The sequence below is a fragment of the Sorghum bicolor genome, chromosome 7 (assembly GCF_000003195.3).
Source record: "Sorghum bicolor cultivar BTx623 chromosome 7, Sorghum_bicolor_NCBIv3, whole genome shotgun sequence".
In the NCBI taxonomy this organism is placed as follows: Eukaryota; Viridiplantae; Streptophyta; class Magnoliopsida; order Poales; family Poaceae; genus Sorghum; species Sorghum bicolor.
In genome coordinates this window covers 64,003,059-64,141,032 of record NC_012876.2, presented here as the reverse complement: position 1 = coordinate 64,141,032, position 137,974 = coordinate 64,003,059, and the positions used below count along the sequence as shown (strand labels likewise).

Below are 137,974 nucleotides of genomic sequence, written 5' to 3'. Positions count from 1 at the left end.
ATTTATCTGTAATTTGCGAGACGAATCTTTTAAACCTAATTAGTTTATAATTAAATAATATTTGTCAAATAGAAATGAAAATGTTACGGTGCCTATTTTACATTTTCTTTTACAAATAAACAAGGCCCTAGCTGTCTCTGGTGATCGAGAAGCGGCCGAGTGGACTGGGTCGGCTTACCAGACAGCCCAGCAGCGTGACTTGGACTCCACGCTTCCCGATCCCTGCACTGTCCTTTTCTCCAAGAACGGTGTGCCAAGTCCGGCCGGTGTCGGCCTCCCTCCCTCTCGCTCCCTCTGACTATAACCTAGCTAGCTACATATACCCACCTGCATATTTCATGCATTCACCATCCGAGGCCTTGTTTAGTTCCGAAAAGTGAAATGTAGCACTTTCGTTTATTTGTGATAAATATTATTCAATCATGGACTAACTAGGATCAAAAGATTCGTCTCGTGATTTACAGCTAAACTGTGTAATTAGTTTTTATTTTCGTCTATATTTAATGTTTCATGCATGTACCACAAGATTCGATGTGATGGGGAATCTTGAAAACTTTTTGGTTTTCAGGGTGAACTAAACAAGGCCCGACTTGGAGAAAGCCAGAAAAAGGTTCTTGCTCCAAAAACATCAATCGATCTAAATACTCCTGATAAACCAGATTGATCAGGAGTACAGTACTGGAAACTGAGCTTCATTCACCAACAAGGCCACGTAGTACATGCAGGCAGGCAGGCAGGCGAGGAGGGCGGACAAACCATTTGGATTCCAAAGCACAAACCACTAGCGAGATGAGCGAGGTAGATTATGCGTGGATTAAGGCCTTGTTTAATTACACCTAAAATTCAAAAACTTTTCAAAATTTTTCATCACATCGAATCTTGCAGCACATACATAAAGCATTAAATAGAGATAAAAAATAACTAATTGCACAGTTGCTTATAATTTACAAGATAAATCTTTTGAGCCTAGTTAGTCCATGTTTGGATAATCATTATCAAATAAAATAAACTGCTACAGTACCCAAAAAAATTTCGTCCAGAAAATTAAACATGGCCTAATCAGTCCTGTATGTAGTACTAGAAAGATAACATGTGCGGTGCTGATGGGGCCATATATGGTTTAGAACTAAATTAGACAACTTATTTTTACTTGCATGAAGGAATAAACTACTAGTATAAATTAATTTTAGATTTGAAATAAAATGAGACGTCTTACATTTACTCGCATAAAGGAATAAACTATTACTCCCCCTTCATCTAGAAAACTATAATCCTAGCACGATACTAATTTAAAATATCTTAAATTTGACTAGCTATACATAGATATATACAAATAATATTTATACCTATTTGGTGTCAAACATTAATTAATATTGATATTGTATTTGTTTAAACTTTAGATGTTTTAACAAAGAATGCACTCTTGTTTTTTTTGGGAGGTAGTATAAATGATTTTTTTAGGATGGTGTGGTATGATGACGTAGATAAACAAATGCATATTAATAGATAGTATGGCTTGTTGACATAGATAGCTTGCATGATTAGATAGGTACCATAATAATTGTATGTGCTAGTTGATTCCTGATGCGGATGGCTTTTATTATTGAGACATGATTCTAGTAAAAATTAAGATTATAGATATAGATATAGACATAGATATAGATATAGATATATGTCTAAATCGGCTTGAGCTTACTTAGGCCCTGTTTGGTTCCTCCAATTAAACTTTACTCCCTATCACATTGAATGTTTGGACATATGTATGAAGTATTAAATATAGACTATTTACGAAACTAAAAACATAGCTAGAGACTAATTTGCAAGATAATTTTAAGCCTAATTAATCTATGATTGGACAATAATTGCTATATTTACAAATGTACTATAGCACCTGTTAAACTTTACTACCTCCAACCAAACACCCCCTTCTAGCAAATAGAATAATGGACTTATAGCCAAGGAAATTTTGAGGTGGAGTAAAGAGGAGATGAGAGAGATGAGAGTTGGTCTCTGATGCAAGCAACAAGAAATTTTTCAGATTCTCCGTCACATCGAATCTTTAGACGTATGTATGAAGTATTAAATATAGATGAAAATAAAAACTAATTATACAGTTTGGTCGGAATTGACGAGACGAATCTTTTAAGTCTAGTTAGTCCATGATTGGACAATATTTGTCAAATACAAACAAAATTGATACTATTCACATTTTGCAAAATATTTTAGAACTAAACAAGGCCTAGGCACGCGAGCCTATACAATGGTAGGCTACCCATACATCAAGTGATTGTGAGAAGGATTAGAGAAGAGAAGGTTGACATGGGTAAAATTAAAGTAACAATAAAAAAAGTTTCTTATAGATAAATAAGTGACCACTATTGTATAGCTTCATTCTTACAACTTGTGTAATAGCCAAACACTTGGTTCTATTATTGGGGTTGCTCTTATAGTAATTCTAAAAAGACTCTTTATATTCTTCCATATTTATAGGTATATAGAGACAGAGATTTTGGTAAAAAGAAAATACACTAACAGTCTCTTTAATTAGATCTCCTAATATAGACATATCCTCTACTCTGAATTTCTTGCTAGCCAAAGATATGAAGAGCGAGTCTCTCTAAAGTGTACGCAAAAGACATAGCTGTTACTGAGGGTACAAAGATATAAAAATGATTTATTTTAATTAAGTGATTCTCAGAAACGATGAACTTTTGAAGATGCTTTTAGTACGCAGTCATGCATGTAACAAAGGGCATGCATGTCGCCTAATCTCCTTCCACTCCACATGCCTGCAGAGAGCGTCGTGCCGTCGTCAAACCTTTCTGCGCGCGCACACACACAAACAAGCTAGCCATGATGATAATTGATAACCTTGTGCCGGCAAATGCCTCGGAGCTAGTAGCTGAGACATGCACGCACGTACACGCAGCAATGCCGAAATTCCCGCGCGCGGATGCACCAACACCCGCTGTATGCCGGCCAGCACCAGGTTGCCTGCGTGCGTGTGGTAGATTATACAGTATATTCAGATTGTAGGCGGGGCGAGTTGTTAACGTAACCCGTCTGCAATGACAATGACAATATATATATATATATATATATATATATATATATATATATATATAATCAGTGGCGATCGAGGCGATCGATCGATGGGGGTTAACTAGTCGCTAACCACATCTGGGAGCTAGCGTAGCTAGAGAGACCAGGAGAAGCAGAGGAGGATAAACAAGCGACGCGCTGTTCCCTCGCACGCCCCTGCAGGTATAGCTAGCTAGAGAACAGCTCTATTCCCTTGTGTTCTGCGTCTGCTGTGTCGTCTCCCCGGCCTTTTCAGACACACCTACCATTTTAGCCAAGGTCGTCGTCAACGTCACTCCCAGCTGGTCCACAACACCATGCATGCAGTTTGCATCGCATGCGAACGTGTTAAACCCTAGCTAGCTAATTAAACGGATTGATCGAGTAGCGGTACTGAGAATGGATGAATGCACTGCTCCGACGACAGATGGATGCATGGCGATGGACAGGAGATCCATGGGATCAGTAAACGACGACGACGACGACGACGGAACAACGCGCACGCCGCCCGTACAGTACGTATGTACACGGCGCTTCACCGGCCGTATGCAAGTAGCTAGGCTGACAGCTCGCTCGGTCGGTATCATGCTCGCACGCACGGTATGGGGGTAATTGGGAGGCAGATGAGGTAAGAGTAAATGCGCGGGCTCTCGACAAAGAGGGTGGTAGCAGTAGTGCACAGCGCACTGGTTGTACTGGAACAGTGACAGCCCAGTAGCTGCCGCAGGAAGGAAGGAAAATCGTCCTCTCCTCGAGGGGCCGGGGCACAGCACAGGGATGGCACTGCATCTGCATCTCCGCATGCAGAGAGGAACGACGAGCGAGCGAGACCGGCGCGCGCGCAGGCAGCGCAGGGCCGGAGTAGTCAGGGACGGATAGATGCTCATGCATGGGCATGGCGGAGAAAGACGGATCGGAGTCGGAGGAGTAAATTAAATGCCGCCCACTTACCCCGCCTGTCTCTCCCTCCCTCGGCCGTTCGCGTCGCGTGGTCATCCATCCGTGGTGGCACTGGCACTGGCGCTGCCATGGCAGATTACGCCAACAGGCTGGCTGGCCGGCCGGCCGCCCGGTCGTCAGGTCAGCTAGGTACGTCGCCGCTGTAGCGACAAGAAGGAAGCAAGAAAACTACCAGCTGCGGCATGCGAATTAATGGCTACTGGCCGGCAGACGGCGAGTAGACGATCCGCCAGCAGCAGCAGATCGGCGACGACGAGAAGAGATCGAGGGCGGCGAAGAGAAAAGCTGACAGCAACCAGCTCACAGCTCCATCGGAGTGGCGTGTGCGTGTGCGTGTGTGCATGCTGCAGGCCCAGCCAGCCCGGGCAATGCCGACTGTTCCCGCTGGTGGCCGACTGCTTCAATTCCCTCCGATCCTGGCCAGGCCAGATCGCATCGCAGATTTGGGGCTCAGCAGCATGACAGCATACTGTATGCATGGGATACTCTGCTAACTAACTGCAGTTCTACTTCACTGATACGACTGATCGAGTAGTAGTAGATCTTAGGACCACGCTCGCTCGTTTATTATTCTACACTAACAATAAATGCACTTGCTGCTTCATCATCGCTCGCTCATCATCACCGGACACGCACTACTGTAAAGCAAAATAGTACTAGTTTGGAGTGTCCAGCTCGCAGGAATTATTGTTCATCCGTCTATTATGCTGTTTGCGCTTTGCAGCAATCGGAAGATCACAATATCTTGTGAAATTATCCAGCTCGTGCGGTCGTGCTCTGAAAGTCGCTTTCAGATTACCGTGAGATGAGTTTGAGAATTGTGACTGCATCTGCAGTTATTACATTCTTGTGTCGTCGGAAGCCGGCCTGTATGGCAGCGCGGCGGTGCATATGCTTCACTGGGCTCGATCAGCCCAGGTTAGAGGCCCATCCAAATAAGGGCTTCATTCTTGTGTTGCGTGGCCCAAGAAATCCTAAGTCTGAGGTCCTCGGCCCAAGAAGGTGCTGGAGGCCTCCACAGGTTCGCCTCTCCGCCTCCGGTTGCCGGCGATAGCAAAGTCGAGGGGCGGCGCGGCGAATCGGTCCGGGAGGCGGGCAAAATCGAGCGCCACCGCGCCGGCAAGCCAAAGCGCCGTGTTCTCGGGTGCTTTCGTGCAGCTACGTCCCGCGTCGGGGCGGCTGCCTCCTGTCGGCCGGCGTTGCCCAGGCGGACAGGCGACAACGGCCAGCGGAGAGTCCGGCGGTCTGGGCGTCTGGCAGCAGCAGCAGCAGCACAGCAGGTATTTGGCTTCTGAGGAATCCTGTACCATTTCGCATTTGCTTTTAAACTTCAAATTGCTGCCCAGTCCTAAATTTTTAGTGTGTTTGTTGTCTATATATCTGTATGTATGTAACCTGCGGATGATTTACACGCGTAAATAGTGGACATACGCGGAGAAATTCACCAGCTCCGCAAACAGCGCATCAGATTTCCACCTTGCTGCAATAGATTTGCAGTTACAGCATTGCATATCAACCTTTTTTTTAAGGGCTTCCATGCTGATAGGAGGGGATATCATACCATCCTGATCCACCAATAGTTCCTAGCCACAAATTGCAGTCCTGACTATTGAGTATTGACGATGTTGAGAGGAGGACTTTCATACTGTTAAGGCATTGAAAAGTTGGCGTTCTCTTGCTGAATCTCGGGATGCCACAGACTATTGATGATGTGCATCCTTTGTTGTTCAATCTTGTTGCAGATCTAGTTACTTAAATGCTCACTGAGGCCACCAAACCCACTATTTGTAAAGACTAATTAATACATCAGGTTGTGATGCATCTTCATGTTCAAAATTAATCTGGTGTGCTGTCCTAGGAGTTGTGTTGTGACTATAGCTCGAGATAAGTTAGCAATTTTTTAAGTGAGTATGCATCTCTTCTCAGGTTTTTCTCCTAAAAAATTGCAGAACTAATTTGAGGTAAATATGCGTTTGACCTGAAGCTTCTGAGCTCTTGACTGGTGCTCCTACTTTTAGCAGAGGCTAGTTATGTTAGCTTCTCTTTCTCTAATGAAGGTGCTAGCTAGTTTGCATTTGCCTTACATATGGTTAGGTGAATTGCTTCACATTTGACCTGACATGAACACGCCTGCCTAAGTGGCAAGTCTTCCTTGTCAATGTTGCCCAATTAGTAGGTTTCCCTTATGACATGGTTAACTTTTTTTATTAAAAAAACAATTTGACATGTTATTGCTCAGTTACAGGCTTGGTAGGCCTTATATTATAAGAATGAATCAGCTATAATGAACATGTTCAGTTTAGTTCCTTCTGCCTTGTAATGTAAACACCAGTATTTTCTTGCGTTCAATTGTAATTTTGTAATGGTTCCTCTGGTGTTGTGTTTAACTTTCTTGTGTTGTTAGGCGGCGACTTCCACTGGGCCTCAAGCTGCCATCTCACCACATTACCTGACTGTAGCCTTGTGGACAAAGCACGGGAGCAGGGTTGCGCCACCTCTTTGAGTGTCATAGGCTGCTGCATAAGTATACACACACAGGTGGCCATGGCATCACGTAAGCTTCTCATGGGCCTCACAACCAGGAGGCGACTACAATCCCGCACTCAGCAACTATTCTGGACCACCAGTCTCCCTGAAGCTACCACCTCTCGGTCCCTCGTGGTGGCTGCTGGTACAGCGCAGCTATCCGGCAGGTCTCCAGCAGCTCTTCTCTTCTCTTCAAGGACCGTCTCGTCGACGCAGCCCGTGACACAGTCGGCAGGAGATGTGTCTGGCTCTGGCCCATCTGCAGTGGATCACAAGTTTGTTTCTCGGCCTTGCAGTCTTAGCACATTGATCCATTAGTGCATTCTTGTGTAATTTGGATTGCCTACAAGTATGAATGAGAACAATGGAGAAATTGAACAGAGCATACGTGTAGGATGTCTGATAGAGCAATTTTTGTTGAGATTTGAGTCATTTGACATTCTCTACAAACCCCAACTTGCTTGGGACTAAGCATCTTTGCTGTTATATTTGTCCTCTCCGCCTGTGTCAATCAGGTAACCCTAAATTAGGTACTCTGAACATTCTGTAGTTTGCCAAATAGTAACAATGGATAATAGGTCGTTAGAAGAGACTACAGTTGCTTGAATCAACAAACTGAAATATAGGAAGTTGGGCTAGCTGCTGGTATTAGCTGATGGGAACATTGTATAGAATAAAATTTGAACTTCAGTATGTTTAACTGTTTTTACTTTATAGTTTGGTTATTTGAACTTTTGTTATTATATAATTCTTTGATGCATGGGGTAGTTGGAGATTATGATTGTGTACATTGAACAGGTTGGCAATGCAAGAGGATGAGTTTCACAAATTAGCAGATGAGACGATTCATGATTTGCTTGAAAAACTTGAGGTGGTGAATCCTCTTTGCTATGGCCTTCAGATATCTCGAACAACATGTTTAGTCAGCATACCTCTGACTAAAACTATTCTTCATGTCCTTTTTAGGAGTATGGTGACTCCATTCAGATGGATGGTTTCGACATAGAGTATGGGGTTAGTTGCAACACATGATGCAGAGTCATGCAATCCTTGCTAGTACGTGTTTTCTTTTTCATGTATTTGATTATTGATGCATCCTTCTTTTCTTGGACATTTTAGAATCAGGTTTTGACATTAAGGCTTGGGGATTTGGGGACATATGTTATAAACAAGCAAACGCCAAACAAACAAATCTGGCTATCTTCACCTGTGAGGTACAGTAATGCTATCTTAGTATCTCAGTTGCTGTTTGTTTCATTATATGTAATAGACACCTGAATTTGATTGCCATCGTCTTGTCTGCCATGTTCTATTATCCTCCTTTCTCAAGGTAGATGCATATTGTATTACACTAATAGTTAATTTTACTAGTATCATGAAACTGTCACTGTGTAAGGACTTAGGAGTACTGAGTACATGTCATTTTTCGAATATTGTTTATGGCCACCCTTTGTGATATGTGGTTCAGTTTATTCGATATGGTTATTTGTCTTATGATGTTGCTGCGAAACTTATTCAACCCATGCTTGGGTATTTTGTACAATACCCAAAAGCGCTTTGCTGAACTTATATAAAGATGATATCTGGATATGAATGCAGTGGCCCTTCTAGGTTTGATTGGGATGCAACAACTAATGGTTGGATATACAAGAGGACTGGAGTGAACCTTGTGCAGCTTCTGGAGAAGGAGATTGGTGAGCTCTGTGGTAAACCAGTAGAACTTTCATAAAGTACAGGAAATGCCACACAGCTAGGTTGGATTGAGAGTGCACTTGAGGGAATGAGACATTCGTGTAATATGGTTTTTTTTTTTTTGTTCTACGTATTTGCACACGGTTTCGAATAAATAATTTCCCCTCGCTGGTAACAGGACACAGTATTATTCATCAGGTAACTGCAAAGTGAATGCTCGTGGAACTTTGTAGTCCAATTTTCAGCTTTTGTTAGTATCATAATCTGAGCAATGTCAGCCTGTCCACATTAATATTTCTGAATGCAGTATCACATTTGACTTGAACTAGCAAAATGATAAAATATCACTATATTCTGCTGTACCAAGTAACAAGGATCAAACTACATCAATGCTGAAACATCATGTGTGCCTCTTCTTCCATCAGCTCAGGGCTCAGTCTGACCATGAGGATGCAGAACTCCAACTGATCCAGCGCCCCGTCCCCATCCATGTCACCTTCCTTCATCATCTCCAGGAGTTCATCATCCCGGAGCTGGCCAAGCCCGAGCCTGGCCGCGTTCTGCTTCAGGCTCCGGAAGGTGATCTTTCCTGCCCTGGGCTCCATGAGCAGCTGGAACCCCTTGCATAGCTCCTGCATCAGGCCCTCCACGCCGAGCCTCCTCGCCATCACTGGCAGGAAGTCCTGGAACTGCACGGAGGCACCCTTGTCTGAGTCCATGCTGGAGTTATCTCGTGAGATCATGGCAAAGATTGAAGATCTGGCAATGGTTGGCAAGACTTTTGCGTGGAGTTGTGGACTGCAGTTTTGGGTAATGGAGGAGGTAGCCAGGTAGGTGTTTATATAAGGGAAATGAAGGGTATGGCGGCAGGAGAGGGAGGAGTCCATGAGGTTCTTGGAATTGGGAGCAATCAGCCCATGCATGCCAACCGAAGTGCAGGGAATTGCAGGCATGCTCTCATCTTCAGGGTGTTTGCTGCGTCCGGCAGTTTGTTTCTGCGAAATAGCACAAAGGGCTGGCTTCTGCTGGATCCCAATGACTGGTTGCTTGGACAGGTCTGGCTTCTTCCCTTTCATTTTCGCAGTAGACTTTGGAACGAGGGGCTTGACTACATAAGAAAATGGATAAGTGTAGTGATAGGAAGTTCTTGTATGAACACAAGCAGGTCAAGATGGCTGATGATATATATATTACTTATATGATAAGGAAAAACAAGAATTAGAGTTGAGAGTCTGGTAGCGTTGGTTTCTCACCCTCTTGTGATTGTACCAAGAAGATCTTGGCCGGCTCCTGGGTCCAACACGTCAGTCTTCCCGGTGTGCTGTGCACAGGAAGCATCCGATTCCGTGGTGGATATGGTTGCTGTTGCTGCCTATGACTCCAGGACAGGAGACAAGTTTGGATGAACGATTCAACGTGACAAGTATGAACCGTGGAGAGGTCTTCGGGACGTGTGATCCGTAGGAAATTTCCTCCCAGGTCCAGCCTAAGCTACGTTCGACTCAGGATTTCGCTTGCCGTTCCTTGTGAATTGCAGCATATTTGCCTTGCACGTATGAATGTAGAGAGCTGATGCTAAGAAGTTAAGAACAATCTCGAAGAGTTAAATCAATTCCCAAAATGGATGCTAAGAAGTTAAGAACAATCTCCAAGAGTTAAATCAATTTCCAAGTTCTCTTAAATGGGGTGCCTGGGGATCGCATTCATCATCGGTGGGGTTTACGTCAAGGTTACCCCCTCTCCCCCATGCTCTTTATCCTGGTAATGGATGTTTTGGGGCATTTGATCTCTAAAGCCTCCAGGGAAGGGTTGTTGCTGCCCCTTACAGCTCGAGGCTTACAACACCGTATTTCTATCTATGCCAATGATGTGGCTTTCTTTATCCGCTCGGTGGCTGGGGATATCAATATAACCATGAATATTCTGAACCTTTTCGGAGAGGCGTCGGGGCTGAAAACAAATCTGCAAAAAAGTAATGTCCTCCCAATCAGGTGTGATGAGTTGGAGATTTCTACCATTCAAAGCTTGCTGCCTTGCCCACTCTCGACTTTCCCATGCAAATACTTAGGTGTACCCCTCTCTTTAAGAAAGCTAACTAAAGATCAAGTGCAGCCTTTTGTGGACCGCCTTGCTGATCGACTCCCAGGGTGGAAGGCGGAGTTAATGACTAGGGCCGGAAGAAGGGTTTTGGTACAGTTTGTTCTCACTTGGATGCTCATCTACTTAGCTATGGCCATTGACCTTCCTCCATAGGCTATTAAAGCGGTGGATAAAATTCGTCGTGGCTTTCTTTGGAGGGGTCGTAGAGATGCTAAAGGCGGGCATTGTCTTGTGGCCTGGGTCAAAGCTTGTCGTCCTTTGGAGCTTGGAGGTTTAGGAATCTGATCTTAAATCTCTTGGCTGGTCCCTGCGTATGAGATGACTGTGGCTGTAGAAAACAGAGCCTCTTCGTCCTTGGACTGCTCTACCCTTCCATGTGCCTGAGCATGTGTGAGTCCTCTTCTCAATGGCAGTGACTTCTATAATTGGAGATGGTGCGAATACTCTTTTCTGGACTGATTGGTGGCTCAATGGACAATGCATTGCTGATCTTGCCCCTCGTCTTTTCGCGGCTATCCCCAAGAGGAGGGTCAAGAAGCGCACTGTCCAGGACGCCCTTTCTAACCGATCTTGGATTTTGGATATTCAGGGAGCTCGTACAGTTGGTGTGATTGTTGACTTCATCTTTGGGATCTTTTATTGGACTTTCAGAGCCGGAAATTGAGGATAGACATATTTGGAGGTTCTCCTCTAATGGGCAATATTCAGCTAAGTTGGCTTATGATGGTTTTTTTGGGGTTCTACTGTCTTTGGAAATCTTGGGCACCTCCTAAGTGTCGCTTCTTCATGTGGCTGGTCGCGCACAATAAATGTTGGACGGCTGATCGCCTAGCACGTCGTGGGCTACCCCATCCGGAATATTGTCCTTTGTGTGACCAAGAAGAAGAGACTATCGATCATCTTCTTGTCCATTGTGTTTTCGCAAGGGAACTATGGTTTAATCTCTTTAGACAGGTTGGTCTTCAGTATTTGTCCCCTCAGCCCACTGAGTTATCCTTCCTTGATTGGTGGGAGAAGGCCAGCAGCAGCACCACTGTTGAGTTGACAAGGCAAAGAATTAATTCTCTCATTATTCTCGGAGCTTGGACTATTTGGAACCACCGCAATGGGTGTGTTTTTTACGGAGCAGCTCCAAATTTGGTTTGTACCTTGATTGCGGCTGGGGAGGAACGCCATTTGTGGTCCATGGCAGGGGCTCGAGGGCTTTCATTTCTGACTGCCCTCCTCCCTGATAGCTAGATTGGCTTTGTTTGTGTTTGTGGTAGTGGTCGCCTTGAGTAGCTTTGTCGCGGGCGTGAATGTAATCCTAGAAACATGTGGGGTGTGAGTGCGTGTGTGTGGGAGTTTGTGTGTGTGTTGTAGCGTTGTTTGGGCTCTTGCCCTTTACTCTCTTCTTAATATAATGAAGCGCAGCTCTACTGCGTTTTCGATAACAAAATCTCCAAGAGTTAAATCAATTCTCAAAATGGAAAAAGAACCCTCGTGATGACTCCTCATGTTTCCAAGTCGTTCGCCCCTCCTAGTCGTGATGTGGTGCCTTTTTTGTTTGGTCTTCCATGTGCTCTACAAAGGTGTCCTCAACGGCTAGTTATTATGATGTAAACAGAAAAAAAATAAGAGAAAAAAGTAGTCACTAGTGACAAATAAATACATAATCTATTTTATGTAGTTTAAAAATTTGAGAGAGTGACATGTGAGTCCAATAATATATAGAAAAATAAAAATATATAAAATAGTTTTTATTTTGATCTCTTACCTCCACGTAAGCTAGCTATGTGTAGCTAACACCATAGTGGACGCCCTGAGCCTAGCTCTTCACTACTCTGACCACCCCGTTCGTTAGGTGCGCCGTGGCATGGCCGACTGTGTGGGCTGTTGCTAGTTTATGAATAGTAGCCAAGTTTTGTATTTCTTTTATACCAATTCTTGAGGATTGTTGGTGGAGTTCATGTGTTTTTCTCTCTCTGAGTTAGCTTTAGCTCCTTGGGAAAATAAGATATCTGTGACTTATTTTTTGAAGGAGTATTTGGTTTTTTTTTTTTAGAGCGAAGGAGTATTTGGTTGGAGATGCTAAAGTTTAATAAATGCTAAAGCACATTTATAACTATAGCAATTAGTGTCCAATCATGGACTAATTAGACTTACAAAAATTGTCCCGTAAATTATTATCTAGCTGTGCTTTTCGTAAATAATTTGTTCGCTGAGGCCTTGTTTGGATGTTGTCGGATTTATCTCAATCCACGTGTTGGAGTGGATTGGGATGAAATTTAGTTCAAGTTCCACTCCAACCCACCCCAACATATATGGATTGATGCGAATCGGACTACATCCAAACAAGGCCTGAATGCAGAGCCAACTAGGGAAGAACTGGTTCAGATACTTCGGTCACAAGAGTTAATGAGTCATGTAGAACACTTCCGGCAACAATCTTGTCGCTATTGCTAAACTCCTTTTGTCTCCGTTTGCGTGGCAATGACAAGTTAGTCCCGTCCTCTACCCCTGAATGTTCACTTTTATTCTGCTCCGCTCCTTCACCCCTGATTGTTAACTTGTAGACCTCACCTGGTTTAGCTCAGTTCAGATATCAAAGACCGAATGCTCCTCTCCAACAAGCTCCTGAGCTCAGTTCAGCAAAGACCGAACCCTCCTCTCCAACAAGCTCCTAATGTAGCTCAGTTCAGATATCATAACACATCGCAGTTCACAACCAGGAAAGCAGGTCCAACTGATTAGCTCAGTTTTAGATATCAAACTTAATGAAATCAATGCTCCACACCAGTATAGTCAACAACATTCAAGTAAAATAAGGAACTCTAATCTTCATCTGAGATGGCAAGACGAGAAACACAAGACAGGCATATAGGTCATAATAATTAACTGCAGGGATAGCTCATAACAGGGTTCTCAATTTCTGAAGCACACAACACGTTCCACAATCTTAACAAAGCACTCTATTCAGACCAAAAAACAAAAGCTCAGATGAGTTCTTGTTGGAAACATCAGTGCTTTCGCCATACTCCCTTCAATAGAAGAAACCTAGAACCTTGCCTCCAACATTCTTCCTACGGGCCTCCTCATGGTCCATGATGCCAGCAGAAGTCGTCAACACAATGTAGCCAAACTACATATCCAAGTAAAAGAGAGCACAATTAGCACCTAGAGTCAATCGTACAAACAACTCCAAACAGTTTGAGTGCAGAAAAATAATGCAATCAGTGTTATAGTCGACGGACTAACCTGACGGGATGGGAGCAGCCTGGCAGTCCATCCTTCAATCTCCTTCACACCAACATCAAAGCGAGGGCTAATAACACCACATTTGTTTAGCCTTCCATTCAGTTCCACCACAATCTTCCCAGAACGGTGGTCATCCACATATTCAAACTCACCAATGTAGCCTACATAATAGAACGATAATCACAGACATATCTCAGAATGAAGCAATTGAAATGGGGCATAGGATTGAGAACTTACCATGACGCTGCATGACCGTCAAGAACTTGATGATAACCTTGGAGGACGGCCTGATCATGACTTGCCTCTTCCCCCGCTTCTCAGCATTGTACATGGACTTGAGTGCATCATTGAGCACACTGACCCTCACCATGCTGACCTTACCTGAAAGGAAATATACAATTGTAAGGGTCCCATGCCAGAGAGAATAGCATTGGAAACAACCATTTCACATCTATGTAACACAACCAAAGGTACAAGTAACAGCAGCACAAATAACTATGTCACTACATGAATGCAAAATGATGTAAAGGTTTGTTAATTCAGTACAATCATTCATCTAACAAAAGAGAAAATATCATCCAGTGCTATATTGAACTCATGTAAATAAATGCATTGCTATTGCTATTTGCTATAGAAGATAACAAGCTTAACCACATGATCCATACTGTTGAAAGTTGAAATCATAATAAGGATACATAACGATGGCTATAAAGCCAACCCATCATATAACAAGTTAAAAACATGTAACAATAACAGCAGATTATCCATGATATCAACTTTAGTGCTTGTAAAATAACTAATCACATGTACATTAATTTTTTCGATCAATCAGATTGTACAAGGATAAACCTATGGTTCATAAACAACAGACCATCAAATTAACACAAGTAGTATTCCATGCCGACATCATCTAATCTAATTACCAAAACTCAACTGATAACACAGCTGATGAGAAAGCACAAATTGCTACCCGCTGCAGTTAAATTTTTTGACCTTAAGATCACTCACAAAGCAAGGGATCTCTCAGCACCAATACCTGCTGCCTGATGTGCTTATTCGCTAACTACTTAAACAGCCTACCTGGGGTCAGAACCAACACTAGATTCCATCACTCCAGCATACCAGAATAGAATTACAAACTAAACTTCACTAATCATGCACAAGCAAAAGACAACAATAAGAGACGGACGCTTCACGGATCATGAAAAAACGGAACACCCGATACTCAGTACAGTCACAGTCTAAATGGGAACGATCTTGGGGTTAAAAAAAGTGAAGCTTAGTTCCTGGTTTGAGCGCACACGGCGCATCGATAAATCACGAGGCCGACGAGGCGCGCGCACACACATCCACACGCAACGCCACCGATCCTCCTCCGCCAGCCCGATCCGCAGCACCTGACCAGCTCTACCACCTCATCGCGAAACCAGATCAAAGCTCGAGAGGACGAGGACGGAGGGAATGGGACGTGTAGACAAACCTCGCCTCGATGGACGGCGTGGCCGTGAGAAGAGCGAAGCGGCGGCTGTGGCGGCGGTGGCTGGAGGGCAGTGGCGGCTAAGCTAGGGTTTGGCCCAGCGCAAGGGAGTGCGGGCTATAAAGGCAGCTGTGGGAGTTTTCTCGCCGTCGGATCTTATTTGTGTGCAGTGCAGCCGCAGAGGCGGACGATGCAAGCAGGCCGTCGAAGGATGGGCCTCGTGGACACATTGACACATGATGGATCGTGGAGAAGCTGAGAGCGCGGTGGGCCGGTGGCAATGGATAGTAATCTAATCCGCTTTTTTTTTATTATTTTCTATCTGGTTCCATATTCTTATTCTTTTTTAAGACGATTTCGTATTCTTATTCGAGAAAACCATGGAATACCCAATTGTTATCCATATCCAAGAAAAATATGTGCAGGCTAAAACTATTTGGATGATATTTTTATGATAATAACTAATTATGTATCCATTGAAACTATTTAAAAGTTCTCTATAACAATCTATTAATGACAAATTATACTAATTTTGACATTGGAAAATATAAATATTAAGAATGAATATTTCTTCTTTCCATTTAGTTTGAGATTTTGTATTTTTTGTTGTGGATTATATCTAAATATTTTATTTTTTTTATTTTATTTTATTCTAGTTGTTTGTGGTTGTATATTATTTCTGTATAATTTAGTTTATTTATTCTTTTATAAATATGATATTTATATTTTTAATTATTAAAATATTTACTTGATCAATATATTTTCATGGGCTATCTTTTTACATGTGTTATGTACACTAGTTATCATACCACATCAATTTGCCATCTACCTAGGCTGGTTGGCACCATGATCGTAACAAAAATCTTCCTAATAAGGCCTTGTTTAGTTCGCAAAAATTTTCAAGATTCTCCGTCACATCGAATCTTTAGTCGCATGTATGGAGCATTAAATATAGACGAAAATAAAAACTAACTGCACAGTTTATCTGTAATTTGTGAGATGGATCTTTTGAACCTAGTTACTCCGTGATTGGACAATATTTGTCAAATAAAAACGAAATGCTACAGTATCCAAAAACAAAAAAAATTGCCAACTAAACAAGGCCTAACTTATAGTGAAAAAATCGTTGGAACCAAACATACGTCACACAAACAGCAATCGTTGGTGTGAGAAATGAACATGAACGACGCACAGGGGCTCCTCGAATATTTCTCAGTGCACAGGGTGTTCTCATACAAACTCAACGGACACGACGCTAGCGAAACAAGTTATTCAGACCCGTATTGGACCTCTAATTATATATTTATCAAGTTTATGGGCCTGAAATTCAGGTTTTCAAAGTTTATACAAAACTTGGAAATATGGGACGAGTTTAGAGACGCCAGTGGATTTTACCCCCTTTTTTTTTTTCCAATCCCTCCTGGCTCCTGCTTCCATGCGGCGCCGCGAAAGGACAAAGACCAACGGAACGGAACAAGTCCCAGACCGTCCACCAGCTTCCGCTAGCTTCCCCGATCCCCAACAGACGAGCGGAGTAGGTGGCCCTCCCTACCCCGTTTTCCTCCACTCCCGCTCCAGCGTTCTCTCCCTCCTCCCCCTGCCCCGACCGATGCTACATTCCCGCGGCGAGCCGCTCGCTTGCCTCCCCGGGCCCTGGGCTACCCACCCCATCGCCGAGCCGCAGCCGCCTCGCCCGGTCTCCCTCCATTTTCGCCCGACTCTCGCGCCTTGGAGGGAGCGAGAGGAGAGGGGAGTCGTCGACTCGTCGTCCTGCGCCCGGCGCTCGGGTTACTGGCTCGAGGGATCGCGGTGGATTTGGAGCCCGGGGTGGACCGGTTGCTGATGGTATTCTCCGATGGAGGAGGCAGGGAGAGAGCGGGACATGGCGGCGGAGGATCTCGGTGTCGCCACTAAGGTCAGGCCAACGGTGTCTCTGTACCCCCAGCCAATCTACTGTTTCTCCGTTAATGTCTGTGATGTACTGATGTGAAGATATTTCTGATTGGGGGTTTCGGGGATTAATTATTGTGCCGCTGGCCTCTGATTCCGTTTCGACGTCTTTGCAGCTCCTCTGATAACTAGCTAGTAGTACCACTACCAGCCGCACTAACATCCTGCTAATTGCTCTAACGAGATGTGTTAACTGTTAAATGATTGAATAGATTCGTTGAATTGTAGTTGGTTTCCCTCAGGATTCAGGAATTACTCTGCTCTTGTCCATGCTCCACATAGACTTCCATGTTCCGGCTGGTTTTTCTGGCTCAATTTAGAAAGGGGCCAAATGATTTCAAAGTTGGCCCTGGCATTATAGAATGAAAAATACGCACGGCTGGTAGGTGACTACTTTTCCTACAAGGAATAATTCAAAATCCACATTATTCCCTATTCAACGTTGCCTGTACCTGATCAGTCAAGAATCTTCGTTTAACATGTGAGGTATTTTCATTGCACACATTAGCATGCACGTTTCTATGGGGCTGTGTGGACAAACATGGTTTACGATGCCTTGTATTATAACTTGGAAACATAGCGGCAGTCTCTTCAAAGATGTTACATAAAAAACTTATACTCGTCAGAAATAATAATTAAGACCAGAGAAAAATTAGGATTCGATCAGGATCGTGCATCATTCTTGCCACATACGTGAATGTGATAGTGCATTTCCTTAGAGATCTCCGGTAGGTGGATCTTATAACATATGCAGTAGGGTGGCTTGGAGTATCAATATTTTACATGCTAATACACCTCCAAACAACCCAAGTGTACAATGTAACACCTCATATTAATATTTCATACTGCACCAATCCGCCATGCTATTGCCAATTGTAGCTTGGCATGGTAACAGTGGCTTTTCTACACAAAATGGATGCGCAGTTAAGTGGCATGTAGGAAATATAATTGTACCTTACAAAAACTATCAAAAACATTGAGCATTGTTAATATGAGTTGTAGCGCTAGGGTGTGGAAAATTAATGTGACATTTTAACTGACTGGTTTACAGTTTGTCGCATGCATATATTGTTCAGGGCGATTGAAGACTAAATGTGTTAGCACGTTCAAACTAAACTAGAAGCCTTTCTTAATCCACATGACTTTAATACTATATAAATCCAATTAAAAAGGTGCATAAAAATAGTTTCAGTAAAAAACTACTCCATGTGCAGTGCGTGGTTCTGTGCTTTTAGAACTACAGACAGACACACCTATATGCTTGCCTGTAAAGCTATGCATTGTCCTGGTTTAAAGTTTTTTAATCACAAGTGGTGCTATCAATATAAAATGAAGCGAAAAACAAATAATTAGGCATAGAAAAGAGCTTTATCGGTTGATCTTGTCTGACTTCAATACATTGATTACTTGCTAGCGCATATGATGCAGATGTGCAGTCTGTCTGTCTACATGAACTGAAAAGGTAAAAATTCATTCAAAAGTCAGTGGTACATGGTGGTGGTCATGGCCCAACAAATAGACACGTTTTCTGGGAAGCACTAGCACTTTAGGTTCTTTTACTAATTGGCGTTCCCTTGTCTGGCTAACACATGCATACTAACTCATGCAACTGACTGTTATTGATTCTCAGACAGATGCATGTACTGTATTTCTTGAACACCTGAGCAAAGCCTGGTAGGATTTGAACATGAAGTATTGGGCCGGTAACACCATTTTTTATTGATATAAAGGAAGCTTTTTACTGATAACAAAACAATTACATCAAGATGATACAACCACCTTGAGATCGCTCCCGGCCTCTGCATAACTACGATTCACACAGCCTGAGGAACTTAAATCAAAGTTTTTTTTTGGCTCTGGACCAAATAAAAAAGCATCTAGGCCTCTGCATAACTACGATTCACACGGTATGAGAACTTTTAAAGGTTGCAGGTGTTAGACTGATGCAGGGGTTGGGTGCCATTTTCCCTTTTTAGAATAGACTGAGAGTCTGGTGGTCTCAACAATGTTGTCTTTTCCATTTTCCACAGGCGTGGATTGCGGTGCATGTATTAGTTATCCAGGGATCATGTCTTTTGGTTTAATCTAAAAGCTATTAATTGATTATTGTGTGGTTTAATACTTTAATGATAAGGCTGGGACGCTGGGTTTGTAGTCAAGAATTAAGGATAGGGAGATTGATGTGAGGGAATCCCCAGATGATAATCCATTGTCCCTTCATGTGACTTCTCATTAAATGTCAGTGCCCTCAACTTTTTTTCAATTGCAGGATACAGCAGTTGTAAACACAAAGCCAGCAAAGCGATATCCACTTGCGTTATGGATAGCCATACTGGGCCTGATAATGCTAGTCGGCGTGTACATATTCTCGTTGTCTCTAAAGCAAAACGGGATGCTTTTCGGGCTCATGCAGACAAATCTGATAGAAAAGGAAAGGGAGAAACCTTGTCATGATCCCAGTATTCCAGACACAGAAATCCCTTACTTGCACTACCCGATGCCAAATACTTATGATAGGTAATGGAGATATACTGGGTCATCTGATTTTTGTTTTTTTCTTCAGGTTAGTGACTGACTTGTGTGTTCTTTGTCTGTTAGGAAAGAATGTGCGTGCACGGGGGTTAGATTCTTTGCTATCTTGTCAATGCAGAGGTCAGGGAGTGGATGGGTTGAGACATTGTTGAATAGCCATCCTAATATTAGCTCCAATGGAGAGATCTTCTCTGTCAAAGATAGACGCAGTAATATCACCGCGATCACGAAAACACTGGACAAATTGTACAATTTGGATTGGTATAGCAGTGCTGCTAAGAATGAATGTACGGCTGCCGTGGGGCTGAAATGGATGCTCAATCAGGTAATCCTTATATTCATCATACTTGTAGGTGGAGGAAGAACTTGCTCATGTGGAAAATTTCACAGAACATTTTTCACCTTGATAATTTATACTCTAAATGGGTATCCAATAGAAATTTATACCATTCTTGGAGTAGTTTTATATTGTGGAACAAATTGCTACTTTTCCCCTTTTTAAACTTAATCTGGACATACCATGATTATCTTGCAATTCCAACCTAGTTCCTTTTCTTCTATCATACTTGTGTGCTTCCTTAAGTGGAAATTAGTTTGATTACTTATGAACTATATCTAAAAACCAAGGCAATAAGACCATATCAAGTTTTGATGCACTGCCTCCATCAAGATTGCCAATTTTATTTACATGGAAAATTGCTCGCCTGCAAGTGTTAAACCAACTGTTAAAATACTATAAGGAGCAAAAAGAAACTAAATAACTAATGATTTTATCATATCTCTCCATCATGATCTTTTTCCCCTGTTTGGAAAAACTTACTTGCTGAACTTTACATAGATGAATGATGTGCTGAAGGTGTTTATTCTAGACAATGGCTACTGATAGATGTGACCTTTTGCATTCTATAGAAACTTTTGCCACGGAATTATAGATCAGGTTGAAGGACTCATTATCTAAGATGATTCTTGGTATATTTGCTCACTTCAGAAGATCTATTGAGTTTGTCCTTTGATTTCATGATTTGCACGTACTATTCTTTGTGTCACAATTGTTTGTGCGGCAAATTTCCAAAGATATATTCAGCTTCCTCGATTTGTTTTATCTAGTGATATGCTTATTCTAGTGAACATTATAGGGTCTAATGAAGCACCATCAAGAGATAGTTGAATACTTCAACCGAAGGGGTGTTTCTGCAATTTTCCTACTAAGAAGAAATCTTCTCCGGCGTTATGTTTCTATATTAGCAAATGCTCATGATAGTGCCATGAAACAGCTGAATGGAACTCATAAAGCTCACGTGCACTCCAAACATGAGGTGCGCATCTTTCCCTTATGTTGCCTGAACTAAGAGTCAGATTTTATTCAAGCATGCATGTTTTGGTATCATAAATATATCGAACATATATGATTACAAGTTCTTTATCTGCTAAAAAATGGTGCAGATGTGTGTCGAGTAAAAGAGAATCCTGTTGATCCTTTTTCCCCCCTTTTGTGCAGGCTGAAATTCTTGCTCAATATAAGCCAACCATTGACAAAAAAACATTGATTACTGAACTAAAACGGTCTGATAAGTTGGCATCTGATGCCTTGGTGAATTTTAAGAACACCAGGCATGTTGTTCTGTACTATGAGGATGTTGTCCGCAATCGCACGGTGAGTCGCTGTTGCTCTGTTGCTTTGTATCGTTCTGTTGAGGCTAAAACAATCTCCATTCTCCTCACCAGCGTGTTATTTCTGTCTTCAGATGCTCATGGATGTCCTGGATTTTCTAAGAGTGCCAAAGAGGAAACTGTCCAGTCGACATGTGAAAATCCACACTAAACGATTGTGTGATCATATCGATAACTGGGCAGATGTTAATAATTTTTTGAAGGGGACACGGTTCGAGAGCTTTTTGAATGGCTCAAGGAGATGACATCGCTAGCTGATGTATAATAGTGCTATATATATAGTGAGTTGTCCTTTTGAGTTTTGACCCCTGGTTACCCCCTTCTACAGCTAACAGAGTTAGCACAGTAGGCAAATTTTTTGATGAGTGAATAAGTTTGGGTCACTGAGAGAAATAGTTAGGAAGCAGAAGTAGAGATGCTTGATCCAGGTTAGTCTCGTAGATATGGATTGCAGAATAAAGATGAGAAACAATACCTTTGGGGTTATCAGATATGCAATGCAAGAACTTGCAAAGCTGTTTTGACTTCAAAGTTTGCACTTGAAAATGATAGCCCATCCGGATTGGCGCAAGCGCAACAAGTGCTCAACTGCTCATACAGCTTGTATGCACATGTTGGCTCTTTGAAATAGCAAATGCTCTTGGAAGTATCTTGTTGCTAAATGAAGCGAATTGAGTCCTTCGGTGTACTGAACTGCTAAATGAAATGCACCATCACTTTCTTAATTTCTGCCATTGCCTGACATTTTAAGGGCCTTCGTGCTAGTTTATACTATATTTAATCTCATGGAATGAATCCCTGGTGGAATGAGGGCTAAGAACTAGCCCTAAAGGGTGTTTAAATTGGCTAAATGGCCATTTAGGCTACCAGTGCAGTTCAGCAGTTAGTATGCCGGTCATGCATGCATGGATGGATCCATTGGCAGGGAGGCTCCGTGACAGAGGAAGAAAGCAGAGTAATAATACACAGAACCAAATGAAGGAAGCATCTGGTTACTTTCCCAGCCTATACAAAACTGATGATTTTTACTACTAGCAATTACAATGCACAACGAATCGCACTGCTCTGCTCAGTAGCCTTCCTGCTCAGATAAGAGCTAGGTCTCGGTGACCGGCGGCGGGGCGCCGGGCTGGATGGTCTTGAAGGACTCGTGCAGGCGTCGGAGCATGGCCTCGTCGCGGCTCCACTCGGCGTTGGGCGCGGTGACGAAGTGCGCATACAGCTTGTTCCGCGCGCACGTCACGGAGATGAGGCTGTGCGCGCCGGCGCCCGCCACCTCGTACTCGTAGTACACCTGGCCGGCTCCGTCGGCGCGCTCGACGGAGCGCACGTCGTCGGCGGTCGCGATCTGGTCCAGGAGCCCGACGTCGGAGAGCGCCAGGTTGTCGAGCACGGCGCTGAGCGGCGCCAGCGCGCGGATCCCGGACAGGAACGTCAGGTACTCCTTCTCCGTCCGCTTCCGCGGGTTGAAGAACTCCGAGTCCGTGCCGTTGGTGCCCTTCTCCACCTTGGACACCAGCCGCTCCTTCCACCCCTCCGGCACGTCGTACACGTACTCCGCCGTGTCCTTCTTGCTCGCGTTCCCGCCGTACCCGCCGTAGTTCGCCGCGCTCGCTGCCGTGCCGTAGTACACCGTGAACTCGGGGTCGGCGCGTGACGGAGCGGGCGCCGGGGACAGCAGCAGGAGCCCCGCCGCGGCCGCCGCCACCAGCGTCGTCGCGATGGGCTTGTAGTTGTTCCCCGGCTGCGGCGGGAGCCTCAGCGCCTGCGGAGGAAGGGCTGCCGCCTGCTGCTGCGACGAGGCGGTGGAGGTGCACGCGGTGGTGAGGAGAGGGGACGCCACGCGCGAGAGCAGCGAGGGAAACATGGTCGCCGTCGACCGTTCCGTTCGTGGCACGCTGCCGGGGCGGGGCCGCGAGGTGGGTCGTCTGCTTTGTGTTGGAGGCGACACGCGAGAGGATAGGAGAGATCGCGTGGGCCCGTCGCTTATCCAAAGCGACGTCGACATGGCACGTAGCGCTCGCGATCCACGAGCGCAAACAGCAGAACTGCAGAAGTGTTTATTTGCGTGGAATCCCTCGTGTTTGTATACTGGACCCAATTAACCAATTTGCATCTGGGCTTGTCGGCGGCATTACTACTTTATTTGGGCCTAGAAAAAGAAGAGCCTTTCTATTAGCGTTCTTCTTTTAGCAAAAAGTCCAATTTACCTCCAACTATCACGGTAGTCTAATTTTTCTCTTTGAACTATAAAATCAGTTTCTTTTTACCCTCCAACTTTTGACACCATTTGTTTTTATTTTGGGCGATTTTAAATGTAATTTTGATGTAGATGATACGTCAGAGGGGCTAAATCAGATTAAGTTGAAAGTTCATGAGGTCAATCAGATAGAAATATTTTACAAAATACAAAAAAATCATAAAACGACTTTTAATATATATATATATATACACATAAAAAGAATACAATTAAAATCCTAAAATCTGGTTTAACCTTAGAAGATTTGTGTTACCATGAAAAATAAAATTCCTAAGATTAGATTTTAGGATTTTGAGTTGCATTAATTTTCCATGTAAAAACATTTGGAATTTTTTTTTTTTGGAAAAAATATTTTTATGATTTTTGGATTTTAAAATATTTCTAGTTTGATATATACCTCCCTAAACTTTCAACTTAGTCTGATTTACCCTCTTTTGACGTGGCACCACATCAACAAAACCAATATCAAAACCACACAGGGTGTAAAAACAAATGATTTTAAAAGTCGAGAGTTTTGTGGTTTAATGAGGAAAATCAGACAGACGTGATAGTTGACGGAGATAAATTTGACTTTTTTCTTCTTCTTAAAGAAACGTTGAAGTGCTAACATAATGATATAGCTCCCCTCAATGTTCAAAAAGGTGACACTAGGCAGTCACTTGGGCGCACTGACGCGCTAGGGTACCGCCTCGCCTGGTGGACTAGACAAGTACCTAGGCGGTTGCCCGATTGTTGCTGGCGCGCCAAGGCAGGGATGTGTGGGGGCGACGCGGAGGTCAAGAGATGATAGGGGAGGAGCTAAGGTGAGGTAGCGGCGGTTGGTGGAGGGAAGAGGTGTGGTGGTGGCGGTGGCACAAATGAGCATAGAAGGGAGCACGAGCAGATGTTGGTAAGGAGAGAGACGAAACAGAGGCAGGGGGATAAGACTTGGGCCCAAACATGAGAAAACTTGGGTCGTTATTAGGCCTTCTCTTCTTTATCCACCAACGATCTGCTATTTTTCTCTTTCTTTTAAGTATTTATGCATCGCATAGGAAAACACCTTAAAACGTCTAGACCCGCTGAGGCTCTAGACTATGGGTGACCGCCTAGAGAGCGGCAAGCGTCATGTTGAACTTTGGCTCCCTCTAATTGCATCTCATGTCATATTGCGTCTATTTTTCTACCAAGCTCCATCACAAATCAGTAGGTAACTTAAGGTCGGTGAGTCAAAAGTCAGCAATACTCTTTGGTTCCATGTCAAGTAACCCCTCGGTCCCTAAAAAATATAAGATGGTTTGACTTTTTCTAGATACATTGCTTTTACTAACTATCTAAACATAGTATGTATCTAACTATATAGCAAAATTTTATGTATTTAGAAAAGCTAAAACATATTTATATTTATAATTTAAAATGAGGACTATAAAAGAATTCCAAAACTCGATCACTATGTTATACATTGCATGCATGTGCGCCACATTGTCACAACTTCTACTTGTTTCGTCTTAGAAGATGCCGGTGCAACAATCGAGAGCCCGAGATGCATGTGAGTTTGATGCAAGGCAAATTTTGATCATAATGTGAAGCGGATAGATGGAATCAATCGCAACGCCTTCGAGCCCTCAAAGTCTCTCAGATGCGAGGGGTAGAGATAAATGAAAGATGAGCATTTGAAGAGTTCAATTATTGTACTATTTTTAGTGCTAATTTGATACAACCGATTCCCATATAACTTATAGAGGTTTTCTCTATGGACGAGACCGAATACACAAAAAACTAAGCATCCATGCTAAGTCTAGAATTTTCATTTAAAAATCAACCAATTTCCACCATAATAAAGCTAACAAACCGACCCCTAAGTGACTTCAAATAAGTTTTTTCTTAAGAGATCTACTGATATAGTCTTTTGAAGATACTTAGATAAGATTTAGTGTTGTTACAAGTGAGTGTCCATAGTGGTACGAGCAGTGGTGTAGCTAGAGGCTCTGTGATTCAAAACTTTTGTATATATTTCTGTTTCAACTACTAGTATAAATAGTTTTTTTCTAAAAAAATAAGTTCTTTAAAGTATTATTTTTATTGTTTTCCTTTATCTCGATTATCTCTAATTTGTTTCTCTGGCTCCACCTCTTGCTACGAGTGCTGCAGGTTAAGAACCTGGGTCAAATGTTAGAAAAATGTCAGATAAGCAGATGAGCGACGCCCATCAAATCGTGCTCAATTTCGTGGCCAAACCACCCGTCCTAGCTGGCACCCGTAAAGGAGCCCACGCAAAGCAAAGGCAACAGAAACCCACGACAAGCCCAAACAAAAACCCAATAAAATCTCGCCTGGCCTCTCGCAGTCCAGCCAGCCCCGTCGCCCACCCCAATCTCCACGCGTCGCCGCCGCTCGCCGGCGCGTCTATTCCCCTCCGCCACGCTGCCGAAGCTTCCCGGTCCCTGCAGCGGTTCGGATAAGGCGGCCGCCCGCCCGCCACCCGCCCTCCTTTCGCCCCCCACTCCTCTCGGTCCCGGGACCGCTTCGGGCTGGATCTAGGGTTGCGTGGGGAGCTCTGGAAGCCTCCGCCGCGATGGACGAGGCGGACGATGAACTTCGCACCTTGAAGGTCGGCTTCACCGCCGCCGGAGAGGAGCAGTTCCGGAAGCTCGTGGCGGAGAAGCTGCGGGGGTTCAAGAGGGACGTGGACCACACCCTCGTGGTACGATTTCCTTCTGTCATCCCCTACTCGCTAGCTTCTGGTCTTAGTGGTTGATTTCGGCTGTTTGGGGACTTGGGTTCTCTGCAGCTTTAGGATTTTGGGGCTACAATTCAAGATGGCCTGTGCAAGTTACGCGAATGTGCCCTGTGTTTTTGTTCAGCGTCGCCCCGCATAGAATGCGTTTTTGTTTAGTCGCCCCGCATACAACACCTATTGCTGGAATCAGTCAGTAGTCTAATGTCGTTGGATCTCATGGGCCTGCAGCTGTGCTATGTGATGGCTGCAGTTTTCGTTTGTTTAGGCTGACTGCTGTATGTTTTTTTTCCAACTTAGCGTGCTCACTATGTACACTTAGCTGCTCTTAGGTGAGATTAACTAGTTTAATGGATTGGTGCACTATATGCACCAAACTGTTGTGTGCGATGTATACTTCATACTTATGAAGCCTCTTCTCAAACTGAGAATTTTCAATTTTTCAAATCAGGATGAATATGAAGTGTTTGTCTAATTGAAGCATGCCTCAGTTTGTACTGGTTCAGTAACTGTCATGTTACTTGATGACCATTTTTATAAACTGTTGCTGCTTCACTAGTCAATATTTTTAGTTGGGCATGCAAACTTGTTTGTGAGTTACTTCTGTCTCAGGTGAAAATGTACATTACAAATCACAATCATCGAATAGGCTATGCAGTTCACAGGTGTTGCATGTTATCAGTGGTGTTTTTGGTGCAACTGAAATGTAATACTTATTTCAAGCATGGTATACCATTGGTTGAATGAGTTTACTATCCTTGTATGTTAACATTTGCTATTGCTATGAGTCTTTACAACCTTTTCCACTCATCACAATTGCACTATTCATCTACTTAGTCAAGAGCGCCCAAACTTCCCTAGAAAACAGTGCTGTATGCAGTTTCACTGGTGGAACAAAGGGAACCTACGAAAGACACTGACATTATGCTTTCCCCTATCTTTAGTGAATGGTGAAACAATCCAGGTCTGGTCTTTGTCTTTTCTGAGGAAGCATCACAATACATGAATTACATTGGTTATGTGTATACTTCCTCTGATTGAAAATAGATGTCATATTATTCTTCCTGGAGCTTGTAGTTCTAGATATCTTTGCTCTTTATAGACTCATTATTCTCATAAATAAATGACCCCATTTTCCAGTGTAGTATAAATAAAGTGCAACAAGGTCGTTCTACTAACTTTCTTATTCCTTGTGCACAACTCCGAAATGGCATTATATTTTGATTTACTGGGAGTAATACTTTTGATTTCCGTGTACCAACTTTGCAATCATCATCATTATCTTAGCCTAGTTTTCATTTTATTATGTTGGGATATTTCAAGGAAAACAATAAGTGGACCTCTGTTGCTGTCTTAAGTGCAGGAATATGTTACTATCATGCTCAAGAATGGAAAGCGTAAGGATCTCGCCAGTAAAGAACTCCGTGTATTTCTAGGGGATGATACTGCAGTATTCATTTCCTGGTTAGTACTGATTGCACTCACTTCCATTGTTCTTCTATTCTTTATTTGTCAACTGCCTGAACCAGTCCTTGATATATTTTACATGCAAATTTTTTTTGTATTGTAATTGGCAACTCACTAATAAGAATGCTATAAATAATGGTAAAAAGTTAGCAAATGGTCTCCCCAATTTTGGCGTAGATATGACAAACAATATTGTATGTGCCCTAGTATTTGGTTCACTATTTGATGTTCAGACAAATATGTTTATATTGAACAATAATAAAATAAGGCTCTAATGCACCTTTCCAGTATGTGGAATGGAACTAGCAACTAACTGGGGTGGCAGCAAAAGCTTTGGCAAAGTTGTGTTTGCTACAGACTTCACAGTAGATGCTCTATGGTAACATGAATGGTTCCTTATATGTACGTAGCTTGAAAGTTTAGTTGAATCTATGTACCTTTGTCATGTAAACACCTGTTATTTAGAATTTTAGATCAGTCCTTATAAGTTATAAACGTGATTGTTATTGAGATCATTGATAAATCCACTCACGAGAAGCACATCAATCATGAGAACGAATCCCCCACCCAACCCACCCAACCAAAAGATATCTTTTTTCACACACTTCTGAATTCATGCAGTGTATTTATTGAAATCACATTGTGGAGACTGCCATAAGTTTTTAACAGCAAATGGAAATGAGAACATCAGAGCTACTTTTACTTTTGAAAGTTGAAACTAACATAAACACTGAGAAATGTGCACTCTCATCTTTCCGTGGCAAGCAGTACATGGTAACTAGGAGGATTCCCCGCGTGTTGCCGTGGGTATGAAGAAGAAATATAAATAGGTTAGAATGTGTATTGCCTAGTTGGACAGCTTGCATGTTCAGACAAATATGTGACTTGCTGACGTGGACATTACAATTGCATGAGCTAGTGGATTTTGATTATGTGTGATGGTGGATTACCTAGTTGGATAGCTTGCATGTTGAAAGAAATATGTAGTGGGGTTTTGCTTTATAATATTATATAAGATGCATATTGCATGAGCTAGTGGATTTTAATTATGTGTGATAGTGGATTACCTAGTTGGATAGCTTGCATGTTGAAAGAAATATGTAGTGGGGTTTTGCTTTATAATATTATATAAGATAAGATGCATATCTCCCTAGTTGATTCAGCATCATATTTCATATGCATCAGCAAGGATGGATAGAAGAGAAAGATATTCTTGGTTGGCTTTCATATCATCTCATCATGTGTTAAATGAATCTGCTACTCATATTGTTTTGCTTTTGTAGGTTGTGGGACCATCTTTCTCTAAATATGTACTTATATGTGCAAGCACAAGAACAAACTCAGGAGGTTAAGGATGATGAAGCCCCCAAAGAAGTATCTGGAAGAGAAAAATCATCAGATGTGCTCCCGAGAAGCAAATGTCAAACTCATAGTGAGCACACAGTTGAATCAAGTGCAGCTAGTACTAGGAAACGGAATAAGCGGGAATGGAAAGGAATTGGTCGGGAGGGTAATGAAAAATTTCCACTTCGAAATGTACTAACTGATATTCTTCACGGGGAGGAGAAAAGATCGCAAAAGTCCAATGAAATACGACACCCTCCATCAAAACAACAGAACGGCAGAAAGCGTGACAGGGATGATGAGCCACAGCAAACAAAGGTGTGATGTGTTACCAATTACCTAGGTCACAACTGCAAACTACATAACATCTTATGTTGTTGACAGAGTTGATGGCAAGTTGGCAACATTGTGCTTTCATATATATATATATTTTACTTTACCAATATCTCTCTTCTGTTCTTTCGTGTCCTGCCTTTGCTCACATATTGTTTGCAGACTATGCCTAAGTGTTCATCTATATTTCTCCAGAACGGACTTACCAAGACTCTGGTAGCTCTAAATCAGTAGCAATGTGCAAACATGTGGTGGGAACTATAGCATTACCATACAATTAAGTCCCTACCAGTATTTAGTTATTTATTGGCAACTGACAGACCAAATATTTGTTCATCATGAAAGTTCAACGTGAGTTTTGCCAGTTTAAATTCAGTAAGTACACTGGAGTTTCTTTGGTTAGAAACAACCGACAAAGCTTGTCGTTCCCGTTAGTTTGGAATTTCGGAGAACTCTCTGAGTAGGCAGTCCATTTAGTTTATCTTCTAGAATTCCTATGAATATTTTGTACCCTCTCCATTCCAAATTATAAGTTGTTTTGATTTTTCTATGTATATTTTTACTACTGTGTCTAGATTTACATGCTATGTCTAGATACATAATAAAAGTTATGTACTCAAAAATGCCAGAACGACTTACAATTTGGAATGGAGGGAGTACCAAGTTCGGATAAGGAAATTGCTTGTTTGAACTGCTGACCGCTAAGGGATGAGCATCACACTGATTCTCTCTAAGCCCTTTATTGGTCCCCTAACATATTTTCTCCTCTATTATATTCTATTGCTCCTTCAAAATTTAATTATATTCTTTTAGGTACTATATGACTTCTACAATCAGCTTGTTTTCTTTGTTAACAGAGAGACGTCTCATCACGCCCCATGCTTGGTGGTGGTGCTTCCCGTCGTCTTCTACAGTTTGCTGTTCGAGATGCAGTAAAAGCTGTACAGCCAACCAGCACCAATGCTGAACCAGCATCCAAGCGTCTGCGCTCTGTGGTTGCCACTACTTCTGCAGAGAACATGCATGATAGGAGATCAGAAAGATCTCAGGACTACCTGAACGATAGAAGATCAGAAAGATCTCAAGACAACTTGAGTGACAGAAGATCAGAAAGAACTAGGCCAATGCTACAGGTACAAGGAGCTGCTTTAGCTCTTAGAGCTGCAGCGGAAGCTGCTGCAGATTCTACAAAGGTTAGATCTACTGGAAGTGTTTTCAAGCGATTGGGTCAAGGGAATGTTGTGAAACAGCCATCTCGTTCTCGTGATGAGAAGAGAGATTTCGAAGATTTTGAGCCAGCTACGACCGCAGATGAACATGATTCTGATCGATATGTTAATAATGAGGAATCTGAAGAGGAATCTGGAGAGCTGACCATGGCAGATAGGGTAGCTGGAATGAATGTTGATTCGAGCTCTGAGGATGATATGGACCGAGATGAGGGGATTACAAGATACCAAACTTCTCTTTCACATGAAGATACTTTCTCACCATTTGCAGAGAAGAAAACTGTATCAGCACAATGCAGCGTCGAACCAGAGACCGATGCAATAAGGCCTTCAAGTGTGAATGACAAGGAGCAACCTGTTCCTTCATCAACAAAAACAGCAAGTAAAGCTGTGGCTATTTCTGTTGATGTAAATATGGTGGAACCTTCCAGTTATGAAACACCAAAAGATGTTCATGTTGTGGAGAAGCCTTATGTTACACCCATGAATTCAAATGCCACCACACTGGCTACCAATGCCAAAGTAAGTGACCTTGCATGCTGAAAAAACAGGTTTTATATTTAAATTTCTTCCCACATCTCAAGTCACCCATTTTCTTGCATTTCAGTTAGGTTTGTATTGTGTATATGCTTAAGATTTCTACCAGATGTCTTTTTGACTTTTGGTGACTATAGATTTTTACAGTTCATAATCAGTCCTAATAAGGCAAGATCGGAGCTTTTCCTTGGAACCTTTCCTTGCTAATTAGTAGTTACACTTATATGAATGAAATGGGCAGAGCATTTGGGGCATGAATAATCATGTAAATTCAGAATTGTTTATCTTATTTGCCAGTACTTTCACTAAACTAAATTGGGCTATGTGAATGCTTGTTTGCATTTGCTTCCAGCAAAAGAAACATTAGATGTATAAAAACAGGCTTTGGCATCTCCTATTAGTGTTATATATGCTCTCAGCCATTAAACGAAATGGCACGCCATGTCATCTTCCATGCATCTTCTTGATTATGATGCTCATTAGTTTTCTTTTCTATTTCCTATGATCATTTTATCTTGTCTTGTGGGTATATGCCCTGACTATTTATAGATGTATGGGCTAATCCTTGGGTAAATTTGCTTCTGACTGATGCCAACTTTCATTCAGGAAGTAGGCCATGCAGAAGCTCAAAAGGATTCTCAGCGGTCTGCACCATCTGGTATGCCACATATATCTACTAATATAAGATCCACTTATGGTTTTTTTCCTTTCAATTGGCTGATCTGCTCATAATGGCACATGCCAATCTTCCATCTGGTTGACTGTATGTGGTAATACACTAGTTATCCCAACTTGCATGGGATTAAAAACCCTTGTTACTTTTCCTGTTGTAATATCACATATGTTGCCCTTTCTTCATCATCTTACCTAAGAAAAAAAATGTGCAGTTACTAGTACAGCAAAATCTGTAAGGATTTGTTGCCTTTGTGATATATTGAGATTATTATGATGCGCTGTGCAAGTCATTATTACAATCAATCATAAATAGGAATGGGTTAATCTTGAAGACTGTCATTTATCGCTTGGTATAATATATCTTGTCTTCTTTGCAGTTCCGGTTTCATATAGCACAGCGCATCCGACGGAGGATGCAGATTCGAGAACACTTTATGTTAGCAATGTGGGTATTTATATATTCTCATCACCCTTGTATTATTTTGTACCATTGGATTATTTTATTTACCTCTGTCAAATTATTTGAAGGTTCACTTTGCTGCCACCAAGGACTCATTATCTCGCCATTTCAACAAGTTTGGTGCAGTTCTAAAAGTAGTCATTGTCACTAATGCTGCAACGGGCCAGCCAACAGGGTCAGTTTAATTTTAAATTTTAATGCTTATTATAGCTGAGGCAAGCCTTTACCAGAGAAAGATTTATAATTTTAGGAAAGTGAAATTACAAAAGATCTTAACATAACTGATACATGCATTATACAATCACCACACCCACCAATTCCTATGATGCTAACACACCCTTGTTTCGTGCTCAGATTAACTCGAAAGTTCTAAGAAAATAATGTGCATTTTGTCTCTAGATAACAAAAAAAAACTGATAAGCAATAATAAAAGGAGAAGGGTCAAAACAAAATACTCCCTTTTTGGAAGTAAGTCGACACTAAGGTCTTCAATATGACACATTTGTATATTTGCAGGTTATATAGGTACTTAGCAGTAGATAATTTCCCAATGGCAAAAAATGCAAATAGGATCTGTCAGGACATTTTATACCATACTACACTAAGTGTTTCATGAACATTAAATATATAATAATTGGTCATATTACATAAGCCCCTCTACTTGATTGCTCTTAGCAGATGTAATTTGTGCAGTTCGAGTTTGAAGTCCTGAATCGATGTTTTTGAGCTGAATTATGTTTGAATGTCACTGCAATTGATGCAGCTAACATAGGGACTTAATTATGAACTCAGAAATATTTGTATATTTCTTGAAGAGAAGTAGAGAAATCAATGAGTCTTTTTCTGTTATCATACAGGTCTGCCTATGTAGAGTTCTTACACAAAGAATCAGCTGAACGAGCGTTGTCGTTGAATGGCACATCATTTATGACTCGCATTCTCAAGGTATGATTATTCTGTCTTTTGAATTTTCTTTAGACTGCCATTTGCACTTTTCTACCATAGGCATGGCATTGTTTAACATGGTATTCGAGTAGAGTTTTAAATGTTAATATGGACGCTAGTTCTCTTAATTGGTGAAGTTTTATGTTCTTATACTGGCATCTTGTTGCTCCGCTCAGCGTAGTTTTAGATTCCCAGAAACTAATTACTAAGGTGATGTTTGTGTTGCTTTTCCTCTAATGTAGGTCGTCCGGCGAAGTTCTCATGAAGCAGCTCACTTTTATGGTTGGCCTGGTAGTGGACGGTCATCATTATATGGTAGGCATGGTAGGATGGCATACCCAAGAGCTGTTCTCCCCGGTGGTTCCTTTAGAGGGCGTGCTCCGATGAAAGCTGGCGCTAGAAGTTTACAGTGGAAACGGGAGCCTTCAGGCACTGATTCAAGTGCAGGTGCGAAAACTGACATGAGTGTGCCATTTTCCTCTGAACAGGTGCTCCCACCTGCAACATAGGGATATTATAGTTGAGCTGATATAATGAGAACCGAATGGTATCTTACTCATCGCTCCTAATGGCTGAAAATGGACAGCAAGCTGAGAAGATTGTTCCTTCCTGCTGCACTGTAAAAAAAAGTCCAAAAAAAGCATGAAAATACAAAAAGCTAAAAATAAAAAAATGTGGGGGAGTTTGGCATCAGAATATGGCTATCATTGGATTTGGTCCTCTTCACCATATGCGAGTAGGCTGACAGCCTGAGCAATTTTCTATGGACTCCAGCAATCTGAAGAGGATTCACATTTGAAATAATCACAACTTTTTGGTTGTGTTGGATGGAAGATGCTTATCAAGTAGAACAAGATGGGCAGATTTTGGATGAGGTATTTGGTGATAATCTGGGCATCATCGATGTAAGCCTCAACTGTATAGAAGTAACCTATCTATTTGTACCCTAATCTGAATCAATCTCTTTCCCAACAAAAAAAAAGGAAACACAAAAATGTGTTGTTCTCTTTCATTTTTCTCTCATGAACTGTTTATTTATTGTACTGAGTTGATTTTTTAGTTGGACATTCATTTTTTGTCAAATGGTTTAACAATACTTGTTCTGTGTGGTCTGTTCTACCTGACTATTCCAACATTTCATGTTTTAAGTTACAAAGTCCAGTTTACTATCTGATGAGTGACAAATGCAGTTTAATCTTGGGATGTCTTGCCATGTTCTTGTAGATTTATGGCTGGGCCTACCTGTTTGAATCTTTCTTGCACATTATATGCTTTGATTCAATGATGCAGCTACTCATGTCATCATGTGTTGGCACTGCTCGTCGTTGTAGACTTTATGTAGCTAGCCATTAGTTGTTTATGGTCCATGCTTTGGGAAAAGTATTTTGCTGGGGGGCTTATATAATAACTTAATAAAAAGGCAAAAAAAATATCGACGACCTTTTCTTCTTTATCGATTCTTTGGAATCACTATGCTTCTGTGGTGAACGGCTTTGGTTCTCGGATGTTGCGGGTATGGTTGCGTAAGAGCAACCATTATGCATTTCTGTACTCTCAAGTATTCGGGTCACTTTAGGTTCAAGTATTTGGTGAAGGATATACTTGATATGTGCACGATCCATGGGCGTTTCCTCTGCTATGTAGTTGTAGCCTAGCTATGCCTAAGCCCGCCCATGCAGCTGCAATTAGCCAGTTATCATATCGTGCCTAATTGAAACCATATAGGAGAGACGCCCGTCCACAAGGTGTGACGCCCCCTCAGCTCGCGGCTTAGTGCTGAACCGTGGAAAGTTCCTGCACTAAGTACGTGAAACGTGTGTTGCGTCGTGCAGATAGTGGTTCTCCAACGCAGCGGAACGTCACCGTTGTGTCATCACGGGAGCATAGATTATGGTGGGCTGCCTTGTGGTTGTGGACGTCTTAAAGATAATCCAGTTGCAACACGGTGACAAGTCATGGACACGGCAGCAAACCAGGCACTGGAGTATTTGGCTCCGGGACGGTTCTACTTTCCCAGCCTTGAGGTTTGACGGGTACGCGTGCCAGAAAAAATATCAAGGGTCAACACCACGTACGTACCGCGAGCATGAATGTTTCCACGCTGATTTTTTTTTCTTCTCAATTGCGTTGGCAACATATTTAGCAGCTGTGTGAAGTGTGAACGTGTGGGATACATGCCGGGGCAATTCCCATCCAAAAAAAAAAACGCACGGTAAGTACCAAGCAGTCGCTGTCGTGCACAGCACTAGCTCAACAAAATCAGAACTTAAATTAGGGCTTATTCGCAGCTAATAAAAAGGGACCATGATTAGCAGCTGATCTTTATTTTTTTCGTGCGAAAGGATTAGCAGTTGATCTGATCTCTCCGCACCCTCTCACTGCAATTATTTTGCACAGAGGGAAGAAAATGAAGCAAAAAAAGAAAGAAAAAAAAAGACGATTCTTCCTCCCTTGTGGCCTTGTGGCGGCCAACATGGTGATAGTAGTAGTAGACGCATGTGTCGCGGCTCCGGCGTGGCTAGATATTGAAAACAATATCACCTTGGATTTGGTATCGCTGGCCTCCCCCCTCACCTTTCATGATACAGTTTATAGCCTTTAGGTGAGATTTAAGGATGCGCTCTGCTGATAGAGAGACGCCTAGCGTCCGCAAGACCGCAACGGTGCTAACTATACATCTACTCTTCTCTGTCCTTAAAAACTGTAAATTCTAAAATTATTATAAGTTAAAATTTTAAAACTTTGACCAAATTTATAGAAAAATACTAAGATTTATAGTACAAAATTAATACCATCAGATTTATTATAGAATATATTTTTATAAGATACGCATTTTATATTATAGATATTGATTCTCTTTCTATAAAGTTGGTCAAAGTTAAAAATGTTTGACTGACACAAATTCTAGAAATTAAGGTCTTGTTTAGTTCCGAAAAGATTTCGGATTTCGATACTGTATCATTTTCGTTTTTATTTGACAAATATTATCTAATCATGGACTAACTAGGCTCAAAAGATTCATCTCGTGATTTACAGATAAACTGTGTAATTAGTTTTTGTTTTCATTTATATCTAATGCTTTATGCATGTGCCCCAGGATACGATGTGACAGAAAATCTTGAAAAGTTTTTGGTTTTTGGGGTGAACTAAACAAGGCCTAAAGCTTTCAGGACAGAGGGAGTACTTTACGTGGAGGTGAAAGATAAAAACAAAAACTATTTTATATAATTTTATTTTTATATATAATTAAATATAATTGATTTAAATGTTATTTTCTCAAATTTGTGGATTACGTGAAATAGATAGGCTATTTACTCATTAGTAATGACTATTTTCTCTCTTACTTTTTCAATGTCTATGTCAGAATAGCTGGTTAAATAGCTAAGACGTCCTAAGAATCTCGCAGCTACTAGAATTCTAGAAAAAAAAAATCCATTTGAGGAGGTCACGTCGTCCTTGCAGCTGCAGAAGACGAGAGATAAATAAACCCAAATTGTTTTTGCAGGTGATGGATTGGATTAGGATCCTGCCTGCTGAATTGCTGATAAATAAACCTAAATTGTTTTTGCAGGTGATGGATTGGATTAGGATCCTGCCTGCTGTGCTGTGTGGGGGCAGCGGGCAGCCCACTACGCCACGCCGCCCCCTATATATATAAACAATATATATAAACAACAAGGCAGTCCTGCGGTGGTGACTCGAATAAAGTCTTGTTTAGATCTAAATTTTTTTTTAGATTTTGACACTGTAGCACTTTCGTTTTTATTTGATAAAAATTATCCAATCATGGAGCAACTAGGCTTAAACGATTCGTCTCGTGATTTACAGATAAACTGTGTAATTAGTTATATTTTTTTTATCAATATTTAATATTCTATGCATGTGTCGTAAGATTCGATGTGATGGAGAATCTTGTAAAGTTTTGGGTTTTTGGTGTATCTAGCCTAAGCATATCGAAATCGAAGGGAATAATAATTTTAGTTTAGTCGGCAGGTTAATAAAGCTGAAGGAAGCGGCATCGTGGTACTGTTTCTAGAAAAAGGTCTTATTAGTGCTGGGCCCCGCTCCTCAGAGCCATGATGATGATGGTACTACTAAACATGACCTTTACAGGGTTGCAAATGAAGCTTGTTTAGAACGTGGCAGTAGTGTTTGTCGTTGTACTACAACCAGACAATGGATGGCATCTTGTGCAGTAGTGATACTGTATTGCCTCACTGGAAAAAGATGAGCGGATTTTCCAGGAATTCAACGAAGGTCGTACTTACTACTGTACATTCGACGTACTCCGTAGGAGGGTCCCAATCCCAGCACCCAAGCTGCGTCACTGTGTGCAAACAGCACCGATTGTCCGTGCCTGTGAGTCACGGTACGGACGACGGAGGGAAAGCAGTCGTAGCACGGCGGCGGTTGTTTACTTTCCAACAAAAATCCAAAATTTTCCGAGAATCTTTAGATGTCGGTATAAAGTATTAAATATAGATAAAAATAAAATTAATTGTACAGTTTGGTCGAAATAGACGAGACGAATTTTTTGAGCCTAATTAGTCTATGATTAGACAATAATTACCATAAACAAACGAAAATGCTACAGTATCGCGAAATTTTTTGCTTTAAAAACTAAACAAGGCCCTGGCACACTTCAGCCGCCGCCGCGCCGGAGCGGGATGAGCAAACCACCGAGGAAATAATCATCATCGGTGGTTGTGCGGTGCGTGCACGCGCTGCTGGCGGTGGCGGACCGCTAATCACGCAACCGATCAAAATCATATGGTTGCGATGATGTTGCATAGACACGGTACACCTCCATCCATCCATCCCCACCTTCCTGCACCAGCGTCGTCCGTCCGTTCGGTAGGCGGCACGCGTATTTTATTCTGGGACGGGACGTCACGGGGCCATCACCACGCGAGCCCAACCTAGGAGTTGTACGTAGGTTCGTAGAACGTAGCGTACTCCAACTAACCACCCCACGGTAAACGGTAGTAAACCAGGCCGTGCCGACTGCCCAACCCAAGGGGGTCAAGCACTCAAGCTTAATTAAAACCATGGTGGTGGTGTCAACTGTCAACAGCGGTGATGGGGGTCACGTGCTAGCGCTAGCACTCCCGCACAAGGGACATGTGGGGTTAGGAAGCAGCTGGGGTGCTGCTGGCTGCTGTTGCTGCGCCTAATGCTAATCCGCCGAGGCACGGGGCCGGGCGGGCGGACAGCGACCGCGCGTCGCGAGGCGCGGTGCCCGGACGTACGCGGGTGGGCGCCGGGTCGACGAGACGCAGACGGGAGAGAGGGGTGGCTTCTCCCCTCCCGTGCCGTGCCGCGGTGCGCCCACCGCCGAAGCGGAGGCCGCGCGGCGCCCTATGATAAGCGGGCGGGTGGGGCTGCCTTTTTTTCGTGCGGTTTCTCTCTTTTCTTTTGTTTCGGGTGCGCCGGCCGGCCGGCCGGTCGGTCGGTCAGCTTTGGGCGGCCGCTTGCTTCGTTGCTCGGCTCGGCTGCCCAAAGCGATTAGCGAAAGGCTGACCCCGGGCACGGACACCAATCAGGCAAGGCGGTCGTTGCCGGACGTGGCGCCTCTACCGCCTCGCCGTATGACCGTTCTGCCCCCGCACATCGTAAGGCGGCTCGAGAGAAGAGGCGTGTACGGCCTCCACCAGCAGCCAAATTTACTAGTTTGCCGCTTGTTTTTTACAGTACTGCCGCCGTTTACTACAACGATGTCGACCGTGCCACGCCATTTCCAGAAACCCACACTCGAAGGCTTCAGGTTTCTCGCGGTCGTGGCCAATTTTTTTGGCCGAATCGGTCTAATCTATAAAAAGGTAAAAACAGGTTGCTTCATTTGGCAGCAGCGGAAACTAGGCTCGGCTCCCTCCAATGTACCGACCGGTATGGCGGTATGGATGGTATGGTGTCTCACGAATATTCGCTGCACTACCGAACCATGTTAGTACGTGCGCACGTACGTCAGCAAGCCAAGGAAGGAACACTGAACAAGCCGCAAACCCACGAGTATTGAGGCCGTGTTCAGTTGCAGAAAATGAGTACTGTAGAATGTTTGATATTTAATAATTATTGTTTAATCATAGACTAACTATGTTCAAAAAATTTGTCTCGCAAATTACACATAAACTATATTTTTTTTATTTTTGTTTATAATTAATACTTTATGTATGTGTCTAAAAATTTTATATGTGACGAGAAATCTTAAAATTTTTTAAAAAACTAAACCAAGCCTGACTCGGCATTGCGTAGTAGACGTAGCATGGATCTAATCTGAACAGGTTAGGATTTATCATAAGAGAAAAATTGTTCGATGACTGAAAAATAATGTTAATAACTTCAGACGAACCAGACCCTAAACTACACCAAATCCGGCCTCACCAGCCAAACACCGTACGTACTACACAGGTCCACCAACACATTACGGCGTACGTATCCCACACCTACAAGGTCAGAAATACATGCATATATCGCGCCCTCTTGCATCACAAAGAACCAACTTCTGCCGCCGTAGCCTCTGCACTCGCGTTTTCCTTACTTTCCAAGCAAAAGACCGCCTCCAACCAGCGCGATTTTCACCCGGCAAGTACGCCGGGCACGCCCAAAAGTTCGTTTGCTTAGCCGAGTCCACCCGTGCACCGTGCGACCGACCGTCCCGTCCGTCCGCGGCAGGCAGGCAGAGCGCCACCCAGGGGCAGCACCGCCATTCCGCGCCGCGCCAAGCCGGGGGGCACACCACACGTCGCTGTCGCGCGTCGGCCCCGGGGAACGCGTACGACGCCCGTCTCCTCCTCCTCCCTCTCCGTCGTAGCGTCTCCCCCTCCCTCTCCCGGCGATAAAAAGGCCTCCCCTTCCCCCTCCTCCCCACCCCATTTCCCACCTTCACCTCACCAGAGGCCAGGCCAGCCGGGCGGCGTAGCTACCTGCCTCTGCTTCTCCCTCTCCCCGCACAGAGGCTCCTAGCTGCCGTGCCGCCGCGTGACAGCTCCTTCTCTCTAGTCTCTACCTAGCTACCTCTCGTGTCATGGCGCAGCGCGACAAGAAGGTGGAGGAGCCGACGGAGCTGCGGGCGCCGGAGCTCACGCTGTGCGCCAACAGCTGCGGCTTCCCGGGGAACCCGGCCACCAACAACCTCTGCCAGGCCTGCTTCCAGGCCGCCACGGCTTCCTCCGCCTCAGCCTCCGTCTCGCCGCCGTCGCCTTCCTCCTCGTTGTCTCCGTCCCCGGCGGTGTTCAAGTTCGACGAGCAGCAGCACGCGAGGCCGTCTGCGACGGCGGTGTTCGCCGACCGGCCTGCGGAGCAACCGCCGGCGCCGGCGTCCGCCAGGCCGATCCGGACGACGTCGACTTCGTCGTCGTCGTCCGTCAACCGGTGCCAGAGCTGCCGGAAGCGCGTCGGGCTGACGGGGTTCCGGTGCCGCTGCGGGGAGCTCTTCTGCGGCGCGCACCGCTACTCGGACCGCCACGACTGCTGCTTCGACTACAAGGCCGTCGGCAGGGACGCCATCGCCAGGGAGAACCCCGTCGTGCGCGCCGCCAAGATCGTCAGGTTCTGATCTGTGGTCCCGTCTCGGAGCGACAACCAGCGGCGGCGGCGTCTCGATCGGAGCCGGACGGACGGGCGGAGGACACACGGTGGTGATCTCGGCGGAGATTCGGTGGATCGGTCCATCTCCCTCTAGAATTCCTTCCCTCCTCTCTTCTATTTTTTTTCCCTCTCTTTTCTTGCTTTGTTTTTCTTTTTTTTTCTATTATTGTTACAAGATAAAAAATTAGAAAGTGATCGATCCATGGAGGGTGTTGGTTATTATTCATTGTCACGCTGTTCTTGACAATTATACCATCCATGACCTTGAGGAGGAGGAGGAAGAAAAGCGTTGGCCAAAAAGAAAGAAAAGAAAAGAAAAGTCATGGGAGGCAGAGAAGAAGGTGGGGATGAAAAGAAGAGAGCGATGATAATGTTATTGTAGCGGTGGTGGTTGGGTGGAGGCGGGAAAGAAGCGATAGGGTAACCCTTCGGTTTGGTGTGTTGTCCTGCTTCAATCACAAATCTCTATATACATTTTTATATATACCTTGTATAAAATTATAAAGTTATTTATTTGAATTATATATGGTTGCCAAGTTGCCATATCGCCCAGCTCGAGCTACTAGTACTATATATTCCATTCCATTGGTGGTGTGGTGTGGTGGTGGTTTGTCATGACAGCTAAACCAACCATTCATGCTTGTGTTGTGGTGTGCTGTACCGTAGCATTATGGTTGGATGGATTAGCTCACCAGCAGCTGCTTGCTGATTGGTACGTGCACCTGGACAGATAGTACATCTAACCCAATTCTTCTCCTCTGTTTCCAATGCTTATCTTCGTCTCAGCTCGTGTAATCTACTGTGAAGGAGAAAAAGGCTGTACTCACGTCTCGAGCTGGCAAAAGGTGCACCACACCAATGATCCTGATGGGAAGTCTGATGAGCATCCAGACAGGGGCAACAGCAGGAATCCTAAGTATACTTGCTAGCAGTAATTGGTGCAGCGTGCGTCGACGGACGACGGCGACCCCACGTTTGCCTGCCGGCGGTTGCGAGTGAGTGCGTGCCGGATTAGGTCGCCCAGCGGCGGCCATGACGTCTCCGCGGCCGCAGAAAATCTGCACGCGCCCGCCCGCCCGCCTTTGTCTCCTGCCGGGCCGGTGGACGGTGGTGGTGGAGGAGAGAGGATCTCTTCCGGTCCGGCGGATCGATCCGGCGCCGCCGCCGCGTCCACTTGCCGCGATGGATGCGCAGGCATCAACATCATCGCGCACGGCATGGTGTGGCACAGGTCGGCGGCCGCGCCGGGGTTAGTATTTTTTTATGTTAGCGTCTCGTAGTGGTGGAGCAGCTTGCAGCTCGGAAGCCGCAATCAAAGAGTATGCAATGCATGCCAGCGCCTGCCGTCGTGGACGCCACGCGGCCCAGGCTGGAACGGAGCGCGACGCGAGGGATCTCTCTTTCGCTCGCCTTTCTCTTCTTCCGGGAGACGGTCGCGTCTGGCTGCTGCCCTCCGATTCCGGCGGCGAGGGAGCCGAGCCGTGTCCGGGTTCGCTGTCCGTCCTCTGCCTCCGTTTTCCGACGGTGACGAGAGGGGCCTGCCGCCTGCGGAAAAATCGTGTTCGGCCTCGCCACGGGTTTCTTCAGGCCTCTGGAGTCTGGACTGGTCTGGGCGCCTCGTTTCCGTAGGCAGGGCAAGCCACGGCTCGTGTGCTAGATACATGCTGTGGTCTACAAAGTTACGGCTGCTGTTCGCTAATTTGTTATAATAGAAAACACTGCTAGCTGTTAGAAAAATATTATATCTTAAATTAGTAACTAGAGTTTAAGAGTATGTCTGGTTTGAAGAATGAGATGATTTATCATCTTCTCACTCTTTGGCCTTGTTTAGTTCACTCCAAAATTCAAAAACCTTTCACGATTCTCCGTCACATCAAATCTTATGGCACATGCATGAAACACTAAATATAAAAGAAAATAAAAACTAATTACACAGTTTGTCTATAATTTACAAGACGATTTTTTGAACCTATACCACAAACAAACAAAAATGCTACAGTACCAAAATTCGAAATATTTTTAAACTAAACAAGGCCTTTACTTTTTGTATTTAGTCTGTGGAATGCAATAAGTTGATCCATCTCATTCCTCATAATCTAATAAATAGTATATGTATGAGGAATATATTGATTCCACCAAAATCATAGAATTGACTCATGATGTATCACCTTATGAAGTATGGGGCACGAACCAAATACACCATAACACTCCCGCTATTCCAAATTATAAGATATTTTAATTTTTCTAGATACATGTTTTTCTATACACTTAGGTATACACTATATCTAGATATAAATATTTATAAGTGCTAATCTTCATGGCATTAAATAAGTATTATTAAAATTTTAGGAAACATATTATTTTATTTTACACCTATTTATTGATATTATAAATACAATAATTTTTTCTCTCTGCCCTGCACAAATTTCGACCATTAATTTCTCTTGAAAATTGAAAATTTGTTCATGGTCAAAATTTATCAGTAATCTTGTTCAAAATCTATTGTAATATTTTTTTTGTGTACCCTCTTTGTTCATGGTTATATGATGAAAATTATGTTAGAGTCACTTTGAAAATAAGTCTATTGATGCAAATTGAAGCTTTTTGTCAAACTTTTATACTATGTAATTTGGCTAGTTGTTGGTCTAATTTTGTAAAACTTGACTATTTCTTTTCTCATGTAAACCTTGCCATGACAGAAATTAATGTTGGTTGATTTGTTATGAGAAAAAAAACATTGCTGAATGGTTGACAGATTTCACTACTACGCGTTTTCACCGAATATTGTATTCAACGGTTAGCCAAATTTATACGTCTCTTAATCCTTATGTCATACTTTTCCTTACAATAAAAATTGAGTCCTCCTTATGTAAAACAGTTTTGGTTACAATTAATTTGGTTTTACTTACTTAGGCCCTGTTTAGATTGTAGATGAAAATTTTTTGGGTGTCACATCGGATGTGTCGAAAGATTGTCCGGAGAGGTTTTTAGAAACTAACAAAAAAATAAATTACATAGTTCGTCAGGAAACCACGAGACAAATCTATTAAGCATAATTAATCTGGCATTATCACATGTGGGTTACTGTAGCACTTAAGGCTGATTATGGAGTAACTAGGCTTAAAAAATTCGTCTCGCGATTTTTAACTAAACTGTGTAATTAATTTATTTTTTATCTACATTTAATGTTTCATGTATGTGTCCAAAGATTTGATGGGATGGATGAAAATTTTTTGGGTGATGATATAAACAGGGCCTTAGGCCAAACCTAATAAATAGCACGCGGTGTGGGCACTGCCAGCGTGTCACCAGTGTTTTACAGCGATCAGCGAGGGAGGATCACGTGACACTGGTTTTACATTATTTATTGTCCAGTTTCAGGAACCAGGAACGTGCATGGTCTGGACCTGGCACACTGGTTTAGCGGAGGTTAGTCTGCGAGGCGATAATGACCCGGCCGGCCAGGATGGGAGAGAGGGGCCTAACCTAATGGTACGGTGGTTAACTATTGAATTCGTGGGCACATCCATCCACACAATCACAAAGCACAAGCTTTCTACTACTAATCGTCGTGCTTATCTTTTGCTCGCATGTCAAGGACGGGACGAGTCGAGAGGATGGGTGGCAGAAAACAAATACCTGAGTCCACCTTGATCAGTGCAATGATTGGGACCCATCGAGGTCGAGGTCGAGGGAGGGCTCAGCCGAGGGGACGCACGCGGCACCGGCACCGCTACGACTAGGATGCTCTCGCTAGCTCGGCCCTTGGGACAGCCCGAAAGGGCAGGCTGGGCAGGTTCCGTGAACCTTTGCTGTTGCTTCACATCTCTCCAATTGCAATTGCCTTCCTTCCTTGGCCATCCGATATATATGTCCCCAGACTCTCATCTGATTTGATGAGGGCTACTACTACTACTAATACGTTCCACTGCTATGCGTTTTCCCTGGTATGCTACTGCGATTTGCGACTTATGGTGGCTTGGTGAAAGGAGGCGGCAACTTTTGACTAGACTAGATAGGGCCGGGCCGGGCTGGAAAGGCTTTAGATCGATGCTGCTAGAAGCCGTATAGGTACTTGCACTTGTGAAAGAAGAGCCCCGGCCGGAGAGCGGAAAGCCATCGCGTATGGTTATGGATTGCGACTTTGTGAGAGATCCCCTCTCGCACTAGCTAGTCTTTCAGTTTCAGACTTTCAGTGTGGCCATTCGTCCACGAGTTAGTTCTAATCATGATTAATTAATTGAAGCCTATATCATGATTAATTTCAACCCCAAAGAGTCGCTTCGAGCAATCGCCAAACTAACCGAGTCACGTGTACATACATCTTCACGTGGCCTATAATATCTCATTCTCAGCCCAAGCTTTTGCACAATGCACTGCCCGTGCCAGAGGAGAGGAGAGGAGAGGAGAGGAGAGGAGAGGAGAGCCCACAGCCCAGCAGCACATCTGACGGTCTCAGAGGCTTTGAGCCCAGCCGATCCGAAAACTCACAACGGGCTCTCGAGGCCCAAAATAAAACTCCTACTCCAACTGACCGGACCCGGACCCAACTCGTCAAGGTCAAGGCAGCAGCTTCCCGGTGCCCAAACCCCGGGCGGCCGGCCCTTGTCAACAACAACTCCCCCCAGAGCCAGAGGTCCAGCAGTCCGCGTCGTTGGCAGGCCTCTCAGCCTCACTTGCCGTTGCCAGCAGCAACCCACCAACCCACTCCGGTGCCTGCACGCGCGGGAACGGGACCACGTACGGCAAAGCATTTTCTCGGTTCGCCCGCTCGCACGCACGCGTGGGGCGCGGCGCGGCGGTGCTGCCACGGCGCAGTGCAGGCGCCCTCGACCTCGAGCCGAGCCAAGGGAGACACGGTGCCTGATGCCGGGACGTGCGTGAAGGCCCTGCACACAACACACATCACGCGCGACCGGCTCGAGGCATCGCAGGCCGTCGTCGCTGCGGTGGGTGAATGAATGCGCATGCGAATGCATGCGACGAATCATTCGTGGCGCCGCAGGCTGAGGTGCGTCGATCGGTCGATGATCATGCTGGCGCAAGGTGGTGGCATGGCATGCAGGTTGCGCGATGGTGGCGCGCAGGCTGAGCGAGGAAGGCCCGAGCGCATGACGACGACTCCCTCGACTATAGCGGATGGATCAAATCTTCTGACACATGCATGGAATATTAAATATAGACATGTAATTTGCAAGACGAATCTTTTTAACCTATTTAGTCTATAATTGAATAATATTTGTCAAATACAAACGAAAATGCTACATCATCTATTTTGCAAAAAAAAATTCAAAGCCTTGAATAATTGCGGGTTTCTGTTCCATCCGGATACATATTTCAGATACAACGTTCAGTACCGACTCCAGATAGATAGCTATATCAGTTCTGTAAACAAGTGCTGATTAGTGGCACAGATGGGTAATCACCACCACCTTTTTCCCAGATGCAAAAGGCCCTAGCTATCTAGACCACAGCCACACACAGCCTAGCCCTCAAAACTTAATCCTCATTACCAAAAGATGACAAAAGAGAATGAATGCACACTGAACTAAAACACACAACTGTGCAGTGTGCTCTGATCAGCTCATCAGCACCTTTACCACTCACTCATGTCCCCCATTACATAGGCCAAGCAGGATTATTCAAATAACTCCCGATTACTAAACACCGGCTTTGGCAATGAACGATCGCATGGGCTGTTTGTGCAGTGGCCGACCGAGTCACCCATACAAAAATCTGGAATTTGGTCACCGTAGGCCTTTTTGCACTGCTGGGCTAACATGCTTGCAACCATGCTAGTATACTATACTACAGTGCTACTAGCTTTAGGCCTTTTTGCATGTCACTTGGGACTTGGGAGTTGGCAATTGCACGCAGCAGTGAGTGAGGAGGCTGTATCTGTATGTATGGGCAATTGGGCAAATGATGTCCAACACTGCTACCTAAGCAGGGGGTCCTACTCGTCTCCCTCTTGTATGCCATGCCATTTGGCTTCTTGCATCTGCATCTGTTGGTTTTGTTGCATGAAGGAGCGAGATTGTGAGAAAATGCTCTACCGAAAGACTCAAAAGAAAGTGGACGAATGCAGTTGTAAGTAGCCGAGCTGGTAAGATATATTGTATGATTAGTGAGTAATCCAAACAATTTTCTTGTTTAGTTGTTTTAGCCTTTTCGGATTGTTGGCGATCAGTAGCAGTGTAGCACTACTACTGATTACTGAAGTGACTGTGATGAGTTTATTGCTTTAATTGCAGAGGATAATAAAATATGTCAGGCCGTTGTCCCCTGCTGCATTGCCTAGCTTGTTAGAACTTAGAACCAGAGGCCAGGCACATGCATGTCTGATGTCCCCGTCGCTAGCTACCTCGCTTAGCAACAAATCAAAAGAGGTTGTGTTTTGTTTTTGACACGAGTAATGCCACGAGAAGAAGAACCTTTTCTGACGCGAGAACTTGTCTCCTTTCGGCACTCTGTCGCGAGTAAAAAAGTCTCACACTATCTACACTAACCTGTGGCTATATGTTGCACAAACGCTCAGAGTGATATGGAGAAGCACATGTCCAGCCTTTGTCAAGGAAAACATACGCATGGTTGGTTCATTCAATATTTTTGGCTCTTTTTCTCCTTTCAGTTATCTTTTTTATACTAAACCAACCATATTTTTGGCCGTTCTTTAAGCAGCCGTTATAAAACAAATCCACCAACGGCATAACGTACGTGCTCAAACGTGGCAGAAACGTACGTGCGTGCACTTGCACAGAATCCAGAACAATCATATGGAGGGGAATGTTGGTTGCAAAATCTTGTAAACGGCGGTCAGCACTGAAACATGTCTCCAATAACGACCACGTGATCGGACATTCACGTCGTAGAAGATGTTTGCATCAACCAAAGTCTTCTTCTCAAGGTTTTGCCAAATTGCTAACAGTACCATTCTTTTTCCATTTCCGAGACAGTTCAATAATACTTTGCAGATTCATTTTTTAAGAAAGTCATGTAGCAGGGAGCGGTGCAGACGGCGCCCGACGGGATTAGAACAAGTATATATAATAGAAGGCAAAGGCGAAACCAGCTCCTACGCACTGCTAACAGGACATACACAATTTGATAGAAATATATGGTGAAAGATTGTTTAGTTAGTGGAATACTTTTTCTTACTGTGGTGCATTGGCAGTTCACCAGGCAAGCTCAATACGGAGCTTCGCCCCTAATAACTGGTTGTAAGCAGACTAAATGTTAAGTTAGAGGAAAGAGAAGAGAAATGGGTCATAAGCTTATAGCCAGCTTAGACACGAGAACTACAAAAATCTTTGTGAAAGAAATCGTATTCAGTATTATACATATATTTTTTTTTAGATAAAGGATAGTTATATCCGGCTTCATCTATCGACAGATAGAATCAGGCCAATTATTACAAAGTTTTGCCCACAGGCCAACACACCACTAAAGAAAGGTGTAACTTAAAGCAAAAAAAGCCAGAATAAAGCTGGTTAAGAAGAGGTAATAAATCTAGTCGAGAGCCATCCACTGGAACTGAAGAACTTTAAGGCTGACGTCTCAAGATACTGCCCCGTTGAAACCAGCTCATTCCGTAAAGCTTCACATCGCTGCAACTGTGCCCACTGTCGAAGCCAGTGAGTTCCCCTGAAAAGTACCTTCGCCTGGAGAGGAATCCAAATTTTTACGAGCTTTCAGTTTGGACGCCTTCTCAAGAGAGTCTTGATCTAACATCTTCGCATTTCTTTTGCTGGATCTGATCAGAGGCACTGTCCCACCATTGAGCACATTAGCCTTCCACTGGCCTATTCCATCTTCTGTTAACTCGCACTGGGAAAGCAATACTGTTTCTTATTTGCTTGGACAACAGCTGGTGCTGATTGTGCACCTGTTTCCTTGCTCTCAAGGACCCCAGAACCGGCACCCTTTTCTTTTTGAGCTGCACCATTGTGCTTACCAGGTTGAGGTTGCTGCTCCTTAGGTGCATCCCCATCTGCTAGTCCCTCTCTTTTACCATCTTCATCCATTGGGTCCTCTTTCTTTTCCTCCTTTGGATCGTCTTCATCTATGGTAGAGTCCATGTCAATGACTTGAGGCTCACCATCAGATATCCCTTCCTCAACTCGAAATTGTAGCTCATAAACATAATCACCGATCACTATATCCACAAGATTAGGGATGATAGTGGGGTCAAGCACAGCTACCTTTAACCTTGCTCGGCCATACTTCTTAGTAAATTTCATGTCTACAGCTCGGGAAACACCTAAAGTGGATCCAATCGCCCAAATGATAGGGAATTCCCGAAACTCCTTTGGTAGGCCACGGAACTGAACCCAGACCTTGTCTATTTCATACTTATAAACATCATTTTCAACCCCTTTCTCAAAACGAATTTTTCCTTTCACTGTCTTTGTATCCATCGGACCCCAGTTTACCACACAATCCAATAAATCAGAGGATGAGAAATTAGTGATATAGGCATCAGCGCCTCTCTCTTCAATCACCCACTTGTTCTTGCCAGGTAGTAATTTTTCAAGTTCCACTGCCAGCTGATCAGCAGTAAGGGAACCTTCCAAAACACGTACCACGGCCGATTTTTCCTCTAAATTTATTCTGGGATTTTCAGCAACCGGGATAAAATAGAAACCCAAGCCTTCGACCGCATAACCACAGGGAATAGCGGTATTATGCATTTTCTTCAAATTTGAGCAAGCTTTAGTGACATGTTCTCCGAAACAAATTTCACAGCACAAAGGCACATTGCATACTGACATTGTATGGCCTTTAGTATGGCAACGATAACAGAACGGTTTACCCTTTTTTTGAGCCCTCTGTTGGGAACATTCAGGTACATCAGATGCATTAGTACTTGGTGGAACAGTGCTCTTTGAAGCTTCAGGTGCTGCTGAAATCAACGACGCCGACGCCGTGGTTGCCTGTGAATTTGTTGCAGACGCCTGCAGGGCAGATCCCATCGCGATTGACGCATTGGCTGACTGCACTGCCAGCGCCCCTTCGTCCTTGTGCCTTGCCCCGTTGAGGACTGCATGCTGGCCTCCAGCCGAGAGGCTAGTAGCCCCTCCCGCCAGGCTCCCATCGTTGGTGATCAGATTGTGCGTCTCCCCCGCGATGGTGTTCATCAACGCCGTTTGTCCGGCCCCCTGGAACGGGAACGGTTGGGCGTGAGCTCCTTGCCCTGTTGCCGCAGTTTGGTGGAGGTGATGGCCATGGTTGGACCAGTTGCCGCGACCGCGGCCACCACCAAAACCATGAGTGCCCGCGCCGCGGCCGAAGCCCTGGTTGCCACCGTCGTGGCCAAAGCCGCCATGATCGCGACCACGGCCGCGCGGTGGATAGAAATCGCAGCCTCTCCCCCGCCCTCCAAAACCCGGATTGAAACCAGGACGAAGCCCAGGGTTGAAGCCGGAATGCCGACCCCCGCCCCCACGGCTGAATTGGCCATTGTCGTTTCCTCGAGCCGCCATCTCCTCCCCTCTTCGTACGACGTCCGCGTAGGACCTTCTCTGCGGCGAGCACGAGGAAGGTGAAGGCGTCGATAGAGGTAGGGTTTTTTCCTGATGCCCGTCCTCCTGAATAATGCACAAAGCCCTTGAGTGGGACTAAAAATTTTTCCGGGCCCAAGTACTATTTTTTTTGGAAATTTTAGAATTCCCTGATCCGCTTTCTCTGTCCCTAAGCACGTTAAACACGCGGCGTCATCGGCCGGAAGTTTTGCGGCTTTGAACGGAGGAAAAATCGGATCCACTTGGGGATTCAAAATTTCAAAATTTTTTAAACTGGTAGCCGACGCCGGAGTTGGAGACGACCTCGCCGGTGACATCCTCGCCGGCGATCCCTTCCCCGTATGCTCGACCAGCTCGGTCGAAAGCTCGTGTGAGGATGCCAGCAAGTCGCACACCTGAGGTGGTCGTGGTCCTCGCCATGAGTTCGTCGTGCTACTAATCCGTGATGGGTTTGTTCGTCCCTGCCGTGAGCCTCTGTGAACGGAAGCCGTGGCCAAGCAATCGCCCAGAGTTCTTGGCGGAGAAACGCGAGGCGATGTCAGAGGCCCTTGCCACGGTGCCCCTGTACTGATCTTCCTCTGTACCAACGTTGAAACAATGTGTTTAGAAAGTCTGATATCGGTGGAGCGAGGTTCGTTACCTGAATGCAGTGCCCTTTCGGCCCTAAGCAATTGATCGAACGAGAAGCCCGCTTCCTCTGCCTCGTTGATGAATTCCGGAGTCGATGGTTCGTCGTCGTCGAGATCGTCCTGAACTCCCGGCTGCGCCCAGAACTTCGACTGAATCGCTTCGGCTTGATCAGGAACCACATGAATCGGTTTGGGTCTTCGGCTTGCTTCGACCGCCAGTGACACCACTCTCGACAAGCTGGCGGCACGACCTTCCGCACACTGCCGATCCTCATCGACATCTTCGTCGTCAGAAACAACTGACAAAGAAGAAGGCCTTAACGCTTGTTGGGTCGCCGGGGCAAGGGTTAGCCGCCGTCCCGCCAGTGGTCTTCGACCTGTGCCAGCCGTTCCACCAGCGCCGCGACTACGGCGGCCGGATCCGTGCACTCCCCCGTTACCGGATTCGTGACGAACTCGGCCAGCCCTGCTGCCACTCATCCGGCTAACATTGACTGGCCGATCACTGCTAACGAGCTCCTACATGCGCGGATCAGGCACGGATACTGAATACCATATAGTAATAAATTATGTATATAATAATTTATTTTTTTAAAAAAATTCCCTACGAATTCACCTAGTGAAATATCCGATGACGACCACGGATACATTGTATTGGTTCCTGTATTTGTATTGCGTATGGGATAGAGCTTGTTTTTTCTTTCTTTTTATTTGGATCATGATCTTACGATCAAGTTTAAACTTCTTTTTTCTTCATCTGTTTCGCAATACGGAGATGTGGAGATGTTTTCTCATTCAAGTTATCTTGGTGCCAACCATATTATATTTTTCGCCGTTATATAAGCAGCCATTATAAAAACAAAATCCACCAACGGTAGTACGTGCTCAAACGTGGCAGAGAAACGTACGTGCCGTGCACTTGCAAGACAAAATCCTGAACAATCATATGGAGGAGAATGTTGGTTGGTGCAAAATCTTCTAGACGGCTGTCAGCGCTGAAACATGTCTTCAGTAACGGCCCTGCGTATCGGACATTCACGTCGTACAAGAAGATATATTGCATCAGCCTTGTTTTTGTTTGAAACATGGTTATTTTCTTTGTATATACACAGCATATGTCTATTTGGGAGGATATCCGTTAGTTGGTTCCGTTTGGTTTTCTAGATACGGTTTCCACTGGTATCTAGACATATATAGTGTATATTTAAATGCATAGCAAAAACTATATTTTTAATAGAAAAACTAAAACATCTTAAAAATTGGAATTGAGGGAGTACATTTTTACGAGTTTATGATTTCTACAATTTCTAATGAAATATAAGACATTCTATACATTGTGTCTATACTCGACTTTAGCAAAATTTGTTTAAACCATAATCTGAGTAAAAGCTTTTTAACTGGCTTCAATCGATGATAAGTGTGTCATTTGAATATTTTCTTAAATTGTCTTCAAATTTTTAGAATACATTTTATTACATGACTAATCTTGTTATTTTTCTCGAGGATGCCATTGCCAATACTATTTTTTTTCATTCCTATAATAGTGCAGTGATACTTTGCTGATTATAGTTTTTTTAAAGGAAGTCAATCATCTCTGTTGCATTACAATGATTAGGTGCATCAGCAACACATATACAGCTAATCTAGAAAAAGCAATAATACATACGGTTCTCTTCATTTCTCCTAATATCACTTTTAAATTTATGAACAACTACTTGTATAAAAAAAACTAGACTTGAAGTAAGAGAACCACTCATTGATATTACTTTTCTATACGCATTCTTTATTGTCTATCAGTCTGTATACAGTTATATGGCCTGTGTCACACGTGTGCTTCTGGAGGACTGGAGCCTCAAAATGCATCCACAGATCGGATCAACTGATCGTCCTCAGAAATTTCGGTCAGAAATTTAATGGGATTTGGATTAAATAATGGCATTTAAGGTGGTTGCGCTGAGCTGAAGAGTTGTCTCGATGAATTGCATCCTTCAAACTGTTAGGCAAAGAATTCATTTTTATGATGGTTGGAGAGGCGATGAGAAGCGATTTACGTGTCTATGGTCAGTGGGTGGGCCCAGTACATGGAAAGCGATGAAAGGCAATGACAGTAAGGCGATGTGAGGCGATAGGTGTGTCTATGGTCGATGGGCCATATGCGTCACGTCGCTTTCCATTGCCTTCGAAATTGAGGGGGATTAGGACCCCAAATAAAGGAATGGTAATTCCTTTTTCGTATTTTTTTTGAAGGGTAAAAGGGTAAATGCATAATTGTAAAAAAATGAGTAATAAATGAAGTACTAGATGAAAATGTTTTTTAATTAAATGAGAGAACTCATGGTAGGGTTCCAAACTCCCAATCGCCTGACTTGTTCGCGGCCATCCAAGCACGGCTGCGATGGCGTGAGAGAGGGAGGGCGAGGGCGAGGGCAGCGGTGGCGTGCGAGCGCGAGTCGAGGGAGCACGTAGATCCGGCGGCGAGAGGCAGTGGCAGGAGGTCAATCCGGACTGCCCCAACGCCGCCCACCCCTTCGACCACTGCGCCCAGTACTGCCGTCAATATTGTGTTTGTAACAGTTGACTGCCGTCAATATTGTGTTTGTAACAGTTGACTGCCATCAATAATGTTGCATTTAACTCAAATCGCAGAAATTTTTTGTTCTTTCTTTTGGATTCTTTAAGGAACTGTGCCATCTTTGAAACTCCAATTTTACCCAGTTCAGTTTGGTTTGGAAGCATTGATACTAGGTGCATCCTGTACGTATAGCTTGACAATATATCAACGGAGAACCATTTTCTCTTTAATATTTGGTTCGTAGAGTATGTCATCGAATCAATCATATTTTGACAAACGAGCACTTACATGAATAGTATAAAACAAAACACAAGTGCAAAACCAGACTCACGTTCACAGAATAAGATATTACGGATAAAAAATACACCAAGAACAGTGCAAGATAACAATCTAAACCACAAGGAAATTTATTTTAATTAAACTAAGGGTCCTCAAAAATTGAACTAAGGCTCCTCAGTATTGGCATTGTTGGCCGCAACCTTCTGTTTTAGTTCCTTGATCTGCCTAGACATTGCTTTCTGATTCTTTTGTAGGAACTCGGTCTGGCTATCCAACATTTTGTACCTCCCATTGAGCAGCTTGATTTGTACTCCGTGGATGTAGGGGTCCGGCGGTAGCTCTATCGACTGTGGAATGAAAATAAGGATCACTAATTAGAGGTTTTTAACTATTAGCGGATCTAATGATGTCAACTCGCAATCCATATGGATTTGGAGTTAAACGTAAGGCCAAAGAACAACCGTGCAAGAACATACCTCATAGCCTGACTCATTGTCGGTGGTCATATCTACGGACAGACATCCATTGATGCAGGTGCGCAACTCTCGGTTTTCACGATCCAAGCAGTTGCAACACAAGCCAAAGTTCATGCTGCCACTGTTTGAGCATCACCAGCGGCAACTGTCTCCAGCTTATTGCGATGGCAGAAATTGTACAGGTCCCTCATTGTATATCCAACCTTATCATACCCACCGTACTGCTTTTGCACAATATCCATTATCTGGTGTTTGCGGATCCCAGAAATCTGCATCTCCAAAATCTCAGCTTTCTGATCATCGCTGATTCTTCTATGTGAACGCAACAGACAAGCAACGTCTGGTTCCGCCATCGGATGGTTGTGTCCACCGATGAAATCCTTCAGATACCACTGCTCTGTGCTCTGATCTCGTGCAATCACAAGTTTAGCATGACATCCAACACGAGTAATATTCCGTGGTTTCCGCTTCTTATCTCCCTCTTCAGCTCCTTCTCTTCTCGAAAACCTTCACGACTGCAGACAAACTTCCGAAGGGTAATCTCATTATTGCCACTGTCCCACTCACAGTAGCTTCTCCTCACACTAAATCCTTTCTCCTTAGCATAGTTGTTATAAATTGAAATCCTTTTTCTTCATTACCAAACATCTGCCTAACAATTTCATTGTACTCCAGCAAAGAACCAAAACCCGACATTTCCTCCTGCATCAATCAACATGGCTAAAACTATGACATTGGTAACCCAGAAAGCAGGAAAAGCCCATTGTGTCACGCAAATCAAGTATTCTCATGGATAAGCAATCTAGTATTCTCATTGACTAAATTATGTTGTTGTAGTTACTGTGCCTATCTCATGCGCAATGATGTTCATCATAAACAGGGATCTCGGTCTGCAATAACATGGCCAGATATTTCCTACTCAGGTTGTGTGCAACTTCCCAGCTTCTGTACTACTTTTAAAAATTAGAACAACATTACTCTAGTGAAAAAAAAGAAAAGTTACATGATAGCTGGTTGTTGACTCTTTTTTCAAAGATAAAGTCACAGAGCAAGAGTTCTCAGAATACTGCTTGTGAAGTTAATACACAAGATAGCTACACGATAGTTTATAGTATGGTTTAGCATTTTTAGTTAATATCGTCTAAGGCAGATAATAAGTCTAGGATTTGTGTATGTGCATGTGCATGTGAACCAGTGACTAGCATCATGGATCATGCAACATATATCGATCATGTAATCAACAAATAATGTGGTCTGCCAATACTTCAGAACTGCCAATACTTCACAACAAGAGCATCATTGTGGTCTGCATATTTTGTTTTCAAGTTCGCTCGGTCTCTTACTATTTATTTACCTGTTAATTTACTTAGTAAACAGAGGATCTAGTACAAACAGTGCAGAAGGAATTGGCAGGATTGAAGAGGTAAAACAGACTCATTCGTTGTGGACTAGTCGAGCCCTAATTGCAACAGATTAGTTTACTGTATCCTCATTTTACTACTCTAGCTTTGATTCAACAGACACAAGCATGGTCTTCATCTCATTCATGGTCTACTCGAGTTCAAAACATGCATATTGCTGAGAATTCAGCAGCTGACCATGTTGAGATACCAACAGATGGTGCTAGTGATTGCGAAATTGATGTAAAACTTCTTAAGCTCGACATAAATCAAATGCAAACCAAGTGCATATGAGAAAAACCGTACCTTGCTACTGCGATTGGAGCTCGATCAGATCCACTTCGAAGAGTTCTCCAAGGGGGTGGGGGTGAACGGGTGAGCAATGGGGGCGAGCGCTGTCGACGGCGGAGGAGACCAGTGGGGGCCAAGGCCGCCTCGGTGTCTGCGATGACGGCACGGGTAGGGGCACGGTGCCAACAACGCTTGAAGGCGAGGGCAGGGTGTCGCTGTGGGGCGAGGGCAGGGCGGCGCTGTGCGAGGGCGAGAGCGAGAGCAGGGCGGCGCTGTGCGAGGGCGAGGGCAGGGCTGCGGAGGTGGCAGCCAAACACGCGAGCTGCATGCGATTTGGGAGACTGGCGAGTTCGGGCGTGGGGTGGTGGAGTGAGAGCCCTATGCGAAATGAATAAATTGCCCTCGGACGAATTAAATCAAGAAAAAATGATATTTAGCGGAGGCGATGGCGATGGGAAGCGATTCCAACCATTGTAAAAGGTCTCTTATTTTTTTTTTCCTCTCATATCTTTCACTATAAAAACATGCATTCTTCTTATTACTCTTTGAATAAAAAATAATTTCAGAACTACTTGTAATAAGTTCATCCAAATTCAGCCGAAATCCAGCAGAATTACTGCAAAGGCACGCTCACTACAAACTGCCTATTTGGAACGCGAGAATTTTCTCTGTTTTTCCTATAAAATTAACTAATCACTAGTACATGATTCCTATAAAATTTCTGGGTTCCAAACGGGCATGAACTCTTGTCATTGATTTTCATAGAAATGAATCCCTGCTACTAATAATGTTCATGTGTTGCAACTTGATGTACATCTCACAAGTGGGAGTATAATATAGGTCCTACCCTACCTATCTAATCCCCTACCGCGATTAGGTGTCAGTCACCAATGCAAAGAATAATAATTCCAGCTCCAGCTTCATGATTCTCGTCACATGCAGCTCATCACTCCGAGCAGCCAATGCAATGTTGCTTGGTTTAAACAATGGGCGCGGCATGGTGGTGATTCCTGATTCATCAGAGGAATGAAAGGTTGCACGGGCAGCTGCTAGCCTGCTACTGCTACTAGCTGTATTATTCAGGATAGTGAGCTCATGAACCACTGACAACTGATCATTTGTTAATTTCCAGCGCAGTAGTGCTTTGTGCTTAACAAATCCTTGCAGGCTCTGCACCTCTGTGTGCCTGTGCATCTCCAGGGCAGCTAAGCTAGCTAGCTGCTTCCAGGCAGCTACAGCTGCTGCTGAGGTCTGAGGATCACGCACTCGATCGATTCGCAACGGGCTGTGTACTGTTTGACAAATTAATTGCAATCGTCCAAGATAACAATAAGCATTAATTTATATTAGTCGTCGTGATGCACGGATTAGCGATAATGTTATTTTTCAGAACCGAAGCTAGCAGAGAAAGGGATCAGCTTGGTGTTATCGCTGATGCCAACAATTTGAGGCCTCGCTAGTCAGTAGTCACCATCGTCGACGCATTTCTAAGAACTTGTTTGCGATAGATACCCAGGAGTACGTCTTGGACTCGCTCTTGGCATTAGCATCAGCTACTTGCATTGGCGTTGAGACAAGTAACGGCCAAACGAAACAATATAATCCACGTCTGCATGCTTCAGTTAACAAAATAGAATGCCATCTCAGTTCGTCTGAACTCGCATTGTGCAGGTCTGCAACTTATTCGACAGTGACAATCCATTTCAGATGCTTGAGGATGGGACAGGACGCATTGAAAATTTGAGATCGAGACAAACGGCGACCCGCACGCCCCGGGAGATTACTGCACGACGAATCCCGTCAGATTTCCGTATATTTTGTCATTTTGGCGTTCTTTCAGTAAAAAGGAAAAAAAAACTTGTCAGTTGCGATTGCAACATGAACACATACTAGTAGCTCCTAGAGTAGCTACCCACTGTGTCAATGGCGTCCAAATTTTGACACTGTTTCTTTTCCCTTCCTTGTGATCCAGACCTTGCAAGCGTGCATGCATATGATTGATGATTGATGGGTTTTATTCGATTCTTGCTGCCTTCCACACGTGGAAACCCCGCTTTTGCCTCATCGAGCTCCACGCCCGGCGAGTTGTTTTTCTCTGCAACCCTAATTTATCGGGTAGCTACTGCACATAGCAGCTAATTTCTTGCTTTGTTTTTGCGAGATCGAAACTCGTCGCAGTGCAAGCTCCATAAGAAGGTAAGTGTTTGGCTATAAGTCAAGTGATTAGAGCCAAGTTATACAATAAATTGTTTTTTACTTATCTTTAAAATATCTTCTTTTTTCTATTTCTTCTAACAACACTTGCTATTTGGTCCACCACTATCTATGCATCCGTGTACAGCTTGGTGCTTACATATAAGAGCCAAACTACCATATTTTTCCTCTCTTCTTTTCTCCATATCAGTATTAGCTTGACTATAAACCTATTATTATATCATTATTGTATCTGACCTTAGGATGGGAGTTAACGCCAAAAGACTAGTAGTTCCACTTCCATTCGCAAAAAGACTAGTAGTTCCAGTTTCCACATACATTCGCGTGGTGCAAGTGTAAAGTTAACTTGCAGTAAGGCTACTTTACTTGCAAACTAAAACAGTGTTTAAAACTTTCGGAGTTAATAAATACAAGTCTACACAAATACTATTCTAACATAGTATCGAGTTAAATCATTATTTTAAATCTGATCAGTATGTCAAATAAGTGTTATTAGATTCTTCATGACATATATTTTTATAGTGCAATTATTTTGTCTAGAGATATGGATATTTTTTCTATAGATTTGGTTAAACTTTAGAAAAAAAATAACTAAAGATAATGCTGGGATTGCATATTTTTCAAGACAGAGGCAGTATATCGCAATAGCAGTCAAGAAAACATGCGACCAAGAATTTTATCTAAAGGCTTCTTTGGAATACAAGAATAGAAGAAAAAAACCCATAAATATAGAACACCCTGACATCTTACCATGGATGAAAAAAACATAGAAATATGTAAGAGTGAAAGTTTGTATAGAGCGTAGAAAAAGCACATGAATCTAATGAGAGATTGGCACAAAGGAAACTTTACATGGATTCCAAACTTTTATTCCAAAGGGCTTCATGGAAAATTTTCATATTACATTCCAATCCTCTAAGTCAAATTCCTATTGGTGGTTGGAGTTTGATAGAGGTAATCACTTGAAAGTTTGTTTTTAGTCTTATTCCTTTGTTTGAGTTATTGAAGGAATTAAGAGAGGGATATGTCCTTTGTGTTGGGTGTGAGTGTTTTTGAGAGTGAAAAACTATATATCATAACTTATGACAAAAGGTGTGGATGCATCCATATTTCATTTGGATTGTAATTCTCGTCCAATTACCGTGGCTCCATGTGACCGGTGGAAATTGCATCGCCCCTCCTAAACTCTTATTCCTCATCATCCCGCCAAAACTTTCACTCCCACTACACAAATCACATATTTAAAAAAAAAACTACATCTATAAACTCCTATTACCTCACACCAATTCTCTCAAACCAAATGAATCATTGAGGTAGAAAGATGAATCCAAATCATTGACCTTAGCTTAATGTAAGGGCATTAGTAATGTTTGAGGATGCCATTGGTCTCAAGATGGGTCCCATTGAGCATGAGGCCATCCCTGCTATGTTTAAGACTTGGACTAGCCTTTAGGTGGACAAGTCGTAGTACTTCCTGAAAAAAATACGAAAACCCTCATATTCTTGTCCCTAGCATTCCTAACGTCTTAAGCATGAGTCGTTACCCCTCCTGCTCTCCACGGCCTTCGACTTCCTTGATGATGTCGAGGGTTGTAGGCACAATACACAACATCACGTAGGTGGCGACGGCTCATGGAAGACTACAAAGCCGAAGTTGGGAAAGACGAGGGAGCCAAAGTTGCCTCCTTCTCCAACAAGGGTTGTCCTCTACCTCTTCCCGGTAAGGTCCTCCCTAAAGTTTTGTCTGCAATGTATGATCCACCCTAAATCGAAGGCCACCCTATTTCCAACACCACTGGAAAAAAAAATATGGCGGTAAGATGTTCAAGCGTGGTACATAGGGCCCTAATGATATAACAATCCCTATGCACTGTAATATACTCCCTCCATCCTAAATTATAAGTCATTCCAAGAATTATGGAGAGTCAAACTATCCTAAGTTTGACCAAATTTATATAATAAAATTATAATTATTATGATATCAACTAAGTATTATTAGACTCTTCCTTAATTATATTTTCATAGTATACTCACTTTATGTTATAAATCTTAATATTTCTCTCTATAATTTTGGTCACACTTGAAAAGACTTTGACTCTCCAAGATTCTTTGGAATAACTTATAATTTGAAATGCAGGGAGTAGTACATACAAGTATTCAAAAATTATATTCAAATATATAAGATAGTTTAGGGACATGAAACATTTTAGCATTATATGCTTTTCATTTATCATCAATTCTACCATTAATCAAGTTGATGATATCATCTAATTAGGAAACAAAAGTGAGGTTATATGTATCTTTTGTGTTCTCATTTAATATGTGAATATTTTCTACAATGCACTGTGAGAGGAGTAAAACTAAAAACAATTTTAAAAGCAAGAAGGGCGCGCTGTCAGTGTTTCCCTGGCCGCGCCTCCTATATATCTTCCCTCCAAACCCTCCTCGCCTCTCCATCTAGTTAGCTCGGGCCTCCATTGCACGGTTGCTCCTGCTCGCTATTCTTAGCCCAGAGAGCGCGCCACCACAACACGTCCCGGCCGCGCGCGGCGTGCAACACACGGCTGCCCCGGCCCGCGCACCCGGCCGTACGTGCCGTGCCGTGCCGGCCAGCAGCCATGGACATCGACCTCGACCGGGCGCGTGCGCTGCGCGTCGTCGGGCGCGGCGCCATGGGCACCGTGTTCCTCGTCGCGGAGGATGGGCCCTCGGCCTTGCGCCCCAGCCGGTACGCCCTCAAGGTCTTCGACAAGCGCTCCGGCAGCAGCAAGCCCGACGCCGACCGCCGCGCGCGGTGGGAGATCAACGTGCTGTCCCGCCTCGCGCACCCGCACCTCCCCTCCCTCCTCGGCTTCACCGAGACGGACGACCTCCTCGCCTGGGCCGTCCCGTACTGCTCCGGCGGCGACCTCAACGAGCTCCGCTACTCGCTCCCCGACCGCGTCTTCTCCCCCGCCGCCATCCGCTTCTACATTGCCGAGATCGTCTCCGCGGTCGCCGAGCTCCACGCCGCCGGCGTCGTGTACCGCGACCTCAAGCCCGAGAACGTGCTCCTCCGCGCCGACGGACACGTCACGCTCACCGACTTCGACCTGTCCCGCCTCCTCCAACCCAGCAGGTCCGCGGACTCGTCGTCGTCGCCGCCGCCAGCGTCGTCCCGCGGCCACCACCACAACCACCGCCGGTCGCGCGTCCCCGCGCGGAGCGACTCGATGCTCGGCCAGGCCAAGTCGTACTCCAAGCCCCCTCATCAGCCGTGGTCCGCGACGGCGTCGCCGCGGCAGCAGCTGCAGAGCCTGGTCCGGTACATCATGGGGAGCGGCGGCGATGGAGCCGGGGTGGGAAGGAAGAGCAAGTCGGCGCGGGTGTCGCCCGTGAGCCGGAAGCCCGCGAGCTTCGGTGGCTGCGGCTCCGGCGCGTCCACCACCGCCGCCGGGTGGGGCAAGTCCTACTCCTTCGTGGGCACGGAGGAGTACGTGGCGCCGGAGATGGTGCGCGGCGAGGGCCACGGCTTCGCCGTCGACTGGTGGGCCGTCGGCGTGCTGGTCTACGAGATGGCGTTCGGCAAAACGCCGTTCAAGGGCCAGAACCGCAAGGAGACGTTCCGGAACGTGGTGCAGAGGGAGGTCGAGTTCCCGGGGGACAGCCTGCGACGGACGCCGGAGCTCGCGGACCTCATCTCGGGCCTGCTGGAGCGGGACCCGAGGAGGAGGCTCGGGTACGCCGGCGGCGCTGACGAGATCCGTGCGCACCCGTTCTTCGCCGGCGTGGCGTGGGACATGCTCACGGAGGTGTCCCGGCCGCCCTACATCCCGCCGCCAGCCGACGAGGACCTCGCGGAAGGCGAGGGGTTCGACGTGAGGGGCCATTTCAAGGACCTTCACCAGCCACCGCCGACGAAGTCCGCGTCGGAGTCGTCCTCCTCGTCGGAGTTCTCGACGGAGTTCTAGGCGGTCGGATCGGACTAGCTCCTTTTGCGCTTTGGTCCTTAGTAGATTACTGTATTGTAACCGAAGGATCGAGGATGCCTGTACATACATGGAGGCGGGGATGGTGCTGTAAATTCGAGGTAGAGTTGGTGGGGTTGTGCAAACATTTTGGGAAGGGCAACAATGGCTGGCTGGCTGGCGCACGTGTATCGTGTAGGCTCGCGCGCTGCGCTCGATCGAGGATTTTTCTTCGTGTGATTGTTTCGCTTGGCTTGCAAGCGATGATGACCTGATTACCGAAGGAAAAAAAAAAAGGATAACGTGACTTGGGGCAATTTTACTGCTTGGGCCTTGTTTAGTTCACTCAAATATCCAAAAATTTTTTCAAGATTCCCTGTCACATCGAATCTTACAGCACATGCATGAAGTTTTATATATAGATAAAAACAAAAACTAATTACATAATTTGCCTGTAAATCGCGAGACGAATCTTTTGATCCTAGTTAGTCTATAATTGGACAATATTCGCCACAAACAAACGAAAGTGCTATAGTACCGAAATCCGAAATTTTTTCGAAACTAAACAAGGCCTTGTTTGAGTTTTACTCCTACATCGCGTAGGTAGGAATTGATTAGTTCACGAGATAATTCTGATGCCGATTAAAGTAGTAGTTCTAGTTTCAGAGAACGTGCAATGTACGGTCCTCTGATCATCATAGTACACATGATCTTTAGTGGAGCTAAACCTTCCTCATCATTTTGTTTAGTTTTTTTTCTAAGATAAAGAAAAGTGAAGAAAACGAAATAACTATTACTACTAGTCTACTACCAGCCACCAAAGACACAGACAAAAACTAACGAAGCGAAGTCATCACGAAATATACTGTGTACAATATAACCACACTAAAAACAAAAGGCCAAGCAACAATAGATAAAATAACCACAAATTAAAAGAAGTTGCATAGTGGAGAACCAAGCAATGACTGAAATGGTTGGTAGTTTTGTAGAGGTGATTGTACCATTTCAAATTATAAGTTGTTTTGTCTTTTCGAGGTACATATAGATTTTGTTATATATACTTAGATATATATTATATTTGGATACATAGCAAAATAATCTAAAAATAAAAAACAATTTACAATTTGGAATGAAAGGAGTACACATATCATGATATCAATCATAACTAAACTCTGTGTTCAATTTACCGGTGGACCTGAATCAGAATTTGTCAACAATGGAAGGCTTTACGTACATATATAGGCCGGAGTGAGTATATGACAGAGTTTATGGCTTAATTACAACTTATTACAAGCTTAACTAAGGTGGCCTGAGACAGACACCTCTCAATAATTGTTGACTCACCATGGCCGTTGCTTATATTAAACATGGCCATCGGATTCGTACAGATGCTGTGTTGTTCCGAGCTGTTGGTTGTTGAGACAAACCATGCCATCTCCCACGGCGCCACAATTTTCAAATGACACGCGAAAATTTATTTATTTATTGTCTGAATTGAAAATTCAACGTTTAAATTAATTCAGAATCTCTGACACTCTGTGCACGGGTGAACGATCCATCCACGCTGATGGACTGACCTTAATTATATATCTATTAAGCTTCTTATTATTATATATGTATATCTTTTTTTTTTTGGTTCAGAAAACGCTATATATAATTGCACCTAACTAATCGATTGTATGTATATCAGCGGTTGGCAATTATTCTGATGCAGTACGTGTGAGCTTGCAAATGCAACCCTGCATGCATGACAGTAGCAGCTGGCTGGCTGGTGCGCCATTACACATCTTTGTTAGCTGCATAAAGCTAGTGTTTTAGTTTGACCAAATGTTTTTGGGCAGGCTCATAATATGCAGCAGTCCTAATCCTAGCCCCTTTTGATCTCATTGCTTGTTTTTGTAACGTCGCAATACAAGTTTTTAAAACGGGTTTGTGTATGTTGCTTCTGACTACCGCTGTCTATGTTTAAGTGTGAAGTTTAATACTAGTAGTATAAGTAGGAGTGCATTTGGTTAAGAGAAGTTCCTGGAGAATGTTCAGGGATTAGGAGACATGTGACCCTTGCTTTATGCGCGAATTTGGGGACTGGTAACCACATTCAAAAAGCTCTTGGCTAGTTGGCTTGTTAATTCAGTACACAGTACTCCTACAAGATAAGGAAGTTGCTTGTCACTATGTTAGAAGAAACCAGGCGGTAGTGATGGTTCAAGACACGCCACTAGACACTAGCTGGTTCTTCTCTAAGTACACTGAATCTTCTGCTTCTTTGGATGATGATGTTTGTAGTGGTGTCCCATATCATCTGGAACTTTTCATTTGAGGATACGTATCATCATAGATCATAGATGCATTAGTGATTTGTGATGAATAATGTTTTGTAGTTTATCATCGTCTGCCAAAATAACTACACGTCGTGAGCGAATCTATGATAAATCGTCACTGGGGTCGGCCTAAACTTAAAGCCATATATCTATATAGTTGATAACAATTTAACACCATGCATAAAAAGGCACATAGTAGTCATTCATACATGATAAATGCAACGATAACATAATGCGACAAAAAAGCTATTTACAGTGGTGGTTACTTCTTATAATTTCACCCGACGAGTATGATCATCCATATTCTAAAAATAAAGAATTATAGAAATTCTTGCCCAATGAAGCAAATGACACTTTGGGCAAATCTAGCACAAGCAAATGACATTGAGAAACACCTTTCCACCAATGGCGTCCAATAGGAGTAACTAGCACAAGTTTGAGGAACCGATATATCAAAGAAAAAAGATTTTTGTTTGTATCCACCACCAGTTTACCAAGCTTAGAAATAGTGGACACTTTGGCAAATAATCTACCATCAGCTCGTACATTGTCGATGTAAATATTAAGCTCAATAATAAGATCATTTAGGTCCCTTGGATCAAAGTCATCAAGACTCTCCATTTCATCTGAACAGATGAACACTGAACGTACTCTCTTGTGCGTTGGAATGCAAGCAAATTGCCTTTTGCTGAAAAAATATATATATAAAAACCATAAGCTGAAAGCATCTCACAATTATAAATTGATGAGGAGCAAACAATAATTTTGAGATAGGATTTGGGATTTTAGGTTACACGCAGGGAAGCGAACATTCCATATTTGAGCAGGATTGAATCAACGGAGACTGGGAGAGAGGTGGCTGTCCGTCCATCTATCGTCGTATCAACATTCCACATTTCACATTTCTGCCTTGTTCGAATGTTCGTTTGGGCTTATCAGTCAAATCTACCGGTCATTCAGCAATATTTTTCTCTCTCACAAAAAATCAGCCTTGTTTCTGCCATGACTTATCAGCCAAACGAACAAGACGGACGAGCGCGAGCGGCTGCGACCATGGAACGACAACTAGAGCGCCGACGCCGACGTTTCGAAAGTCGGACATGGCAGAAGATGAATGTTTCTAGGTTTCTGCCACAAGCTAACGTGACTTTCCGCCTTCTCCCTAGATTGTGGGCTCTTGAGGTCTTGATTAGTTCTAAAAATTTTCAAATACCCCTATCATATCGAATCTTACGGCATATGTATAGAGCACTAAATATATATATTAAAAAAATAACTAGTTACATAATTTACCTGTAATTTGCGAGACGCATTTTTTGAATCTAGTTAGTCCATGATTAAATAATAATTATAAAAAACAAACAAAAATGCTACACTACCCAAAACTAAAAATTTTCACCAACTGAACAAGGCTTGAGTCTTGATTCTTCTGTCATTGGTGCTGGCCGCCGGGGTCATGCCCAGTTAAACAAATATATGCTAAAAGAAGTTAAAATATATATATAAGTATAAGGAATTCTTAGAAAATCACCAGGGTCAGGTGACCCAGCAACTCCACATAGATTCGTCCCTGCGCATCTCATTTTTTGAGGAGTTAAATCTTTTTAAACTTTATTATATTTTTTAAAAATATTATCGACATAGGTATCTCATAGTATATTTATTTTAATCTAGTGATACTTATTACACATAATAAATATTTTAGTATTGTTTAGTGTACATATCTAGTCAATTTTTTGTTAGAAGAAATGACCCCAAAAAAACAAGGTGTGCAGTTAACTTTGGGAGCCTGATATCACGCTTGACCCACCGATACTGCACGACGTTGATGAATTTAATAATGGACCGGTGGTGTGGCCCAATTCTTCGCCTCTGGATTGTCCCAATTGAAATGGACAATAGCAACAAGCCCAAAGGTAAAAATGGCCCAAACCGTGCATAAAAAGAAGGGGCCCCAAAGCCCCAAACCCCGTTAGTTCTTCCATCTCTTGATCTCGTGTGTATAGCCCTCGTTTATTTCCTCTTCTGACTCTGTGACGGTTGAGGCCGTGCGGCTCCACTAATCAGCCGTTGAGTTGTAGATGCAGCAGGGTGTGGGAGATCGCTTCAGAGTTCAGCCGCCGTGGAAGCCAGGGGTGAGAGACCCGCAGCTTGGTGGGCCTTTCTCAGAGTCTGAAGCTTCGCCGGCGGTATGCTCCGTGGACTCGCTTTCGCCGTGGACGACGTCGGTCCTCAGGAGTCTGGAGTCAGGATGCTAGGCTCGCTGATGACATCCGCCACCAGCTTGTAAGTACTCATCAGCTCCAGCAATGTGTAGGAAAAGAAAACAAGGGATTGGAGTGGATTCCTTTTTTTTCTTTCTGTAAAATTGTCGTTTCACCTTTTCCTTTCCTCTATTTTCTTGATTCCTGCGATTTTCCTTGGAAATTCCTCCAATCTTTTTTTTAGAAAAGGAAATATATTGGAAATTAAAACCCGGTTTATCATCTTGCATTGATCAGTAATAATTTTACACAGTATGCAATTTTTGAATCCATTTATTTTATATGCAAATTTTAGCTATAATATTGTCTTCCAGTACAGGTCCACTTATGCTTCAGGTTATGGCATTTTGAATCCATGAGTTGGTTTGTGTAATTTTCTTCCTCTTCTGCAGATTCCTCTCGAATCACATTTGCTTTTCGCTGATTTCTCTACACTAGATTAGCTGTTCAGCGCCCAAGATAGAATGGTTTGGTTAGTTAATCTGCAGTTACAGTAAAATCCTGCCCACTGCAATTTGTGGGACTAGTTTGTCACTGTTTTACTAAATCTTCATGATAACAATCAGAACACCTTAAATTAATCTGCAACAAAACTTTGCAATTGTGGTTTCCATTTACTTGTATATAATTCATCAATGGAAGATGTTCTATTTGTTGAGAACTTCTCTTTATCTGCTATACTGATCATCAATTCTCATCAAGGTGCCCACTACCTCTCTCATGGAAGGCCTAGATTCGAAAGCCACCTGAGTGCAGGAAATCGCCAGTTCCAGCAAGTCCAGCGCCTTTGCCTTCTCATCTTCAGGCCAATACATTATCTCCTCATCTAGAAAGCTCATCACGCTGCAGTAATCAGAATGCTTCAGGTTCAGTCTCATCCATGCCACAATGTCAACGCCGTCTCCGAAAACAGGATCGACGGGCATCTTCCTACACAGGAGCTCGAGCAGCACCACACCGTAGCTGTAGATGTCACTCTTCTCGGTCAACCTTGTGTTGTATCCATGCTCTGAAAAATTTCCGACAATAGAAGTTAACATAAGAGCAAACAATGGGGCATTGGAATGGATGTGAATTTGAAATAAGGAAATGTTTGTTACCTGGAGCAATGTAGCCAAGGGTGCCAACAACAACTGACACCGTTGCGTCTGCATCCTCATCACCTACAATCTTCCCCATACCAAAGTCTGTGATCTTAGGCACCAAATCTACGTCCATCAGTATGTTGCTTGATTTGACATCCCTATGAACAATCATCGGCACACAATCATGGTGCAGATAGGATAAGCCCTGAGCTGCACCAAGGGCGATCTGATGCCGGACCTTCCAGTGGAGAGGCACTTGAGGCTTTCTTCCATGCAATAGCTCAAAGAGTGTTCCTTCAGTCATGTACTCAGTGAGAATTACACCAAAGTTGCCACGGATGCAGTACCCCTCCATCTTGACGATGTTCCGGTGCTTCACCATGTTCAGGATCTTCATCTCGATGGGGAACTTGACCTGAGTGAGGTCGACCGTCTTCACTGCCCACCGCCTTCCGGGAGCAAGTTCTGTCCGGTAGACCGTGCCATGCCGGCCTCTTCCGATCACATACTTCTCGCTCCAGTTGTCGGTGGCACGAAGGATGTCATCATAGGTCAAGTCTTCAGGCAATTCCTCCGTCGTGTCCAGGCCACTTACCGAGGCGTGTTTTGCCAGCAGGCGCCGCCGTGACCTCTTCACCATGCGGTGGATCACACACAACCCAGAAGCCATGACAGCCAGAGATGACAGTAGCAATGCTACAATGATCCGTGTGTTCCTTCTTATACGCCTCCTGGACTGGTTCTTGGAGCAAGGTGCATTTTCAGACTGTATGCATAGCTGAGGGTTTCCTAGAAACCCCTTGGGTGAACGTTCTGCAAGCTTAACCCAGCCAGCAGGGAGCAGACCAGAGAGCTGGTTGAACGACACATTCACCGCAGAGAGTGAGATCATGTTGCTTAGTTGCGATGGAATTGGGCCAGATAAGGAGTTCCTTGACAGGTCAAGCATTTCCAACACCTGAAGATTGCCAAGGCTGCTTGGGATCGTGCCGCTCAGCATGTTGCTGCTGATGTTTATGATCTGAGAGATGAACTGGAGCTTGCCTAAGCTCCAAGGGATAGCTCCTTCCAAAGAGTTGCTGCCGAGCTGCAGCTCAAGGAGGCCCTGTGTTGAGGTGAAGGCGTCTGGAATCTCTCCACTGAGCTTGTTTCCACTGAGTAGAAGATGCTGCAGGCTGCTGAGTGATATGATCTCTGCAGGTATGCTTCCATTGAGAAGATTATTCTGAAGATCCAGACGGACAAGTCTCTTGAAGCTTGCCAACTCATGTGGTATTGGTCCAGACAGCTTGTTCGACGACAGGTTCAGGTTGCCAAGAAGGGTTAGAGCGCCGAGCTCTGGTGGTATAGGACCAGAGAAACTGTTCCTGGACAGATCAAGCATTGTGAGGTTACGCCATGAACCGAGCACACTTGGTATCCTGCCCTCAAACTGATTGCCGCACAATTCCACGTATGACCACCCAGTGTTTATCCCCAAATCTGAAGGTAAGCTCCCGTTGAACATGTTGTTTCCCAGACGGGCTCTCCACAGAGACTGGCACTTGATGATCTCATTTGGAATGCTCCCACTGAATCTGTTCAGTGCAAGATCAAGAATGGCGAGCTGACCTCCGGTGCAGAGACCAGGTGGGATTGTGCCATGGAAGTGGTTCCCCATGACGTCAACCCAAACAAGTCCATGCGTCGTGTTCAGCCCCAGGTCTTGTGGGAGCTCGCCGGTGAAATTGTTGAATGCCAGGAGGAGATCTCTCAGGCTGCTCATGTGGTTTATCTCTGCAGGGATCTCTCCACTTAGGCTGTTGTTGTAGAGCGCTAGCTTCTTCAGCTGCGGCATCTGCCACAGCGCTGCAGGCACAGGTCCACGGAGCATGTTGCGGAACAGGGACAGGGACCACAGCTTCTTGAGCTCGGCGAGCTCCGGCGGTATCGTCCCTGTAAGGTTGTTGTTCTGCAGGTCAAGGATGAGCAGCTCCTGGCATTTCCCTATCTCCGGTGGAATTGCGCCGGTGACGAACGTGTCCTTGATCGTGAGCCACTGCAGTCTGCTGAGGTTGCCGATGACCCCCGGAATTGTGCCGGTGAACTGGTTGTTGTGCAGGAATAGCGTTGTCAGAGACCCACACTTCCCGATGGACTCAGGGATGGAGCCATTGAAGTCATTCGTCGAGGCCACAAACTTCTCCAGATTCCCGAGCTCACCGATGCTCTCCGGCAGCTCTCCGGTGAACAAGTTGCTGTCGAGGAACACCTTCTGCAGCTTGGTCAGGGAGCCGAAGATGTCGGGCAGGGTGCCTCCGATCTTGTTGGAGGATAGGAACAGGACGGTGAGGTTGCCGCAATTGCCGAGGCTGCGGGGGAGCTCGCCGGTGATCTGGTTGCCGTAGAGGCTCAGGTACTGGAGCCCGCAATGCACCGGGAACTCTGGGACTGGCCCGGAGAGGCCGTTCCCGCTGAGGCTCAGGTAGGTGAGCGCCGGAAGCGCGGCGACCTCGGGCGGGATGGCACCCGAGAGGGAGTTGTTTCTGAGTTCGAGCGTGGCTAGCGCGGTGCACGCGGCGAGCGTAGCGGGGATGGCGCCCGTGAAGCTGTTCAGGCTCAGGTCGAGCGTCACGAGCGCCGGCAGAGCGCAGAGCCCAGGGGCGGACGCCGCGAGCTCGCCGGACAGCCCCGCCCGGGAGAGGTTCAGCGCGGCGACCGCGCCCGTGGCGGTGCAATTGACGCCGAGGAACGCGCAGTGGCTCGACCCGGTGTCGCCGCTGCTGTTGTTGGTGGTGGCGTTCCACGACGGGAGGAGGACGCGCTGGGAGGCTGGCGGCAGGGAAGTGAGGAAGGCGCGCAGGACCGCCGCGTCGCCGGAGGCTTGGGACGCCGCCGGCGTAACGGAGGCGGCGAGCGTGACGAGGAGCGAGAATGCGGCTGCACACGACATGGGAGCTAGCTAGCTGCTGCCTTGATGTGGAGGCGGAGGCTGTCTGCTGCCGGCGCGCGCTTTGAACTCTGAAGGGAGGAATGGCAACAGATAGATGGGCGGATGGCCCTGGCGAACCATGAAAGCATATGCATATATATAGGGCGCTCGTAATACAATATGTACAGCAATTTAAAATAAGTGTTCATTGCGGGCTGCACCATCTGCGGAAGTTTTTAAATTGAATATAGTTTGTGAGTTCACTTCAATAAATAGTATCACATCTCAAATAATTTAGACTCGTTCTGCAAATTTGTTTATTTATTTGTCATATTGCTAGAAACTTGGTGCGAACACACTATGCTGTTGTTTTTGTTCTGGAGTACTCCCTCAATCCCGTTAAAAATGTTATTCTCAATTTCAGAAAGGTCAAACACTTTTATATTTGATTCGATATATTAAAAATATTAATATTTATGATATATAATTAATATCATTAGATAGATTATTTAATATATCTTTAAATAAACTTATTTGGAAACATGAATGTTTTTTTGAATGTTACTAATATATTTTTTACAAACCAGCATAAGTCCTATAATGACTCTTCTTTTTATGGGACAGAGTAGTACACGGTTATGGTCTGAGTTTCATTTTCTTTTTTTCATTGAAACGAAAGTTTCATTTTCTGCTAGCACCATAAGTAGGTGTCACACTATCGCTACCACAGAAAAGATGTGTATTTCACAAGGATATGTGATGTAGGCCAGCAGAATAAGGTCGACTACACCATGCCAGAATAAGCTAGCATAAGATTGGTATCAAAAGCTATACAAGATAAGTTCAGTAATGTAATGTAAAGATAAAGCTAGAGCCTAGACCTAGAGCCCAACTGTATGTTGTGACGATCATGCTATCCGAGAGACCAAGTTGCTGCTGGTGGTGGTTGAGCTTTCGGCTAAATATTCCAAGCACAGATGCTAGGGAACAACAACTGGTGAGGGTGCAGGTGATATCCACAGGAGGAATTCTCCTGTGCGAGTTGGATTTTTTCTAGGGCTCAGAATCTTTGCCCTGCCTTTGTGACCGCTGATGATCTGTGGAGGCAACTAGATTTTGCAGTGGGCTTAGGTGCAGCCGTGCAGGATCCTCTTGTTGCAACTTGCTATAATTATATATTTATCTGGTTCATTCTTTGTGTCACTGTTTGTCTGATATTATTGTGAGTTTCCGCTCACCTCTATTCTGGGGGCAATTTAGTATCGCTTCGGCTTCGGCTCCAACACCGCAGAAGCCAGATCTAGAGCAAAAGCATGGAAACTTCAGCTCCCATCTAGAAGCGTTGCTTCACCTTAACCGTTTGTTGCAGCTGTTGGCTTATCATTTGGAGCGGAGATGAGTGGCACTAAATAAGCCATTCATTTCTCGATTTTTAACTATATTCTTTTTCTACAAAAAATGTTTTAAATACTTTGAACATGGAAAATATCCATATCATATGATTTGTGATCAAGTATACTTTAAGAAATTTATGTATTCTAAACTACAGGGACGAAGTGGGGGGGCTCTAGCCCCCCCCCCCTCTCCTACTGCAGTGGAGCCCCTAGTGCTCCCCCTCTAATTTTAGACATAAATTTATAAGATAGGGTGAGCTAAGACTTTTATTTTTTAATATATTTTGTGAATTTCATCGTTGATCAATTTTTTTAATATAGAACTACTTCATGCTAATATATATATTTTTTTATTGTGAGAGGTTATAGTAAGAGTAAGTCGATGTAGCACTTTTGTTTGGCTCCCCTAAATTTTTTCCTTCATCCCTGCTAAACTACAAATAAGGCCTTGTTTAGTTCGTATTTTTTTTTGTTTTTGGATACTGTAGCATTTCGTTTTTATTTGACAAACATTGTCCAATCACGGAGTAACTAGGTTCAAAAGATTCATCTCACAAATTACAGGTAAACTGTGCAGTTAGTTTTTATTTTCGTCTATATTTAATGCTCCATGCATGAGACCAAAGATTCGATGTAACGGGGAATCTTGAAAAATTTTGCGAACTAAACAAGGCCTAAGTTTATAAAAACAAGCTCAAAGATGCTACAGTAAACTGGGGAACAAGTAATTGGAGGAAAGTATTTTTTTTCTTGATGGTCCTCCGACTTTTTTTATAAAAAAAAACATGAAACCCCAAAAGTTTGCTCATCGTGTGTGTATGGGCATTACTCTTTGTACCTACCACACCTCATCATAGATCTAGTGGATGTCCAAAGTTGCTGCTGGTAATCTGCAATAGACATGCGTGCCTGCTGATTAAGGTTTGCGCCAGTGCAGCTAATAAGCTATACTCCTATATCCTATGACCAAAAACACGTGCTGATTGGTTCATCAATCATCACCGTCGGCGTCATTCAGCACTAGACACTTAGGACAAGTGCACTCTGCTCGTAGAGGGTGGCAGAGGCAAATGGTGGTGGTGTTGCGTGGGGGTGGTTGTGAAGGAGGGCTAGTGCTCAATTGGGCCTACTAGTAGTACTGGCATGCCGGCTACATACTGAAGCAGAATTGGTGAGAGTTTGTTTGTTCCTTGCCTTTTTTTTAAAAAAAAAAGAGTCTTTGATGCATGCTTTCTAGATGATAGAAACCGTGCTGCAAGCACTTCTTCTTTGTATGATGGGAACGGATCTAGTGCAAACTCATCTTCTGTGCAAACTGTACAAATTCTAATCTGGACTATAGGATGTTGATCCAAGGGGCGCGGAAAGATTGAGTAATTTTGCACTTAACCGTCCGCTCTTAATCACACTTTTACAAATCCCTCCTTCCACCTCTCTCATGCGCCCCCTTGGATCAACATCCTGCGGTCCAGATTAAAGTTTGCACAGTTTGCACGGGAGATGAATTTACACTAGATACGTTGCCATGTATGATCCCCTGGCAAACTGTACTGGATGTGCTCAAATAACTAATGCATCTGAGATTATTTTATTTTGCATTATGTGCTGTACTGCTGTTGTTCTAATTCCGGTCTCGAAAAAAAAAAAAAAACTAATCCAACTCCGTTGCGCGCCAGTGCTAGAACAGGAATTATCGGGAGCAGCAGCAACAGAGAAGGTGGATGTTGCCTCCTCTTTTCCGAGTAACTGCACAGATGATAGCACCATCAAACGGCCCAAGTGGCAAAACTAGCCCACTACAAGCCCGTGCATGACTCAGCTTGGCTTTGCTTGGCTCATGTGTGCATTTGGCACGTCCTTCATATCTCTCAACTTCACAAAGGTGCTCGCACAAATCACCTATTTGAATTGAGTCAATATTTAGTCAAAATCACATCAATGATTAAAATGTTGATACACCTAGCATTTAATTCAGGCCTTAGGATTTTTTTAAGTGAATTAAAATGGGCCAAACCCAATAAAAATCCAACGTTTTCTAAATGGCTTCACATGAAACTTTCAACAAAATCTAACTCCTTGAAATTCACCCCCTTCGTTGCAAAGTTAACCAACCTTGAAATGTCTTAAAACTTATTGATGTTTAGTATTCTTGGAGAGAGAAAACGTTATGGTCGTTTTTATTGATTGGTTAATTTAGATAACAGGGGACATGATTTTTTTGAACCTTAACGAGATTATTTTTCACAAATGCTGATCCAAATCTCTTTTGTAGGTTCTATTCAAGGGGACTCGTTAGCTTTGATTTTGGGCTCATGCAATAGCATAAAGATCAACAAGCGGTGAGGCTCTTTGCTTCCTATGGATGGCCTTCAAGGTTTAGAATTTGGTTTTAGCTTGAACTTGTTTAAAACTTCTTTGGTTGACTTATGGTGTTAAGTTGTAATAAGTTGTTCAATCCCTCTTTGATGTCTATCAGTTATCTAAAAAAAAGTGCATGCATCTTCTTTACTTCCATGGAAAGTAGAAAGCAACCAGAAAATCAAACTCCAGGATCCGAATATCAAGCTTGATAATTGGTAGAAATATAACATTCTTAATCACAAATATGTAACTTCTTTCCAAATAATATTCAGGGCTTGTTTGGCACAGCTCAACTTTACTAGTAAAGCTGTTTTTTTAGAAAATAGCTTCATGAGTGACTTTCTAGATGAAGTTGAGCTGTTTTGGAGAAAGTGTTTGGTAAAATAGCTTCACCAACTACTTCATGCATTGTTAAGAGAGAGAAATGAGGGAGAAGCTGCAATAAGCTACTTTTTTCTAGCTTCATTCAACTTATGTCTTTGTGAGAGGAGGGGAAAAACAGCTTCACTCATGAAGCTGTTTTGGAAATAAGTGTTTGGCAAAAAAAAAACAGCTCATGAAGCTGTTGTGAGCTTTACCAAACAGGCCCTCAGTAGCGAGAAATACATTGCACATCCCCATCACCAAATACTGCGTACATAACAAGAACCGATATAAAGGATCAAGTTAGCTATATAGCTAGTTGATAGTTCTTTATCGGACTTACACAGAGATCAATTATGTATCACTATAGGCCACATGCGCCCTCTAGGAATTTCTATCCTACGATACCAAACCCTTAAGTCAGCAGATTACAAGGTTCAGGGCAGCTAGCTCAATAACTTCAATCCTTATATATTGAGCTGACATATATGAACATAACTGAGAGCTACTCCAAGCTAGGCTAAGGAATGCCAATATCATGCATGTATATACAGATTCTTCAGTAGGCTAGGCATAAGTTTCAAGGCATAATACCCAGTATATGGCAGAATATGTAACTGTAAGAGTATCCTTGAATTCATATATGGTAAGGAAACGATGAGGTCAACGAGTAGGGGATCCGGGTAACCGCAGCTGGCTGTTGCTGGAGCTTGTGGATGTCCTTTACGATGTGGAACACGGCTTCGGGTTGTGCTAGCTTCAGCGCGTTACGTGAGTATCTCTTGAGCTCATCCTCATCTGTGCTGAACCAGCGGACAACCTGTCTTGCAGCCTCCCTTGGGTCCTTCGAGAACACACCGGCACCGTTGTCCACGACATAAGGCACGTTTCCAACTTCCTGCATAATAAGAGCGAAAGCTATTGATTTGCAATGCTTATACAATGATGGAAAGAACCAATTTACAAACAGTTCAGGGTGAGGTAAGGTATAAGAAAAACCAATAAAATACAGAAACAGTCACTCTCAAGTGGCATATATACTTGTAGAACTAGTCAGCCCACCTAACTTAAGAGTAATTTCAGCAAACCAAATTAGTGATGCTGCCACTTGATGGAGTAGTAGAGGAAGGCTGAAAATTCTACGATATATATACTGAAATGCAGACAGAGACACTGACCTGTCCAGGGATGAAGTCGTTCAGGATAATAGGAAGTCCTCTTATAAGTGCCTCTGCAATTGTACCAGGACCAGCCTGCAAATGCCAGAAAAACATGCATCATTCAGTCAGTGCAAAATAGTAGCACTGCAAACACACGCAAATAGTACTCCTAAATAAACAGTCATCAGATCAGATGACTCGGAGCGTCACAAGCCAAGGACAAACTTTTGTGATGATGCAGTCGCAGGCGGCCATCCACTTCTCCATCTGTGTTTCGAACCCTCTGATCTGATACATGAAGACAAAATAAGCTTGAGACTTCAGGCAACCACAACCAGCAGTTCCAATTTCCAAACCGTAAATATGCAGAGGTATATATATCCATCTGAAATGCGCATCTGAAGATTCTGAACATGGCATCGTCATGCTCCAGATACGGCATATTCAGTCATTCTCATGCATGGTACCTACCTTGACAGGGACCTTCCATCTGAGGGACTGCAGGGTGGATCGCAGCGCCTGGTTCCTGCCGCATATGACAACGACCTGCCCCACCCGGCGCCGTCTCCGGTGGTCGTAGAGCTCCTCGCCGAGGGCCCTCGCGGTCTCTTCCACCGGACCCATCCCCTCGCCGCCTCCCATCAGTAGAACAGCCGGCAGCTGAGGATCCAGTCCAAGCTCTTTCCTCACCTCATCCTGTGAAGTGTGAACCATGCCAGCCAGCAGAGAGAGGTAAGGTAAGCCGCCGGCCGCCGGCGTTCCAGGCAAGCAAGGCAATGCAGATCGATCGATCAGAATTCGGACCTTGTCGAGCACGGCGCGGCAGAAGGAGGGCCGGATGGGAAGCCCGAAGACGCGGACCTGGGACGGGCCGAGGCCCCGGAGCAGGGCCCTGTTCGCCACCTCGGTGGATGGGCAATAGCACCTTGTCACGCCGTGGTGGAACCTGAACCAAACCCAGTATTGATCGATGTCGATGGTATTCATGTCAGCAAGACAAGCAGTCAAGCACTGCACATGATTAGTGGTTAGCAATTAGCATGCATATATACCATGTCGGGTGGCAGGTGTTGAGGTCGGTGATGACGGTGACGAAGGGCACCTTGGGGTGTAGGCTCTGCCACTTGAGCACCCACAGCGGGATGTGCTGCATCAGCGGGTGCACGCTGATGATGATGTCCGGCTCGTACTTCATGATCCCAGCCACCACCTCGCTGCATCCAGCGTCGATATTCAGAACATGTGTGTGTATATACAGCTCAACAATCAAGGATGTATTAAACCAATGAGAAAATGAAACTAAACAAGAAGATCAGCAGATGTAGCAAAAGGAACAAATGATGCTCAAAGTTAATATGATCAGGCAATGCACGATTGCATGCAATGCTGTGGCTGTGGAATCGAGCGTACTTGGCGTAGTAGTAGGCAAGCGCGGCGAGGTACATGCCGTGCACCCATCGCGGGGAGGTGCCGTGGAACGCCACCTTCCAGAGCCTCACATGTCGGATCATGAACTTGTACGACCGCTCCATGTCGTTCAGCGGCCACCCGCCGTACTCCTTCCCCAAATCCGTCACGAACACCTGCCGCCAAGCAATTCAATCACCAAACTAATGTATCGACTTCACATTCCATCCATCCAATCCAGTGTTTGTTTTGTTAGGGGGAAAAACCGCAAAAATGTTCGCTGAAGAATTTGGAGCTCGATCGTCGATCGATTTCTTCTTCTCGAAGAAAGAATTCAAAAGAGTTCACAAGGACTATCCAGGAGCATTGGGCTGGCAGAGACGACGACGAACCTTGTAGGTGTCGCCGAACTCGATGCGGAAGGCATCGCGGAGGGCCTCAGCCGACGCGCGGTGGCCGCCGCCGGTGTCGCTCATCAGGATCAGCACGTTCCTCGCCGCCTGCTTCTGCTTATTGCCGCCGCCGGCAGCGGAGACGCGGGCGGGCTCCTCGGAGAGCGCGGCGGACAGGCCGTCCCCGGGTAAGCCACCGCCACCGCCCCCGGCTGTGCCGTCGTAGAAGGCGCAGCGGAGGGGCTGGTACAGCTGGCGCCCGCCGCCGCCGAGCACGCCGCCCAGCACGGCGTCGCGTATGGAGGTGGAGCGCCGGGGAGTGGCCACCGAGATCACCATGGCGGCGCCGACGCGCGTGGGTTGCGGGGCCGTCTTAGTTCTACGAGCTCGTCGTCGACGGAGCCTCGCAGTTGCACACACGCGCGTCGAGAAGGTGGCGAGGCGTGGGAAGCAGAGGGGAGACAGAGAGCCAGGGGAGATGCTGCTGAGATGGATTTACTTCTTTCACTTTGGTACCTCATCATCTTGCTTATTATTTCTTTCTGGCGAACGGTCCTGGAATCAAAAGCGTAATATTCCCTCGGAGATACTGGAATTATCCTCCAAGGCTATGGCATAACGTGACTTCAGAAATATTTGTTATTTCCATTTCACAAGCATGAAAATGTTATTTCGTAACGAAACACCACGCTTTGTTTCTTCTCATTTTGAATGAGGAATGATACTGCTTTGTGCTTCACAAGCACAAGTAAAAAAAATATTTATAGTAATGAGACATGGTGTTTTATTTCTCATTTTGAATGAGAAAATCCCTTCACGATAGGATGAAATTTTGTGTTGCTAGCCTAACCGGTACATACACTTAAATCCCACTTTGGAACGCAGAGGTGAGCAAACACAACAATATGGTAGAAATGCATGTGCAAACCTGAAGAATTGTGTAAGATTATGTGTTTGGGTGGGTAGAAACAAACTAAAAAAATTAAAGAAATCTTAAAGAACAAATTCATGTTACTTCTTTATTCAAACAGAAATTTCCTTCAGGACATGATACCTTAAGAACAATTTTTCTGTAAATTATGTGTGTGGGTGCAAGAACAAACTAAAAAAAATCTATAGGAATTTTAAGAACAAACCTTTGTTTAAGAACAAAAACACAAGAATATGCTATCCTACCCTAATAAGATACCAATCGAGAACTTGATTAGGTATGGACTGCAGCCATTATCATCATCATTATTCTATTGTTTGTCATTTTCCTTGTGCATATGAAATCAGAGCGAAAATAATTTTTTCCTTTAGTTTTCATGTGACATATTCTTATCAACCAAAGGCTGCTAAAAGAAATAAATTCTTTAGAAATTGAAATATATAGTTATCTTGTGTCTCTCATTCATTCCAAAGGGGGTCTATGCACTTGAGCATCGATGTCAGAAAGGAGGCCTACTCTGGTATGGGCCTACTTTGGGATCGGCCCAGCCACGTGGGCGGGTGGGCGGGCGATCTGTTTGCTTCCTTCCGCAATCCAGCCCACTTTCTTTTTTTTTTCTTTTTGGCTGACAGCGGCCACCGCCCATCATCGTCCTCTCATCGGTGATCGGCTCATCGCTCACCTCCAATCGACCTTGCCTAAATGCATATTGCATCGCATTGGATTTGGTTTGGTTTTGGATGGAGGCAGTTCGTTTTGGCGGGTAGTGTTGCAGTGGCAGGCGAGCGCACAGCCGTTGGAGCAGCACAGAGGTGGTGGATCGGAGAGTATCGATCCCATCCGCCTTGCCGGAGTTGGCAAGAAGGCCGGCAGCAACAGCAAGAAAGAGGAGGGGAGATGGTGCTCTGCGCCCAGCAGCTGCAGCTGCCCACCGCTCCTCTCCACACTCTCCGTCAAGCGGGCAGGAGCGTTATTCCGCTTCCTCGTCCGCATCGCCGCAGCCGCCGTACCATCGCCGCCATGGCCTCCGCCTCCTCCGGCACCCCCAGCCCCGTCGTGGTACGGTGTTGATTCCCTTTCCTTCCCATAAGGCTATAGGTTCCGTCTCGGTCTCAGCCCCTCATCCTCTCCCGTTTGCAATGTACTATGCGCTGCTGCAGCTCGGGTGCGGCGGCATCTCCATCGACTACCTGGCCACGGTGGCGTCCTTCCCCAACCCCGACGATAAGATCCGCAGCCTCGCCCTCAAGATGCAGGGGGGCGGCAACACTGGCAACGCGCTCACCGCAGCTGCGCGCCTCGGCCTCCGTCCCAGGATCATTTCCAAGGTCCATTCTTGATCCCCCTCCCTTCCCTTGAACTGGATGCAGCTAGTCAACGCATGACCTTGCTCTAATGCATACAAGAATCCATCCATCCCGTCCGGATCAGGTAGCCAACGATGCTCAAGGAAGAAGCATCCTCAACGAGCTCCAATCTGATGGCGTCGACACATCTTACATCCTGGTGCGAATTGCTATCCCTGAAGGATTCAGTGGCAAACTGCCAATCACTCCGGTGCTAATATCACTGTCCTCAAGAATGCAATGTATCCATCGTTTTTTTTCAGGTGTCAGAGAACGGGAATTCACCCTTCACCTACATAATAGTTGATGAGCAGACGTGAGTTCATTTGACACGCTCCCTCTCTTGTGAACGTCCTCTACATTTTATCCTGGAATAGGGATGGTCTTTTAGCCCAACTAGTATCTTGCTGAATTGTATTCGAACATGTCCTTTTGACTTCCAGGAAAACTCGTACATGTATACACACTCCTGGTTCTCCGCCCATGGTACCAGAAGAGCTCACAGAGGCAAACCTGTCATCCGCTTTAGACGGCGTGGACATCGTCTACTTTGATGTACGATTGCATGACACTGCTTTACTTGTTGCAGAAGAGGTAATTTCTTCCATGCACAATCCCTCTTAGTGCACAAGAACCAAACAAAACAAAATATAGCTTATAAATCATAGATATGGTTCGGAATAGGAAAATTGCTTTTGTTTTCTCCATGTCGTCAGCCTGCAACTTCTGTTGCATTAATGTCACATGTAAGCCTTTATATGGTTAGTTTTCTCCTTTCCGCACTGCTACTGAGACTGACCTGTGTTTATGGAACAATCCAGTGCAGGCAAGTCAAAGAAAAATCCCTATTTTAATTGATGCTGAAAGAAAGAGGGAAGGGCTGGACGAGCTTCTTAATTTTGCATCTTATGTTGTATGCACCGCAAAGTTTCCTCAGGTAAGCTGTTGGATTGCAGAAGACCTTAAGTGCATAATCCTGCTCAAGACATGCCCAGTTTACTGTTGTCAAGTTTTACTATAAAAACATTGTTTTTACCAGCTTCTCCTAGTAGCAATGAAAACCAGTTACATTTCCTCTGGCTGAGGCAAGAATTTTTTTTATATACTTCTCATGGTGTATGGCCTGCTGTCATATTCTTTGTGATGCAAAAGTGTTCTAGCTTTGCTTTACTGTAGTCTAGCTTAGTGTGGTAACTTATAGTTGGATTAGCATAATCAAGTCAGGTGGTTGGCAACAAAATTTCTTGTGCTGGATATTTTGGACTTTTGGAACACTAAAGGCTTTGGCAAATGTTTAGCACTTCCAGTTCTCTGGTTCTTTTTTATTAGTGATTACATTTTTTCCTCCTGATCTAAATTTGTAGGCTTGGACAGGAGCCTCATCAATACCTGCTGCTTTAGTATCCATGCTTTCAAGGTTACCAAACATCAAATTTGTTATTGTAACTCTGGGGGAGAAAGGTTGCTTAATGCTTGAGAGAAGCACGACAGGTTCGTTTACCATAGCCGTGTGTTAATGTTAGCTAAGTATTTTAGATAAGGCATGTATACAGAGGATTATGTATTCTATTGGCAAAGGATTCAGTGGTATTTTTTTCTTTTGTTTTGGAAATAAAACATGTTGCAGATGCTTCTGAGGCAGGGGAAATAGATGCAGAGGCTTTATTTGAATCACTAGAGAAGAAAGTTGACCAGAGTTCTACTATTCCAAAATGCATTGCTTCCAAGGTATGATGCCTTATAATGCACATGGGCTGGGTGTATTTCCACACATAGGTATATTCTTCTATCATCTTGGACTATATGTACAAATATAATCACAGTGTAGGAGCTGCAGTACACTTTTTGGTTTGAAAATTAAAATTGAAATATGGGGCAGCACACACGTCAAAATCTCTGCTTCTAGACTAGCACATTTATGGAGTATATCAGTGGCAATCTGTACATGACTCATTATGCTCCCACTTTTGAATAGTATTTTTCTAATCCATTTCTTTATTTTTCTGTCTGTTTTCAGTCAAATTTGAGAATAAGCACGGATGGAGTAGGGTCGATAAGTGGTAGGTTACTTCTAGGTACAGCTGAAGTTATACCACCTGGCGAACTCGTAGATACAACTGGTGCAGGAGATGCATTCATTGGAGCAGTTCTATATGGTCAGTGTGCGATGTTTCCTTTTCAATGACACATATGACTGCAAAAATTGGTTCTTCTGTTTATTGCTTCTATTTTGTTGGTGAAGCTAGTCAACTTCCTTTTCTGAAATCAGATGTGTCAAGCAAAGCAATTAATTTCCTGTGTTATGTCGATGTAATGATCGGTATCAAGTTGTTGAAGTTCTGGTTACATAATGCTCTTTTCATTAACCTGTAACTACTGAGGACTAAAATACCAAAACAAATACAGTACGTGACCTGCTTGCATCTGATTGTTGTTTATTTGTGGTCTCAACCAGAAGCACTTTGTTTAGTTACAAATTTGATTACTGAGTCAGTTTTGAAATCTTTACTATGTGGACTAATTGTTTTGTTCTTTTGGACTAGGTTTATGCACTGGCATGCCACCAGAGAGGATGCTGCCTTTTGCTGCACAAGTGGTAAGGCACTTTTCATTAATGTACTCTCTGTTGATCAAACTAGTTAAAGAAGGAAGTTGCCACTAGTAATTGCGCATTGCAATGCATGGTTGCTGCTTACTTTGTGCTTGTTGACACTCAAATTTGATGCCCCTGGTGATGTGATCGTGTCTGAACAATTCTCTTTTAAATCAAAGTGTTTGTGTGAAATATGCAGGCTGGTTGCGGTTGCAGAGGTCTGGGGGCTCGAAGCAGCCTTCCCCATGTCACAGATCCGCGCCTGGCTGGCTATTGATCTGAAGTCAGCAGGACTGCATCCTGTTTGACCACCTGCCTGCACCCCGTCCAATGTTCTGAATATGCCAATAGGATCGGATACGATAAAATTCATAGCTGATAAGGGCACTCACAATGCAAAACTCTATCACATAGTCCAAGACAATTAGTTACATATTATTTATAGTATTTTGCTGATGTGGCAACATATTTATTGAAGAAAGAGGTAGGAAAAATAAGAGTCCACTAGACTCTAAGTCCACATTATTCGAGATAATAAATAACTTTAAACTCTATGATAGAGTCTGCATTGTGAGTGCCCTAAGAAAGCAGATTGCAGCAGTAGCTATTAGCAGCACATCAAGACTGTTAAAAGCCCCTAAAAACCAGAGGTTTATTTCCTTTGTTTACCCATATATTATTATTTTGCGACGATTATGCAACTATGTTGTTCCGGAGCACTGATTTGATTTATGATCATATATATACTGGCCATTTGGTGGTTAGGATCTTAGTGTGAACTGTGGAGCCATCTGATACAGCCAAACAAAACTTTCAACTATATTAAATTCGAAACTAAATCACTGTAGAAGTTATGGCAACTCAGGCTGGACCAAAACAGCAAGCGGAAAGTCTCCTCGGATGGGTTTCACCGCCGGGTAAAAGGAAGTGTGTAAGGAGTGGATTTTCCTCTCTAACTCCTCTCTTTCCATCCAGCCTTAGTGGCCCCTCTCTGATAAGGTTTGAAATCAAAACGAAAAAAAAAAGACAAATCTGGTCCGATGGCTCTTCTCCACTAACCACAAGGATATCGGTACTCTATATTTCATCTTCGGTGCCATTGCAGGAGTGATGGGCACATGCTTCTCCTGTTAGTGATGGGCACATGCTTCTCCTGTTTAGTTTATCACAAAAACCAAAAACTTTTCTCAAGATTCAGGGAGTGTTTGGAACTGCTCCACAAACTCTGCTCCATTAACTCCACCGTGGAGCAGCTCCACGAAAAACTAAGTTTGTGGAGTATCTTTTTAGGTGCTCTCACAACTCCACACTTTTTTCTCGAATATGCGTGGAGCTGAAACCGTTTGGCTAAAAAACATAGAGCGGAGCATTCTCAAACACCCCCTCACTGTCACATCGAATCTTGCGGCATATGCATTGAGTATTAAATATAGACGAAAACAAAAACTAATTCCACAGTTTGCCTGTAAATCATGAGATGAATCCTTTGAACCTAGTTAGTCTATAATTAGATAATATTTGTTAAATAAAAACGAAAATACTACAATACCGAAATCTAAAAATTTTTCCGAACTAAAAAAGGCCTATAGCATAGATGCTAGAGTAGTTCGGAAGCTACTTCACATTTTCCTAACTTTGATGTATGCCATGTAATGTACTGTCCAAGAGTCGGCATCAACTACATCAGAATAGCTCTCCATCGGTTCCAAAGATGATTTCTGCATCAATATGCTTTTGGAGTATTTTATTTTATCATTCTTAGTGTGGTTGTTTATATTCTTGAACATGGACGCTACTCAGAGTGAATTGCTAGCGAGTACATAAATCTAAACTTTCAGCTCATTTTCAGTTCCAGGTACAGTACTTCCTCTGCTCCAAATTATAAACCCTTTTTAAAAACTATATATATCTAGATTATAGTAAATGTTATATATGAAAAAACCAGAACGACTTCTAATTGGAATGGAGGGGGTATAAAATAAACTTTACCAGAACATGTAGGAGTACTGGCGATGGCAAGCGGCCTGCCACAACAGCCCACGCGCCACAATATTTCACCCGGCCCGCTCGGCCCGAGCAATGGGCCGGAACACCAGCCAGCCCACGTAGCCACGTCGTTCTGCGTGCAGCTCCTATAAAAGGCAACCCACGTATCCGGTAGGGTTTTCCTCTCGCGCCGCCGCGGAACACCACCCAGTCGAATCCCCCCACCCGCACCCGGAGCAGAGGAGAGATGGCGGACAGGAAGGGAGGAGCGGCAAGGAAGGAGGAGGTGGTCACCAGGGAGTACACCATCAACCTCCACAAGCGCCTCCACGGCTGGTACCTCTCCTCCCTCTCGCCTTCTTGCTGATGCGCGCTGTACACAGTACACTGTTCTCGCTGCGAGATCCGGCTAGCTCGCGAGTTTTCCGTTTCGCTGCTGATAGTATTTAGGCGCGGTAGCAGATGGTGCTTTACTATTTGATACCAGTAGACAAGATCTCCCTGTTCCGCAACCCCTGATGCGGCTCAACTAGTGTATGTTCTATGTGGCCAGTTATATTCTCTTCGTACTTTGCATATGAGCACGAGGAGATGAAACAATTCGATGACCTTGCCTTCTTGTGCTTTGTGATTTTTGTAGTGGCACTCGTTTGGTTTTTTCTTCATTTTATTTGTTAATTACTTGAAAGGTAAATGTAATAGGCATCTAGCGCCGCCCTTTATTTCCATTTGGAAGTGCAAAATGTGCTACCAGTTAGCAATTGCTGAACCTATCTTAAGAAGATATAGCCTTTATATGCTCAGTTTAACATTCTTATCAGGTAAAATTCTAGTGCTGTTGTTTGCATTTACAAAACCAAAACCTATAAACCATCAAGGTTTAGAAGCCTCATAACTCATGAGATGGTGCACATTCATTGATTTTGGTTGGCTTTGTCTGTGTTTACACGAGTAGACTCAAATAATTAAGCATGAATAGAAAGTTGGCCGCTTTGATTGCACGTTCCGTGCTTGTTTGTCTAGAATCAAAATAATCTAGATCCAATGTGTTCGTAAATTGTTCCAATTCATTTCAGTTGCTGAATGGCTATACAAGTGTCTTCTGTTATCTGAATGGCCTCTTATCTCTGCTTAATGTTGTACTGTTATTGGAACTGAAGCTTACTGAATGCCATGATCCCACCTTACCAACATTTTCTTATGTTTGACAGCACATTCAAGAAGAAGGCACCCAATGCCGTCAAGGAGATCAGGAAGTTTGCACAGAAGGCTATGGGCACCACCGACGTCAGGATTGACGTGAAGCTCAACAAGCACATCTGGAGCAGTGGAATCAGGAGCGTGCCACGGAGGGTTCGTGTGAGGATTGCCCGCAAGAGGAACGACGAGGAGGATGCCAAGGAGGAACTCTACTCCCTTGTCACGGTGGCTGAGATCCCTGCTGAGGGCTTGAAAGGGCTGGGAACCAAGGTCATTGATGAAGCTGATTAAGCTATCACATCTTAAGCATCTTTAGAGAGTTTTTAGTTTGTATTTGCAACAGCAAACCTTTTGTATCCAAAGAAGTTTTGTGCTCTGGTACTGTGATCGACATCACAAAGTTGTCTATTTCCTCAATCGAATTACATGGCTAGTTCTTTTGTTTGTGCTGCATCCATTTCTACACTATCGTCCTCTGAAGTAGCTGCTCACAGGACAAAGTTTGGAAATCTCCATTTGTGGTTTTTACATTCGCAGTTGTGTTCCTTGGATATATGTAAATCGTATGGTTTAGCAACTTCGCCCTTTGATGGCTTGGAATCCCATTTCTATGACAGGGTGAATTCTCTTTTTAGCTGAAACATATAGGCTTGACTAAATTTGAGACCTTTTGTTCACTAGTATTTGTGATGGCAATGTTAATTGATCAGCCATCACAATCATGGTGGCAGCTGATTTGTGATGGGAATGCTAATTGATCAGCCATCACAATCATGGTGGCCGCTGGCTGCAAATGTTGTGGGGTTTTGGCTGGGGGAGAAGACACGTGCAGTGAACTAGATCAGATCATGTATGATCAGACGCCAAGCGGCACATCAAGTTGCATTGAACTTGGATCGGCACAATCCAATGTAGCATCTGCAGATGGGGCATCACCGTCGGCGGCCGCCGTCCGACTGTGACTGGTTTCCGTTGGCACGTCACCATACACTGATATGTTATGTTAAGAATAGTGGAGACAGCTCAAAGGTAAGTGTCTCAAGTGCACATCAAATTGTTAGGTGAGGAGAATGTCATATCATTATACAATTGTTGCTCAATATTGCATAAGTATCTTTGCCGACACCCTACAGGCCTACACAACAGTGGCCTGGTAAACATACTTTCATTTCACAAACTTGCACCGTCCATAGTGTTATTCGTATGTATCTGAGTTGCTGACTTGCCACTATACTACAAAAGAGCTAACATATATAAGATTGTGGGAATGTACTGTACAAGAAAGTGGCGCATTTTTAGTGTAGAGATTGCCGAAGGGCCTACGCAAATAGGGCCTTCTTTTGGTCTCATGGGGCAGCTGTAGAAGAGATTTTAGGTTTTACAGGTTCATCCATCACCGTTGCTCCAGCCATACTTCTCTTAGGAGCGTGTATCTTGTATTCTCCATGGAAACTCCTCTCTGAGAACTGAAATGTGTGAAACCATTTGATGGCGAAGGTGGAGCGCTCCTGTCGATTAGGGATGCAAGCGGAGAATCCAGGTCATCAAGGTCATCGTCACTGGTATACCCTCTCCTCTGCACCATTGAAGCTTTCCTGTCCAGCTTTGCGCCAACTCCTATGTCTGCCACTTTCTCTGCCGCATCCAACGTTGAAGGTGCTCGGTACACTATAGGAGCAGCTATGCATGGAAACACATTGATCACGTCTTTGTTGGTGTGACGCTCCAGCAAGCTCTGCATAGCATAAGTATATATCGATGCATTTGAGCGATATTGTCAGCAAGATAATATGTAAGGCTGGAGTATGAAATGAGAGTGGAACAAACCTCAGAATTCAGCTCTTCTAAGACCGTGCTTGGAACCGCATCAGGGCAAAACTCATCTGGGGTGAAGTTGCACAGGATTCTTGTCACTAATTGAAGGCCAATTGAAGGGCAGACCTAAGAAAGACATCAAAAGGTTAACCATGGTGGCATCGATGGTTACACTTACATAACAAGACGAAACAGTATGATAATTTGCCATTTGCTATGCACAAACACCGACCTCTTTCCTGATAGATTTTTCAAGAAGCATGTCCTTTGGGAGCATCAGGAGATCACTTAATTCATTAAGCAGTTGAAACGATTTTGTTTCAGCTCTCCCTCTTCTTTCATCTTCAACATCTCCTATTTCATCAGAATCATCATCATCTATGCCAAGCTTATCTGTCAGCCATCTGGACCAGTTTCCAATCTGCATAGTCATTTTATTTCATAAAATAAATTCGTTGTTTGAGGTGAGGTGTATAGCAAGATCCAACCACGTTTGTATCTAGTTTTGTTCCATAGAAAGCTACATCCTGACAAACAACTACATAACAATTACAACAATAAAAGGAACTGGTAGTAATGCACAAAAAGTGAGCGAATCAGGCACGTACAGAGTTCTTCAGCTGCGCGCCTGACCCAAAGCTTAGATCACCAGCTGGAATCGGTAGGACTTTTGGGTCAACAATTGGGTCAGATATAGGGTCTGTTGGTATCTCACTTGCTGATTCACGAAGGATGGCATTAAACATGGCAACATCCAAACGGGCTACACATTGCTCCATCACCTAATAATGAAGAACTCGTGAGGTTCAGAAATACATTTGCAGTAACCAAAAAAAATTGCTTATTCTTTGAAATTAATGATGTTAGAAAAAATACCAGTTTTGCTAATACTGGCAAACAGCCACACTCATGTCCACCAGCACGAAGGGGGCACATTCTGTTGAATGCATCATGAAACGCAGCCTTCCACAGGTTAACAGAAAAGGTGCCCTGCTGCTGATCACCCAAAGCAGGACCTAACACTCTACCAGCCTTTGGAGTTGATGCGCCTTCCGTCCGTTTTTGCATGTGAGGAGTTAGTGCCTGGAAGAGAAACATCCTTAAGAAAACTGACAACATGAAGAATCAGAACATATTTAGAGGACGTGTAGGCCATAAGAGGCAGTGACTTTTTTTTTTAGAAAAACACTGGACTAGGACAGGATGTTCCCAGCCTCATGAAAGTGTCAGTCAGAATGTATTGTATAAGACAGACATTTACCTGCCACCATACTGTCTCAACAATGCGAGAAAATATCCAAGATTCGATCTTGTCTAGTGCAGCCAAAAGTGTACTTGTTTCCTGCCAATCATCTGGCATCTGCATTGCAGCAAGTTTGGTTTGCATGCCATTGAAATTGTTTCTCCACAGCATTGTCATAGATTTCCCATCAAGTTTTTTGGCACCACCATTCATGTTCATAGTCGTCATGGATGGAGTAAATTGATGTGAGATGCCAAAAGTTTGTACAATTATCTCCCTGAGGACAACTGTGTTGGACAGCCAGAATGTCAGCCTATAACAAGAGTAGTTTGTTAGTTAGAGGATTTTTTTGGGTAATGTTATGCTGGAGCTAAAATTCAGATTAAGCATAACTAAGTTATACCTCGAAGCATCATTGCTACTGGATTTTGCAACAAGAACAAGACCAGAAGCAATGCTTTTTGCTACCGAAGCTCTCTTATCTTCAGACCAAAACTTGGATGCATGGATATATAGCCTAGAAAGACGCCGAGCTGGGGTGTGCAACTTATGTGCTGAACTTCCATGCTCGGGGACTACAGAGTACAGGGAAACTTCAAGAGCAGCAACTTCACGAAGTTCCTGTTCCAACTTGTCAATTTTCAACACTAATTCCCCATTGCCTTGACCTACAACTGATTTTCCATGATCAACTACCTTGTCTTCAATATCAGGAATTTCGTCATCAGTACCAGTACTCTGATCACAGTGTGGAGCTTCATCTAACACATCGATCTCCTTGGCCTCCTCGGTGCCTTTATCATCAACAGTTCCAGCATCACTGATTATATCATCTGTTTCCTCAGACAATTCTGACGGAGGGCGGGAAGGAATTCTTGTAATGTCTGGTTTTCTAACTTCAACAGCCTTAGCAGGACTAACTGTTTTCTTTTGTTTCTGAGACTTGTTCTGTACACTGTTTAATCCTTTATGTTGCAGCTTAGTTTGAGCTTGACGGCTGGCACTGCTTTTGGTTGTTCGGGGGCTATTATTGTCTTTTGTCTCCTTTTTACTGAGCTTCCTTGGAACCCGAGACTCACCTTGTGAAGAAAAGGAATCTCTAGTAGGTACATAATCTGATCCAATTCCCTTCTTCTCATCCCTTCCCTCCCCATTATCTCTTGCGCCCATTTCGGGTACTTCAAATTGTTAGAAACTTGATGCCTGCAGAAATAACAAGCACAGATGGTTAAATTGTTCTAACAACTTTTGCAAACTGATCAGGCTTACAAAAGCAAGCATGTTCAAATAAATATAACGCTGATGACACTTGGATTAGAATTAAGAAGAAACAGGAGATCCAGAAAAAGTGCTCATGCTAAAAGGAGAAACCTTCATCATTAAAGAAAATTGTGGCCAACCAAGGAGAATCAAGTGGTTTTTTTATTAAGAAGAAAATAGGCACCCAAATTCGAGTTGAAGAGGACTCAAACCTGGGTGGTTGGGTGCATGACCACACCTCCAACCCAACCAGTTAAGATGATTGACGATGGATACACTAAGAAGTGAGATGCACACCATAAAAACGTGGTTATTTTGTGAAGTATGAAGATAACCTATCGATCAGGCTCACTCTCACTTCCATAAGATTGAACTCTTGGAACCTTTAACTATAGGATGTGAAATTGAAATCAAGGCTGCCTGAGGACACAACTGGTAAAAATTTTATTGGAATCCTATCTATGTTAGGTACTTGATCAAGATTGAGCTGCACTTTGGTGATCCAAGCAGCTATACAAAATTAAGTTCTAGCTAATGAACGGCAAGATCACCGAATTCAAAAGCTTATCTTAAACCTGACTACCAATCAAAATTGCCACAAGATGGTTACCTTAGAGAGATACGATAAAGTGATTAATTCCCACCCAAATCGGAAAGCGCACCACCAAACTACACTCTATTGGGGTAAAGACAGTAGCAGCATCATGGAAAAGTTGTCAAACATGCATCCGAAGCCACAGCCACTCGCGAACCAAAACCTTTTTTTCCCGCACCATGACACAAATGAAGAAACAATAACAGCTGCCGGAAATCACCAATCACAACCCAAAGGGGTAGGCTGGCCCAGGGCCTCCCATAGCTGCAAGGAACAGGCAATTCAATACTCCGAGTACACGAGCAGCTTAAAAGTAGGAGAACATTCCTTCATAAATGCGCACGGAGCAGCATCGCCAATCCAACCAAACCGCCGCCACGAAATTCTATGGCCGCAACCACCTTGCCGGTCGTACGAGAGCGGATCCGGAGAAGGGAATAGGAGCAAGGGCAAGGCAACCAGGAAGCACCGACGCACCTCGGCTAGGTGCCGGGATTCAGAAATGCGGATTGCGGACTAGCGCCCGTCAGGAGTGACCGTGTCCCCACGCGCTCGATCCATCGCAAGGGGGGAAAACACCTCAGGAGACAAGCAGATCATCAATGCTGCTGTCGCGGAACACACAAAGGTCCCCAACTCAGGTGGAACGGCAGAGCTGCCGGCAGAACCCCTCCCCGAAATCGACAACCAAAGCAAACGGAAAACTTCTAATAAACAAGTTCAAATCCAGCGGTAGTCACTCAGTAACCGCGGCCTAGCAGAGATCCAGCGGAGGCTTCCGTTGCCGCGGGGACAGGGCTCCTCCACACATAAGACGGGAGAGCGGAACCGCTGAGGGGAGCAGTGGGGGAGAGAAGCGAAGAGCAGGGCCTCACCGTCTCCGCGTCGACCGGCTAGGCGCAATCACCACCAGCAGCAGACACCAAGTCGCCCAACCGCCGCGTGATCCAATGCGGAAGCGAGGACGAGCGAGCAGCAGGCCGCCGGCGGGGGAGGCGACGCCGACGCCCGCCGGCCGGCGTGCTTCGGTTCTCGGCTGTGCCTTGGCTGGGTCTGCCCGTGCGGCGTGCGGAGGGAGGGAGATCGTGGTGGGCGGAGTGGGCGAGCGGGCGGTTGCTCTGCTCTGCTCTCTGCTCTGCTTAAATCCAGCGTCAGGGAGGCGAGTGTGTTCTGTGTGTACTCCGTTTTTTTTTTCCTTTTTTTTTTTCGGCTCGGGACTTGGCCGGGTCAGGTCACCGCGTGGTGAGGGAGCCCGGCCGGCAAGTGGCCAAGTGGACCCTCTTGTCTGTCTCGTTGCCCTCTTCGCCGTCCGAATTTGATTTTATTATGTGCAATTTTTTATGATGTTAATTAAGTATCATTAGATTATTCATCAATTATATTTTCAAAGTAATTACTTATTTGATGTGAAAACTCTTTATAATTCTCTCTGCAATTGTAGTTAAATTTAAAATATTTTAACTCTCTAAAATTCTTAAAATGACTTATAATTTGGAATGGAGAGAGTAATATTTAACGTGCGGTGCACGCTCATCTCCTCTTGCTTTGTGGCTTTGTTCATGTCCTTTTCCTTTTTTTTCATTACCGTTCTAACTTGTTTTCCTCTCTTTGTAATTTCACTAGATCAAGTATAAATGCCGCCTCAAACGGATACCCATTCTTATTTCAAGATTCATACACCGTCGTTATGGGAGGCCACGTGGTACTCATCGTCGAATCGGCGTGTCGTTTATATAACTTTTGGCCCTTCCACATTGTCCATGTCTTTGTAAGTGATATCATCTTTAATTTGCCACCGTATTTTTTTTAAAACCAATCTATACAAGAATATTATTACATGATGAATAACCACAAAAGAACAAAGAAGCTGTCCTTCGTCGATCCTGACTGGGTCCTACACACTTTTTTGTCGCCACCTTTGATTATCATATCATCACCCTCTTTTAAATGTTCCTTTCAGCCTTTATTCTGCTTCCAAAGTTCTCCAGTCGTGGCAGCACTTTCTTCCTGAATCCTTCCTTACACACATGAACCATGTACTACCAAATATTTCCACTCAAATTCGTTCATTTATGCTCCTGTTGCTTCCAAATCCTTTTTATTCAGAGTGTGCACACGTTTATTCATAGAAATAAGTATATGTGCGTGTATGTCAGCATCAATGTCTGTACTGGGTTTTACAAAAGAAAAAAATAACAAGTCGTATTTGGATGATGCATCAGAAGACATTCCCTGCAAATGCCCAGCTGCTCACCTAATTACCTAAGACGATCTACCAGCTCATGGAAGATGCATGTTTCTCTTCTCCCACTTGCTCCTGTCTTGACCTCACGAAACACGACATGTTCTCACACCGTCACACGACGCTCGTGGTCTGACACGGCGTTGACAAATGACTCACTTAACAACCTGGGTTTCTTGATCGCTGTAGTTTGTGCTGTGCTAGCTGCAGACTTCAGAGATCAACATATCTCAGCACCCCGTAGAAATCTGCATTTTCACTGTATAAATTGGGAGAAAGTGGAGCTAGCTCTGTTGATCGAGCGTGTAGATATATACCTACGACCACCTAGTCCAAGTTCTCGTTGAGTGCCTATTTTCTTCTTGTTAATAATAATGTTAATAGCACCAAATTTCTCATAGGTTGCTCAAGTTTTTTACAATATAAATTAGAGGTATCTAACAAAATATATATATCATCTCATATAGAAAAAAAAAAGGTTACATATTGTGAGAATGTTTTTATAATTGGGGCTTGTTTGGATACGTATGGCTAGTTACTAGTTGGGGCTAAAGATTAGCTCAAATTAGTTGTGATTGGCTAGCTAGTTATCTAACAACTAGTTAAACATTTGTTTAAAAAATAGTCAACTTACTAGCCCTCATGTTTGATGTACTAGAGCTAATTTTATCTAATTTTTAACTAGCAGTTAGCTCTTGTATCCTAACATGCCCATAGTATTGTATGTGAATCTTATATTTTGAACAAGTCCGGGATCCCTATAGGTGTTTCGACACCCTCCATCACCGGCTTGCTAGCATCAACGGGAAATTATTTAGCTGAGATTCTCACTCCTTCAGTAATATCTTTAAAGAAAAATTGAACAAGTAGTCGTAGGTAAAATTGTTTGACTTAGGACAAACAATCTAGATGCACTATATTTTTTTCTCACAAAATAACTACAATTGTTTGTAATTCCTTAAAAAAACATTATTATTGTTTGTACATAAAAATTTGTTGGTATGGCGTCTCCGGTCACCACATGGCAATTGGCATGGCCTCTGTCTCCCTATAAACGCCAGCGGTGGAGCTGGACAACACTAGTACACTATTGTTATCATCACTCACTCCATGTTCCATGCTACCCTTGTGCAGCACAAATATGCGTGCTCCATTGGCACCCTATCAAGAACCGAAGATCCCCAATCATGTCGACGAAAGAAATCAAACAAAAGAACATATTCTCACTTGTGCTGTTGTGCGAATGAAAAAAAAACAAGAAATAATAAAAAGCAACCCTTCCCCTTTCCTTCTCCAAGCATCTTCCATTTCATTTTATATATACATTGCATATAATAATAATAAAAAAGAGTGGTGACCTGACTCCGATGCGACCAAAGTGGCAAAAAGTGCCGTGCCGGATGCAACCGGGAGAAGCTGTCGGTGGTGGTACAAGCCACCGGCCATCTCCGGTAGCCGTGCGTATCAGAGAATTTGGCTTATGTCCGAGAGCTGAGACCATCCAAAATTATTTTTGATTTTCATACTATTATATTTTCATTTGTATTTAATAATTATTATTTAATTATAGACTAACTATATTTAAAAAATCATCTCATAAATTATAAATAAATTATATAATTAGTTATTTTTTTATATTTAATGCTCAATGTATATGCCGCAAGATTTAATGTGATGGAGAATCTTAAAAAAATTTTGAATTTTGGGAGGAATGAAACAAGTCCTGAGACTGGCCAACCATTCTGTCCACGGTGAGCCGCCGGCCGGCAGCCACGGCCGCAACTGAGACACGGCGAGCCGGACTTGGGTTTATGACGAAAACGAGCTCTCGAGAAAAAAAAAATCCACGCCCAATTAATTAGTATAACAAAGCGGCCAAGCCATCGTGTCTCGTTAACAAGGCGATGGATGCAAGGTCGCCAGCCACCGGCAATGCTGCTCGGAGTCCACCGGATTGCGCCACGTGGGCCCCCTGCAAATAGACCATTTTGTATGCTTCGTGTGTCAACAAGCCCCACACACGATGGACCGTCTATACTGAATTGCTGACGGTCGGTGAGAGGCCCTTTTCAGTTCTCATTATCATACTCTGAATTCTGAAAACATGGCATCCATCCATCATGACCAAAGATGAGGCTTTGGCATTGTTCAGATGCTTGGAATCATACGTGCACTGAGCAAGCACAAGCACAGAAATGGTGGTGGTGGTGTCTGGTGAATGGATGCACTCACAAGTTACCACAGAAACTTCATGCCCAAACAGCTTTGCCATGCATGTCGTCGCTGGACACAAAGACAGCAACAGGAGTAGGTAACTGGGTACTGACGACTGACTTGGAGTCACGTTTCAGTAACGTTTGGAAGGTGAAGGCAAACGCACGGGCTGACAAGGCCACCGCACCACACATGCGCCTGTGCAAACGCAGCGCGGCAGAATGATGGTTAGGAAAGCAATGTTTCGTTTACCTCCATCAGGGATGAGCAGAGACGAGTACGTATCCGTTGGAGCATCATCATGACATCCAAAGAGTGAGTGCAGTAGGATATGGGGGCACGAAATATGAAGGGAAAGTACAAGTAATACTCTGCAAAAGAAGATGGAACACAGCATGACGGCTAGTAATGATTCTAACCACCCTTTAGTTTCAAGTATATGTTACTTTGAGAATACATGACCAGCCAACGGGCAAGTGACCCAGTAGCAGAAGCCAGTAAACCGAGAACTGTCATCATATCTGCACCTGCATGCATTTTGCAGGATACATCCCCCATCCTATTTGAAATCTAAAAGATTAAGATCATGATCTGTATTGAAAACAGCTGTCACCTGCACTTAGGGACTGTCCGTGAAGACAAAACACCGCTTAAACTGAAAGACAATAAACTAAAATTCACTTACATGCTGAAAAGGGTAGGAGATTAGCAACCAGTGAAATCTACTCAGCTCAGCCTCTAGTTTATGTGAACTGTCCCTCGATGGCATCCATCATTAGGTCAGATATTAATGTCACAGCATTACTTTCGGCTACAAACTGTAAGCTTGTGACATAAGTTGCACATATCCAACTCCCTCTTCCTACTGTGTGCTGAAGGCTTTTCGGCGTTACTGACAGCAGCTGAACTGGAAGGTCGTATTCATGGGATACGGCTCTGCCGGGGTGCACCTATCTCATATACTGTCCATGCAAATGTAGCTGAAGCGGAGGTACTCCAACAGCTGCTGAACGTCTATGAGGAGTGCTCCGGCCAAGTGATCAACAATGCCAAATCAGCAATCATGTTTGTGGCGCGAAAAGCACAGAGAGATGTCACTGTCTTAGCAGGGAGCAGTCAGGGTGCGAGTGATTTCTGGACCAAGCTATGGAAGCTGGAATGCCTTCCGAAAATCAAACACTTCTTGTAGAGAAGCACTTATCAACTATGGTACAATATTTTTCTCTTACAACAAAATAGCAACAGCCCGGCTTATCAGCCGAACGGCTCATTAGTCATGTACCCTTGCGGTTCGGCGGGTCCTACAAAGGAGGGGGATAGATCTTGACACTAGATGTTGCATGTGCAGCAGGTTTGATGAAGATGGCGTGACCTTTTACTGAAATGTAAAGAAGCACGAAGAGTGTGGCATGAACTAAACCTGGAACCTATCAGACTTAAGCTAGTCAGTGCACAATCAGTTACAAACATGATGGGAATGGTGTTTGAGTTGGAGAACAAGAGCAAACTGAAGGTGGTCATACTGCTATGACTATGGTGGGGTGAGAGAAACATGCAGAGGGAGGAAGGCGATCAACTTCGAAAGTGGCCTATGTCACGGCTTCCATGTCTGATCATTTCTCGACAATAGAAAAGGCAATGCATGTGCCAGCCAGTGCATAGAGGAAGAGATGGAGGAAGCCACCTAATGGTGTTCTGAAACTAAATACCGATGGCGCCTTTCTCAGTCTGGAGAAGTCAGGGGGCTCAGTCACTGTGATTACTGAGCCAGGCAACGCTCAAATTCGGTGGCCTGGTGCTGGCAGCACTTGCCCGGGCCAGTCATCTACTGAGGGCTTCAACCAAACACTGGTCAGGCATAGTGCAGGCAGCCATCAGTCCAGGCAAATCAAGTCCAGGTTCTCAACCAAGCAAGCCCTTGCCCCTGGTCACCATTCGCCAGCAGCTGCATTGCCAGTAACCGGACACAATGTTCCTGTAAACAAAAGGTAACATCAAAACTGGAACTGTTGCTGTAAATTGGCAAATCCCTTGCCCTTTCTTAGGCCTTGTTTAGATCCAAAAACTTTTTGGATTTTGACACTGTAGCACTTTCGTTTTTATTTGACAACCATTATCCAATAATGGAGCAACTAGGCTTAAAAGATTCGTCTCGTGATTTACAAGTAAACTGTGCAATTAGTTATCTTTTTTATCTATATTTAATGTTCCATGCATGTGCCGCAAGTTTCGATGTGATGGAAAATCTTGTAAAGTTTTGGGTTTTTGGGTGTATCTAAACAAGGCCTTAGTTGCATAGCTTATTTTTAAGATCCTCAACCATTCTTGTTCCAATTGTAAAACAACATTCACCTCGGCCACCTGAAGCCACTTTCCAGTGAGAGATGTTTAATATCCAGCACTCAAAATTTTCATTCTTTCAGGTGGGTAGTAAAATTGCATGATTATAAATCCTTGATAATATCAGAACATTGAGTCCTAATATAAGGCGTTGTTCCCATAGTTTAACACATTTCCTTTTCACAAATTTTGAGTATATACTACATGCAGCAGAAAGGGAGTGGAACATTGCTTTCCAATTTCAGTAAAACACGAGGAAGTAATGCCATATAGTGAGTTAAAGACCCACCATACTGAAGGATTCATCATCGACACACACTAAGGCAATCCAAACTTCCAACTACATCCAGAGCTAAGGCCATATTCAACAGAGATAGTTCAAACTTCACATGCTCATCTAAATTTGATCATCCATTGCAGAAACTCCTGAGTTTGGAGGATTTACATCCATACAAACATGGTTCCAGCACAGCAATAGATTATATTCATTCAAATCACATGTAACACTGTGTAGTTGCATCTCAGATCTGCATTTTAATTGCCAATGCCAGGACCTTTTTCATTTCTGCAAAGTAGTACATAAACTATGGTACCCTGCTAAGTTGTTAGCACTGCATCTCAGTAACAAAATAACTTTGCCACGTCTCATCAGGCTGAATGAATCCCAAAACATCTCATATTACCTAGTACTAACAATTCATTCTGTTAAGGAAAGGCGGAAAGCATTTGGACCAAATACTAGGGGGTGCATGATACACATACACCTAAGTCCAGCCATGAACACTTTCATTGCAATAAGCAACACAGGTGCAAACCATCCAGAGTGTATAGCATGTTCGCCATCATGCAACAATTAAAAAAGATTATACAACTTAAGTTATCCAGTGAAACAGCAACATGGATACAGTGTTCAATCTGATGCCCATCAATTTCTGGAATGTCATGACATACATCACAGTACAGACAGCCTTATTGGACCGACACAAGCAGGAAATCAGAAAAATCTAGAGTTCAGGGTGATCTGACCAGCGGATCACTCAGCGTCGGCGTCACCGCCGCCGGAGACAGCGGCGGCGGCAGCTAGCTCCTGCTGCTGAAGGCGCTCGAGTGCCTTCTCGTGCGCCCAGGTCTCGATTGTGAGGTCGGGCTTGGCGTTGAGGCCGACGCCGAGGATGACGACGGTGAGGAAGGAGGTGACGTAGCAGGGAAGCTCCCAGTCCTCCCACTTCCGCGACTCCCCCGGCGGCGGCGGCGGGCGGTTGAAGAGGTACCCCTTGGACCGCTCCTCGTGGCCCGGCGTCGTCCACCGCCCCGCGCCCTCGCCGCCACCGCGCACGCGGGACGCGGAGCGTAGCCGCGCGCGCAGCATGCCTCCCGCCGCGGCCGCGGCCGTCGAGATCGCCCGCATCGATGCCGCCGGTGGCGCGCGTCGCCTGCGAGATTGGGGAATGGAGATTGGAGTTGGAGAAGCTGTGCTGTGGGGAGTGGGAGACGGAGACGGGGGAGGAGAAAGGCTGGACTGAACTGGATTGGGCTGCACTGGGACCTTGAAGACGTGAGCTTTAGGAACGAACTGGGCCGGAGTGGGCCGATATGAAATGGGCTACCGATTTTACTGTTTTCAGTAGAGTTCAGAGAGTTGTCTAAAAAAACAAAAAAAGTAGAGTTGAGAGAAATGAAAAAAAAACCTTCGCCGTGCTCACTCGTTTGAAGATTTTTGTCATTTTGATTTTCTATACAAATTGACATCAAATTTGTAACATAAAATAAATTTTGCTAAAAAAGTAACATAAAATAAATGAATATCAAGACATATTTCATGATTAATTCAACAAAACTATTTAGCGGCGCAGGCATTATGATGTACAAATTTTTGTAATTTGTGGTCAACTATTTGTCTACCATTATTTAGATGCTATAGTAAAGAAATTGTATCATTGGTGATTCACATTTAAAATGAAAAATCTATTATGCGACCTGTCGCGTGAATGCGCGACCTCCCCGCATGCATCTCCTCTCCCTCTCCCTATAATGTGTTTCCCTCTCTCACGTGCCCACACCCGCGAGGACAACGAGTTCGCCGAGCTCCTCTTCCTTCCTCGGCAAGCTCCTCCCCCTCTCCTTCCCAAATCCAGTGAGCATAGAAGGGACTGATCAAGAGAGACAGGGAGCCCAAGTGGTGGGAAAGGTGTTCGGGCGGCTTAGGGGCCCTAGCGGTGACGAAGGTGGCTGGGCCAGGGAGGAGCGAGGGCACCATGGTCATGGAGCTCGTCGTCGCGGGAAGGGGAGGGGAAGAAGGTGGTCACGGGCGCACTAGGCTTCGCCGGAGAGCGCGGCAAAGCTCTGGCGAACCCTAGTGCGCCCGCAGTGGGGCGGTGGGGGCAAGGAGGAGCAGGAATAGTGACGGGGTCAGAATCGAGGACGAGGAGGAGGGAGGACTCGACGGCAAGGGAGGGGCAGAAAAGAAGGCGAGCAAGGAGGAAGAAAGCAACCGAGGAGGAGATTGAAGACAAGAGGTTGAAGACGGGTCACACCCGTCGCGCCTTAACATTGTCCCGTTTGAAAGTATTTTATTAATCGATTTTGTAGTTTTGTTTGCAGTAATACGCAGTGTAATTATACTCACGAAATCAGCAGTCAAAGTGTAAACCGTTACTGACCATGCCAAGCTAAAAACCCATCTTATATATTAAAAAAAATCAAAACCCATGTTCTGTGCAATAACTCCGGCAACGATGGTCCCAACATGCATGGTTACGTTATCCCGTCAAACTTCGTCAACAGTAAACGTACTATGCCTTGGCTTTGGTTCTACCACTGAAGAGAGTAAATGATGTTACGAAGAAAAGAACTGTACTGAACCGCAAGAAAGCAAATGCATGTACCAAGGTGCTACACCGTACTATTCAACAGCTGATGACCGTGCAGTTGGTCGTTGAGAACCTGCTTGGAGTGTGTTGGTGGAGTAGGATGGCAGCATTTTTGCCATTCATGGCGAGCGGACAAGGGCAGGGCAACGAGGCGGCGGGGAAGACTGGCCTATGCCTGCGGCCCGGCCCGGAAACAGGCCTGATAACTGGGGATGACGAACGTGACACGACAAACTCGACACCGTTGATTAAGCTGACACGTAAATTATGCACCTACTGCAGTACTCATCTAAACGTTAGTTTTTACCATAACAATCTCTAAAAAAAGGTAAATGGTACGGATATTTTTCATTTGTATCAATTCAATTTTATTTATAGGAGTTCAAATCATTTCATATTCAGTATGGATATTCAGAACCCGACATCACTTATGTATCAGATACTCACACCGAATGTACATGGTGTTATATATTTATATAGTGTCAGTCAATATATATTATATTTATATATCTTATTATTCTACTAAGCTAACAGTTTATTTTTTATATGCGTAGGCATCCATAGTATCTACCCGCTGCACCACACGGAATGCATGCCGCCGCCGGCCCCATCTGATCCCGCAGTGCACGTTGGTAACATGTGCTCATGTCCAAGCATAGCACGATAGCATCCACAGTGCTTGGTTAATCTACTACTGAAGGCACTGACAGTTGACAGATGTCTCATCCACTCAAAGGCATGCAAATTCAGCTCACCATTAATCCATTATCCATTGCTTCTCATACTTCTCATACAAGCTCAGACTCTGAGAGCACAAGCTACTAAGCTAGCTATCTTTTGCTTCATTCAGACACTTGTACAAACCAAACTCTTCTTTTTTAAAAAAAGAAAAAGAAAAAGAAAAAAAGTGGAAGGGATCAGAGGAAAGACGAGCATTCTTCTTTTCCTCACGCATTTAACTTCCTCACTCATCACGCACACCACAACGACGCAAGTTGTCATCATCTATCCATTACCAGTTTACCACCACCCAACCTATAAGATTAACAGCTTATATTAACCAAGCTCCAAGCAACACGCACGTACGTATACATGCGCCCACGCACACGGACGTACTGGAAAGTTTGTTACGCGTCGTGCATGCACGCACATACGGTACACCACGTCATCAGACACTACTTGCTGTACGTATCACGGTAACAAAGCTGCAGCGACCGTATGGGCGGCGGGCGTCGTCACGTGCACTTGCCGAGCGGGCCGCCGCAGAGGCAGCTGTTGCTGGCGAACGACTGGGCGTCGAGGTGGTCGAACGGCGGGCCGGCGGGGATGCTTCCGCACAGCCGGTTGTGGCTGAGGTCCAGGTGGCCCACGTACGCCGCCAAGGACAGCGACCGCGGCACGCCGCCGGTGAGCCGGTTCCGCGACAGGTCCAGCAGCATGAAGTAGGACCGCGGCGTGAACGCGTCGGGGATGCCGCCGCCCAGCGCGTTCCGGCTCAGGTTCAGCATGCCGAGCCCGCTGTTCGCCAGCAGGCTCGCCGGGACGCCGCCCGACAGCCGGTTCCCGCCGAGGTACAGCGACGTCAGCACGTTCCCGCCATTCCCGGAGCCGCGGCCCAGCCCCTCCGGGATCGCGCCCGTCAGCTGGTTCTCGGAGAGGTCGAGGTCGGCGAGCCGGGGCATCGACGCCACCGACGCCGGGATGGGACCCGACAGCCGGTTCCGTCCCAGCAGCGCGCGGCTGAGCATCCGGAGCTTCCCGAAGTCCGACGGGAGGCGGCCGGTGAGGCGGTTGTTGGCGAGGTCGAGGTGCTTGAGCTCGGCGAGCGACGTGACTGACCCCGGGATGCCGCCGGTGAGCTGGTTGTCGGCGAGGTTGAGCACGGCGAGGCGCGACAGCGCCGCCAGCGGCGGGATGGCGCCCGTGAGGCGGTTGCCGGGGAGCTCGAGGATGCGGAGGTAGGGGAGCGACGTGGCGACGCAGGCCGGGACAGGGCCCGAGATCTGCTTCCAGTCCGCGAGCACCAGCGACGAGAGGCGGTCCAGGCGGCACACGGCGTCGGAGACGTACCCGGACATGACCCCCGACGCCGGCCGCCCCGCGGGCGCCATGACCGCGTCGTCGGCCTCCCCGCGGAGGGAGAGGTCCGCGACGCGCCCCGTGGTCGGGTCGCACGCCACGCCGTACCAGCCGGCGCAGCAGTCCGTGCCCGTCCACGTCGAGAACACGCCCAGACGACGCTCCTCCGATAGCGCCGCGCGGATCGACAGCAGCGCGTCGCGGTCCGCCGCCGAGCATGCGCACGCCGCAGGCGGGGGGGCCAGCAAGGCGGCGAGGACGACTAGGAGCGCTGCGGCGGTGCCCGGAGATGCCATTGCGTGCTTTGCTTTGCTTTGGGGCTTTGGCGGCAGTGGACGGCAGTGCTCATCAGTGGCGAGCATCTGAAAGAGGTTTTAGTAGCGGCTGGCACTGGGAGAGTGTGGGTGTGGCACTAACGGGATTTGCCCTCCCGTAAACGCGTTCGTTAGCATTTTGGGCTATAGTGGTGGGGCCAAACCGGCCAAGGGTGTCTGCGGGGCACGTGCATGGCGGTGCAGCTACCGCCACCGGCGGCGAGGCGCCTTTACCTCTCGTTGCCAAAGTTGTGTCTCAGCGAGGTGCGTCCCTGTGCTGGTTGAGGAAGAGCAGGAGTGATGAAGAGGGGCCAGGGCAAATGATGGCACGATCTGCCCGCACCAAACTAGATTGAATGCTGCAGCCGTCTGGATCTCGACCGCGGGTAGAGGATCCGTCGCCGGAGCTGATGATGGCGTCGACGTACGCCAGCCGATCAAATCCATCGCGCGTGATGGCGACGAGGCGGCGATGGTGGCGCAGCAGCGCAGGCCAGGATCGCGCCGGCGTCGACCGTGCGCGCGTGAGGAGTCCAGGACCACGTAGCTGCCTCGGCGTCCGTCGGCGCACCGACCCGGACACTGGGTGGCGTTTGCATTGCACCAGGCCACCAGTAAACAAATGGTTTTTTACAGGCACCACTAATAAGTTTTTTTAAGGGACGGTTCTCTTAGAAAATCGCCTCAATTTACCTTGTTTAGTTCCAAATTATTTTGGATTTTGACACTCTAACACTTTTGTTTTTATTTGACAAACATTGTCCAATCATAGAGTAACTAGGCTTAAAAGATTTATCTCACAAATTACAGTCAAATTGTGGATCGGCAAGATTCAATGTGATAAGATTCGATGTGCCTGCAAGATTCCATACATGTGCCTGCAAGATTCGATGTGATAAGAAATCTTAAAAAGTTTTTTGTTTTTGGGGTGAACTAAACAAGTCCTTAGCACAAAGAGTAATCTATACTCTAAAGAAACAATAAAACAAAGCCGATACATCCGAATTATATACCCGCCGAGATAGCTCAATCTCATAGCTCACAATAACATTAAAACCAATGGCTCACAATCCTCCTTCGGTTTCCGGAGCCTTCAACTCAATCCAAGGGCTGCGGTTCTTTGTATCATCCCTCAATTTGACTTCAACGTTGCTCCCACCCTACCCCGCCGCCGCGCAGTCGGGGATCGAATTGAGGGATGATACACGAACTCGATCTCACAACGCCCTACACCCTACCAAAAAAAAAGAACTTCTCAACCAACCCGCGCCTCGTTTACTTCCGAAAAGTGAAAAGTTTTCGGTACTGTAGCATTTTCGTTTGTTTGTGACAAATATTATTCAATCATGGACTAACTATGATTAAAAGATTCGTCTCATGATTTACAGCTAAACTGTATAATTAGTTTTTGTTTTCGTCTATATTTAATGTTTCATGCATGTGACACAAAATACGATGTGACGGAGAAACTTGAAAACGCGAAGCCCCGATCTCACAACGCCCTACACCCTCTGACGGACGTGGTATCGGCCGGGGCGCCGGGCCACTTCCCGTGGACCGACTCACGAACCCTCTGTCTTCCTTTGGCCGACGTCGGATTGCACGTACCGCCGCGTGCGAGGAAATGGATCTCCGGCTCCCCGCTCCGCCCCGCACTTCAGGAGACTAGGCTTGCAAAACGCTAGGACTTCCTCTAGTAGTTCCTTGGTAACGCGCCACCGGACTACGTCGTCGCCAGCCAGAGCTGATCACGTACGGTGTCCATTGCCTGGCCCCCGGCCGATCGATCAAATCCATCGCGCATGATGGAGACGAGGATGGATCGGCGACCGGCGGTAAGCACGCGATCGAGAGCGAGCGAGACGTACACATGCACGAACGAGCCATGGATGGTGATGGACCGCGCGAACGAGGCATGGATCGGGCCGTCGGTTCGGCAAACACATGCCGACGGCATGTCATGTGGGCGTGGGTGTGGCTGGCCTTCTCGTCGCTGTGCATCAGTGATCAGTGCATGGATAGATGATTGGTGACTAGATGCTTCTGCGCGCGTCGCGTCGGAGCATGGCGAGCCGGCGGCACACGTAACCGCGCACATGGATGGGTTACTCATCAGTTCACTGAAGAGACACTGCATGTATACTTCTCTCGCGTCTGCGTGCCCATGACAGGAACACACGGAGCTTTCTGAGGGACGCTTGGTGGTGGTGGGTCTGTCCCGGCGATGGCACACGCAGATGGAATGACTGTCACACACCATATACAAAACATTCCAAAATATTTTGCAAAATGGACACTGTAGCTTTTTCGTTTGTATTTGACAAATATTGTCCAATCATGGACTAATTAGGCTCAAAAGATTTGTCTCGTCAATTCCGACCAAACTGTGCAATTAGTTTTTATTTTTGTCTATATTTAGTACTTAATGCATGTGTCTAAAGATTCGATATGACGGGGAATCTGAAAACAAGGCCTTTGTTTGCGCTTGCTATCGACACACTTGTGTTTGTTTTCATGGTTTTTTTTATGTCTTGGTGTGTTTAGTTAAAATCAGACCGTGAACGAGTAGCCACGCGGCAGAGTCAATGCGGCGGTGGACTGGGTCAGCGTGGGGACCGGCCCGAGGGCACAGCGCGCCGGCATAGTGGGCCTCTCGCGCTCACGTGATCCGCGGGCCCAGAGTTAAGGGTCGGCGCCCAAACTTGAAATGCAAGGGAAGGGATTATCCAATCAATCAATTAATGTGTTAATCTAAGAGCAGCTCTAACAGATATACTATCCATGTTATTTAGTTCATTTTTATATTTATAAAGCAAAAATTAAAATGCAACGGTATACTATTTAGTTTGCTAAAATAGCAAATTTTATAATTTTAAACTTTCACTTGTTATATATAAAATATCGTTCTCACTTACTATCTTATTCAAAAACTATTTTAAAACTTTATATTTAAAATAAGTTTTTTTATTTTATATAATAGCTAAATTTTATAATATAGAATATAATTTTACTTAGTCAATTGGAGATATTTTAATCTCACAAAGAATTGCCTACCTACTACTAAAAAAGTTTCACTGTAAAACGCGTAGGGGTTGTGTCTCGCATGCACGGACGCGTCCATCCATACGCGCCTTGTTTAGTTTTAAAATTTTTGCAAAATAGATACTATAATATTTTTATTTGTAATTGATAAATATTATCTAATTATAGACTAATTAGGTTCAAAAGACTTGTCTCACAATTTACATGCAAACTGTACAATTAGTTATTATTATTATCTATATTTAATATTTTATACATGTGTCGTAAGATTTGACGTGACAAAAAATCTAAATTTTTTAGAACTAAACAAGACCCAGGTACTATTATCATTAGCTGAATTTATTATTTATTCAGCAGTACCTTTCTTCTCCAATAAATCAGACAAAGGCAGCCATGCGTGTGTTGATGCGCAGATGCGTAGCCTGGCGCAATACGGCAATATTGAGCCTGGCGGTAGATGAGATGCTGGGAGCTCAACTGGGACGCATGCAGGAGGGACCGGACACCGGAGCATCTCCTTTGCTAAAGCTGCAAGACGAGGTGCTAGATTTGAGCCCGCCATTTACTCGTAGCTTCTTTCCTTCCTTCCTTTCTTTTGGTGGCAAATTTGCTCGTAGCTTTGGAACGCGTTTCTTTAGGGTCTGATGATGCGGCCACATGAAGCGTTTCTTTGATGGTCTAGCTACCTCTCTAGAACTGGAGTGCTGCTGAACCTGAACGTCTCGACAAATGAAATGGAACTCCAAATTAAATCCATCTCTTATCTTATCAATGTACTGGACGAGCGGTGCGTGGCCAACACGAAGCCTGAAAGCTGATCCAGCCAAACCATCGAATCAGGCCCGTGCTATCATCAACGTGATGAACATCGGCTGGAAATGGTTACTAGGCCCAACTATCTGCTGCTTTACGTGTCACACGGGCTACAACAGCCCTGCAGGACTTGCACGGGCCAGGCCCATACATCGGACTGTGTAACTGTGTACCTCCGCTCGTTTATTTTTTTTTTGAAAAGAAAACTTTATTAATTAGGTCCTGTTTAGATTGGAGATGAAAATTTTTTGGGTGTCACATCGGATGTGTCGGAAGGACGTCGGGAGGGGTTTTTAGAAACTAATAAAAAAACAAATTACATAGCTCATCAGGAAACTACAAGATAAATTTATTAAGCATAATTAATCTATCATTAGCACATGTGAGTTATTGTAGCACTTAAGGCTAATCATGGAGTAACTAGGCTTAAAAGATTCGTCTCACGTTTTTCAATTAAACTGTATAATTAGTTTATTTTTTATGTACATTTAATGTTCCATGCATGTGTCCAAAGATTCGATGTGATGGACGAAAAAATTTTGGGTGGGGAACTAAACAGAGCCTTATTAAAACTCAAGTATACCATCCTTACAAGAGACAAGACTGAGAAAACCCACTCTAGAAAACAAGCAAAAAGAACACTGAGACTCCCTAGACCTAATGCTAAACTGCGTCAACTCATGAGCTAAGAGCATCTTCAAGGAACTTTGCAAATGAATTTTGCATTTGTTGTTGTTTGCAAAGTCCCAAACTCATTTGCAAAGTCTAAAAATAGTCCAACTCCAAGAGATTTTGTATTTAGACTTAGCAAACCTAAAGTGTGGACCCCACCCCTGATTTTTTTTTCACCGATCGCGTCCGCGCGTTTTTTTCCTTCGCGCCATTTTGACATACGTCGTGCGTGCCATTCGCCGCCCAGGCCAGTTCGTCGTTCGTCGCCGTCGTCGTTCGCGTCAGTTCGCGGATGGCGGCCACGCGCGGCAGCTGGAGGGAGGGCGGGCGCGCGCGGCAAGGAGGGCGGACGGGCGTAGAGAAATCGCGCGGGGTGGGGGGGACGGAGTCCGACGTGGAAGGCCGAAATTGTAGATGCAAAGTGGTGGGAAGGTTTGCATATATGCAAAGCCTCAACCTCTATTTGCAAGGTTAACCAAATTGCAAACCTTATTTGCAAAACCATTGGAGGGGTATTTTCTACTCTTTTTTTGCAAATAGGGCAATGCAAAGTTTGTTTGCAAAGCCCTTGAAGATGCTCTAAATTATTTTAGACCCTGCTAATCTTCACCAACCTCCCAAACTGACCTCCAACCACTCCTCTCCTCTCCTTTAATTGGTCTGGTTGCATTCATTTACAGAAAACGGAATTTTTCTTGGCTGCCACGATTTTGCTTACAGAAAATCCGCTCTCACTACTCTGTACTCAATCCCCACTGAATCACTCCAGGTTGGATTCTCACCTGTTTTTTACCCACCTACCCCATCAGAATCAACCAAAATCACTCCGTTATTACTACTCATTTGCAAAGCATGGCTATGCCTTGATTAAGAAAACACTAGCAAAATTAGGCCCAGCCGCCCAAGCATCTGCATGAGAAATTCGTAGGAACGTAAAGGGCCAGGATAGCCCAGCAAGGCTCACACAAGCGCGGCCCATGTAGATCGTACTATGGCTCGGCCCCGCTTGTCCGTTCCTGCTCTCTCTCTCTCTCTCTCTCTCTCTCTCTCTCGGTAGCAGGTTGGCGAATCCTCTGGAACTTGAGCTTTCCGCTTCCTCCCACCAGAGCCGAAGCAGAAACCTTCCTCGATCTTCTCCCTTCCCTCCCTCGCTGTAATTCCATCGCCATCTCGTTCCCACCACACCGCACCCTGCCGCCATTGCTCCGGCTCCAAGCAAAATCCCGCTTGCCTCGTCTTGCCGCGCCGCCCGCAAGCACTCCACCTTTCACCCGGCTGCCACTCTTCCCACCACACAAGGAAGGCGGAGGATTTCATCTAATCTTGCAGCGCGGGCGTTCCCGGCCCCATTCTCAGCCTCCTGCGGCGTTCGGAGTCTCTCTTCCTGGGGTTCGTCCAATTCGCAGGTATTGCTCATCGGGGTTGGGCTCGCCCTGTTATGAAAGCGCGGAGGTTTTGCGCAATGTTCGTCGATAGCAATTCTACTGTAATGTGTCTTGTTCATTAGCTTGTCGCGTTTGTGAAGCGATGGATTCGCGCTGCGGATTCGATGCCATCGAAGCGGTTCAGCCTGCGCGCGTCCCCCTGTGTAAAGGGTTTACCCCGAGAATGTGATGTTATCTGAATGACTGAATGCTGACACTTCTTTCGGCAATCTGTAGCTTCCCTTGCTCCCCATGTTTATTCTCAAAATTGCGTCAGTTAACTACCCCAGGCTGAGGGCAAGTAAAGAATAACACTACACAGATGTTGCATTGTTTAGTAGGCAACCGTCATATAAGAAGGTAACTAGTAACAATTCTCTAGCGAATCATGTAGTCCATGTCCACACAACCTTGCTGCTGCCGTCGTCTTGGTAACACCGATATCCTGCGGTCTTGCAAATAAGTTCACAATTCAAGACGCTATATTATTATATATATTGCTGTTGCCAACGGTCTGCGTGTGTGCTGCTGCTTGAACAGTTTGTGGTCAGATGGACTAGGTATTTGATTTTGGAGAATGTTCTCTGTTTCAAGGCTAGCTAATATGTCCATAATGTGCTGTGCTATTGCTGACACGCCATTTCTCCATAACTATGCAGCTGATACTACTTGAGCTCAATGCGGCTCTACTCACCTGCGCTCTGTCTGCGGCGATCAAGCACGCATTCCCATCCTAACCAGTTACGAGGAGGATTCACGCAGAGTATGGCCTCATGGAAGTGCCCGCACTCACAGTCAAGCCTGTACCATCCGAAGTCGGGTTTAGTTGATTTTTCCCTTAGCAAGAATGTAAAGTCTTCTCAGTCACAAAGTATAAAGTACTTTGTCAGCTTAATGGGCCAGCAGTTCCGTTGTGGACTATCAACCAGAGAGGGTAGCCTAAGTGTGAAGCTTGACATTCCTTCACATGAAAAATCGAGGATAGGCTGGAACTGGAAAAACATGCACCACAAGATAGGGGGTGCAGCCGGTGGTCTTTGCTTTGGTTTTTCGGTTACTGGATTAGCATGTGCTGAGGTTCCAGTCATTAGAATCAAAGACAATGCTGAAACCTCATCATCATCTACCAGTTCAACTCATGGGAAGAAAGTCTACACAGATTATTCTGTCACTGGTGAGAAATGCTCACTTTTTTTTTTAAAAAAAAACTACTTCATGAATCATGTATTGCTCTTTACACTTCATAGTTACAATAGAAGAATGGGTGTTGACCTCATTTGTGACTGATTTACATGGATCCCCAGGTATTCCTGGAGATGGAAGATGTTTGTTCCGCTCCGTGGTACATGGTGCGTGCATTAGGTCAGGGAGACCCATACCTAATGAAGATCTTCAGAGAAAACTAGCTGATGAACTGAGAGCAATGGTAGGACTGTGATGCTTCTCGGCAATACTGACACTTTTAGTCACCTACCATTCTTAAATTCTTCAATGCCTAAAGAAAAGAAAGATGCTAATATGTTTATTTGTTATTACTGCCATTCCCTAACACTCATGTATAATTTTATAATTGAATAGGTCGCCGATGAATTTGTCAAGAGGCGGGAAGAGACTGAATGGTTAGTTGATACACTTTCTGTTCTATAATGAAATTGACCCATAAGTGTTTGCTGCTCTCAAAAAAAAAGTGTTTGCTGCTCATGAATCAATATATTTGTTGTGTCACCAATTTGCAGGTTTGTTGAGGGAGATTTTGATACATATGTATCCCATATCAGGGAGCCACATGTGTGGGGAGGCGAGCCAGAATTGTTCATGGCGTCCCATGTTCTTCAGTAAGTAACTGTACATGTTTTTCATTTACATGCATTTCAAATTTGACTGCCAGCAATCACTAGCATTACCACTTCTTAGCTAAAATGTACATCAGGGCAGTGTATTCATAAGCTGGATAGTGTCAGAGGCAGAAAGAAAATTTGAAGCCTGCGTTGTACTTGATTTTATGGAGAAAATTACTACTGGCTCCCATTTTTCTCTGATACTACCACCTTATACAATGATCTATGCATTTATTTTCATTATGCTCATGTCAAATATTTTCAAACCCCTGGTACCAATTGAAATTTTGTTTAAAATAGATCAAGTAGACTTGGGTCAGTCGACCATAACTAGTAATTTCCTGAGTTGATTAACAAAAAAAGGGTTGTTGCCAAAGTTTTATGAGTCAACATGTTATGCGTGATCTATGTCTAGTTACAAATTAGAATGCCAAACAATTAAATAAAACTATAAGAACATCATAACTTTGTTGACAGGATGCCAATAACGGTTTACATGCGCGATGAGGATGCTGGTGGTCTGATAGCAATTGCAGAATATGGCCAGCAGTATGGTAAAGAAGACCCAATCCAAGTCTTGTATCATGGTTTTGGCCATTACGATGCTCTACAGATTCCAGCAAAGGTTGGTTCAAAGAGGAAACTGTAGACAAGGTGCGAGCTTGCGGTACTGACCGTCTGACCCTGAGTGTTCATACAACCTTATTGCAGAATATGCGTGTGAATGTGGAAAATAACTTTGATGAAAACATGAAATGGCATTAACTCACCATGCCTAAATGTTCTTTACATGATCCAGCACTTACCCAGTAGCTGATGAATTAGGTACAGAGCATCACTTGTTGTGCTTTTTTTTTAATTATCCTACCATATCATCTATTTCCCATTTATTATTAGATACAGAATTCCAACTGCATTCGTTGCGCATGAAAGCATAAGTTGCATGCAAGCATGAAATGTGTACTATACAATGTTAATGCAAGCTTTGAATGCTGAATTTGTACCATAGAGGACCCTGTTACATATAGTACTATCTACCATGGCCTGAAAATTGCACTTGTAGTTCTGTAACTGGTATACTAGAATAGAAGATAGAAGGGGCCCCATTTATCATACTCTGATTGAAATGCATTTAAAAATAAACTACCCAACTCACCAGTTGGTCCAGCCGTCCAGTACCTGTGTTTCAATGAGCATGTGAAGAGCACCTCGACAGTTTGAGTCTGGCACTCTGGCTTGGAATTGAATTTGCAAGGGAATCCGACGTGGTTCTCCAACTGAATCATAGCCTCGTTCTCACAGCAAATATTGCATCAGCCCACCCCACCCCACCCAAAAAAAAACTGGGGCCCTGGGAGTATGGAAGCATCAGTGTAGTACATTCATAGAACTGGAACAGTGAATCTCTGTTGCTTCCATGGTTTGAGGACCTGAATTTACACCATCCAATTTATCTTCACAGTTAACTCCATGGTCAGATGATTTCCCCATGCATAGATATCTACTCCTAGAACTAGATTGCACATAAAACTTGCTGTCAAACTTTGGGTTGCAGGCGGTGCTGCAGAATGGTGTAGTTTGAAGTTTGGTGGAGTGACTTCATCGTCAGGTGGAGACTCCTCGGATTGAGATCATGAGATGATAAAAATATTGCTGTTAAACTAGATTACATGATGTAGCATACATGTGCTCGATGTATAACATGAGCGAAGGTGCTGAAAGAACAGGGGGCTGGGTGTGGAAAATTTGAGATCCGGCAATGGAAAGGTCCCTAGTAGAGAGGAGAGATGAGCGAGTCCTTGCACAGTAGTAGTCATCTGTAAAAGACTGCATGTAACCTGGGATTATCATCTGCATGTAACATGTTGATTCCACTCGTCGACTAGTCTGTTGACAATTACTATTCACTAATTTGTTGTGAGAGAAAAATATTAGTAGATTAGGCAGATAAACCCCGAGATAAGACGACTTGAGGTTCGTTGCCGCACTGCCTTGAGACGCACGATGCAGTGCGTGCGTCATACTACGGCCAAAAGGGTAAAGGCGGCCGCCGTGGCGAGCTGTCGTGTAGCGTTGACAACTTGTAGCGCAGCACAGCCCGCAAGCTCTGATGTCCGATCACTTCGTCCGTCGTCCCCGTCGCCGGCCCAGTACCAGTATGGATAAAGGGGAAAGCCTTTTTTTTTCAAATAAGTCAATATCGATTTTAAATTTGAATAAGCTTATAATAAACAATATTTATGTCTCTAAATAAATTTACTATGGCAATAATAAACTTCATGATTAATCACGTACTGTATGTTTATTTGGGCCTTGTTTAGTTCCAAAATATTTTGCAAAATCGACACCGTAGCTCTTTCGTTTGTATTTGACAAATATTGTCCAATCATAGACTAACTAGGCTTAAAAGATTCGTCTCGTCAATTCCGACCAAACTGTGTAATTAGTTTTTATTTTTGTCTATATTTAATACTTCATGCATGTGTCTAAAGATTCGATGTGACGGGGAATCTGAAAAATTTTGCAAAATTTTTTGGAAACTAAACAAGGCCTTGGTTGTTAGTATTTTCTTGATCAAATTCTTCACGAGGATGGATTGTATTTTTGTTGATGAGTGAGGCAGGTAGTAGTAGGAAACCAGCTGCTGTCCACTCCCGGCGGTCCCCGCCCTCCGCCGTACGCACTGTGCTAGTGCACGCCGAGGCCCCGACCGAGAGTGTGGCCACCCAACCCCCCTCCACCCCACCCCCATCTCTTTTTTTTTTAATTTTTACCCCCAACAAATTGTACATTTGTATCCTGTGCTTTGTTTAGTTCACTCTGAAAACCGAAAAGTTTTCAAGATTCTCCGTCACATCGAATCTTGTGGCACATGCATGAAACATTAATATATAGACAAAAACAAAAACTAATTACACAGTTTAGTTGTAAATCACGAGACGAATCTTTTGATCCTAGTTAGTCTATGATTGGATAATATTTGTCACAAACAAACGAAATGCTACAGTAACGAAAACTTTTCACTTTTTCGAAACTAAACAAGGCCCTGATTCTGATCGTTGGTTTCCTGTTTTCCCCTGTGGAGTTTCACCTTTCACGGTGCGGATGCGGACGGGGCGGACCCAGGGGCCAAGTTCGGTCCTCTTGGCTCTTGCGGCGCGACACACACACGAGTCGCGGTCGCTACGGATTTCAAACAGCAGCGTCACGACATCGGGCCTCCTCTTGTGTTGGTATTTTGCTGATAAAATACTCCCAAATTCGAGTCAAAGCTGCTAAGCGCCATGTGCTGATGTGCCGCGGCCAGACCTCGGAGGAGATTTTCGAACGAGGACGCCGAACCAGATCCACCGCCGGTCCCACTTCGCAGCGTCACCCGCACAGTCCCACTCCGCTCCACCTGCTGCTGGAATGGAACCGGAAACCTCCAAGGCGAAGGCAGCAGCAGCGCCCATTTCGCCATTATTACCAGCTTCCTACTACTACAGCAGAAGCTTGGGGATTAGATTAGAGTAATCATGGGGATCAACGATAACCCTTGAGATTTCCCACATGCAAACACGCTCAATTTTAACTTTACTTTCCCAAAAGTCACCCTCCAGACCACTGACCACGAATCCTCGCCCACCTCACCACCATCCCTCCAGCTAGCGCGACTCCCCCCACTACAGCACTGCATTCATTTCAAATCTCTCTCCCCAAACTACCCCTACCATCTCCCAATAATACTCCCCAATAAACACAGACCCTCCCCGCGGGTGTTCCCGTCATTTCGCCGCTAAAATCTCAGTCCCCTAAAACCCACACCCCACGCCGGCCCTATCGCTCTCGCTCCCCTCCTCTGCCTGCTTCCTCCCTTCTCCCCTCTCCCCTTCCCTTCCCTGCAGCCTCGCCTCGCGGACTCCCAGGGAATGGAAGCCCTGTGATTCCCTCACTCACCACCACCACCACCACCACCCCGCATTACCAGCGTTCGCGCTCGCTCCGAGCAATGGCGGCGGTTCTGGCGGTCCTGGTGGCTGTGGCAGCCACCGCCGCCTCTCCCGCGGCGGCGCTCAACACGGACGGGCTAGCGCTGCTAGCGCTCAAGTTCGCTGTCTCAGACGACCCAGGTAACGCGCTCTCCACGTGGCGGGACGCCGACGCCGACCCCTGCTTCTGGGCGGGCGTCACCTGCTCCTCCTCCGGCGGGGGCCGCGTCTCCGCCGTCGACCTCGCCAACGCTTCACTCGCCGGGTACCTTCCCTCCGAGCTCTCGCTACTATCTGAGCTCCAGGAGCTCTCTCTCCCCTACAACCGCCTCTCCGGCCAGATCCCGGCGGCCATCGCCGCGTTGCAGCGGCTGGCGACGCTGGACCTCGCGCACAACCAGCTGTCGGGCCAGGTCCCGCCCGGGATCGCGCGCCTCGTCTCGCTGCAGCGGCTCGACCTCTCCTCCAACCAGCTCAACGGGACGCTGCCCCCGGCGCTCGCCGCGCTCCCGCGGCTGGCGGGCGTGCTTAACCTCAGCTACAACCACTTCACGGGCGGGGTCCCGCCCGAGTTCGGCGGGATCCCCGTCGCTGTCAGCCTCGACCTCCGCGGGAACGACCTGGAGGGCGAGATCCCGCAGGTCGGCTCGCTCGTCAACCAGGGGCCCACGGCGTTCGATGGCAACCCGAGGCTGTGTGGGTTCCCGCTCAAGGTCGAGTGCGCGGGCGCGGCGAGGGGGGAGGACGACGGGCCGAGGATCCCGGACGGCGCCGTAGGAGGCGGCGTCACCGACCCTGGCGCGGCTGCGGAGGTCGGGAGACGGGCGCCGAAGCCGCGGCGGCGGTCGTCGCCAACGGTACCGGTCCTCGCCGCCATTGTCGTGGTTGCTATTGTCGCTGGCGTGGCTCTGCAGTGGCAGTGCCGGAGGCGGTGCGCTGCGGCGGGGGCGGATGAGGAGAAGGAGTCGGGCAAGGAGAAGGGCCCGGGGGCGGTGACGCTCGCTGGTAGCGAGGACCGGCGCAGCGGTGGCGGGGGAGGGGAGGAGGGGGAGGTGTTCGTGGCAGTCGACGACGGCTTCGGGATGGAGCTGGAGGAGCTGCTCCGGGCCTCCGCCTACGTCGTTGGCAAGAGCCGCGGAGGTATTGTGTACCGCGTCGTCCCCGGCCGTGGACCCGCCGTTGCTGTTCGCCGCCTCAGCGAGCCTGACGATGGCGACAGCGACGGCTCCGGCTCCGGCTGGCGCCGTCGCCGCGCGTTCGAGGCCGAGGCTGCCGCCATCGGCCGCGCGCGCCACCCCAATGTGGCCCGCCTCCGCGCCTACTACTACGCCCCCGACGAGAAGCTGCTCATCTACGACTACCTCCCCAATGGCTCCCTCCACTCCGCTCTCCACGGTAAGAAAAAATGTCCCCCGTGTTTTGCTAGCAATGCTTTGTAGTACTATCAGTGTCCATGAAGGGGCTAATGACACCGGCGAGATCCTTGGTTGGTTATCACTATCATCCCAGGTGGCCCGACGGCGTCGCCGACGCCATTGCCGTGGTCCGTGCGTCTATCCATCGTGCAGGGCGCGGCGCGCGGGCTGGCGTACCTGCACGAGTGCAGTCCGCGGCGGTACGTGCACGGCTGCATCAAGTCCTCCAAGATCTTGCTGGACGACGAGCTCCGCGCGCACGTGTCCGGGTTCGGCCTCGCCCGCCTTGTCGCCGGCGCGCACAAGGCCGCCGCGGGAGGCCACTCCAAGAAGCTCGGCAGCGCGGCGTGCGCGCTCCGCGGCGCCGGCGCCGGCGCCGTGTCGTACGTGGCCCCGGAGCTGCGCGCGCCAGGCGGCGCGCCCGCCGCGGCCGCCACGCAGAAGGGGGACGTGTTCGCGTTTGGCGTCGTGCTGCTGGAGGTCGTCACCGGGCGCGAGCCCACGGAAGGGGAAGGCGGCATGGACCTGGAGGCCTGGGTGCGCCGCGCCTTCAAGGAGGAGCGGCCGCTGTCGGAGGTGGTCGACCCCACGCTGCTCGGCGAGGTGCACGCCAAGAAGCAGGTCCTGGCCGTCTTCCACGTCGCGCTCGGGTGCACGGAGCCCGACCCCGAGATGCGCCCGCGCATGCGCGCCGTCGCCGAGAGCCTCGACCGGATCGGCTGACCAAGATGACTCGGCGGCGGCCGATCGCCGGCAGCCGGCTACTGATCAACTACGTAGGTCCAATCCAGCGCATAAAAGACTCGGATCGGAATATCGGAGTAGTCCTGTTCATGTAGATTATCAGTAAGCAGTGTGGATTTCAGAGACGGTAAACAGAGGCAAGAATCATCATCTGTGCTCCATTAGTGAATCAATGTGCAGCCTTTGCAGTTGTGCTAATCTTTGGAATCTTTTGCGGCGCTTCAAGATCTTGATCCATTCCAAAGCGAATTTTCTATCGTTTTGCCGCTGCCGAAAAGCTTTGCGTTTCTTGGCAACTCGGGCCTTTTTTAGTTCGCTCCGAAATCCAAAAAGTTTTCAAGATTCTCTGTTTCATCGAATCTTGCGGCATATGCATGAAGCATTAAATATGGACGAAAATAAAAAATAATCACACAGTTTGACTGTAAATCACGAATCTTTTGACCTTAGTTAGTCTATGATTGGACAATATTTACCACAAAGTGCTACCGTTGCGAAAACTTTTCAGTCTTCCGAACTAAACAATGCCTCGCTGGAAGCAGAGAGGGTTTTGCCGTGCAGCTGCTGTTCACCTTTGGCTTGGCTTGAATTGACTCTGAAAAGATGCGACGATGACACAAGGTGTGCAGTGTGCATCTGGTCAGTGCACTGTCCTCTTGCCTGTGCTGCTTGTGTGCATTGCACATTGCAGTGCAGCATGCTTTTGCAAAGTTTGCATGCGGGTAGCCTAACAACCAACAGGACACGACCAAATCCTGTGGTCCAGAGAAGGCTGCTGGGAGCCTGGGATAGAGGCTCTTTTTTATTTTTAGTTCACCTGTAAATGAATCTTCCTTTTTTTTAACGAAATGAATCACCTAGCGATTGGTACCCCACATCGGCGAATGTTAGTTGCTGTACATCTGCTGATAAAATAAAACTAGGTGCAAATGGTCTTGCATAATTAATCAGCACATCGGCGATTCCTTCACGTTTTTGACAGCGTCGGATTCCTGAATAAAGTCATCGCGCTGCTGGATGGGCATACCATAGATGCCATCACGCACGCTACTCCTAGAATAGAATCCAACGTTATACGTCATCATTTGCCATTTAGTGCGAATCTAGTGATGTATGATTGCCAACAGTCTTGTTTGAGCTGTAGCTTTACAAAGGCATCCTTTGGAACAAAGGAAAAACATAGAAATTTTATAGGATTCCAATCCCATAGGAAAGTTTCTCGTACACCTCTTTGGAACAAATGAATGAACTCTATGAAATTTCTCAGGTTTGCCATGGGATGCATGAAAACATATAGATTTTGAAGGAAAACTAAGATGAGTTTAGACCTCATAGAAACTTTCATTTATGTCTATCTCTCTCTCTTCTAGTTCTTTTTTTTTCTACGTTTCATCCAAAGGCATCATAGAAATTTTTCTCCATTACAGATTCAAGTAGGATTGCAAGTTTCGTGCAACTCTAATCCTGTGTTTCTCCTATCTTATACTCCTATAAAGCTAAACCTCACTACCTATTTCTCTCAACATACAAGCTATCCAACTAAGCAACCTACTATCACACAATTAACAATCCACTAGCTCATACAATTGTAATGTCCATGTTAGCAAAGTCACTATATTTCTCTCAACATGCAAACTGTCCAACTAAGCAATATAAAGTCACTATATCATTCACAAATAAAATCCACTAGCCATACAATTGTAATGCTGCCGTCAGCAAGACACATAAGTATTTTGTTTGTCTACATTATCATGCCACATAATCCATCACATTCCCGCAGCAACGCGTGGGGTATTTTTCTAGTTCTAATGATTTGAGAATCCTGCGTTTCAAAGGAGGCAAAAACATTTTATTTAATAACCGAGAATGATAGGTTTCAATAGAGAACTAAGCTCATACACTTTTCTACGATTTATGTCTATGCTTATATATTTTTCTATACAAGCATGCAGGTTACTATACTTTTATCTTTTTTAAAAAAAATTATATGAGTTAGTAAGTTGACTCTATTGTTGGGGGTGCCCTTAGAACCTCGGTGTATTCATTCCCATAGATATACCACTTTGCAATAAGAGATTGCAACATCTAGAATTGATTTGGATTAATTACTTTGGATGCACTACCTCCATCCTAGAAATGATGCAGTTTCAGATTTAGTCAAAGTCAATTAAATGAAGTTTAACTAGGGCCTTGTTTAGTTCCTAAAAAATTTTGCAAAATTTTTCAAATTCCCCGTCACGTCGAATCTTGCGGCATATGTATGGAGCATTAAATATAGATAAAAGAAAAAACTAATTGCACACTTTAACTGAATTTGCGAGACGAATCTTTTGAGCCTAGTTAGTTCATGATTGGACAATATTTATCAAATACAAACAAAAGCGCTACAATGTCCATTTTGCAAAAATTTTTAAAACTAAACAAGGCCTAGATTTATAGAAAATAGTATTCATATTCAGGACTCTTAATAGGGAAATTTTAAAATACATTTTATGACAAGTCTAATAAAACTTATTGGTCTATTCGCTTGTGTGAAAAATCATGGCTGAAAGTATTGTTCGCTAATTTATTATGAGGGAAGTGAACGGAGCCAATGATAAGCATGAATATCCTTTTATATAAATTAAGTCATAATAGTTTGACTCAACGCTGCTCTAGAATTACATCCATTTTAGCATGGAGGGAGTATAAATATATAGGAATCTTGAAGGCTAACATGATGTTGTACCTCATGACAATTTTAATCTCTATCTCAGCCTTTTGAATTTCTATATTTTTTCTTGTTTCATCCAAAGGCTATAAAACTAGGGTTGATGTGTTTTAGATTCCTATAGGGCTGCAAGTTTCATATATATTTTATACTCTTATAAAGCTAAACTCCACTAGAAATTTCTCTTAACATGCAAGCTATCCACACCAACAATCCACTAAAACTTGCAATTATAGCCAACTAGCATGTGCAATTATGATAAGTCATCTCTTCATCTACTAACATACATTTAGTTGTTCATATCGATGTGTCAAACTATTCAACAAAATTAATTTAAAATAATTTCATTCATATAACTATAAATATATATAGTATAATTTTTTTTAAACTATCTGAAATTCTCGTAGCAACGCACGGGATATTATCCTAGTTTTATTTGTTCGCGGGGTTGCCCCCCTCCAGTACATTTTAATAATCCTGCTGCGTTATAAATAGGCTGATATATTTAGTTGTGTCATGAACTGTACAGCCGAACAGTGCCAGTCCAACTCGAGAATAAAAATGCTGTTTTCTGATGCATGCCGTTCACGGGTTCAATCCCGAACACATTCGAGTGTTTCAGAAACACCAATGTGAGTGTTTCAGAAACACCAATGTGCCATGCTGTTCAGTGTTCACATAGGACAACGAGGAGTTGCTGCTGATGAGCTATCATTTATAAACCTCCAGCGCAGCTGATGGCCCAATAATTTCACTGGTCGGGACAGCTACAGATAGGGCACTATTTGACCTGTGAGCTGCGTGCGTGACCAGAGACAATGTTTTGAATGGCAGTAAAGTTTCGACACCAACCTTTCCCTCACCACATTGACACAGAGGCAAGCATCTAATTGCAATTAACAAAGCTTATGGTTCAGTAACCAGTACTAGTACACAAAAAAGTCAGAAAGAGACCCCATCTTAGCATACTCTAATCACCTTCTGACTGCAAAACTATAGTACTAAAACGATTCTTTCATGCAAATCTGGTACACATTTTGAATGAGCATGTGAACACCACCTCGACAGCTTGGAATTGAATTCGCAACAGAATCGTGTGTGGTCCTCCAGCTCAATCATATGCTCATGTGTCACGGCCAACAGTACAAAAAAAAAAGGTGAGGTGATCAATTCGGTGGCTGTAGTCTTTCTACATATGAATTGTTCTCAGGCAGAAGTTTTCATGCATAAATGTCCTCTGCTGGGAATAGCCCCTGTGCTTCCTCCGGAAGCTCAGGCTGATACTGAAGCTGTTCGTAGTTCAGCTGTCTAGCTGCCTCATACAGTGCGATTCCAACGCTGACGGAGAGGTTCAGGCACCGGACGTAGGTTTCCACCATGGGAATTCGGAGGGTTCCACCACCTAGGCCTTCTCTACAGCAATCCTCAAGGGCTTGTTGAGGCAATCCTTTTGTTTCAGAACCAAAGACTAGCCAGTCCCCTGGCCTGTAGGAGAAATCCTGATCAGAACATGAAATACATTAATCAAGCGAATGTCAAACAATCGGAGTTGCAAATTGAGTATAGGTCTATAGAAAGAGCACAATCAAGTCAATGTGTTCCACTGTAAATCTCCATCAACACGGACCATTTCCATAATAAATTAATCAGATTTGCAAATTAGTTGAGATCTTATACGCACTGCAACAGTTTTCATTGCAGTGCAGGTATGGATATACTACAATCCTACTTGAACAAGCAGCGGTTACTTACTGAATGGATTTGTGTGCCTCTTTTGGTGAATGCCAACAGCCTTTTATCTCCCTCCTAATGGGGTCAAAACAACATGATGATGCTGAAAAGTAATCGGTAGTTAAATATACAGGAGAACAGAGAGTTCATCACCTGCTTCATGAAATAATCGAAGAAGTGGTCCCAAGAGTCATGAATCTTGACAACAACGTATCTTAAAAGCAGTGATGATTAAGGAAGAACACTGACATTTGAGTAGACAAGTTGCTTGTATGCTCACTGCCGGCAAGATTTATTATGTTAGAGATCATACATAGATTATCATGTAGACTGAAAACAGAATGTTGATGTTACTACATTTATCATGAAAAATACTTCTATAATACTTAACTCTTTATATTTCAGAATGTAGACGAAAACAAAAACTAATTGCACAGTTTGCCTGTAAATCGCGAGACAAATCTTTTAAGCCTAATTAGTCCATGATTGGACAGTAATTGCCAAATAAAACGAAAATGCTACGATAGCTAAATCCAAAAACTTTTCGGAACTAAACAAGGCCTCAAATAACATATTTTTATATCTATTCATCATCAAACTGTTATGTTTTAGACCATGTCGATGACCTAATTGACTTAAATTTTGAGTGGGAGCCAATATATAACTGATAAAATATAACATCCAACCAAAGGATACGGCCAATAATCCAATCCCGCACGCTTCAATTTTGTGTCGTCTACCTTATAACCTAATGGCTGGAGGGGGGAAAAAACATCAAGCACATTTCAGTAACAACATAAGACTGTAGAAGGTTGACAATATGGGGTAAGAAAGGTGATGCAACATCAAGAACCTTCTACTAAATAACACAACAAATAATCTAGAGACTAACCTTACCCCGACAAGATGCAGGCCAACTGCAGATGCAGCACATGTCCTTGCAATGGACCCTGTATTTCCTGGTATCTGTAAAGTACAGTCATCCATAATTCAGCGACAACAACAAAGCAAGTCAAATGATCAACTCAATAGTGTTACATTGCAACTAGTTACTAGTTTGCAACACTAGTATGGCATGCCATAATCAAAGTAGAGCCATCCATAAATAAGCAACTACACTAGTACCACAGCAAAGAGTTACAAGTTTACCCTCTTATTGTCCACCGAGCAAAACAGCAGCAGGGTTAGGATATGGTGTACTAGAAGCATTGCCCTTCCATCCATTTAAACATGTAGATGATATTGTTCATGTGTCATGTGGTGTACGACTCAGCTAAAGTAGAGGGCCATTCTGTATCTGTAAAAACAGATTAGACTAGACATCCTCTGTCTCTAATCCGAACACATCGTATAAGGGTTAGAGCTATTCTCTTCCCAATTATTGAATTGAATGTATCAGATTTAGGCATCACGTGAACAGACAAGATCACAAGGCGCAATGCACCAATCCGAACTCTTGTTCAACCAGTGACTGTAGAATTCGAGCTTAAAATGGCAGACGGACCTTTTTTTTTATCTCAATCGAATAGCAGTCGGCCACAGGAATGAGAGCTGAAACCTTCAAAATAAGAAGACAGCAGTTACCACTTACCAGCGGCGAGACGAGCACGACATGGAGCATCCTCCTGGCGCGCGCCACCTCGACGCCGCTCCTCACGGGGCCACCACCCGCGGCGCCATTCCCATCTCCACCAACAGTAGCAACTGCACAAACGTTTGCAAGCGCGGGAGATGTCAGAGACACAGACACACTGCAACTGGAGGGGAAGACAATCTCCTCGCCACTCACGGGAGCAGAAGGCGGCCGCGCGACGCTGGCGTTGGCGCCGGAGCCGGATGGCACGCGCGGCGGCGAACCCACCGAGGCTGATTCCGCAGCCGCCGCCGCCGCAGTAGCGGTGGCCAAGCGCGCGCAGGCCGGCCTCCATTCTGTTGTTCTAATCCGACAGCGGGGTCCGAGGGATAAGGCGGAAGCGAAACGGGCCGTGGGTGGTCGAGTGGGCCTCGTGGGCTTTCGGTCCGAACTGTTCTGTGCTGCTGTGATGGGCTCCGGGATCGTCGCTATATGAGGTCTGGAGTGGGCCGTCTGGGATTACGGCCCGCGAACCAAGACCCTTCTTCTGGGGGCCCAGATTGGATGCTAGGACAAAATTTAGGCCCAACCACGAAGGAAGGAAAAGGGCTTGTTCAGGCTCGTTCGGTTGATCCGGTTTAGGTCTCTAGAATGATTTCAGATGAATTTGCTTCATTAATTTACATAGTTTAGATAAGCTAGAAAAGTTCTCAGGCCAAAATCATGGCCGAACGCAGCCGCCCTCATTCGTTTGCTCAGAATTGAATTCCGAGGCTGATTTTTTTTCAGCCCAGCAATGAGTGGATCCATATTTGTCACTCATTCCAGTCAAAAAGCCAATTCAGATTGTAGGAGGTCCGGTTCTATTTCGGGCCACAGACACAGTGAAAAGTGAAGTTAGTTTTTGTTCCAGCCTAGTTTTGATTTCACGTCGGGCCGAAACGAATACATATTTTTATGAATATCTAGATTGAAACCAGGCCACCACAATCCGCCAGGAATGGGCCCGAAAACATACCAATTCGGCCTAAACGAACGATGCCTAAGGTGGATTGAGCCCAGGAATTATTTTCACTAATCAAAGCCGTATTTTTCTGCCAACCAACAGAGTTTTTCTGTCACAATAAATTAGTCAACAGTAATTTCAGTTATAACTTACGGAGCAGCGAACATGCTCAGCTGGGAATTGTTTGAGGTGACCGTTCCTGGTCAGAGGAAATAGGGCCTCAGGAGAGAGCAACACAACACCACTCCGTTCCGGCCAGGATTCACGTCGAGCAGCCGCCGCCGCCCACAGAGCAGCGTCGCCGGAGCCATCAGAATGAGAATGTGAGGAAAGGCGTCATCAAAAGTCGCTGTGGAACCGAGGGGAGCCGGAGCCAGCCATGGCGTTGGCCCTTTTGCTGGAATAATATAAGCACCTGTCCTGCATCTATACTATACCCTCTTGCAGTTGCAGGGTACGTACAGAGACAGATTCTTCTCGCCTGTCTCTGTCTAGCTATACTCTCTATCTGTCTTGTGTTTGTGTAGGACCGAAATGGCAACACACTCACCTCCAATAAAGTGCCGATACACTCCATCCATATCGAGCGTTCATTCGATCTTCGCCGGCGGCAGCAGCGGCGCGATTTCGAGCAAGGCTAGCAAAAAGTTGTTGTGTTGGATGGCGATGGGTACGGTGAATCACGTAAAAAAAAAGCCAGTGCAGGATCGATTGGGAATATAGCTTAGCATCCTCACTTTATTTGCCTCCCATATCATATAGTACGAGTGGAGTGGGATTACATGTAATGTGCCTTTTGAGAGTGGGCCATATAGCATGATCTATAGTTACATGCATGCTTAGGTATAGACTAGAACATTGCGCGGCGTTGCCGCGCCAAATGGCCCTCCAGATATGAATAGTCATAATTCTGGATGTTATGTACATAAGATATATGGTACACATGCATATATAAAGTTCTGTCATAGTTGAAAATACACTAAAGCTGAATGGTACAAAAATTGAGAATTTGTGGAGCAATCATAAATTGTTGTAATAGCTTATGTCATGCTATCTATATATGTAGGGGTATTTGTAAAATGATTGTTTAGGGTGCCATAGCGCCTTGAAGGTCGGATCAGTACCCAGACTCAAACTCGCCCAAAGGGGAGCAAGGCCATCAGCAGCCATATTACAAGAATGCCGGCTATGAGCTACACTATACGAAATGAAATTACTTCTTAGCAAACCCCCATCCACCTGATCACGTGCTTGAAGAGAAGGCTCCATCGCAGTTGATGTTAACGGTATTCACCAAAGGTGGTGTCCAAATTTTCCTGGGTTTCGACTGAACATCCACTTCCTTGGACTGCTTGAGTGTCGACCACTCTGCTGCAGAGGAAACGATCAAACATGCCAACCGTCCACTATCTCTCGGCTGCTCACCTTCTGTTAAGTAGTGCTTCTCCTCCCTGCCATCTCTTGACTGTTAAGTAGTGCTTCCCCTCCCTGCCAGATACTTGAAACAAAAGGATGGCAGGGAGGGGAAGCACTACTTAACAGATTCATTAGTACATTTGTCAGTTAATATGTAATAACTTTAGCAGTGAAACCTATTGGGTACACTGCCAGAAATACTTTAGCATGGTGTGTATTGTTTGCATAATGAAGAAACATTAACAGAAAAATATGCAGTTATGGGTAAATGTGATGTATATCTATGTTTAGCATTAATTGATTAATCTATATGAATGGTAAAAGAAAGTGAGCATCGCAGTCGCTGCTTCCAGAAATTGTTGGATTGCTACTAACTTCCTCAAATGGGATAGCAACATGGGGTGGCCTCAGTTTGCCATTTAATAAGGAGCTAAAATGTTCATTGCAATCTGCTCTTTCTTAAAACTCTGAATTCAAATACCTGGACACAGGTTTTAGAAGAACATGTAACTGTGAAATTAACACCTGGCAACCTTTTTATTTTCAGTGGTAGAGTCCAAACGGAGAGACTGCAAAACTTAAATGAGAATATCCCTGGTGGTCGATAATTGGTCAGCAGATCTATCTGTTTCTTAACATGGAAGCGACTTCATTCTAAGTTCCTTGTTGCCCTATAAAGTCTTCAGAAGGAACCAAAGGAGTTATATTACCTCTTGTTTGTCAAGCTATTTGACCTGAAGGTAAAATAAAAAATATGTATGAAGCAAAAATAGAAGAAATGCATATTGTAAATTCAAATAACAACTTTTACAAACTATAAGTTTGATTAGGATGTATAAGAAAGAATGTAATTCTACTGACAAGTAAGGTTTGTCTCTGGCAGATAAATATAAGTTTGTGTTTCAAATGCCTATATGTCACCATGATATTGCTTCATCTACACTATAATCCAACGTTTGCTGTTTTCAAATTAAACCGGCGGGTATCTCGTAGCTGCAACATGCAGCTCACTTGTGTTAATACAAAAATTTATCCTTTAAATGATGAATAGAAAACTAAAACTAAAATTATCTATTAGAGCTAATTTTGTCAGACACATTTTTCCAATTGTCATTATATTTTGTATCTTACTATCGGGCAATTTGGGTTAGTTGTGCATTATCTCAAAGATTGGTTGTGTCGTCTGTAAGCAAGAAAGCAGTTGTATTGTATACCAAATTGCTCATATGTGACCAAATAGGACAATCAAATATTCGTTCTGAAGTTAAGCTTACAGGTATCTCACAACTATTTCATATCATCATGGAACAGGTCAATCTTAAGTAAATTAGTAATTTTAAAACTGGGAAATCATGACCAATATGCAAGTACCCAGACCTATATTTTTCCAACTGCTAAAGAAATGAAAAGCCATATCTATTGCTGAAACAACCTTGTATCCAGACCTACCTTTTCAGTTGCACAAGCGTACAGAGGAAAATCTTTGACAATGCTGATAGCTCAAGTTGCTTTCCTTCCTTGTTGAGGAACTCCAATTGAGCGGATCAGTAGCTTTGCCTGCAATCATGTTATAAATTTGTAATCAAGCATATATCCTATAGAATTAGCACAAACTGAGCACTACTATGATTTTATCATTTATATATACAGCGGATAAGATTGAACTGATTTTTAGAAGCAATACTTATATGAGCAGTGTTAATAATACGGAGTATCTATTGCATTCTTAATTACACATGAATTGAGGTGTGGAGCCTTACATTGTCATTCTCCATCAGCTTGGTGCTGTTGTAAAATTTGAAGCCTGATGGCACTGGTGGCCTGGTGGGTAGGAGAGGACGCGAGGTCTTTCATCTTTGGTGATGGCCTGGGAATGACCCAGCGTGGTCTGCGCTGGCGGCACTCGCACCGGCGGCGGTAGGGATGGGAGCTCCTTAGCGATGCACGGTACATGGAGGGCCGAGGAGAGCAAGGCGCAGATGCCTGTAGGGGAAGCAGGAGGCGCCAACGGAGATGTGGAGGCGGAGGCCAACTGGCCGAGGGACAGGTCCGAGACGTTGTCCGTCGTGTCCGCGTCGAGGAAGAGAAAAGCGCCCTGCTAGGTGTGTAGGTGGGGCCCTCGAGGAAGAGGAGGAGCTGATGGCCTCCTCGGCGCGGGCGATGCCGTTGCCGCGGACTGGGTGGTGGTGTGCGTTCGGAGGGCGGCGGCCAGCAGGGGCATCAGAGGTACGGGGAAGAGGACTGGAAACAAATTAGAAAAAGGACTGTGTTGGAAAGATTTGCGATTGAAATTTTCTCGAAGGATCTAGACAGAAGCGTCGCCATGAGCCAATCCGACGGCTTTCGACTCTCTATCGGGAGATCCGACGGATATCAAGAGATAGATGACGTGGAGGGCTATTTTGCAAAGACCGCGACGCGGTTTCAGTTTTTAAAGATTACCCCCCCCCCCTTTTCCAAATTATGACTCGTTTTGGCTTTTCTAGCTAGTTGTATAAATTAATTTACTATACAACTTAGGTATAAATTATGTCTATATATATATATATATATATATATATATATATATATATATATATATATATATATATATATATATAATAAAATATATGTATCTAGAGAAGTTAAAATAGATTATACTTAATTCTGAATAATGGAGGGAGTATGACTAAAGCACAACATGACACTGAAATCTTTAGGTCGTGTCGTTCCTCTTAGTGTGACGATGGGCGGCACGAGTACATGACCTGTATTTTGAACTGCGATCGGACCACCACACAGGACATGAAAACGGCATGTAAGCACGTCTGTAACGATGCAATATACTAACTGACTAGTATATACTCCCTCCGTCCCAAATTATAAATCATTCCAAGAATTTTAGAGAGTCAAATTTTTTCAAGTTTGACCAAATTTATATAGCAAAATAATAATATTTTTGGTACCAACCAAGTATCATTAGATTCTTTGTTAGTTATATTTTCATAGTGTACCTATTTTATGACATAAATCTTTATATTTCTCTCTATATTTTTGGTCAAACTTGAAAATGGTTTGACTTTCCAAGATTCTTGGAATGACTTATAATTTGGAACGGAGGGAGTACCTACTATCATGCTGCTCCGCGCCTCCGCCTATTATTTTTTTAAAGGATTAGGAAAATTGTTGTACTTGTCGTGGAAATGGTACATACACAAAACAAAATTTCTCCATGTCACGACTGAACAAAGAGAACCAGAAAAAGATATTTCGAAGATTATGCTTGCATCGACCATCACAATATTTATGTTAAAGCAAAGACTTAGGGCATGTTTGGTACAGCTCACAACAGCTTTATAAGCTGTTGTTTTTTGCCAAACACTTGTTTCTAAAACAGTTTTATGGGTGAAGCTGTTTTTCTTCTCCTCTCATAAAAACATGAGTGAGATGAAGCTGAAAAAGTAGCTTATTGCAACTCTCTCGCTCATTTCTTTCTCCCATCTGTGTAAGAAGTAGTTGATGAAGCTATTTTACCGAACACTTTTTCCAAAATAACTTAGCTTCATTTAGGAAGTTGCTTATGAAGCTATTTTCTAAAAAAACAACTTTATTAGTGAAGTTGAGTTGTGCAAAACAAAACCTTATTATATTGGCACCAAGTACAGCTACGTGATCACTATAAATGACGGCCGAATGGTCACAAAACAAGAGAGGACCAGCCGACCAGGCCGTGCTAGCATGGCATGCATGGTGGTACGAGTGGAGTGAAAACGCACAGGCAGCCATAGCAACCACACGGCGGCACACGATTCTGGAGGTGCTTGCATCCAATACTCGTCACAAACGAAATAATCCAGATACTTATACGATGGCTTTGTTAAAATTATATTCCTCCATTATTGTTTGCTTTGCCTTGCACGTGTCTACCTCATGCAGATGATCACCTTAATACATAATGACTCAGAGGCCGTAGGGGTACGGTGAAAGCAACGGCATCCATCCAAGGCAGTTTTTTTAGTCTACATGCTGGGCATTGCTTATCTATACCGTTGAATATGCATCGAGATTGGTGAAACAGTGGGGAGAAGTGTGAACACAGTTGAGAGAAGTGCAGCAGCACGAATCTCATAGCACATTTGAATGGTCCAGATAAGCAATACTGAGCATGTACTGCATTGCATTATTGGCATCCATGAACTGTACGTCTGTACTAGCTAGCTAGGGGCCCCCTGGTAGGGGGAGCATGCAATCCAAGTTTTCTTTTTAATCTTACAATCCAAGTTCACTTCACAGCTCATTATCATACAGGAATAGGAGAGATCATCATGCTTGCCCCATGAACGCTGACGTGGACCCACATGGCAGGCAGTATATTGTATATGCCTCGGTGCGGCGCGACACGCCTGCTGGATCCCATGCCTGGATTCCATCTCCATCTGGGCACAATCCTATTAAACTCTCAACAACGCTGTCGCCGAAGAAGCCAATAAGGTTATTAACAACTCACTCATCGGCAGGAAGCAGCTGAGATCAGATGCCATTTACGAGGCATCTATCTGGCTAGATCCAGTGTCCGTCCCTTTTCTCCCCTCCCAAAAGTTTAAAATAGCAGGCTATTGAAAATAACGGCAAATTTTTTTCTAGCAGCTATACAGCTATAGCGCGGCGCTATGATAGATAGTGTTTTTATGAAAATACATAAAAAAACACGCGTAATTGATAAAAAAAGCGTGGTAAATATGAATTTTGATGAATAAAAATATGTTTTCATAAGTCTAGGTAATATTAATAAATACTAATATGACATTACAGCATGGTTCATGAAAGTTTTATTGTCGAAAATATCAAATTAGTTGCAAATAATAAATGATAATCTAGTCTAAGATGGAGTTTTAAGGGTTAAACTGAGAAGATTTATTATAGCGGCGCTATAGCGCGTAATAGCGGTGAAATTTGTTATAGCAAATGCAACTTAGCGGCGCTATAGCGTGTAATAGCGATGAAAGTTGTGATAGCGGAAAAAAAAATAGCTTACCGGTAAGTGTGTCCAGCAGCTATAACGCCGCTATTTTATTCTTGGGTTAATTGGATACACACCACTGTAAATTTTATGTTTTTGATTCACACCATTACAATTCGTCAAACCGGCCTGGTGCCATTGCAATTTCGCGGTTGTTTGAAAAACGCCATTATGTACGCAAGATGCTGTCGTGGACCCACTTTCAGGCTCTTGTATTTCTGTATTACCAATTTTGCCCTTCACTTCGTTCCCCAACCCGAAAGGATAAGCCGCCGTCGCAACCTCCTGCAACGCGAGTTTCTGTCTACCTCCCCGACTCGTTCCTCACTTCGTTCCCAATCTGTAACCCTAGACGGCGGCGCGACCCCAGTACGACGGTGAGGCAGTCGGTGCCGGCGGTCTCCGGCGAAGGAGTGGTGCTGCCGCGACGGTCCATGAAGGGCAGAACGGTTGTCGTGGCGGTCCAGTAGGCGGCGATGGCTCATGTTGGCGCAACGGCGGCGGCACCTGAGGTCGGCGGTGGCTTGGTCGCCGACGGCTCGTCCAAGGACGACTCCAGGTATGCTGTTTTGAAGTAGAACTCATACTCTGTTAGAAGTTTTACATTGAGTCATGTAAACTTTCCTGTAATCTCATGCAGAGTTTCTAGTAGGGTTCAAATCAATAAGGTACTGTTCTTGCTTTCTTTCTAGTGTTCCGATTCGGTCATGACTGTCTTGTTATCCTTTGTTTTGTGCTAGGATGTTTTCGTTAGAGATCAAAGTTGAGGCCTTTATGATGAAAGACAGTGAAGGAAAAAAATCTTACTGTAAGGCAAGGGTTGTTAACTGGGCTGTGGAGCCGGACACGGTTACATTTGATTTGCTGCTTTCTAGGGTGTCGAGTGAGGTTAGTTAGAGTTCTAATCAGAAGTGCACAATTTGGTTCTTTGACAAGACTCTGTGTGGGGATGTAATGCTTGTAGATGATGTCCAGTTCCAAAGCATGTTTGAAATGTATAAGCCAGAGATGCATTGCCAAGTCCTTGTTGTCGTGATGGATAAAACTGTGTGGGAACAACCCTTTTTTGTACATAACTGGTTATATTACATTGCTTATGGTATTTTTGACTGTGAAAATGAGGACAACTGGAAGTGGTTTATGCATCAGTTGAGAAGGGCTGTTGGGAGCCCAAAAGGACTAGTGATTTGTACTGATGCATGTAAGGGCTTGGAGAAAGCAGTTAGTGCAATCTTTCCTGAGGCTGAGTACAGAGAGTGCATGAGGAATTTATATTCCAACTTTATGAAGCACTACACAGGTGAAGTTTTCTCAAAGCATCTCTATCCAGCAGCTAGAAGCTACACTCATGGGCTGTTCAAGTGGCACTTGAAGAAGATCTATGGATTTGCTCCTGAAGCAATTAAGTACTTGCAAGACCACCACAATCGAATCTGGTACAGGGCTGGGTTCTCTGAGGAAAGTAAATGTGATTATCTGACAAATAATATAATGTGTCAGAGAGCTTCAACAGTCAGGTGAGAGACATGAAAGGGATGCTCATACATGAGTTAGTTGATGGGCTCAGGGAGATGATAATGGAGAAAAGGTATCTTAGGAGAAAGGTTGGTACAGAGATGGGTGAAGACATTTTGCCAAGTGTCATCAAGGAGTTGAACCTAATTAGCAAACACTTGAAGGTTGTCAAAGTTGCAGTAAGTGATGAGGATTTTGCTGAGGTTACCTTGGTTGATGATTGGAACAATACTAAAAGGCATACAGTGAACCTAGTCAATCATTGTTGTGGTTGCAGGCAATGGCAGGTCACAGGAAAACCCTGTATACATGCACTTGCTTGGATCTTGTCCAATAGAGGCTTGGAAATCAAGGATTTTGTGCATGAATATTACTCTGTTGCCAAGTTCAAAGCAGCATATGCAGATAGAGTTCCACCCATGCCTGATAGGGCTGACTGGCCTGAGGTAGAGCTAGGATACAAACTGCATCCACCTTTGCAGAAGAGGGCAGCAGGCAGACCTAGAGTGGTCAGGATCAGAGGGAGTATGGAAGAAAGGGCAAACAAGAAGAAAGTGAAATGCAAAAGGTGCAAAGGCTTTGGGCACTTTGAGAAGACTTGCAAACTTGCTGAACCAACAGAAGATGACGATGGTGTTGATGAGGCCGCTACAATTGCATCACTTAAAAGGTACATTTCTCACTCATAATTTGCTTGTGAATGTAAATGGGCAAGGAATGATTAACTTATAGCCATTTGTTGTAGGGCCAGGGAAGAAGATGAAGGACCGAACAAGACGCCAAAAAAGAAGAAGCAGAAGAAAAGTGCAACCAAACAAGCGCTGAAGAAGAAGAAGAGTCCTGTGAAGAAGAAGAAGAAGACTCCTCTGAGGAAGAAGCTCAAGAAGGCTGCAAGTGCTCCTGAAGCAAGAGTGGTGAGAAGCCTCGAGAGTTGGCTCGGCGTGGAGTAGATGACATATGTTGTCTACACTTTTGTTGGTCTCAATGACCTAGTGTGTTGTTTGCATTTTGGCTGACCTAAACTTATGTATGGCCAGTACTGGATGTCTTTTATTATCTCGAGTAGTGGTTTGTGAGGTTGAACTTGGAATTGGTAGGGTCTGAACCTATTTGTGTGCTCTGGTTATGAACTTGGAATTATTAGGATTTGAACTTGGAATCTAGTTTGTGATTTAATGAATCTGGTCAAGCTTGTATGATATAAGCATGTAAATTATGGCCTCATTTATTCATTGCGTGCATTCTTCGATCAAATATATGTATGCATTTTTTTTATCTGAACGTGTGGATGCCATCTCCGATCAATAAGTAGATGGGGCAGGACACGGGGGAGGAGCAGCAGCTGGGTACGGGGGAGCAGCTGGGAAAGGAGCAACATTGCTTTAGTCCACGAAGTGAAGGGTAGAAGTGGCAATACGAAAATACAGGAGTCTGTTAATGGGTCCATAACATCGTCTCACGTACATAATGACGTTTTTCAAACAACTGCAAATTTGCAATGGCACCAGGCCGGTTTGACGAATTGTAATAGTGTGAATCAAAAACATAAAATTTATAGTGGTGTGTATCCAATTAACCCTAAAAAAAAGGGGGGGGGGGCAAAGAATAAAGGGTTAATTGGATACACACCACTATAAATTTTATCTAATCATGGACTAACTAGGCTTAAAAGATTCGTCTCGTCAATTTCGACCAAACTGTGCAATTAGTTTTTATTTTTGTTTATATTTAATATTCCATGCATGTGTCTAAAGATTCGATGTGACGGGGAATGTGAAAAATTTTGCAAATTTTTTAAGGAAGTAAACAAGGCCCAAAATGAACTGAAATGGTAAGCCGTAATCGTTGCAACAGTGCTAAATCTAGAAGAGAAACCATTGTAAAGGAAAAGGACAGGGCGACATGGCGATGAACTGACGGGTCGGTCTGGAGAGCTCCAAGGACCAACCTGGTCACTCACATGGCCTGCTAGGTGATGATGAACATCGTGGGGACCCCACGTGGCAGTGACATCAATACCACATTTATAATCTACTGTATAGAGGAGCCAGATTGATTTGACAGTGGAGTGCATTTACAAAAGCAGCTACGTGCACCCCACAGTATCCTTGCGAGCTCGAACTCGAAGCACCCCTTTGGCAGCTACCTGAGGAAAAGATCAGAAACAATCAGAAAAGTACCCTTGGGGCTTGGGCTCCTCTTTGGGCCTTTCGCTAGCCTTGCTTTCCTCGGCGCACGCACGTGTGGCCCACGTGGACTTGCTTGCTTCGTTTTACAGTTCAGGACGGGCAGGAAAATATTCAGCGATCTAGCAGATTGGATCGCCATGTCTGTCCTTATCTATCCATCTACTGTCCTGCCTGCTTTTTTCTATCTTTTCTTTTTTAAAAAAATCAAAGATTATGTTTTGTATTCTAAAAAAATGGTTTCTTGCTGGATTAGAGCAGACTGTGACAGTGTTAGATTAGAGCTACTGTTACATCTCGCTGATTTATTAATAACCTACTATTTGTTTCCAGCTGCGGGCTTGGTCAGGTTCAGAAGTTGAGGCTCACTCAGGAGTAGTGTCGTGTTGGTTGAAGACAGGTGAGCAATTTTGTCAGCTCAGGCGACTGTGTATACGAATGTAGTACTAACAAATGCACGGATCTGATCTGCATCTGATGATGATAAATATAGATTCGCAACAGACGACGAGATCGAAGAAAAGAATAAGGGAAGATACTACTAATGCATGCTAGATCTTAAGATCGCATCACGAGATGAACTCTGAGCTTGCAGCGCCTGTGCAGATTCTAAAAGGCGAAATAGCCAAAATCGTCCCTCAACTCTTGGCAAAGGGTCAAGTTCGTCCCTGTACTTTTGTTTGGGCCAGTTTAGTCCTCCAACTATCCAATTTGGATTCAGTTATATCCTTCTAGCAAACGTCGGCAGAAGACCGTCAAAACATCTAACGATCCCACCACACGGTCGTAACTCCTTTTCCCCTTCAGGCCGCCGATGCCATCGTAAGTTGGGAGGGCCGCCGCCACCGCAAGCAGGGAGGGGCCTCCGCTCGCCCATGGTCAGAAGCTGCTCGCCCACTGGCCCTCCATCCTCGCAGCACCGGCCCTCCATCCCCGGCGGCACCGGCCTTACATCCTCCCGGCGTTATGCTCGTCACCGGTCACCCTAGAGCTACTCCCCGTCGACGGATCCGCCAAGGGGAGAAGGCCGCCACCGCCACCGTGATCTGGGAGAGCAGGAACCGCCTGCTGGAGGTAAGCTGATTGCAGTAGCCTATGCCATTTTAATTCGTGGATTTAGTTTGGATGTTGCTCGTTCGATGGATTTGATGTTTCAATGCATCATGTAGGGCTAAGAGAAGATGAGCGATTCAGAGGTACTGGCTGTTAGGTTTCATTTTAATGGGGTATTTGTTCTGGATGGATCCTCTTTGAAATATTGCAATGGGGATGAAGGAGTTTCATACATAGATAAGGATAAATTGTCAATCCCAGAGCTTGAAGGCCATCTATTGGATCACACAACCTTTAAAAGGTCTGTTAGGATGTATTGGTTGCCATTTGGTGTAGCTGTGAATACTGGAATGAGGTTGCTTGTAGATGATAAGTCATGCCTTGACATGCTTGATGCAGTAGGATCTATTGGGGCTGTCGACATTTACACCGAATTTATTGATGTGGACATGGCTGCAATGAGTGGAACATATTTGGTAGATGTGGGAGATGAAGCTGTGTTTGACCTTTTTAGAGATGAAAATGTATTGAATTTAGATCCAGCAAGCACAATTATAGATGCACAGCTTGGTGACCAAACTGCAGAAGATGCACAGAATGGTACAGAAGATGAATATGAGGACGAGGGAGATACGGAATGTGATGTCACAGGATTTACATCTGATGAGGATGATGAAGCAAATGCGATAAGGACAAACTACAAAGCATATATGTCTAAAAGGAAGAAGAGAGAAGGCATACCATTGGACACCCCAACTTCAATGGATCTTCCAACAGGGATTGTTCCGGTGAATGATTTTGGAGATGGCATTGCATATTTTGACTCAGATGAAGATGTCTGTTATGACGATGACAGTGAAACTAATGCCAAGAGAAGGAAGTGTAGGTTTCCTATATTTGATAGCCGTGCAGAGACACCCCAATTTACCCTAGACATGTGCTTTAGAAGCAAGAAGGAATTGAAGGATGCAATAGAAAGATATGCACTGAAAATGAAGGTAAATATTAAGTTTCCTAAGAATGACAAGAAGAGGTTGAGGGCTGTTTGCTCATGGAAAGGTTGTCCTTGGCTTGTGCATGCTTCATACAACTCCAAATCTGATTGGTTTCAGATTGTGACATACAATCCCAACCATGCATGTTGCCCAGTCTTGAAAAACAAAAGATTATCTACAGCTAGAATATGTGACAAATATGAGAGTACTATCAAGGCTAACCCAGCATGGAAGGCTAGAGCAATGAAGGAGACTATACAAGAAGACATGGGTGTGGAAGTTTCTCTGACAATGGTGAAAAGAGCAAAAGTCAAAGTTATCAAGAAAGTACTGGATGCTCGGAGTGGTGAGTATTCTAGGTTGTTTGACTATGCTCTTGAACTGAAGCGCAGTAATCCTGGAAGTAGTGTGCACATTGCCCTTGATCCTGATGAAGATGAACATGTTTTTCATAGACTTTATATTTGCCTAGATGCATGTCGAAGGGGTTTCTTAGATGGCTGCAGGAGGGTGATAGGACTTGATGGTTGCTTTCTAAAGGGTCCTATGAAAGGGGAGCTTTTGTCAGCTATTGGAAGAGATGCAAATAACCAAATTTATCCCATAGCATGGGCTGTTGTGGAGTATGAGAATTTAAGTTCATGGAAATGGTTTCTTGGGCACCGTCAAAAAGATTTGAAAATTCCATATGGTGCTGCAGGTTGGGTGTTCCTGACAGACAAACAAAAGGGTTTGTTGAAGGCAATTGATCACTTTTTTCCAATGGCTGAGCATCGAATGTGTGCACGCCACATTTATGCAAACTGGAGAAAAAAACATAGGCTACAGGAGTACCAAAAGAGATTTTGGAAGATTGCAAAGGCAAGTAATGAGATGTTGTTCAACTATTACAAAAACAAGTTAGCTGCCAAAACACCTAAAGGATGGGATGATTTGCAAAAAACAGATCCTGTACATGGCTGTCGGGCATTCTTTAAGGAAGGGTCCAACTGTGAGTCAGTTGATAACAATGTGAGTGAATCATTCAACAGCTGGATTATAGATGCAAGATTTAAACCCATCATAACCATGCTGGAGGATATATGTATCATGGTGACGAGAAGAATTCAAAAAAATAGAAGCAACAGTGAGAGATGGACGATGGGAATATGCCCCAACATTCTCAGGAAGGTAAATAAGATAAGGCATGCAACTCAGTATTGTCATGTCTTATGGAATGGTGCTTCTGGTTTTGAAGTGAGGGACAAAAAATGGAGGTTCACAGTTGATCTAGAACAGAAGACATGCTCCTGCGGATATTGGCAAGTGTCAGGCCTCCCATGTCGACATGCTTGTGCTGCCCTGTTCACAATGTCAGATGAGCCTAACAATTATGTAAATGGATGTTTCTCCATTGACCAATATAAGGCAACCTACCAGCATGTCCTACAGCCAGTAGAACATGAGTCTGCATGGTCTGTGTCTCCAAATCCTAGACCACTACCTCCTAGAGTGAAGAAGATGCCAGGTCGACCGCAAACAAAAAGGAGGATGGATCCTTCAGAACGAGTGAACTCAAGTACTAAGTCCTCCAGAGTTGGAGTTAAGATTCAATGTGGACGTTGCAAAGGCACTGGACACAACGCTAAGTCATGCACTGTGGAACTGGTGTTTACACATGTCAACAGTTTTTAGATTTATATTTTCTTCTTCACAATAATAGTGACATGCCTCTAACTATTTCCTTTTACTGTGCACCAGCAGAACTTGGCATCAGGCAATAATCGTGGCCATTCTCATGGACCATCTTCTTCTGACAATAATAATGCTCCACTAGCCATTGAACCAGCAACATCTAAAAGAAAGGGGCCAGCTTCATCTTCGAGCACAAAGTCAAATAAGAGAAAGGCAATTGAGGGCTATTGATTGTACTATAGTGAACGAATTGGTTCATCATTTATTCAGGTAACTGTGAATCTGTGATTATGCATTATTCCATTAAATTGATTCAGGTTACCAAAAAATATTTTGAACCTATTGCCTTAGCGTGTCAATTGGAGCCCATAATAGAAAGATAAACTTCTACTATTTTGCAGAC

At 44.6% G+C, this 137,974-nt stretch overlaps 19 protein-coding genes and 1 long non-coding RNA gene across 27 annotated transcripts; 9 read left to right on the top strand and 11 right to left on the bottom strand.

Annotated features, from left to right (window-relative positions):
* Positions 5,046-8,531, top strand: LOC8064041 (frataxin, mitochondrial). The gene is made up of 6 exons (XM_002445871.2): positions 5,046-5,321; positions 6,446-6,842; positions 7,366-7,438; positions 7,534-7,581; positions 7,687-7,781; positions 8,167-8,531. Exons 2-6 carry the CDS (start codon positions 6,586-6,588, stop codon positions 8,294-8,296), a joined length of 603 nt encoding a protein of 200 aa, XP_002445916.1. The 5' UTR covers positions 5,046-5,321; positions 6,446-6,585; the 3' UTR covers positions 8,297-8,531.
* Positions 8,370-9,285, bottom strand: LOC8055190 (calcium-binding protein PBP1). The gene has a single exon (XM_002444741.2). The coding sequence runs from the start codon at positions 9,210-9,212 to the stop codon at positions 8,646-8,648; it is 567 nt and encodes a 188-aa protein (XP_002444786.2). The 5' UTR covers positions 9,213-9,285; the 3' UTR covers positions 8,370-8,645.
* Positions 13,159-15,215, bottom strand: LOC110437148 (40S ribosomal protein S15a-1). The gene is made up of 4 exons (XM_021465467.1): positions 15,077-15,215; positions 13,834-13,977; positions 13,597-13,757; positions 13,159-13,480 (listed from the first exon to the last, which is right to left on the bottom strand). Exons 2-4 carry the CDS (start codon positions 13,964-13,966, stop codon positions 13,382-13,384), a joined length of 393 nt encoding a protein of 130 aa, XP_021321142.1. The 5' UTR covers positions 13,967-13,977; positions 15,077-15,215; the 3' UTR covers positions 13,159-13,381.
* LOC8064040 (nodulation protein H) lies at positions 16,578-21,968 on the top strand. The gene is made up of 6 exons (XM_002445870.2): positions 16,578-16,988; positions 19,293-19,540; positions 19,622-19,880; positions 20,692-20,871; positions 21,054-21,209; positions 21,301-21,968. Exons 1-6 carry the CDS (start codon positions 16,929-16,931, stop codon positions 21,469-21,471), a joined length of 1,074 nt encoding a protein of 357 aa, XP_002445915.1. The 5' UTR covers positions 16,578-16,928; the 3' UTR covers positions 21,472-21,968.
* LOC8055189 (thylakoid lumenal 19 kDa protein, chloroplastic) lies at positions 22,125-23,249 on the bottom strand. The gene has a single exon (XM_002444740.2). It carries the CDS (start codon positions 23,232-23,234, stop codon positions 22,323-22,325), a length of 912 nt encoding a protein of 303 aa, XP_002444785.2. The 5' UTR covers positions 23,235-23,249; the 3' UTR covers positions 22,125-22,322.
* LOC8055188 (nucleolin 1) lies at positions 25,763-34,286 on the top strand. Of its 2 annotated transcripts, none has more exons than XM_002445869.2 (9): positions 25,763-26,169; positions 27,566-27,666; positions 28,953-29,331; positions 30,204-31,097; positions 31,719-31,770; positions 32,165-32,232; positions 32,316-32,422; positions 33,105-33,192; positions 33,435-34,286. In XM_002445869.2, exons 1-9 carry the CDS (start codon positions 26,041-26,043, stop codon positions 33,699-33,701), a joined length of 2,085 nt encoding a protein of 694 aa, XP_002445914.1. In that variant the 5' UTR covers positions 25,763-26,040; the 3' UTR covers positions 33,702-34,286. The 2 variants fall into 2 exon arrangements, with proteins under 2 accessions (XP_002445914.1, XP_021320469.1); XM_021464794.1 differs by having other exon boundaries at positions 26,039-26,169; positions 27,561-27,666.
* On the top strand, positions 40,046-41,322 carry LOC8064039 (zinc finger A20 and AN1 domain-containing stress-associated protein 11). The gene has a single exon (XM_002445868.2). The coding sequence runs from the start codon at positions 40,217-40,219 to the stop codon at positions 40,745-40,747; it is 531 nt and encodes a 176-aa protein (XP_002445913.1). The 5' UTR covers positions 40,046-40,216; the 3' UTR covers positions 40,748-41,322.
* Positions 48,597-51,444, bottom strand: LOC110437326. Its single transcript, XM_021465743.1, has 2 exons — positions 50,604-51,444; positions 48,597-50,366 (listed from the first exon to the last, which is right to left on the bottom strand). Exons 1-2 carry the CDS (start codon positions 50,718-50,720, stop codon positions 48,597-48,599), a joined length of 1,887 nt encoding a protein of 628 aa, XP_021321418.1. The 5' UTR covers positions 50,721-51,444.
* Positions 60,608-62,430, top strand: LOC8064038 (serine/threonine-protein kinase UCN). The gene has a single exon (XM_002445867.2). It carries the CDS (start codon positions 60,780-60,782, stop codon positions 62,109-62,111), a length of 1,332 nt encoding a protein of 443 aa, XP_002445912.1. The 5' UTR covers positions 60,608-60,779; the 3' UTR covers positions 62,112-62,430.
* LOC8064037 (leucine-rich repeat receptor-like protein kinase PEPR2) lies at positions 67,010-70,814 on the bottom strand. Its single transcript, XM_002444738.2, has 2 exons — positions 67,794-70,814; positions 67,010-67,702 (listed from the first exon to the last, which is right to left on the bottom strand). The coding sequence occupies exons 1-2, from the start codon at positions 70,708-70,710 to the stop codon at positions 67,362-67,364; spliced, it is 3,258 nt and encodes a 1,085-aa protein (XP_002444783.1). The 5' UTR covers positions 70,711-70,814; the 3' UTR covers positions 67,010-67,361.
* On the bottom strand, positions 75,076-78,257 carry LOC8055186 (probable monogalactosyldiacylglycerol synthase 2, chloroplastic). Its single transcript, XM_002444737.2, has 8 exons — positions 77,767-78,257; positions 77,378-77,550; positions 77,020-77,181; positions 76,772-76,913; positions 76,439-76,663; positions 76,193-76,255; positions 75,986-76,060; positions 75,076-75,705 (listed from the first exon to the last, which is right to left on the bottom strand). Exons 1-8 carry the CDS (start codon positions 78,103-78,105, stop codon positions 75,445-75,447), a joined length of 1,440 nt encoding a protein of 479 aa, XP_002444782.1. The 5' UTR covers positions 78,106-78,257; the 3' UTR covers positions 75,076-75,444.
* LOC8055185 (sulfofructose kinase) lies at positions 79,361-83,332 on the top strand. 2 transcript variants are annotated; one of them, XM_002445866.2, is made up of 11 exons: positions 79,361-79,756; positions 79,858-80,025; positions 80,129-80,203; positions 80,307-80,359; positions 80,487-80,637; positions 80,870-80,980; positions 81,408-81,534; positions 81,671-81,771; positions 82,061-82,199; positions 82,587-82,639; positions 82,836-83,332. In XM_002445866.2, the coding sequence occupies exons 1-11, from the start codon at positions 79,400-79,402 to the stop codon at positions 82,911-82,913; spliced, it is 1,413 nt and encodes a 470-aa protein (XP_002445911.2). In that variant the 5' UTR covers positions 79,361-79,399; the 3' UTR covers positions 82,914-83,332. The 2 variants fall into 2 exon arrangements, with proteins under 2 accessions (XP_002445911.2, XP_021320175.1); XM_021464500.1 differs by lacking the exons at positions 82,587-82,639; positions 82,836-83,332 and having other exon boundaries at positions 81,671-81,819; positions 82,061-82,192.
* LOC8064036 (60S ribosomal protein L31) lies at positions 84,797-86,352 on the top strand. The gene is made up of 2 exons (XM_002445865.2): positions 84,797-84,958; positions 85,834-86,352. The coding sequence occupies exons 1-2, from the start codon at positions 84,870-84,872 to the stop codon at positions 86,111-86,113; spliced, it is 369 nt and encodes a 122-aa protein (XP_002445910.1). The 5' UTR covers positions 84,797-84,869; the 3' UTR covers positions 86,114-86,352.
* LOC8064035 lies at positions 86,857-91,902 on the bottom strand. The gene is made up of 8 exons (XM_002444736.2): positions 91,611-91,902; positions 89,284-90,083; positions 88,899-89,193; positions 88,514-88,720; positions 88,246-88,419; positions 87,870-88,058; positions 87,650-87,763; positions 86,857-87,557 (listed from the first exon to the last, which is right to left on the bottom strand). The coding sequence occupies exons 2-8, from the start codon at positions 90,048-90,050 to the stop codon at positions 87,216-87,218; spliced, it is 2,088 nt and encodes a 695-aa protein (XP_002444781.1). The 5' UTR covers positions 90,051-90,083; positions 91,611-91,902; the 3' UTR covers positions 86,857-87,215.
* Positions 98,271-99,057, bottom strand: LOC8064034. Its single transcript, XM_002444735.2, has one exon. It carries the CDS (start codon positions 98,937-98,939, stop codon positions 98,565-98,567), a length of 375 nt encoding a protein of 124 aa, XP_002444780.1. The 5' UTR covers positions 98,940-99,057; the 3' UTR covers positions 98,271-98,564.
* On the bottom strand, positions 101,147-103,080 carry LOC8055184 (DNA damage-repair/toleration protein DRT100). The gene has a single exon (XM_002444734.2). It carries the CDS (start codon positions 102,840-102,842, stop codon positions 101,637-101,639), a length of 1,206 nt encoding a protein of 401 aa, XP_002444779.2. The 5' UTR covers positions 102,843-103,080; the 3' UTR covers positions 101,147-101,636.
* Positions 108,353-112,468, top strand: LOC8055183 (OTU domain-containing protein At3g57810). Of its 6 annotated transcripts, none has more exons than XR_002454727.1 (8): positions 108,353-108,727; positions 109,405-109,919; positions 110,050-110,171; positions 110,324-110,364; positions 110,482-110,580; positions 111,061-111,208; positions 111,295-111,408; positions 112,139-112,468. XR_002454727.1 is itself a non-coding variant. In XM_021464464.1 (7 exons), exons 2-7 carry the CDS (start codon positions 109,424-109,426, stop codon positions 112,163-112,165), a joined length of 933 nt encoding a protein of 310 aa, XP_021320139.1. In that variant the 5' UTR covers positions 108,354-108,727; positions 109,405-109,423; the 3' UTR covers positions 112,166-112,468. The 6 variants fall into 6 exon arrangements, 3 of the variants coding, with proteins under 3 accessions (XP_021320139.1, XP_002445909.1, XP_021320140.1); XR_002454726.1 differs by having other exon boundaries at positions 111,295-112,056; XR_002454728.1 differs by lacking the exon at positions 108,353-108,727 and adding an exon at positions 108,771-109,305 and having other exon boundaries at positions 111,295-112,056.
* On the top strand, positions 112,588-117,028 carry LOC8064033 (receptor protein kinase-like protein ZAR1). Its single transcript, XM_002445863.2, has 3 exons — positions 112,588-112,620; positions 114,329-115,949; positions 116,064-117,028. Exons 1-3 carry the CDS (start codon positions 112,588-112,590, stop codon positions 116,690-116,692), a joined length of 2,283 nt encoding a protein of 760 aa, XP_002445908.2. The 3' UTR covers positions 116,693-117,028.
* LOC8055182 (putative tRNA (cytidine(34)-2'-O)-methyltransferase) lies at positions 120,291-123,082 on the bottom strand. The gene is made up of 7 exons (XM_002444733.2): positions 122,944-123,082; positions 122,746-122,858; positions 122,052-122,120; positions 121,851-121,909; positions 121,308-121,368; positions 121,176-121,229; positions 120,291-120,922 (listed from the first exon to the last, which is right to left on the bottom strand). Exons 1-7 carry the CDS (start codon positions 123,080-123,082, stop codon positions 120,644-120,646), a joined length of 774 nt encoding a protein of 257 aa, XP_002444778.1. The 3' UTR covers positions 120,291-120,643.
* Positions 125,054-127,378, bottom strand: LOC110437153. The gene is made up of 3 exons (XR_002455292.1): positions 126,910-127,378; positions 126,599-126,706; positions 125,054-125,883 (listed from the first exon to the last, which is right to left on the bottom strand). It is a non-coding gene; the product is annotated as an uncharacterized LOC110437153 (long non-coding RNA).

What these genes read in the sequence shown, in the direction of transcription:
- LOC8064041 (XM_002445871.2), top strand. Translation starts at nt 6,586, where the DNA reads ATGGCATCACGTAAGCTTCTCATGGGCCTCACAACCAGGAGGCGACTA. An exon ending in ATTTGCTTGAAAAACTTGAG is followed by an intron (nt 7,439 to 7,533) that starts GTGGTGAATCCT and finishes TGTCCTTTTTAG; the next exon opens with GAGTATGGTGACTCCATTCA. An exon ending in TGGCTATCTTCACCTGTGAG is followed by an intron (nt 7,782 to 8,166) that starts GTACAGTAATGC and finishes ATATGAATGCAG; the next exon opens with TGGCCCTTCTAGGTTTGATT.
- LOC8055188 (XM_002445869.2), top strand. Translation starts at nt 26,041, where the DNA reads ATGGACGAGGCGGACGATGAACTTCGCACCTTGAAGGTCGGCTTCACC. An exon ending in ACTGCAGTATTCATTTCCTG is followed by an intron (nt 27,667 to 28,952) that starts GTTAGTACTGAT and finishes TTGCTTTTGTAG; the next exon opens with GTTGTGGGACCATCTTTCTC. An exon ending in ATGAGCCACAGCAAACAAAG is followed by an intron (nt 29,332 to 30,203) that starts GTGTGATGTGTT and finishes CTTTGTTAACAG; the next exon opens with AGAGACGTCTCATCACGCCC.
- LOC110437148 (XM_021465467.1), bottom strand. Translation starts at nt 13,966, where the DNA reads ATGGTGAGGGTCAGTGTGCTCAATGATGCACTCAAGTCCATGTACAAT. An exon ending in GACGGTCATGCAGCGTCATG is followed by an intron (nt 13,758 to 13,833) that starts GTAAGTTCTCAA and finishes TCTATTATGTAG; the next exon opens with GCTACATTGGTGAGTTTGAA. An exon ending in GGCTGCTCCCATCCCGTCAG is followed by an intron (nt 13,481 to 13,596) that starts GTTAGTCCGTCG and finishes TTGGATATGTAG; the next exon opens with TTTGGCTACATTGTGTTGAC.
- LOC8055182 (XM_002444733.2), bottom strand. Translation starts at nt 123,082, where the DNA reads ATGGAGGCCGGCCTGCGCGCGCTTGGCCACCGCTACTGCGGCGGCGGC. An exon ending in TCGTGCTCGTCTCGCCGCTG is followed by an intron (nt 122,121 to 122,745) that starts GTAAGTGGTAAC and finishes TGTACTTTACAG; the next exon opens with ATACCAGGAAATACAGGGTC. An exon ending in TCGATTATTTCATGAAGCAG is followed by an intron (nt 121,230 to 121,307) that starts GTGATGAACTCT and finishes TGACCCCATTAG; the next exon opens with GAGGGAGATAAAAGGCTGTT.
- LOC8055190 (XM_002444741.2), bottom strand. Translation starts at nt 9,212, where the DNA reads ATGCCTGCAATTCCCTGCACTTCGGTTGGCATGCATGGGCTGATTGCT.
- LOC8055183 (XM_021464464.1), top strand. Translation starts at nt 109,424, where the DNA reads ATGCGGCTCTACTCACCTGCGCTCTGTCTGCGGCGATCAAGCACGCAT. An exon ending in CACAGATTATTCTGTCACTG is followed by an intron (nt 109,920 to 110,049) that starts GTGAGAAATGCT and finishes ATGGATCCCCAG; the next exon opens with GTATTCCTGGAGATGGAAGA. An exon ending in ATGGCGTCCCATGTTCTTCA is followed by an intron (nt 110,581 to 111,060) that starts GTAAGTAACTGT and finishes CTTTGTTGACAG; the next exon opens with GATGCCAATAACGGTTTACA.
- LOC110437326 (XM_021465743.1), bottom strand. Translation starts at nt 50,720, where the DNA reads ATGGCGAGGACCACGACCACCTCAGGTGTGCGACTTGCTGGCATCCTC. An exon ending in GCGAGGATGTCACCGGCGAG is followed by an intron (nt 50,367 to 50,603) that starts GTCGTCTCCAAC and finishes TGCATTATTCAG; the next exon opens with GAGGACGGGCATCAGGAAAA.
- LOC8055189 (XM_002444740.2), bottom strand. Translation starts at nt 23,234, where the DNA reads ATGTCGACGTCGCTTTGGATAAGCGACGGGCCCACGCGATCTCTCCTA.
- LOC8064036 (XM_002445865.2), top strand. Translation starts at nt 84,870, where the DNA reads ATGGCGGACAGGAAGGGAGGAGCGGCAAGGAAGGAGGAGGTGGTCACC. An exon ending in CACAAGCGCCTCCACGGCTG is followed by an intron (nt 84,959 to 85,833) that starts GTACCTCTCCTC and finishes TATGTTTGACAG; the next exon opens with CACATTCAAGAAGAAGGCAC.
- LOC8064038 (XM_002445867.2), top strand. Translation starts at nt 60,780, where the DNA reads ATGGACATCGACCTCGACCGGGCGCGTGCGCTGCGCGTCGTCGGGCGC.
- LOC8064039 (XM_002445868.2), top strand. Translation starts at nt 40,217, where the DNA reads ATGGCGCAGCGCGACAAGAAGGTGGAGGAGCCGACGGAGCTGCGGGCG.
- LOC8055185 (XM_002445866.2), top strand. Translation starts at nt 79,400, where the DNA reads ATGCATATTGCATCGCATTGGATTTGGTTTGGTTTTGGATGGAGGCAG. An exon ending in TCGACACATCTTACATCCTG is followed by an intron (nt 80,204 to 80,306) that starts GTGCGAATTGCT and finishes GTTTTTTTTCAG; the next exon opens with GTGTCAGAGAACGGGAATTC. An exon ending in CTTTACTTGTTGCAGAAGAG is followed by an intron (nt 80,638 to 80,869) that starts GTAATTTCTTCC and finishes AATCCAGTGCAG; the next exon opens with GCAAGTCAAAGAAAAATCCC.
- LOC8064040 (XM_002445870.2), top strand. Translation starts at nt 16,929, where the DNA reads ATGGAGGAGGCAGGGAGAGAGCGGGACATGGCGGCGGAGGATCTCGGT. An exon ending in TGAAATGGATGCTCAATCAG is followed by an intron (nt 19,881 to 20,691) that starts GTAATCCTTATA and finishes TGAACATTATAG; the next exon opens with GGTCTAATGAAGCACCATCA. An exon ending in ATGTTGTCCGCAATCGCACG is followed by an intron (nt 21,210 to 21,300) that starts GTGAGTCGCTGT and finishes TTCTGTCTTCAG; the next exon opens with ATGCTCATGGATGTCCTGGA.
- LOC8064037 (XM_002444738.2), bottom strand. Translation starts at nt 70,710, where the DNA reads ATGTCGTGTGCAGCCGCATTCTCGCTCCTCGTCACGCTCGCCGCCTCC. An exon ending in CCTTGGCTACATTGCTCCAG is followed by an intron (nt 67,703 to 67,793) that starts GTAACAAACATT and finishes GAAATTTTTCAG; the next exon opens with AGCATGGATACAACACAAGG.
- LOC8055184 (XM_002444734.2), bottom strand. Translation starts at nt 102,842, where the DNA reads ATGCTCGCCACTGATGAGCACTGCCGTCCACTGCCGCCAAAGCCCCAA.
- LOC8064034 (XM_002444735.2), bottom strand. Translation starts at nt 98,939, where the DNA reads ATGCGGGCGATCTCGACGGCCGCGGCCGCGGCGGGAGGCATGCTGCGC.
- LOC8064033 (XM_002445863.2), top strand. Translation starts at nt 112,588, where the DNA reads ATGCAGTGCGTGCGTCATACTACGGCCAAAAGG. An exon ending in GTCATACTACGGCCAAAAGG is followed by an intron (nt 112,621 to 114,328) that starts GTAAAGGCGGCC and finishes CAATAAACACAG; the next exon opens with ACCCTCCCCGCGGGTGTTCC. An exon ending in CCTCCACTCCGCTCTCCACG is followed by an intron (nt 115,950 to 116,063) that starts GTAAGAAAAAAT and finishes CTATCATCCCAG; the next exon opens with GTGGCCCGACGGCGTCGCCG.
- LOC8064035 (XM_002444736.2), bottom strand. Translation starts at nt 90,050, where the DNA reads ATGGGCGCAAGAGATAATGGGGAGGGAAGGGATGAGAAGAAGGGAATT. An exon ending in TTGAGACAGTATGGTGGCAG is followed by an intron (nt 88,721 to 88,898) that starts GTAAATGTCTGT and finishes TTTCTCTTCCAG; the next exon opens with GCACTAACTCCTCACATGCA. An exon ending in AAAAATCTATCAGGAAAGAG is followed by an intron (nt 87,764 to 87,869) that starts GTCGGTGTTTGT and finishes TGTCTTTCTTAG; the next exon opens with GTCTGCCCTTCAATTGGCCT.
- LOC8055186 (XM_002444737.2), bottom strand. Translation starts at nt 78,105, where the DNA reads ATGGTGATCTCGGTGGCCACTCCCCGGCGCTCCACCTCCATACGCGAC. An exon ending in GCCGCGCCGTGCTCGACAAG is followed by an intron (nt 76,664 to 76,771) that starts GTCCGAATTCTG and finishes CACACTTCACAG; the next exon opens with GATGAGGTGAGGAAAGAGCT. An exon ending in GATGGAAGGTCCCTGTCAAG is followed by an intron (nt 76,256 to 76,438) that starts GTAGGTACCATG and finishes TTCATGTATCAG; the next exon opens with ATCAGAGGGTTCGAAACACA.